Source organism: Camponotus vicinus, unplaced genomic scaffold, assembly GCF_025532165.1.
Source record: "Camponotus vicinus isolate PSW18456_S1 unplaced genomic scaffold, iyCamVici1.0 SCAF_6, whole genome shotgun sequence".
Classification (NCBI taxonomy): Eukaryota; Metazoa; Arthropoda; class Insecta; order Hymenoptera; family Formicidae; genus Camponotus; species Camponotus vicinus.
Window position 1 is genome coordinate 17,996,624 of NW_028141978.1, and position 144,179 is coordinate 18,140,802.

General features: G+C 37.0%; 6 protein-coding genes, 2 long non-coding RNA genes and 3 pseudogenes across 13 annotated transcripts; 10 read left to right on the forward strand and 1 right to left on the reverse strand.

Annotated features, from left to right (window-relative positions):
* The first annotated feature begins 22,015 nt into the window (after nucleotides 1-22,015).
* On the forward strand, nucleotides 22,016-23,414 carry LOC145973859 (uncharacterized; annotated as a pseudogene).
* Nucleotides 23,415-32,365: 8,951 nt separating this feature from the next.
* LOC145972685 (uncharacterized) lies at nucleotides 32,366-32,923 on the reverse strand. The gene is made up of 2 exons (XR_014439249.1): nucleotides 32,780-32,923; nucleotides 32,366-32,703 (listed from the first exon to the last, which is right to left on the reverse strand). It is a non-coding gene; the product is annotated as an uncharacterized LOC145972685 (long non-coding RNA).
* Nucleotides 32,924-47,979: 15,056 nt separating this feature from the next.
* Nucleotides 47,980-49,097, forward strand: LOC145973675 (uncharacterized). The gene is made up of 3 exons (XR_014439534.1): nucleotides 47,980-48,243; nucleotides 48,403-48,671; nucleotides 49,032-49,097. It is a non-coding gene; the product is annotated as an uncharacterized LOC145973675 (long non-coding RNA).
* A 6,108-nt stretch (nucleotides 49,098-55,205) lies between these two features.
* Nucleotides 55,206-83,753, forward strand: LOC145973053 (uncharacterized). Of its 6 annotated transcripts, none has more exons than XM_083102202.1 (9): nucleotides 55,207-55,358; nucleotides 55,422-55,503; nucleotides 57,686-57,890; nucleotides 58,212-58,460; nucleotides 58,552-58,653; nucleotides 58,846-58,920; nucleotides 59,052-59,314; nucleotides 59,449-59,608; nucleotides 67,609-67,703. In XM_083102202.1, the coding sequence occupies exons 3-9, from the start codon at nucleotides 57,695-57,697 to the stop codon at nucleotides 67,686-67,688; spliced, it is 1,125 nt and encodes a 374-aa protein (XP_082958328.1). In that variant the 5' UTR covers nucleotides 55,207-55,358; nucleotides 55,422-55,503; nucleotides 57,686-57,694; the 3' UTR covers nucleotides 67,689-67,703. The 6 variants fall into 6 exon arrangements, with proteins under 6 accessions (XP_082958329.1, XP_082958328.1, XP_082958333.1 ...); XM_083102207.1 differs by lacking the exon at nucleotides 67,609-67,703 and adding an exon at nucleotides 83,728-83,753 and having other exon boundaries at nucleotides 55,208-55,358; XM_083102205.1 differs by lacking the exon at nucleotides 67,609-67,703 and adding an exon at nucleotides 67,946-69,376 and having other exon boundaries at nucleotides 55,208-55,358.
* LOC145973052 (uncharacterized) lies at nucleotides 55,514-57,666 on the forward strand (annotated as a pseudogene).
* On the forward strand, nucleotides 74,165-77,346 carry LOC145973167 (NADH-ubiquinone oxidoreductase chain 1 pseudogene; annotated as a pseudogene).
* Nucleotides 83,754-88,793: 5,040 nt separating the features above from the next.
* LOC145972999 (uncharacterized) lies at nucleotides 88,794-95,359 on the forward strand. Its single transcript, XM_083102101.1, has 3 exons — nucleotides 88,794-88,805; nucleotides 88,950-89,339; nucleotides 95,311-95,359. Exons 1-3 carry the CDS (start codon nucleotides 88,794-88,796, stop codon nucleotides 95,317-95,319), a joined length of 411 nt encoding a protein of 136 aa, XP_082958227.1. The 3' UTR covers nucleotides 95,320-95,359.
* On the forward strand, nucleotides 95,347-98,196 carry LOC145972998 (uncharacterized). The gene has a single exon (XM_083102100.1). It carries the CDS (start codon nucleotides 97,045-97,047, stop codon nucleotides 98,014-98,016), a length of 972 nt encoding a protein of 323 aa, XP_082958226.1. The 5' UTR covers nucleotides 95,347-97,044; the 3' UTR covers nucleotides 98,017-98,196.
* Nucleotides 98,197-128,407: 30,211 nt separating this feature from the next.
* Nucleotides 128,408-133,756, forward strand: LOC145973777 (uncharacterized). Its single transcript, XM_083103350.1, has 5 exons — nucleotides 128,408-129,014; nucleotides 129,306-129,555; nucleotides 129,672-131,040; nucleotides 131,138-132,036; nucleotides 132,838-133,756. Exons 1-5 carry the CDS (start codon nucleotides 128,408-128,410, stop codon nucleotides 133,754-133,756), a joined length of 4,044 nt encoding a protein of 1,347 aa, XP_082959476.1.
* Nucleotides 133,757-140,138: 6,382 nt separating this feature from the next.
* LOC145973778 (uncharacterized) lies at nucleotides 140,139-141,136 on the forward strand. Its single transcript, XM_083103351.1, has 2 exons — nucleotides 140,139-140,914; nucleotides 140,962-141,136. The coding sequence occupies exons 1-2, from the start codon at nucleotides 140,139-140,141 to the stop codon at nucleotides 141,134-141,136; spliced, it is 951 nt and encodes a 316-aa protein (XP_082959477.1).
* Nucleotides 141,137-142,269: 1,133 nt separating this feature from the next.
* On the forward strand, nucleotides 142,270-142,842 carry LOC145973779 (uncharacterized). The gene has a single exon (XM_083103353.1). It carries the CDS (start codon nucleotides 142,270-142,272, stop codon nucleotides 142,840-142,842), a length of 573 nt encoding a protein of 190 aa, XP_082959479.1.
* The last annotated feature ends 1,337 nt before the right edge of the window (nucleotides 142,843-144,179 follow it).

A 144,179-nucleotide genomic window follows, 5' to 3' on the forward strand; every position in this document is an offset into this window, starting at 1 on the left:
TTGGCGTAGATGTGTTGGATAAGGTTGGAGTATCAGGAATCAATTTTTACCTTGTCCATTGCTGCTCATATTGCCCATATGTCGACTGAATCGAATGCCTTCTGATAGTCTATGAAGGCTAGGTGTAGAGGGATGTTATACTCCGTCGCCTTTTCGATTAACATGTGTATGACTTGGAGATGGTCCATCGTACTATAGCCTTTTCTGAATCCTGCCTGTTCGACTGATTGATAGAAGTCGAATTTGTTGGCGGTCTGCGATTATTCTCGTCAGCAGTTTGTAAAAGATGGACAGTAGGCTAATAGGTCGGTAGTTTTCCACATTCGTGCTGTCGCCCTTCTTAAACAGCAGGATAACCTCAGCGTTCCTCCACGTGGTTGGTATTCGCTGCTCCTGCAGACATTTGTTTAATAGAATAAGCAGCGCTTCTTCCAGCGATTTTCTTCCCATCTTGAGCATTTCGCTCGTCACTCTATCTTCTCCGGGTGCCTTTCTATTCTTCATCTTCTTCAGTGCAGCTCGCATCTCACTCCGGTCAATCTCTGGTATATCCTCGGAACCCACATTTAAAATATTCCGCCTTTTCTCATTCTTCATGTAATCCGGTCTTGAGGTTGACGTACTATATAGCTTGCGGTAGAAGCTTCTCGATGATTCTCATAATGTCCGCTTTTTTGGTGACGATTTCTCCTTGCTCGTTTTTCATTTTGGAGATCTGTTTTTATCTTGGACCGCAGGACCCGCATGTTGGTGTTGTCGGCGATGGTGCTGTGAAATAGTTGAGTGTTGTAATTTCTCAGGTCTTTCCGAATTTCTTTCCGTATGTTTTTGTTGAGGGCTTTGTATCCATCCGTATTCCTGTCCGTTCGTCGCCGTTCCTCCAATAGGGCTATGGTATTAGCACTCACTTTGTTGCCTCTTGTCTTAGATCGCGTGCACACCTTTTTTGTCGCCTCTTGAACACCGCTGGTAATCTTCGCAGCTAATTCGTCCATGTTCATAAGTTGTAGAGATTCCGTTGGTTCCATCTTTATCCGGATGATTTCCTGATATTCGCGTCTTTTTTGCTCTAGCGTTGCCGAGGTTGGATAGACATAGTTCTTTATTAGTTTGAGTCTTTCGATCCTTGTGTGAATAAAGATCTTGGCTCTTACCAGCCGGTGGTCACTTCCCGTATCAAATTGGTTGAGAACACTGACGTCAGTGCAAATCTCTTTGTTGTTAGTTGAGGATATAATCGATTTCATTTTTCACCTTGCTATCCGGGCCGGTCCACTTCCTTTAAGGTGGTTTCTTGAAGTGAGTGTTCATGCAGAATAGGCCTTCTGCGCTCAGGTAGTCCAGTAGCATCTGGCCTCGTTCGTTTCTGACACCCAAGCCAAATGGTCCTATGTTCTCTGTATCTGTCGTTGCTTTATGACCTATCCTCACATTGAAGTCTCCCATTACAACACACTTGGCCCTCTCTGTTCTCCTCGCTGTGGTCACGTCCTCGTAGAATTGCTCAGCCTCCTTATTTTCAGCAACGCTGGTCGGTGCGTAAGCTTGAATTACCTGCAGGGTATCGGTCATTTAGTTTGATCATGACATAGATCACCCTCTCTGAGATAGCACATGTTTTAATGACCAGGTGTTTTAGGTCCCTGTGCACCATGATTGCTACTAGTGATGGGCATAATAGGTCATTTTAAAGAATCGATTATATCGATTATGTTAAAAAAAGAAATCGATTATAATAAAGTGGAGCTTTAAAATAATCGATTAATAATCGATTAATAATCGATTAATCGATTAATAATCGTTTAATTTTTTATTTTTTTTCATTAAAAAATAATTATTTTATGTGCTCAATAAAAATGTTGAAAGATCTTTTGTTAAATATACCTATAGGTCACTAAAAAATTATAATAAATATGTACATACATACGCATAAAGATAATAGTAATACATATACACATATATAAAATCTTTTTCAACATATTTTTTAAAATATTTTATTACAGAAATGTTTTAAACATTTTTGGTATAAATATATATAATATTATTATACAGTAAACCTTATTAGCGAATATCACATTTTTAAAGTGTAACATTATCATTATAAAGAGATTATTAGAAAGTAGAAAAAAATTTTTTAATTTTTTATCTAAAAAGAAAAAAACAAACTATATCAAATGTAATTGTGCTTAAAATAACTCATACTAATATGAGTAGCTATTAATATAAAATAACTTATATAATAAAAACGTTTATATAATAGAAATAGTTTAATATAATAGAAACTTAAATTTATATTTAAAACTTTATCTTCATATCTAGTTTATGTGTATAAGTATATATGTATCTGTGTATGCTGTTATATATATTTGGAGATAGCTATTTTTAAAACACAAGTTTATAATTCTTATTAAGGAAAGTTAATATCTTAACATTTTTGGGAGATAATCGATTTCTTCTGTCAGAAATAATGTAGCCACTGGCAGAAAATAATCTTTCCACACAGGAACTGAACTACCTGGGGTGCATAAGTATTTCAAAGTCTGATGAAAGAATGTTACTATGTTTTTACATTTTGTAATAACCGTGGAGACTTCATCGTTATTACATTTTATGATTGCATTTTTTAAAACAAGATTTAAGCTATGCGCAAAACATGGAAAATGTTTTTTATTAAGTAATTCGACAGTCAGTTTCATATTTGCTGCATTGTCTGTTACAATATGGTTAACTTTATCAAAAATTCCCCATTTATTTAAGCAGTTTCTGATTAATTCGCTTAAATTATTTGCAGTTTCGTCTTTTTCGATTAATAATATATCCAAGGCAGTAGAGTGCAAGTTTATAGATGAATTTAAAAGTTCTTCAAAAAGGTGACACGTAATGCCCAAATAGCTTTCATTCGCTGTGGATGTCCATCCATCTATTGTTAACGAGACAGAATAAACTTTTTCCAATAAATCTTTCAAATTTTGTTTTGCTATCTCGTAACACTCGGGTAATATAGAATTAGTCATTGTTTTTCTTGAAACTATTGCGTATCTAGGATTTAAAGCTTTTATAAAATCGAGAAATCCTTTATCTTTGACTATAGATAAAGGTTGGAAATCTCTAGCTATCATTATAGCAAGTTTTCGATTTAAATCTTTTTTTCTTTGACTATTTTTATCATATGGAATTATATTTTTAAAAAAACTTTTAATTGATTTTTTTTCAGGTATAGAATCTGAAAAATTACTTAAAAGGAATAACATAATAGAGATAAATGGAATTTAAGAAAAATATATATAATTAAATTTTTTATTATTAACTAACCTTTAATATTTTGGGATGTGATTAATTTTGAACTTTCAGAACAGTTTTCTTCAAAATCTGAAGAATCATTTAAGTATTTTTAAAACTCAATTTCGTGCTGTTTTTTAATATGAGTTAAAAAATTTGTCGTATTTCCACAGTTTTTTAAAACTTTCTTGCAGATATTACATTGAACATTTTTTTCATCAATTTTAGTAAAAAAATCCCATGCATTAGACTTTGTTTGTGTGTGAAACATTCTTCAAAATAAAATTTAGATATTTAATAAAATTAAATATTTCACTAAACTGCTCAAATAAAAAGTAAATTATAATTTTTAATTTTTAAATACCGTTTAATTTTCATATCTTTTTCTTGCTTTTTGTTATTTGTATACTTGTCATTATTTCTAAAACAAGAATTTATGTTACATATTAGCAATTTTTAAATAAGATATCAAGAAACTAAAACTCCATCATATTTTAAATATAATTGCCAACCTGGTATCAATTAATGGGGAATCCTCCTTATTATTTTCTGAATCAGAAGTATTTCCAAGACATAAAGATGCTTTAAAACTGTAAACCATACTTGATAACAGATGCTATGTGTAAATGTTTGACTAATATTGACTTATATATAATAAAATAAAAAGATCTTACCGTTTTGCGCGAGAAAGAGAAGATTTACTAGTTACAGAAGAAATAGTTGACTCACTTCTGGTTTCTATTGCACTACATTCTGCTTCACTGGATTCTGATAGAAAAATTTTAATATAATTGTAGCATTATTTTTATACAGAATAAAAATTAAAAAAACAAACAAAATAATTTATCGTTATTATAACAATTTTAATTTAATTAAATAACATTTATAAATTACTCAGACAACATGCATATTTTTAAGACGTCTTTTAAACATCTTAAAGATATGCATGTTGTTTGGGCATATTCTGAGCTCACATTTATTGCTAAAGTAAATATATGCATAGAAGCACGTGTATAAAAAAACATGTTTATGGTCGCAATCAACGATAAATGTGTGGTTAGAATACGGATATCTATATATTTATATGCTATTTATATTAAAATAATCAAGCAATAGTTACCGTCATTATTTTCTAAACTTTGTCGTCTATTTTTATCTTTTAGCCACTTTTTCAACATTTTGTACGTTGGAAATGATTTGTATGCAAATAGAGACCGGTTACAATGTCACACATTAATTAGTTAGGTTAGCCTGGTTAGGTTGCCAATGTTCCTTTGCGAGTTGCGAGAGTCTTGCAAACCAATCAGCGTTGAGTAGCTTGACGCTGATTGGATTGTATGTATCTCATTTACAACGCGCCGTAACGTAATCATAAGATCGTAAGTTCGTAAGCAAGACTGCGTTCCGTTTCACGCATATGCGCGCATTTATCTATAGTATACGTTACGCATACTATAAATAAATGCGCGCATATGCGTGAAACGGAACGCAGCCCAAGTTAAGCAATTGGAAAATAGACATTTTCGAAAATGCTTGATTGTGATTATTCGATTTGCCTGCGACTTTGCGATTAAAAGAAAAAAAAAAGTTAAAAAATAATCGATTAATTGTTTAAATAATCGATTATATCAATTAATTTTTTCTTCTGCAATAATCGATTTTATTCGATTATTTATCTTTGTATAATCGATATAATCGATTATGAATCGATTAATCGCCCATCACTAATCGCTACTCCCTCGATATGTGAGTTGATCGATATGTGTGTTGTTTTGGAACAGTAGGTGTCCTGACCTTTTTTTTTTTTTTGGTTTTCCTTACGGAGGGCAGGGGAAATGCCGAGTTCCGGAGAGGACCGGGACCCATCTTTAAGCACCTCCCCCGGTACCAGCTACCAGGGGGGAGTGTGGGACTCTCCCGCCTCCTGCGGCGGGCCTACCCACTGAAACCCCTGCCCGTGGGGGGGTCGAAACCCCCCAGTGGAAACTCTTCCTATAGTCATATCTGAATTGGAGGGAACCGGAAGCCATAACTTCCTCCAAATCCAGAGACCGCAGCGCTAAAGGCGCACTTCGTGTGCTGGTAGTTCTAGCTTTCGTGTCGTCCGTTTTACAACTCAGGTTAATAGTATAACTTATACTTGATTCTATTCTAGTTGGAGACCTATAGGCATCCCTTAGTATGAGGCCGTATTGGGAATCCAAAATTCAGTATCCTGAGCCTAAGTAAGTATGGCTAAAGCCGTAATCTTACTAGGCTTCTTCTTATGCATACATATTTATTTATTTCACTTACACATTTACACATACTTTCTACATGTACATATACACACACAAATCTCATACACACACACACACAATTTCTGTCATTCGCATTTTACACACACAGACACCCACACACTCATACATCCATCCATACATATATACATATATACAAAAGTATTCATTTTCTTGTTTTATATATCAGCTGGATCTAGGTATTATCTGTACTACTTCTAATCGACAGGGAGTGAGACCGCGATCTTCTCGCCTGCCTAGCGCGTTCTTCGTCTTCCTTAATTAACATCACCTGTTTCGCAAAAGCGGTTATTGCTAACCAGTTATTCTTAGAATCCAGCATCTTCTGGAATATTGTACTGAGATTAAGATCCGGTCCTATTGTTGCAGTGAGGGTTCGTCTCTGTTCGACCCATCTACTGCATTCCGTGATCGTGTGTTCAACTGTATCTACTACGTCTTCATTGCATGACAGGCATAATGGAGTATCGGCTTTTTGTATCCTGTACAGATAGTTGCCAAACACTCCATGGCCTGTCAGTATTTGTGTTAGATGAAACTCCAGAGCACCATGCTTTCGATCTAACCACCTTTGATAACAGGGTAAGATCGCATTGATCGTTCTTAATCCGTATTCCGCATGTGTTAGCTTTATATACCATTGTCTGTACATTAACAAAGTTTCTTCGTGCTTAATTTCGGCAGCACCTTTCTCGCTGTATTCTTCATTATTATATAAGTCTTTAACTCTTTCATAGATCCGGCGTCTGCAATCCGCTTGTAGAGCAACAGGAGGAACTCGTGCTAATAATAAGGTAACCTCTTGGGCTATAGTGCGGTATCCTCCTACCACTCTATTGCAGATCATTCGAATGCTTTGATTCATTTGTGTGATCATCTTTTTCCTTTTGAATAAGTATGTACTCCAGATGGGAGCACCATATAAGAGTACCGATAGAACCACGTTAGCAAATAATTTCCTTTTAGCCTCACAGGGGCCACGAAGATTAGGCATAAGGCCTGTGAGTGCACCCGTAACACCCGCAGTTTTCTTTATTGCATATTCGAAATGCTTCTCGAATGTTAATCGACTGTCTAGATATACACCAAGATATTTAAAGTGTTTAGTTATTTTAACAGTATCCTTTTCCACAACAAAACTATTTATATTATGTGTAAGATAATTCGTGTTTATATTTATAGATAACGAGTGCCTAGAGAAGATCGTGACCTCTGTTTTGCTGGTAGCAACTCGGAGGCCAATTCTTTTTATTACTTTCAAGATTCTATGGACTTGTATAGACGCCATCATAAGAGTCTCATCAACATTGTCCGCCTCTGTAAGGATAAGAGTATCGTCCGCGTAGCACGCGAAGAATGAGCCCGCTTCCAACTCTTTACGTAACACTATATCATATCCGATGTTCCACAGGAGGGGCCCGATGACCGACCCCTGCGGAACACCGGACTGAATGCTGCGAGATTCATAGCCGTGAGCCGTCGGGAAAACAATCGCTCTTTGGAAAAGGTATGCATCTATTATTCTACGTAGGTAGTCAGGAATCGATTTTTCACGCAAGGCAGCTCTTATCGTTGGCCAAGGTAACGAATTGAATGCGTTTTCAATGTCGATGCTAACAGCAACAACAACGTGTCTTCTAGAGAATGCATTCTCAATTATATTCGTATATAACGTATTTCAAGGCGTCTATCGTGGATTTGCCTTCAACGAAGCCAAACTGATGCTCCGATAGGGCATGAGCTGGATTATCACGAAGCCAACGAGTAATCCTATAGTGGATAATGCGCTCGAGGGCCTTGCCAAGCTCATCCAAAATACATATTGGGCGCGATTTCGGGATACCATCATTGGAAGGGGCACCAGGTTTTGGGATTAATACTAATCTACCTTTTTTCCATGGAGTCGGAAATACTCCTTCATACAGACATTTACTGTAAAATTTAGCTAAAAAATTAACAAAACTGTCTGGGAATAATTTCGTAATCTTATCAAGGATACCATCAGGGCCGGGAGCGGCACCTATAGATGGCTTTCTACGAAGCATTCTATCAATTTCAGCAAACGTTACCTCAAAATCTTCTTCCCAGCGGCATTCCGACCATATATTGACTGGATTATGAGTAGTTCCCGCAGGGAAGAGTTTACTGAGCACTCTTTCACGTTCTTCTTCATTAAGAAGTTCTGTAAGCGAAGGTGATCCTTTATTCAGTTTGCTCATAGCAATTTTGAAAGGGAGACCCCAGGGGTCATCATCGATAAGCAAGAGTAGGTCATTCCAGGCCTTAGACTTAGCTTGCATTATACTAGTTCGAAGCTCGGATTTACTAGACGTGTACTCTCTTCGTAGGATTTGCTGCCTATCTTCATCATATGACTCTAGGTGTTGATTACTACGATATCGCATCCAGATTCTTCTTTTTCTTTGTGTAATAGTTCTCAATTCCGCGATCTGAGTATTCCACCAATACATTGATCTAGCACGCTTACGTGTTTGTTTTCTTTTAGCCGCGGAATCTGCAGCTTCGGTTATGATTTGTTGGATTTTATAGGACACAGCATCCGTGTCCAACTCTTTATCAACTATCATGTCTATAAGTGCTGGGGAGTGCCATGAAAGAGTTGCCTTAAATTTGTCTTCGTCTACGGATGTCCACAACCATCCCTTGACGTGAGTTACGTTTTTATCGCGCTGTCTTGTATTGAAATGTGTAGTGCTATGTACAGTCTTTACGTTTAAGCCTAGGTTTAAGTTTAGGTTTAAGTTATTAATATGTTTATTATTTACAGGATTATGTACACTGTTATTTACATGACGGGGGGCATTGTCTACTTTGTAACTTATGTACTTATGGTCGGATAATGTCTCATATTCAGTGAGTACGATCCAGTCCGTAATCAGTGGGATCATTAGCGGCGTTGCCAAAGTAATATCTACAATAGAGTTGCCCTGTGGGCGAACACAGGTGGGTTCCGAGCCCCGATTCAAGGTACAGATGTCTCTCTCGGACATCCATTCCTCAAGTAGGAGACCTTTCCAATTGTAGCAGGTCGAACCCCATAGGGGGGATTTCGAGTTAAAATCTCCGGCAATCAGTACAAGGTTATTCGTAGTAGCTAGAATATCTGTTAAATTATCAAAGAATTCCAGCGCATCAGATTTATCTGCATTAGGTGATAGATAGCATGCAATATAGGAAAATCCGCCTATACTGGTTAGACAGATTCCATTCGCACTTCTACCATTAATCATGAGAGAGCCGCATAATTCCGGCTGATAATAGATGGCAGCCAAGCCGTCTGTGCTAATAGCTCATTGGGTATTTTGTTGCCTGAATATTGGAGGTTCGGATACAATACAGAGAGCAATATTCTCCTCCAGTGTATATTGCATTAGTAAATCTAATGCAGGTCTACTGCGATTGAGATTACATTGGATAATCTTCATAATCCTTTTGTGGTGCTGTCGGCCCCCGATCCGACTTATCTTGTTGGGTATCCAGGTGCGTCACATTAGAGTCACAACGATGGGCGCCTAATCTGTGGCGAGACGGTAGGCCACGCTTCTCGCATATTACACAGCGAGCCTCTTTAGTACACTTAGCTGCTTTATGTCCTTGACTGCCACATCTAAAGCACGTATTCGTGTAATCGAATTCCGAGGTACAATTGGATTTATGGTGTCCCGTTTGCCAACATCTGAAGCATCTGGGTGTTGGTGGCTTCTGGAGTTCTAGTCTTACCATCGTCCATCCGATGGCAAGTTTTCCACGTTCTGAGGCAGCTAACGCCGCCAAGGCGGGACATCTTACCCATGTCATGAACAGTCCATTGCGCATAGGGGTAATTGGTGTAACAGTCACCTCTGATGTTTCACAGCCCCCGGCTTTAGCAATGGCTGTCATTATATCCGTAACACTAACAGACTCATCGAATCCGACAACTCGAATACATCCTTTAACTTCAGGTCTCGTAATCGAGGCGGTTACACCAAGGACTTCCGTAGCTTTGACACGAAGTTCCTCTGCCATTTGTTTATTGTTGTTACCCAAGACCTCAATTAGCACCGCTCCGTTGGCAGTTTTCTTGATTTTAGTGGAGGCAATTCCTAGCTGTTCCAGTGGGATATTATTCCTTAATCTGGTCAGCGCGTCCGCATAGGAGAAGCCTTCATCCTTTCCTTTTATTACAACTGCAGATGACTTAGGTATTCTTTTTTGTAAGAGTTGTGCAGAGCTTTTCCCAGATGACCTAGGAGCAGGCACTGGAGTTGTTTTATTCCTCGTCGTATCACTCATTCTTGACTCTTTTGCTTTTTCTTTCGTTTTCTCTGTTTCTGCCTTCTTTCTCTTCCTTTTTCTTTTCCTATTTTTCTCTAGTATCTTCCATCCTTCTGTGTCATCGTCTCTAGCAGTATCTTCTGTTTCAATCTCCTCTTTTCCCTTTCCCTTTAGTTTCTCCTTTGCTATATCCTTTATCCTACCTTTACTTTTATTGTTATTATTGCTAACGTTCTTATTTTCTGTTTCAGATGCAGGGATCATTCCAGGGGGACCACCAGGACTACAAGGATCGCCAGGATTACAATCGTCGGGACTATCCGGATCGCAGGGGCCAGTCAGAACGTCGTTAAAGGTAAGAATCGTTTCACTATTTTTTGTTTTTCCTTTTCTAGGGGCAGGCGCAGGATTTCGGGAATCTTCAAGGGCCAAGGATCTTTTCCCTGGGACCAGATTTCCCGGATCGCGTGAGGAAGCTATAGGTAAGTTCACAGTAGAATTTTTTACAGTAATTATTTTCCTCGGAGAGTTTATCTCTACTATGCTTTTTATTACCGGTTTTCCAGAGAGAGGTCTAAGGGATCGTTGCGGAAGTGGACTCTGGACAGTCATTCTATCAGGTAAGTCCGTTTTATTCATATCAGCTTCAATTAATTGTAATTTATTCTTGATCCAGGATATTTCTTCGACAAGCTCTGTGGGAATCCTACTTCCAGCCTCTATTATAGGAGCCATGGGAGCAGTCTCAGCATCTCGTGTCATTTTACTTGCTTTAGATAATGACTTCTCTTTTGTAAGTTTATCTACATACAGTTTTAGTAAATCATTTTCTCTTTGAAGTGCATGGTTGTCAGACACTAACCGAGCATTCCTCAGTTTTAGGAGGTCCGGATTATCCGGTCGCAGAGAGAAATTATGGACCATACGGAGAGCCTCTTGAAGAAGTTCAATACGCATTCTTGTGTATTTACTAATTACTCCTTGTAAGTTACTCTTCCGTCTGATTAGCTCAATATCATCTAGCCAGTCCATCGCAAGAGCCGACAGGCTCGCAATGGGCTGCTCTTTTAGACTCTCAAGGTCCGGTAATGGGTGTAACCTAGGAGCAATAGGGGACGATTTCTTTTTCGTTAATCTCTTTTTCTTTTGTCCCGCAGAGTCTACGTCAGTTTGTTGTGTGTCTATTTCTCCAGTAGTGGTCTCTCCAACACAGGCAGGAGGGGACTTGATCGGGGCTGGGAGGGGAAGAGGTTTATTATCCTCTTCGGTAGCCGATTCCTCTATTACACGTGCCTTTCTGGGACGAAGACGATATGTACAGTCCAGGTCCGAGTCAACCTCTATATCTGAATCTTCTCGAGACCGAGGACGTTTGCCTGTGGTTATGCTTGCAGTATTTATTATTACGTCTTCAGGATTTATTAACACAGTCATTTCTTCTGTTTCAGGTGTTTCGGGTATTCCGACGGGGTCCTCAGGAGAAGTGGAAGGTTCCAGGTCCATCCTCAGTCGACCCGAGAATGGTTCGCCAGGGAAGGTATCTGGGTTCACCTCGCATTCCATAGATGTTGGACATCGGACATCCATCGTTTCATCCCGGTAAGTGATATCTTGAGGAGACTCTGGCACAGGAGTGCACAGTCCGTCCCCTAGGGGTCGGACATTCGTTTGATCAGCGTCCATGCGCTGCAGGGCGGTGTACCCCTGCTGATCAGCAGTGTTGCGTTCACTGCTATGTAATTCGCGGTGATCGGACATTAAGACCGTCGACGCGATACTGGCAACAGATGATTGCCTTCTCTCTTCTTCCTCGGTAGTTGAATTTAATTGCGTGGAATTCATAATGGCAGATTTCAGGACTTAAGACGGTTCGCCCATCATGGGAACCCTACCACGGTAGGGCCACTTCCCCGCCTATACAGTTAACCTAATTAAAGTGAACGACAACCGAGAAGCGGCTTTCAGGTGGCCAACCCTAGTCGTCCACAGTGACTCTACAAAAAGGTTCCTGGAGAGGGCCAGGTCCACTAATGATGTTAAAGGTTTAACGTCACCCCTGTCGAGTGGGCCCCGTGGATCCGAACCACGAGTTACCCAAACCTCGGGCTAGACGGTGCCGGGATTTACCCTACCCAGCTCCGGGTATGAGGAAATACTGGCCAGGTAATCCTCCATACACACGCCTGGTTACCCGGTTTCAACCCCGGCATAGGCTCCGCCAGTGGAGAGGGAGCGATTTTCCCACGTTTAACATGGCCCTTCAGGCACCTCACCCCGGACGGAGTCCGGGGCTTATGCATCTTCCAGGCCAGAGGTCAGGTACAGACTTCACCCCTCCACCGCGGTCGGGGGGCAACTACTCCCCCCTTGGTTAGTCTACCGGGAATATCCACCGGAGCCGGCCGTGTCCCATTCACACACACACACATACTCACACAAGCATACTAGGGTGTCACTAGCCAGGAACCACCAACCCGAAGGACCGGCCGGGTGACTTTGTCACCCAACCGGGCCAGAGGCCGGGGCCCCTGTCCGGCACCCTTTCCCCCCCCGAAAACCACACCTCACCCACACATGCGCCAGCGCGCCACACTCCCATTCACACAGACATTCATCCATAGCACAGGAGTTAGAAGGGAAAAGGTAAGGGTTGAGGGAATTAAAAGAAAAAAAATAGAGAGAGAGGAGAGTAAAGAAATGAGTCGGGGTGTTTTCCCACCCCTAACGGCATTCAGTGGGCCGGGCATTTGAAGTCAGGGTTTGCCATCCCCTATGCGCATCAGGCCAAGGTGCCCGGAGGGAGCGCAACCCCCCTTCCCATCCCTCTTCGACAGACTTGCGGCAAGCCACGAGCCCATCTCCGAGAGATGAGGAAGTGCAATGGTGTGCTCTTAGACCCATTCTCTAACGAGAATGGGAGCCCCTCCACCACGACAAGGTGGCACACCCCGGAGGGGAAAAATAGGGTCCCTAAATTCGTTAAGGGACCCGCTAGCCCCACTTAGTCTAGGGCCCTTCCTTTTTAGCCCTCTCGCCAGGGCTCACCCACACTTGTTGGCACAGAGGACTCCCTCATCACTGGAAGGCCTCCGAAGAGAGTCATGTGCCGCTAGCCTCTCTCCGTTGTGTCTTAAAGAAGGGAGGAGGAGGACTCCCTACTCGACGGACACTCCTGTTGGGGGGGGCCCCCACCCGCTGCTGTCCCCTCCCAGCTGTGAACACACCCGCCAGGAGGGACCCTTCCCCGGCGAGAGGGAAGCAGCGCCGCCCGTGAACGGGTATTCCCAGGACACAGGTCGGACGATCAGCAAGGGTGCGTCTGTCACCCTTACCCCTTGGAGCACCGCCAAACCTACCCGGACCCCTATCGGAGGGGAGAAGTTGCGCTTGGTGATTGCATGCCAATACACCAAGGGCCCCGATCGCCTCCGCGTTTTTATACGAGGGGGAAGGCGCACCCCTGTTGGTCGGATATCAGAGTCGGGACTAAGTCCGTCGTCCTAATCCGCCCCTACCCTGCATCCGCCTTTTTATACGAGGAGGAATGCAGACTCCTGTTGCTGGCCATATCAGCCTCTAGATCGATGGACCCGTCACCTGATATGACCGCGCCACTCGACGGCAACCGAGACTCGAAGCAAATGTGCATCCGAATTTCCGGAGGGTGATGCACCACTCCTCAACACCTCCCGCTTTCGCCGCAAAGGTGAATTTCCTACCCGGGCCCCTAAGTTGGGGGAGACCTGTCGTGGTGATCTCATTGCAGATACACCAACGACCCCGTACGCCTCCGCGTTTTTATACGAGGGGGAAGGCGCACCCCTGTTGGTCGAATATCAGGTTCGGGACCCTACGAGGTAGCAGCCCGTCACCCTAATTCGCCCCTACCCGTGTACCTGCATCCGCCTTTTTATACGAGGAGGAATGCAGACTCCTGTTGCTGGCCATATCAGCCTCGGGGTATTCGACCCGTCACTTGATATGACCGCGCCACTCGACGGCATCCGTGACTCGAAATAAATGTGCTTCCGAATTTCCGGAGGGTGATGCACCACCCCTCATCTCACCTTCCGCTTTCGCCGCGAGGGTGAGTTTCCTACCCAATACCCCCATACGAAGGGGGGCGAAGCTGCCTCGGTGATCCATGCAGATGCACCGTAGGCCCCGAACGCCTCCGAATTCTTCAAACCTGGAGGGAAGGCGCACCCCTGTTTGACGCATATCAGATTCAGGACTCTACGAGGTAGCAGAATCCGTCCTCCTAATGTCGCCCCCTACCCGTGTCCCTGCATCCGCCTTTTTATACGAGGAGGAATGCAGACTCCTGTTGCTGGCGATGTCAGCCTCAGGGTTCTACGAGGTAGCAACCCGTTGCCTGACATCACCGCGCCACTCGACGGCAACCGTGACTCGAAGCAAATGTGCCTCCGAATTTCCGGAGGGTGAGGCACAACCCTCTATTCCACCATGACGCATCCACGTCATGATGGTCCTTGACCTACCCGGGGCCCCCATCACAGGGCCGCACTTCGCTTCCACGTAGAAGCGATTTGCGTAAGGCATCTCCATCGTGAGATGCTCTACGCCCGGTCTGCCTGCGATTATTTATCCAGGGGTGGGCAGGCCCCCTGTCGCCGACGTGCAACGCCGACGTGTCCCCGCCTCCGCTTTTTTTATTAAGCGAGGGGAAGGCGGACCCTTCGCCGTGACGATGTCGACCTCGGGGGGCCAGGTTTCCCTGTACTCCTATCCCCGTCACCCGCATCGCCCCTGCCCGATATGCTGAATGCCTTCGGAATTATAAGGGGAAGGCATCACCCCTTACCAAAACTTTGCCATCTGGCTGAGTAAGCTACCTACCCGGATTCCCCGTGGGTGTAAGCCACCCAGGGAGACCCGCCCTCGGATGGGGGAGGGCAGCGAAGCCCCCGGTCCGCGATGATCCAGGGATGACGGTATCCCCGGGCCATCACTCCTGACCGCCCGAGATGCTGGATGAGTTCCCCGACATTCGATCGAAGCACCACAGCTTAAGGGCCATATTCGATAGCCCCCGCCCCAACTCAACGGGCGTTCACCCGCCTTTAAAGACGTGACATGGTGCCCCGATCGACGCCAGCTCCCTCATCCAACATCAGCATCTACTGCGCCTCACAGGCGCCTGCCACGTGGCAGTCAAAACGAATCCAACCCGCGCGCACACTCTCACACACACCCACACCCATCCGCACATACACCCACACATCCACGCGCACACACACACACACACACTCACATACCCCATGGGTGTCATTGGTCAAGGTGGTCTCGCCTCTGGTCCGGCTGGGTGACTAAGTCACCCGAATCAGTCCCTCGGGCGAGGTCTCGATCCGCACCCATTCTTCCCCACTGAGGGACGCCTCGCAGCGGAGCACCGACTGTCCGGCACCCTCATCCCAGCGGAAGCACCCGCTATACGCATAACATTCATCCATAGCTCAGGAATTAGAAGGGAAGAAGGTAATAAGGTTGAAGGGATCAGCAGAAGACAGAATAGAAAGAGAGTAGAAAGAAATGAGTCAGGGCGTTCTCCCGCCCTTAACGGCACTCGGTGGGCCGGGCATTTGAAGTCGGGGTATGCCACCCCCTATCCGTGATGGGCCGTACGCCCAAGGCCACAGAAAACCTCTTCCCGCTCCCGCCGACAGGCGGAAAGCGAGGAAGTGCAATGGTGTGCTCTTAGACCCATTCTCCGAGGAGAATGGCAGCCCCTCCACCACGACAAGGTGGCACACCGCGGAGAGGAGGTGTCCTGACCTGAGCACCGTTGCAACCTCTCCTCTCAGACGTGTTTTGCATATCCCCAAAATGTCCCATCTGATATGTTGTAGCTCTTGCTCCAGTTCTTAGAGATGGTCATCCCGTCGCATGGTGCGAATGTTGTACGTCGCTAGCAAAAATTATAGTAAATTTCTTTCTACGGTCGTTCTTTGTTTCCCATTTTATCGAATTTGTGCCTCCCCCAGAATCCTTGAGGCAGACTGACGAATCAGTGCGAGATTCTGAGCTTTACGCTCTACTCGCCTGGGGTACTTTTGTTTTTAAATCCGACATTTCATGTATGGAAGGAGTTGGCATTAAGTCACCGAGCGGGTTGGTGACGACTACCTGTTGGTCCGCGGAGACTATTTTATTTCATCTCTACTCTTCAGGCATGCCTGGCGAGCGTTCCCCTATCCGCCACTTGGGGACGCGGTGCCTAGGGGTTATAGACTCCGCCGGCACCAATATACGCACATATATATATATATATATATATATATATATATATATATAATTAATATGATATAAGAAATAAGACAAAAATGAAGTGAATCTGTAATAAAAATATGAATAACGCTTACTCATTAAAGGAAGTACAGAATTCGTCGCTTGTGCATGTGTTATAATTAGAATTAAAATTTGCTAAATTCACTGAAACACAGGTTTAAATTAAAATACAATGATAAAATTAAGATAAGAGATTCGCCAAATCTAAGTTCGAAAATTATTTATTTATTTCAACGGTTTCTCCAAAAAGTAGTAATAATACAAAGGAAAATAATATAAAGACAAAAATAATAATAATAATAATAATAATATAAAGATGGGAAATTAAAAGAAAATGAAAGGGAGTAAAGAAAAAAATAGAAATTAAGAGTTAAATATATATAAAGAAGGGCTGAAACGAGATATAAAAATAGAAAACAATACAAATTCTCGCTGAATAAATCAGAAGAAGCAACTAAAGGAAAATAAGAATTAAGGAGTAATCCCGAACCACCTTTCGGAGATTCTAGGCGAACGAAGGATGGGGTCGGGGGGCGTGGAAGGCAGTGTCCTCCTTCTGCGGCAGAGTTATGCTGCAGAAGGAGGACGCGGAGAGGGAGAGGCGCGGCGAAGGCCAACACTGCGCGGCTCCCTCTCCGCCGAGAGATGAGGGCCGGATGTCTCCGCCGATCGGACCACCTCCGAGAAGGCGGAGGCACCGTAGCCCCCACCGTCCACCCCCCCGAACAAATGGGGGGGAGGATGACCTCGATAGGGGGCGGGGACCCGGTAAGCCGGCCTCCCCGCCCCCGGCCGAGGAGAGAAGGGGGGGTGCTGCTGCGGGGAGCGGTTGCTCCCCGCAGCAGCATCCCGTGATAGGAGACCGAGCCCTCCCGGGGCGTGGCCGAATCTCGATCCCAAGGGAGAGAGAGGGAGCCCGCCCCTGGAGCGACACTGAAGAACAAGCCCTGGGATGCTGCCCGGATCCCAATCCCTTTTGGGGAAGGGAGGGGGGCCCACCCCGGGGCTCGAGCGGGAGACTCGAGCCCCGACCCCGCCCCCCGGAAACCCCGAGGAGGGCGTGGCGTGGAGGTGATGCCCCTCTGCGCCACAACTAGAGTAGGAGCCGCCGCGTAGCGGCGGCATGGGCGGACCCCGGCCCAGTGTGCGACCACGCTGAACGGGGTCCGCCCAAGAGGTTAGGTCGGATGGGTGGGGGGAGGACGCCCGGAAGAATGCCACTAGCGATACCCGGTCCTCCCCCCAAACACCCGAGTAGGCATCCGGAGGAGTTTTAATGGGTAAACCAGTCCTTCAGGCTGGGAGTCCCACATAACCCGCCCTCCCTCCCCGGGGTAGGGCGGGTATCCATAAAGGATTTCTCCTCCGATATAAAAGAAAAAAAAAAGGCGAACGAAGGATTATTCGCGAACCGTCTTTCGAAGATTCTAGGTGAATGAAGGATTATTCGTGAACCGCCTTTCGGAGATTCAAGGCGAATTAGGAAGAATAAGGAATGAGATTGGAGGAGGGATGAGACAAGGATTGATTGATTGATAGTAATTAGTAAAAATTTAATGGTTATTAAACAGTTTAGAATTATTTGTCAGACATAGATTTTAAATTGTGAAATAGTAAGATATGAGAAAGGGAGAAAATAAAAATTACTCAATTTTACTCACTACTCGTTGGCATCACAAAAATGAGTACGTTGATAAAATTGCATTGGCTGAGGTCGGAGTTTTATAACATGAAGAGCTGGGTAATGGAGATGTTCACCAGAAAATTCACACGATGCACAATTAAATGTTAACAAAATCATTTTCACTGTGATATAAAACAGATTAATAACTCAATTGTATAACGCAAAAAAAGGATCCCCAAGGCTATATAATTTGAATCAAATTAAGATTGCATTCTAAAAAATGTAATATGATCGAATCTCGACTGTGACTAAAGAAATGAATGAATAAATTGTGTAAGGAACTGTGAACTAATCTGCACTGCGAATCGTAGAAAAAAATTAGCGTACTGAATTGTCAACTGGAGTGTGCGCCGCGTCTTGCGCTTGCATTTTTTAAAGTTATTGCTCCTCCTTCTTACTGGATCTTTTTAAACAAATGAAATAATTTTAATTACTTCTTTCTTAAGGACAAGGAGGCTGATTTTTGGGAGAGACGTTTCTTAAGATTTTAATTGGTTAAGTCCTTTGCCTCGAGACTTAGCTACATCCAGTAGAGAGTGGGAGTGAGCTGATTATCTTATCGTTTGATGATTTAACGATTCGAAGAACGTTTGAGGGTGGCTTGTCGAACGAGTGCACGTGCACTATCAATTTCAAGAGTATTCCCGTATGTTTTGATTTTGACAATCTTCCCGAGGAACAGCAGATCTTTGTTTTAAAAATTCTTGAAATAGAGCGCTTTCGAGAGTAAAGCTGTACCAATAAATGCTGAGCGCTTGAGATCTCTATAACAACTTTGCGTCTCATAATTCACAAATTTGTTTAGAGTTTCGTTAACGCTATCTCGACTGGCCATTCTCAGTATTATATTTGTTAGGTTTAAATGGTTATATACACGGATTAGGTTGCGTTCTTTTATGCGCTATCATTATTCTTAAGAAGGATCGCTTTGTGTTTCAAATACAAGCCGATCCTTGATTTGTTTCTTCCACGATATCGTTTCGAAGGAAGAAAAGAATCGTGGAGTCCACCAAACGTAACAATATATTTTATACATATAAATATATATTTTAATGAGTAATTTTGATGATAACTTACAGTGAATGCAAACAAAACGTTTCGTTAATTATTTTATAAAAAACGTACTAATTTTCAAATAATTGCAGAGTAAGCTCAATGTTTCTAGACACCCAAATTCAAAGTTTTATTCCGATTTTTAATTTTGTATATATCTCGACAACGAATCGATTTTTCAAAAAAAATGTTCTGATACAAAAGTTATTAAAGACATTGAATATTATCTATGGAATAACTCAAAAGTACTGCTTCTTATTTAAAAGAAGGATATTATAGTTGGTAATATGGTAATATGGAAAAGGACATTCAGTGTTCCTCATGGTCACTATAGTATGTATTCCTACCTTTTTCAATTTTGATCTTTTTCTATCTCTAATGATTTTTGAAAAAAATATGAATTTTTTATTGGACTAATTCTGTATATGTACCCACTGCTTTTATGTTATATATTTATGTGGCGTTCGCGTATTGCTTAGCATATTGTATATGTATATTTTTACATAGTAATTGAATCGAAACTTGCGAACTTCGTCCTTTGTACATTTTTGTTATCTAAAATTCTTCAACAAATAACACTGCTTTCTGAATCGCAAATTGAAGGTAAAGGCAATAGAACCAAAAATGCTGAACGTATTGCGTAGAAAAATTCTTAAATTATATTACATAATTATTAGAGCATATTACTTATACAAAATAAAGACCGCAAATAATATGTAAGAAATTCTGTCGACAGACGTTTCGACCTTACTCCAGGTCCTTTTCAATGTCAAAACCATATAAACAATTAACTGAATTATATTAAAAAATACTTTAAATTATAGTCATCGCACAGAAGTCAAAGCAATAAAACTTTTAAAGGATCTGGTAGAGTCCACATTCTTATTTCATTCAAATTTATAACATAGTTTTGAAATTGAAAGAAATTCGTAAAACACATAAAAGTCAAATGAAATTACAGAGTCAATAATGAAATAACCAAATACGAGCAACGGCTCGACGCAAAAATAGGAAGCTCACCTTGCTTATGTCCTTTCCTGTAAAACGGTTATGAGCCATGCAGTCACATACTCACGAGATTTTATTGCGTGTGATACAATGCAGAAATGATATGCCTCGAAGCCAAAATAAATCACGTGTGATATGCAAACAATTGCTAATATAGATGAGAAAGGGCACTTGCAGGAGATCAAATATCTGAAATTATAAAGCACAAGCAGAGCAACCACATCTTACGCCAAAAGCACATGCTCAAACAAAACAATATAATTACAATGAAAAATAGAAAGAACCATGACCGAAATATGATTTTCATACTCTCACACAATTAATATAGCCGTTATTAAAGTTAAAGATGCACGTTGTAAAGAGAACACACGCCAAATGCGTAACAAAAGATACCGGTAATGTGCGTCGTAACGTAATGAGAGCTGAAGGCACGGCAGGTAGGAGAGGGAAGAGGGAAGATGGGAGGGAAGTGGGGGAAACGGTGTTCGGGATTGCGTTGAGCGCGGGAATCACCAGAAGAAACACTAGGTAGATGGCGTGTGGGGCGTAAAGGCGGGAAGCATTGAATGATATATACATATATCCAATCACTGGCATTTATTGAGTACCGAAAGATATACTTTATCCAATTTATCAGTGTCACTTTGAATGTTGAGACCAAATTTCTGTTGTGTAATATGTAACATTTCAGAAATGATTTTCTTTTTATAGGACGGTTCTTTATCCAAAATTATAGCCTCCAATTCCAATTAAATTCATGACCCTATAATCTATGTATGATGATGACATTAAGATTTTCATCTCTTTGATTAATATTTTTTTCGTGTTCATTAATACGAGTCTTTAACTGTCTTTTCGTTTGGCCTACATATGAGGCTTCGCTTACTACAGCATAATTTGTAGACAATATTGGATTGATGCATCTTTGTAAGAGAATCCTTGTGTAATTTTACCATTGTATTTAATTTATTCTTTACTGTGAATGCCAAAGTTTTATCTAAGTCTTTTGCTAAAGTGAAAAATTTCTCGGAAAAGTTTTTTATGTATGGTATAGTGAAAAACGAAAGACACGAAGAGGTGGTCGCTTGAGAAGGAGTTTCTGGAATATTACTATTTGTGATTAGATATTTTATTCTATTGTGAATCGTTTTAAAAATGAAGTCCATTGGATAACTGTTATGGAGAAGAATATTAATCGCATCCGCTAAATTTTTTTCGTGGTAACGAGGATGTGATAGTTTAAAAATTTTATCTATTAATCCTATGATCACTCCCTTTTTGTGAGTTAATGGATGGCATGAATAAAAATTTAAGGGGGGGGTAGGGTATTTTTTTTTTCGATTTTTTGAAAATTTGTCATATAAAAGTACATCATTTCAAGATTATTGTGCCAAAATTTCAAGTCGATTGGAGTTAAACTCGCAGAGATATGGAGCTGTTAGTCTCCGTCCCTCAAAACCGAACAAACCTGCAAAGCGAGCAACTGCCCAACGCATGCGCAGCGGGAATGTTTGGCAGCTGTTCCACTCTCTCTGTCTAATTCCTACCCCTCTTTCAACGTCGGAGAGTCTATGTTTACGTATTCTATGCTTGTATTCATGCCTTGTGTAGATTCAGTTAGTATACAGTACAGTTCAGAAGTACGCAGGTATACACGTGCGCCGTAATTTTCGCCTTAGTTTTTGCCAAGATTTTTTTTTTCTGCATTAAAATGCCAAAAAAAGTTAGCAGAGAAGATCGTGCGAAGAGTGGTTCAAGGATAAATAGGTCAAAAAAAAGGGTACCCCCACACAAACGCGAGAGAGAGGACATTAAAACGAATAGTGCGTCATCAAAAAAAATAAAAGTAAGCGATGCTCAAGATGTAACGGAGGATTTAGAAAAACATTATAGAATCGTTGATTTTTTGCTAGTTTTTTCTACCATCTCTACATTAGTAAAGTGTGTTCAGTGTGATGGAAAAATTAGTTTTCAATCGTGTAGAAAGGAAGGTCTAGGATTTAACCTCAAAGTTACATGCGAAAAGTGTAAACAGCCCCGGTACATTCCGTCTAGTAACAGAATTTCATCTGGTGTTTATGAAATAAATTGTCGATTCATTTTCGTTATGCGAGTCCTAGGCTTGGGATTAGCTGGATGTGAAAAATTTTGCGGCCTGATGGATTTAACAAGTTCTTTTTTATCAAAATCAACATACAGTGAATATGTAAAAAAAATGTGTTCGAATATAAAAAATGTTGCACAGTTGTTTTTTTCTTCTGCTATAAAAGAAGAAAAAGAAGCAACTTGTAAACAAAATAATGTAGAGGATACATCAGAATTGACCGTTTCAGGTGATGGAACCTGGAAGAAACGAGGATTTTCTTCATTATATGGCGTGACTTCATTGATAGGATACTACACTGGAAAAGTTATAGATCTTTGTGTAAAAAGTGCCTACTGTCATAATTGCAAAATTTGGGAAAAGAAACTGGATACCGCAGAATATAGAGAGTGGCATGAAGCTCATGTAACTGACGGAAAATGTCAAGCTAATCATACTGGACCGTCTGGAAATATGGAAGTTGATGCGATTAAAATAATGTTCCATCGTTCAATGAATAATCAAGTGAAGTATCGCAACTATATCGGAGATGGTGACTCAAAATCATACACAGGCCTCATAAATTCTAAACCTTATGGTGAAGAATTTGTAATAAATAAAAAAGAATGTGTAGGACACGTTCAAAAACGTATGGGTACCCGCCTACGTAATGTAGTGAATAATACTCTAGTGGAAACCGAGACTACAGCCGGAAAAAAAGTAAAAAGAAAGAGTCTTTCAGGCAAAGGTAAGCTTACCGGTAAAATGATAGATAAACTAACGGTTTACTATGGTCTAGCCATTCGACGCAATCATGATTCTTTGGAAAAAATGAAAAATGCTATTTGGGCAACTTACTACCACTACAGTTCAACTGACAAAAATCCGCAACACGAAAAGTGCCCAAGTGGCGCAGACTCGTGGTGTGAATGGCAGAGAGCTGCAGCTGAAAATCAATTGCAGTCATTCAAACATAGCTACAGTGCACTTCCAATTGATGTTTTAAATGCTATTAAACCTATTTACGAGGACTTGAGTAAAGACGCACTTTTAGAGCGATGTATTGGAGGCTTCACTCAAAATAATAATGAAAGCTTGAATCAGCTCATTTGGAAAATTACACCAAAAAACGTGAGTGGTAACGCTGAAATCGTTGAAATCGCAGCTAATATGGCAACATGTACATTCAATGAAGGCTGTTTTGCTCTGCTGGCATTCATGCAAGATATGGGGATCAGTTCGGGGATCAGTTGCCATGAATGGGCGCGGAGAGTAGATAATAATCGAATAAACAGCGAATCAACAAGCTGCGAATGAAAGCAAAGAAGGCAGAATTCTCCGCAGACAAAAGCAACAAGATGCTTTAGACATCCTAGCTGGAAGTTCTTCGCTCTATGGAGCTGGCATTGATGATTCTATGTAAGTAAAACAAAAAAAACTGCTTTATTAAAGTTTAATTTACGATTTTTTAGTATGCAAAACTTTAAACGCGTTTTTCTCAAAACTAGTATTTTTAAAGTCGGTGGACACTCTATCTCAAAATCTAATGAACCGATCGTTTTGAAATTTTGTACACACTTTCTACACATAAATGACGAGGTAACAACGTCGAGATTTTTTTTTAATGCTCATAATTTATTTTACAACAACAAAATGGCCGATTTTTTTATGAAAAATCGACTTTTTGACTTCTAAGTGATCTCAAAAATTTTAAAATCAATAAAAAAAAAAATCTCGACGTTGTTACCTCGAGAAACTCATAAACTAATGAAATCTTTTTGAATTTTTGATTTCAGATGATTCAGTGATGAGTTATGCTGTCCACCGCAAAAAAAATTTTTTCGAGACGTCTGCGTAGATTTGCTGTCCACGGCTCATTTCTGCATATTTTTCAATGAAAATTTTTCAAAATACTCTTGAAATATTACTTTATTATATGCTAATTATAATAAAACATTTTTATTGAGCGTGTCCTAAAAAAAAATCCCAAAAATGTGCTTTTTTTATAGCGAATTAACCCTACCCCCCCCCTTAAGAATCTACCTGAAAATGTAGGTTTTCTAAACCAATTAAACTCCAAGTGTTCCCCGTTGACTATAATTGTAATGTCCAAAAAATTCAAAGAGTTTATTTCCGGGACTTTTATTGTAAACTGTAATCTTGTATGGAAGGAGTTGAACATATTTAAAATGTCAGGAATGAGACCGGAAGGAGCTGCTATGGCAATATCATCGACATATCTAACATATAATGGAATATGACAAGGTAAACGAGAAAGTGATATTTCTTCAAGATTTTCCATGACAATGTCCGCAAGGATAGGGGAGAGGGGGGAACCCATCGGGGCCAAAATCTGTTTATAAACCTTACCATTAAACTTAAAATAGGTGGAATTCATTATTAGACATAATCCTGTTATAAACTCGAAATAAGGAATTTTAATTTTATTTTTTTTGTAAATGCCATTTTTTTGCAACACCTCCAACAACTAAATTCAGCGGAACGTTAGTGAAAAGAGATACAACATCAAGAGAGAATAATTTAGTCTGATCATCAGCAGGTTGGTACTAGCGCCTAGGACCTAGCCGCTAGTACCAACCTAACCTGCTTGTTGTCGACGATCGTCGCGTCGCGCAGTTTTCGCATCGAGTAACGCGCGCGGTACATTGTTAATACGTTTCTTTTTTCTCGTAAGTCGTTTTCATAATTAATTTATAACGAGTGTGTGGTTAGTAATTGAGTGCGTTAATCGTTTATAAATTCGTTTATAAATTGTTAGTAAATTTTTATCGATCGTGAGTGAATAAGTGCGTGAGTAAATTCGTAAGTAGATACGAAGAAAAGAAAAAAACTTCGCTTTCGTCTAACACGGTGTGTCAGAGTGTATGTGTGTGTATTAGGATAATGTCTCATTGTTATCAACAATGTGTTACATGTGTAACAATCATTTATCAGCAATATGAATCTCTACAAGGTAAGAATAAATAATAAGTGAGAGAGAGAGAGAGAGAGAATTAACGTGCATGTGTGTATATGCGTGCACATTCTCTCTCTCTCTCTCTCTCTCTCTCTCACACACACACACACACACACGGGAGCGCCCCATTTGATCACGTTAATATTGACCACGATGATATTGACCACGTTGATATTGACCACGGTGATATTGACCACGGTAATATTGACCACGGTGATATTGACCACATATGTACACACACACGCGGGAGGTGCAAGGGGGGCCTTCGGCCCCCCTCCCGCAACCACCCCACCGGTAGGTAAGGTGGACAATCGCAACGTGATCAATATCACCGTGGTCAATTTCACCGTGGTCAATCGGGACTGTGGTCAATATCAACCGTGGTCAATATCAACTGTGGTCAATCGGGACTGTGGTCAATCGCAACGTGGTTAATATCAACGTGGTCAATATCACCGTGGTCAATCGGGACTGTGGTTAATCGGGACTGTGGTCAATCGGGACTGTGGTCAATCGGGACTGGAAGAGCGGAAAATCCCTCCGACCCGAAGATCGAAAATCGGTCATTGATAATAAATAGTTAAAAATAAATAGGTGAAATAGATAAATAAATAAATAAATAGATAAAATAGTTAAATAAATATTTAATATTAATATTTTATATGATAATAGTAAAAGTAATAAATACAAGGTAATAATAACTATTTTTTGACGTTATGTGAAAACAGATCTCGGGAAGTCAGAGGGACAGTGTGTCAAAGGAAATTCGTGAAAAGAGAGGGGTTTTTAATGGGTAGGGAGTACCGAGTTGGTAATTCGACTTGGTACTCGAGTCCCACATAACTCACTGGATCGACCGGTGGGTATGCATAAAATGCATTTTCCCCTCTCTCGTAAAAAAAAAAAAAAAGTTACAGGTGAGTGAGCGAATGAAAGAGAGAGAGAGGGGGAGAGAGAGAGAGAGAGACAGACAGACAGACAGACAGAGAGAGAATGTATGTGTTCGCATGTGTGTCTGTATGTGTAAAACGATCAGCTGATCGCAGCAGGCGCCCCGCGTAAGCACCCGCGTCTGACGGTGAATCGCGCCACCCTTGCTTGCCTCTTGTATCCGACCCGTGGTACGTTAACTACTTCCTTTAATAATTCAAAAACTAAGCTTCGGACGAAATTTTGCCAAAGAAAAATCGTCTTAGAATTGATTCAAGAATGTGTCAATTCAAGAACACTGGGGTTATTTTGGATCACCCTGTATATATATATATATATATATATATATATATATATATATATGTATATATATATATGTATATATGTATATATGTATATATTTTAATAGCTGCATTTTTCTTTTTAGATATGTGATTACCGGTTAAGAATCATAAATGTAAAAATAGGATTCCCAGGAAGCTCGCATGATGTATATATTTCGAATAATTCAAATGTTAGACAACTAATATATGCAAGATATGGGAGAAATACATTCTGTTTTGCTCGGTATACACAATATATATCTATACAATTTTTTATTTCAATCATGCGTTTTCATGAATGCGTATGCTTTTATATAATAATTACGTTAATTTGCAGATGTCTCTGGTTAACACCTATGAAATTAGAACCCCATTTTTCAAATTTTAAAATTCTAAGTTGTTCCAGGTTGTTCTAGACTTGTTCCAAATTGTTCCAGAAGATTAAATTTTTATAATAAAAATTTTCGCGGAAAATTGAAAAAAAATGATTTTTTGACGTGGCACCCCATTTTTCAAAAATCAAACTTTTAAAGGTTGTTCCAGATTGTTCTAGTGGTTCCAAACATTGTTCCAAAGTATTAATTCTCCAAACAAAGAATTTAAAAGATATACTAAAAATATAGTATCGAGCGCTCAAACAGTATTTTTACGCCTACAGCTATCATTATCATCCTATGAACATCAAATTACATATTTAAGCTAATAATTAATGTAACAACCCAGAACAACTCTCATTTTTGCCAGAACAAATTTTTAAAGGGCACTTTGGAGAAAGACACTTTTTTACATTTTTTTGTATTTTTCGACCGATAACGGCACGTCAGCCGCACCAAAATGTAGAACAATAATAACTAGACATAGAACAACCCGGAACAACTCTCATTTTTGCCAGAACAAATTTTTAAAGGGCACTTTACTCTTGGAGATAGACTCTTTTTTTTGCATATTTTGGCCGATAAAATCGCCTCAGCCGTCCGAAACTGTAGAACAATAACATCTAAGCATAGAACAATTTGGAACAGCTCTCAGTTTTTTCGGAACAATTATACAAAGGGGACTTTATTCTTGGTGGCAGATGAAGACTAATACCTTCCTCTCCCTGGGTGGATTTAGCTGGGAAAGTTTCGAGAAACTGGCGATTGCACAATTGTGAATTCAGTGTTTTAATCTTTTTTAGGGTGCTTGATTATTGTGAGTCACCTTGCCTCTCACGACACTTATGTCTTATATACAGGGTGTAACTGAAAAAGCGCCTACGGAGCAAATAGCGTTATTCCGGATTAAAATTCGAGTCGAAAAATCCTGAACAATTTTTTTCTATAATGCTTAATAAAGCGGTAATTATTGAGTAAACTTGCGCCAATAAGCACCGACATTTAGACGGGCGCACGTCAGTGAGCCGCGCGTCTGGCAGCGTGCGTGAGCGCTCCGCCGTTTCGGCGCTATGTTATACCGCTATCGTGCAATATTCTTATGCGTTGTAATAATGTGAAAAACTTTAATTTGCATTAAAAATCATATTTCTTCCGTCAAAAGCGTTTCCTTAAAAAAAATTTCGACAAGGAGGCTAAAAGTTACCGTTTTATTAAGCATTATAGAAAAAAATAGTTCAGGACTTTTCGACTCGATTTTTAATCAGGAAAAACACTATTTGTTCCGCTTTATCAGTTACATCCTGTATATTAAATCTTATGCCTATATATGTATATTAAATATCTTATGCCTATATATTAAATATATTATGTCTATATATTGCTTATCTTATATAATTAAATTCTAATGTTAATTAAAATTAATTAGTTTAAAATTTTTTCATATAAAGAAATTTTTTTATAACTTTTTTGTATTTTTAATATTTTTTTAACTTTTTTTTGTTTTAACTAAAATATTTTCGACATTTAAAGTTTTTAAAATTTAAATTTGTATATAATAAGTATATACGTATTATATATAATAATTATATATAAGTAACAAATATGTATTAAATTTTAAATTTTTACATATATGCACATACTACGATCTGCTCATGAACGCACAGAAAACAAATGCGATAACGCTGGTACGGAGGCGCTCAACGTAGACGCAGTGTGCCACATGTACGCGGTACGGCGCTTGTGTATGTTTCCCTCTTCATTATGATTAGGACAGTTGCGCGCGCATATGCTGTTGCTAGCGTGGGCATTCTGGCATCACTGCTCCGTACCAGCGTTATCGCATTTGTTTTTTGTGCGTTCATGAGCAGATCGTAGTCGATCGTTTTTCGCTAGCTTACTGAACATTTGTACTTGTGATTAGCATTTTATATCGCGTACACTATCTTAAGAGTGGCCGATCTTAAGATCATTTCGAAAATTATACTTATTAAAAAAAGTAAGAAAATATTTTTCGGCATTTTGTATGCGATATTGACGTCGTTTGCTATTTCTTCAAAATTGTTTGATATTGCTGCGCATGATTTACGTGATATTGTAAATCCTGACGGGAAACCCGTTATTCCCAGTTCTGAAATTTATATGAAAATTAGTGATATTACGAAGCAAAATTCCGATAAATACAAACACTTAAAACCAAAGTATATTTATGTAATTTTACAGAAATAAACTCACAAATGTGCATATATGTAAAAATTTAAAATTTAATACATATTTGTTACTTATATATAATTATTATATATAATACGTATATACTTATTATATACAAATTTAAATTTTAAAAACTTTAAATGTCGAAAATATTTTAGTTAAAACAAAAAAAAGTTAAAAAAATATTAAAAATACAAAAAAGTTATAAAAAAATTTCTTTATATGAAAAAATTTTAAACTAATTAATTTTAATTAACATTAAAATTTAATTATATAAGATAAGCAATATATAGACATAATATATTTAATATATAGGCATAAGATATTTAATATACATATATAGGCATAAGATTTAATATACAGGATGTAACTGATAAAGCGGAACAAATAGTGTTTTTCCTGATTAAAAATCGAGTCGAAAAGTCCTGAACTATTTTTTTCTATAATGCTTAATAAAACGGTAACTTTTAGCCTCCTTGTCGACATTTTTTTTAAGGAAACGCTTTTGACGGAAGAAATATGATTTTTAATGCAAATTAAAGTTTTTCACATTATTACAACGCATAAGAATATTGCACGATAGCGGTATAACATAGCGCCGAAACGGCGGAGCGCTCACGCACGCTACCAGACGCGCGGCTTACTGACGTGCGCCCGTCTAAATGTCGGTGCTTATTGGCGCAAGTTTACTCAATAATTACCGCTTTATTAAGCATTATAGAAAAAAATTGTTCAGGATTTTTCGACTCGAATTTTAATCCGGAATAACGCTATTTGCTCCGTAGGCGCTTTTTCAGTTACACCCTGTATATAAGACATAAGTGTCGTGAGAGGCAAGGGGACTCACAATAATCAAGCACCCTAAAAAAGATTAAAACACTGAATTCACAATTGTGCAATCGCCAGTTTCTCGAAACTTTCCCAGCTAAATCCACTCAGGGAGAGGAAGGTATTAGTCTTCATCTGCCACCAAGAATAAAGTCCCCTTTGTATAATAGTTCCGAAAAAACTGAGAGCTGTTCCAAATTGTTCTATGCTTAGATGTTATTGTTCTACAGTTTCGGACGGTTGAGGCGACTTTATCGGCCAAAATATGCAAAAAAAAGAGTCTATCTCCAAGAGTAAAGTGCCCTTTAAAAATTTGTTCTGGCAAAAATGAGAGTTGTTCCGGGTTGTTCTATGTCAAGTTATTATTGTTCTACATTTTGGTGTCGCTGACGTGCCGTTATCGGTCTAAAAATACAAAAAAATGTAAAAAAGTGTCTTTCTCCAAGAGTAAAGTGCCCTTTAAAAATTTGTTCTGGCAAAAATGAGAGTTGTTCTGGGTTGTTACATTAATTATTAGCTTAAATATGTAATTTGATGTTCATAGGATGATAATGATAGCTGTAGGCGTAAAAATACTGTTTGAGCGCTCGATACTATACTTTTAGTATATCTTTTAAATTCTTTGTTTGGAGAATTAATACTTTGGAACAATGTTTGGAACCACTAGAACAATCTGGAACAACCTTTAAAAGTTTGATTTTTGAAAAATTGGGTGCCACGTCAAAAAATCATTTTTTTTTAATTTTCCGCGAAAATTTTTATTATAAAAATTTAATCTTCTGGAACAATTTGGAACAAGTCTAGAACAACCTGGAACAACTTAGAATTTTAAAATTTGAAAAATGGGGTGCTATCTTCATACAGGTCAGGTTAACCTAGGCCTATTGCTAACATACAGCCGATAACCCTAAAGGCTCGATATAATGAAGGACTAATGTCTTGCTATTCGTTAATTGAAAGATGTAACGGCCTTTTAAAAATAAGATTTCGTTGTTGCCTAAAGCGTCGAGTGTTACACTATTCTCCAGTTATAGCATCTAACATAATCAATACCTGTGTCTGTTCTCCATAATATGTGCATTGCACATAATATTCCAGATCTATTACCAGAAGAAGGAGACAATGTATTAGATTTTGGAATGTATGATGATAATATTCTAGAAATTGATATTCCAGAAATAAGAAATGCACGTAGAACACATCCGGATTTAGCAGCGGGCCGATTAATACAAAATAAAATAGTTAGAAACTATTTTACTTGAATTACAATATATTTTATAACGTCTTTTCTCGCCGTGTAAATAGGTCTTCTCAACATGTTTGATTAAAAATACACTATTTATAGAAAAATATATTATAATATATTTGTCAAAATTTTATAATTATTACATATAAATTAAAAAATATTCATTTCGTAACATTGTTCATTTATTATTAATATTAATTAATACTTTGGTAAGTTTTCGTAATACATTTACATACGAATATCACAATAGAGGAAAACATTTCTTATGTAAAGCATATTCCTTATAGAAAGGCATTCCTTAAATAAAAGCACCGATTAGTAACATAATCTCACTCTTTTTGTAAGTTAAAACTTATGTGAATAAATATAAAATTAATCATCATATATCACGTTACATGTATAAAATTACGAACTTAAAATAAACAAATTTTCTTTAGAAATAATAATCTGAATCTGAATTTCCAGAGGAAGATAGAAGAGCGACAGAATCCATCCGTGGCAACGGCATTGACGCATATCCTGTGGAGAGAGCATTCACACATTTTTCAGCCTAACGAATAATTGCTAGAAACACCGCGACAATGTAAATATGAATACGGAATGTGATAATGCGACTACATCATTTTACATTTCGTTGCCGTTTGTAGAGGGCTTAAGTGATGAGATTAGTCGCCTTTTCAAAAATGTTGGTCTGAAGGTTGTCTATAATGTACCTAATAAACTGAATTCATTAATTAAACGTGGAAAAGATAGATTGCCTATTAATAACAGGACTGAGGTTGTTTACAAGTTAAACTGTAAAAATTGTAATATGTCATATATTGGCCAAACAAAAAGACATTTAGGCACTCGTATCAAAGAACATTGCAACAACATTAAATTGCACGAAAGCAATCTTTCTGTGGTTAGCAAACATAAATTGGAACTTAATCATGACTTCGATTGGTCAACACCGGTTATTCTGCATAATGAGAGACATGTGAGAAAGAGAGAAATTGCTGAAATGTTTTTCATCAAAAAGTCTGACAACACTGTTAACTTACAAAAGGACACTGAAAGTTTAAACGATATTTATGATAGACTAATAAAGGTGGTTTAGTCTTTCTCTTTGTGTTGGATCGAGAGGTCGACATGACTTAACACAGTGATTTCTTTATTTCTCACCACGTATTAGTTACCTAAGATAATGTATGTATATGATTTTTTCTTCTTTCTCCATTTTTTTGGTCACATTTTATCGTAATTCATTTATTGTTTATATTATATGTAATAATTTCAGTTCACTTGATAAGGACCAAAACCCATGGTCGAAACGTTGTGAATTTTCCATCAATAAATATTGCCGGTGTGGTCGATTAAATTACTTTCATTTAATCTGAATTTACTTTAAAAATAATAATCTCTTGAAACTAAAAAACGTTCAAATAAAAAATAAAAATTATAAAAATATAATATAATCACATTATTTTGCAGTTCTCTGTTGCACATTTCTCTGCAACTGCGGCTATTCGTTCCTGAGCTTTGGCTGTTCTTTTTCTACATTGTATGATCTTTTCGCAGAATTTCCTCTTTAAAATATAGCTTTTTCTGCAACTTCGGTTATAATATACCGTAGAATCTTTTATTTCGTTAACCTTTTGCTTTGAGGATAATCATTTCAACTTTGTACGCGTAGATGGATCATAATTTTCAATCTCCTCATCGTTATAATTATTGTTTGATGTTTTGGTTGCCTGTATAGAGGAAGTAGTTAATAACGTTTGAACGGCATCGCAGTCATCATCAAGGAATTCTACTTCTTCTGTTTCCACTAATGGCAAATTATCCTATAGATATAAATAACAATTCATAAGTATAATTACTAATTATTAAACTAAATAAATATGCATTTTGATCACAAACCTCTTCGCTAAGAGTCATGTCCATACATGACTAAAATATTTGCGTGGGCCTTAGTTAATGACGATGGAATTAATTCTAATACTTGTTCTTCGTCTGATGTAAGAACTGCATTGTGCCCCACCTCCAGTTGTATGCCGTTCTATGTTTATTTCTGCTTGCTTCGTTTTGCTGTGAGAACGATAATCTTGCCAACACTAGAAATAAATTGTTTCAAATTTATGTTATAAATTAATATTCTGGATTATTTAATAATAATTAGTGAATATCCTATAAATATGAAAAAATAATAGATAATTATTGTAATTATCTTGCGATATGATTTTCAATTTTTCTCAGCACCGTTGCAAGCGTTTAAAATTTCCGTCACGTCTTATCATAACTTTGCAGCATGATCGTACGTAAAGGTTTTAGAAAACTTTCCTGATACTAATTCTGGATAAGCTTTCATAAATTCGATGAGAAAACATCTTTGCTCTTGTGTTATATTACCGCTTCTTTTCTTTTTATCCATAGTGTTGTAAGATATATATTGATATATGCAGAACAGTCAGTAGAACAAAAAGGTTATATGTAAGAATATTAAACATCAGTTAGATTAGTATTTGGATCGTTGCCAGATCTAATTCACGTTCGTAAGGAAGCGTATACGCACGAGTTTCGAGTACACGAATCTTTCGTTCGAGAATAGCAATTAACGAGCGTATTCGTATCTTCGACTGCTCGAATCGTATGCGCAAGTTTGCGAGTAATTCGAGAATAGGACCCTTAGGACGACTCTTTTGGGTTGAGAGAGCATTGCCCCTCCCTTCCCCTTCTGAGCCGATTGTGGCCCCGTTGTAGGGGGACGCTTGGTCTCTGCTCTTCTTCTTCTTGCCCTTCTTCTTCTTTGCAGGTTTCCTCTCTTCCTGTAACTTTGCTTCGACAGAGGGAGCTGCAGGGGGGGGATCTTCTCGTTCCTCAGCTATATTCTGAGAGGGGGTGTGGATACCCACTTCCCCTCCAGATACTGAAGCGGTCCGCTGAGGGGCAAGGGGAGGTACAGATACTATCCCTTCCACGAAGAGATTAAATCTCCCAGACAAATATCCTGTCGAGTATATCGTCGTACTCCGCCTTAAGTTCGGGTTCTAAGTTTTAGCTCCTGTGGATAAACTTCCATGGGGCGCGGAACCCCCCCGATCGTAGGACCCAAGATATAGCACCTGGTATCTCTGGTCGGTGGGATGGTGGAGATACCAGCCTTTTTCTCTCATTTTTCTCCACAGTGGAAGAAGGAAAGAAGGGGGAAATATATTCTCTCGGGATGAGGGTCTTCCCCTTCATCCGAGCTCTCAATATATTCCTACGGAACCTTTTATGGGAGTCCTTGCCTTTGGTCGGAGTGAAGGGGGGATTCACCCCAATGTAGGCTTTCAGCCTCTCAATTTCCCTCCTCAGCTCTCTATTCTCTTCCCAGAGGCGATCTTCTGCCATCCGGGAAGTGGAAGGTTCCTCCAAACCTCTTTCATTCCTGGCCCGGGTCGCTAGGATATTTGTCGCCGCCCTACATGTGACGGCGGCCATTTTGACCAATGTACCCTTCATGTTTGCCGAGCAGCTGGCCGCTTTAAACATTTAGGTAGTCTCATTATTTGGGACGCTAGATTTAGGGTTGGGGCCTGTGATAGCTTTTTCTCGAGCCGAGCCTCGACCTCCAGAAAGGCGTTCCACGCTCTCGTCTGCGAGGACCCAGGATTTCCTGGATTTTTTCTTTCTTTCTCTTTCTGTGCTCTTTCTCTTTCCTTCTCTCTTTTAAGTCAGTACCTCACGTACTTCTCAGCCATGAGGACGTCGACCTCTTCGCTCTCCTCCTCCTCCTCCACCTCAAGTGTTGGTTAGCAAAGGGGGAATTCAGTCGAGGGGTTGGCCTTAGGGCTCCTTTGAGGGACTGGAGTCCGCTTACCGGAAGCATTGCTGTCTGCGGGGAGGGGGCGGAACTCCACACTGAGTGCCGTTCTTGACGCGCGGCACAAGGATAGCACTCCATGTTCCCCTGCTGGTGCTGGGAATTGACTCAGCAGGCCCCTTGCTCGCTACAACCTTCCGTAACTTACGGGGGGGAGAGGTTGACCACTTCCATCTTCTTGATCTTGACATAAGGTGTTAGTCTACTGTCAAGACGTCCGTAAGCTTTAATTGGGATCTTGCTTGCTCCCTTCTCGGCTGATCTGGTCAGCATCGCGCTTACCGGAGATGGCTGTGAAACTCTGTCCCTAGCGCCCTCCTTGTCTTCATCAATTTTTTTGTGGGTTTGAGAAATAGTAGTAATATCCATTTCTGTTTATTCCCACTCCCCGCAATCGCTCCGCCGACCGGGTATACCCTCACCGGCCGAGAGTGTCCCGACACAGTACATAAAAAAAAAACGGAATCCGAGCATTGAAAGTCACTGTTCTCGACGCTGCGCTACCAAGTAGCTTATCCGGAATTTTGAGTCTAATAAACTTTTGACTAACAAGTAACACTACTCAAGTGCTATTCGCCGATATTCTTGAAACTTTGCACACACGTAGTACATCGAAAAACATTAAACACGTGTTTTTTTTATTTTGGCTAACAAGGCGTTTTAAGGTTAGAAAACGCATTCGAAAGTTTAACACCATTTAGCACAATGCTAACTAACGCTACTCATAAGTGTCATTCTCTTACAGCTTTTACGACATTTCTCTATCATAATTTCATTGTCTGCGTGTTTTTGAGATCGCCAATGACGATTTTGACATTAGTTTAACGAGATTCAGAATGGCAAATACAAAATGGTGGACAAAATCGCAGAAGTTTCAAAAACTTTATTTAACGCCACTTGCGAAGTTTATTAGATACATGATTACGATTTTGGCAACAGTTATATCAATCTAGAGGTGGCGGATGAAAAATTCAATATGACGCATCCAAATGGCGGAAACTGAAGGCAATGGGAAGGTCTACTCAGCCAGTGAAGGCAAGATAGTGATGCTATACCCGACCAGTGAAGGCAAGATAGTGGTACTACCCGACCAGTGAAGGCAAGATAGTGGTACTATACCCGACCAGTGAAGGCAAGATAGTGGTACTACCCGACCAGTGAAGGCAAGATAGTGGTACTATACTCGACCAGTGAAGGCAAAATAGTGGTACTACCCGACCAGTGAAGGTAAGATAGTGGTACTACCCGACCAGTGAAGGCAAGATAGAGATTTGACCCGGCCACTGAAGACAAGGTGCGGCCTTCTCCATATACTTGAATTTTAATTCCCCATATCTTGCTGAAAAGAAAAGGATGGAATTAAAAATATTGCCTTCATTTCACGTATCTTTCGCAGTAGTGAGGAGAAGCATTATAGTCTGAAGCAAAAAAGTGTTGTATACATAAAGATTCGTTGCACCAAGCGCATTTTATGATGGAAATGTTTGTGCAAAACCTACAGTGTGTATCACAATTCTCGAAGCAGTATTCCACAGGTGTTGCACATTTTTCTGGTTTTTCTGAAGTATACCCGCTTTTCCACCAAGCGTATTTGAATAAATTTACAAATTTTGGTGATGAGAACTGGTTATGAATCAATGACTGAATCTTTAAGATGTTATTCCTCAAATATAAATTGATGTCGTAGTTATATAGTATGATTAAGTCCGAGAAATGTTTAAGAAAGTTCTTCCATGGTCTGAATGTATAAACATCTAATGGTTGGATCATACCAGTTGTCCCTGCGGGAATAGTTAAAATTTTGACTCTTTTACCACGCTTATCTATAACATCGAACTTTTCTTCCGTTTGTCCAGTCCAAGAGTCTAAACATAGAGCCGATGCTTCATTAACATTAGGCAAAAAAGCATCGACAAACCATTTTACAGCAAGATCTGATGAAAGTTTGCCAGATTTCGAAGCAAGCACAAGAATATTTTCAGCTTTATAAATATTGTTTCTGACGATCGAACCAAATTTACCTTGTGTCTCTTGTAACACTATTAGCAAAGGTGATTTTAAGACCCCACTTGCAGATATAAAAGGCTGTATAGTGTAGCTGTGAGTCAGTGAATTTATAGATTGAGCCAAGCATTCAACTTTCAAAATACCTTTAAATGACAATGTACGCCCTGCATGTGATTCTAAATTAAAGCCTGATTGATCAGAATTGAATACACTATCTTCTCCTATAGATAATATTTCTGATCTCACTGTTGCAATGAATTCATTACTCTTCTGTACGAGAGTTTCTTTACTCGTTATCTGGGTTTTCGTAACAAACTTGTTAATCTTTCTAGATACTATTCCATGTCTCACTTTGAAAGTATGGATCCATTTGGAAGAAGCAGAGAAGAGTTTATTTCATAGTTTAACATCATCCCTTGCTTTCAAAGCCCATCTTTTCAACTCTAAATCATGAACAGGTAGTGATTTTTCCATAGCATTTTTGAATTGATCTAAAACATATGTACTGATACGAAACAATTTCTCATTTCTTGTGCCTCCCTCCGCTACTTGTGCTTCCCACCTGTACAACGTTTTTTTATCTGGAACCCTCTTAAATCTACTTTTTACCGTACTAAAGCTCATGTTACCATTTTTAGCAGATCGCCAAAACTTGACCGCTCTGTTTTTATAATCAACGTCTATCTCAACTTTCAGTTTTTTATCATCTTGAACAACACATTCAAAGTCATCTTCAAAATCGTCATCGACTTCAACAGCATCAGGTATTACGCTGTCATCATTATAACACAATATTTCGTAAGTTTCAGTGAACACGTTGGAACCAACAGAAGATTTAATGAGATCTTCCAAATAAGCTGCAAATGATCTTTCATCTTCTGTCACAATCGATTCAACATCATACTGCGAATCACTGAAACTATGTCTTAGTAAACGAAGAATATTTTTTGGATTCATAGACATGTTTTGATGAATTTTTTCGAGAAAAACGCAGAGAAAGAATAGTACTTAACGTTATTACAATTAATAACAAATAGTAGACGTGGAAACAGCTGATGAAAACCTATTTGTTGTAAATTGTATTCAAAGAGATACACAATGTAGAAAATATTAAAGCCGTGCTGTGAAAACGGCCGATGAAAAACTAATTGTTATCAATTGTAGTTCGAAAAAAGATAATACTTCGTGAATATAACTTATTGTAATCAGAAGCCTGTCGTATTGCTCCCTGATTTCAACCTTTAAAAACGATTGATGAAACCTTATTCGTTATGAATGGTATTAGCAAAAGTTGCAATAATGATAATGAAATGCGGTAAAAATATAATTCATTTTGACAATATATGTGGAAATTGTGGTATCGTAAGCATGTTAGACGAAACTTGAACATATAAGTTACCATCGGCCGTTCTGATTACTATATGTCAGATTGTATAATTGGAAACATTAAAAAGACCTAATAATCCTGTCTTCATAAGGTTCAATTTCTTAAAATTTCGTGATTTGCTTATTGTTTCCGTCATTTGATTTGTTAAGAAGTTTGCCCACCGATATTTGCCCAGTCACATTTTGACATCCTTCGTAAGACTACTATTAAATTTGCCATTTTTCATCAGCCTCTACATTGATATAACTGATGTCAAAATCGTCATTAGCGATCTCAAAAACACGCAGACAATGAAATTATGATAGAGAAATGTCGTAAAAGCTGTAAGAGAATGACACTCATGAGTAGCGTTAGTTAGCATTGTGCTAAATGGTGTTAAACTTTCGAATGCGTTTTCTAACCTTAAAACGCCTTGTTAGCCAAAATAAAAAAACACGTGTTTAATGTTTTTCGATGTACGTGTGTGTAAAGTTTCAAGAATATCGGCGAATGGCACTTGAGTAGTGTTACTTGTAAGATATTTAATAAACTAAAGTTGTAATCAAAAATCTAACGGCACTTTTATTGTATAATGTGAATATAAGCTTTCGATTGCGATTGTTTGAATAAAATCGGTGCAGTCAATCCTGAGAAATGATGATCGAATTGTGACATTTTTCGTTCTTCGCCAGGTTCAGACTCACGTACATATGTTCACACGCACACACGCAAAGCGAGTTTGTCCCTCAAGCGGCGTTCACACTGTGGATATACGATTATTGCTTCGATATGTACAATGCTTTAAGAGACAAAATCATATGCGTGCATACGTGTGAAATGTATATGTATGTATGTACGTATGTGAGAGAGATTAATTTATCGTACAATTTATCGTACAATAACAATTTTCAAAAACTACTCCTTCGGGGTGGAATTTAATATCTTTGAAACGGAGCCGTAAAAATACGGAAATTCTGCTGTTAAATAAAATTTAAAAAAAAAGTAATTTGTCGTATAATAACAATTTTCAAAAACTACCCTTTGAGGATGAAAAATAATATCTCGAAAATGATGCGTCGCAGAAATATGGGACTTACGCCGTTAGTTACGATTTCTACAAAGACTAATTTACCGTATAATAAAAATTTTTGAAAACTACCCTTCAAAGACTGTGCGATTTAAAACTTGTCTAAAACGTTTTTCTTTAAGTTATATACATTATATAAAAAAATGTTTTAGGAATTAAAAGAATCCTAATTTTCATTTAATGTTGATTTTAAAAATCAAAAATTTCTCTGATTAAAAATAAAATGCGTTTTAATTTCTGAGGGAGAATTTATGTATAATATTTCTACAATGCAAGATTGATATTTCATGGCAAATATTATATCAAATTTACAAATTACTTTTAAGTACTTGGCTAATAGTAATTATTAATTTAATATTCAGTTTTGATATTTTATATATATATATATATTTTTTAGTGTTTTTTTAGAAAAATTATTTTTCGAGGTTTTATTTTTTTAGAAAAATGATTTTTTGAGGGAAAATTACTGTAATTACTATATCTGGAGGCTTGCCACAGCCCTATTTAGGGTCCATCCGCCACTGTTATTGGCACAGTGGGGATATTAGTATTTACTAGAGGGATCTTGAGGAATGTGGTCACTCTACAGCATTGTGCTCATCGGTGCCGTTTCTTACGGAAGGCCAGTCGGAAGCCAGCATGCAGTGCACGCGAATACATCCACCGGCATTTATTTGGTCAGCGAGCGACCTTTTCAAGGATTTTCCATGGCAATCGGCATTGCATCCATCGAGCAAAATACCAACATCGCTCTGGAGTCGCATATCACTGTGTTAAAAAGCAGCATTAGGTGTGAGGTCTGGATAGCTCAGTGGTCTAGAGTAGTTGCTCGGAAAGCGAAAGACCAGGGGACATACGCCGTCTCGGTGGTTACTTCGGAAGGGGAAACGGTCGGGACCAACCACCGGGTACCCAACTCTCGCCGCCAGGCCCCGACCTCAGAATACGTCCGGGTGACACTTTTTTGGACACTGAACGATTGGACACGTAATATTGGACACTGCACGATTGGGCACTGCACGATTGGACACTGCACGATTGATGCAAACCCATGTGGAATCGTACAATAATATACCTCGTTTAATACCGAAAGCACACGACAGTGTGTGTTCAACCTCGTTTCGCGTGGAATATTACAAATTCATGTGGAACCGTACAATAATAAACCTCGTTTAATACTGAAAGCACACGGCGGTGTGTGTTGAACCTCGTTTCGCGTGGAATATTGCAAACCCATGTGGAACGGTGTCCAATCGTGCAGTGTTCAATCGTTCAGTGTCCAATCGTGCAGTGTCCAAACGTGCAATATCCAATCGTTCCGTGTCCAATATTACGTGTCCAAACGGGATGCCCCCATACGTCCGAACGACTCTGGCGGCAGGTCCGATAGATGGAACGGGGGGAGGATTACTCCTTCGCCTTAGTACCCGTCGGGCCTCCTTCGTCACACCGACCCAGCTCGGAATACGTCCGAGTGGCCAGACCGGCAATTTGGATAAACCGATTGTTCAGATATCTCTGGACGTAATCTGCTGGCCCGTCGCCTCTCCTATTGGGCGCGTACTGGGACCACGTCCCAGGCCGTTTGCCAGGCGGTGGAGGCCCTTTCCCCTTGTGGGACGCCGCTTCCTTTCCCATGCTAGGATGCACGCCCAGCTATGGACGTCATTCCCAGACACAGGGAGGACTGACACTCACATCCCTCCCCGGGATCGTGGACCCATCCGGCACATAGTGGGGCTAAATGACATTTCGCGTTTCAAAAAAGGTTACACTCTCGAAATATCAACCGATTTTGATGCATTTTTTTTAAATGAAAGCTAATGAAATTTAGAACAACTTTGTGGATTATTACAATCGCATTATTTATTGATGTACAATCGTGATTGCTTTATGTCACAAGCGTCTTATGTTTGATGCGTCTGATACATACCAAATGCAGTATTATTTACGCCTACTTCATGCGTGGATAGTTATAAGCAACTCCGTTTGTTTAGTGTATGTTAGATAATTAAATCAGTAATCGTCTCGTTACATTTTATAAAAAAAGAACGGAGAACGAATGGAGAACATCAACATAAAAACCAGAATACTCTGCGATGTTGTATTAGAAGGGAGTGAAAGAGATGTTAATAAAATTTATAATTATTTTCAACGTAATTATAATCTCAATGATCTAGAATTTGATAAGTTAAGAAAATATATTTCTACATCTTTCATGCCTGTTTTGGAACAAAAATTTAAACGTGCACGGTTTTTACAACAAAAATCAATTCGAAGTGCAACATCAAAAGCGGTTGGATAGTACATTTTGTATTAATACATTGAAACGTGGAAGGAAATCCATTGGATATAATGAATTATCTCGATCTTCAAAATGGAGAAAAATCAGTGATATTAGGAAAATCTATTCTCAAGCTGAGATTCAACAAGCTTTCTTGACAGGCTTACGTACTAATGGAAACTCCCAGTTAGCAAATAAAATTAACATATTACTGTCTTCAGATACCGAAGAAATATTCGAGGAACCAGTCGAAAATGACGAAGAACAAAATAAAGTTTTATCTTTAATTGAAGACATTAAATTGACAAAACATCAATATGAAACTCTTCGTTCTTATGTCACATCGAGAAATGCATATATCTTTCTTTCTTATAAAAAACTTTCTAAAACAAAGGAATTATGTTATCCATTACAATCAGGATTAAAAATTGAAGAAAAAGGTGCAGAAGTAGATTTACAACATCTACTTAATCATACAATTAATCGAATAATAAAAATACCAAACGTTACGTTACTTCAAATACCTCAAAATGAGAAAGGTTCTTTACGTTTTTTAGCTAAATGGGGTTGCGATGGAGCATCTGGATACAGTAAATACAATCAAAGTTTCTCTGACAAAGCATTATCAGACGAAAGTATATTTATGATTTCAATGGTTCCATTAAAATTAGAAATTAAAACTTCGTTTGGATGGAAAGTTGTTTGGAAAAATCAGCGTCCATCATCAACCAAATTCTGTAGACCTATAAAATTTGAATATGTTTCTGAAACTTCGAAAATATAAAAAATGATGTAAATGATATTAATAATAAAATAAAAAATCTTATCCCTACTACATTAAAGATAAATAGTGGGACTTATGAAGTGGTTCATGAATTGTTTCTGACTATGATCGATGGAAAAGTTTGTCAAGCATTGACTCTTACTTATTCTCCGTCAAATTGTGTAATTTGTGGAGCAAAACCTTTAATCTCAATTTAATCTCTTTGTGTGTAATTACGTAAAGAAGGGGAGCAAGAAACAAAAATTTAACTCCACAAAGTTGTTCTAAATTTCATTAGCTTTCATTTAAAAAAAAATGCATCAAAATCAGTTGATATTTCGAGAGTGTAGCCTTTTTTGAAACGCGAAATGTCATTTAGCCCCACTGTGCGGCATGGGAGACCCTACCGGTATGGCTCCACGATCCCACTGACGCTGGAAACATCCCATGCCAGGACGCACGTCCTGAAAAGGGCATCGCCCCCAGACACAAGGTGCCCCAGCTACCACATCCCCCCGCGTGACCAGCAGGTCGCCCCCTTGGAATCCAAAGGTCCCATTCCCCCACGACAGGCAACAGCCCGCCAACCCCAGCACAGAGGGAGAGTAGAAACGTCTCCGTGCAGCCGAGCAAGTGAAGTTAGGGCCGCCAACCCCTATCGGTGATAAGCCATATGCCGGAGGCACCGAAACCCTTCCCTCCCCCGTCCCCCGAAGGAGACGGAGGAGTAGACGGCATGCTCTTAGCGAGTGATCCTCCCCGCCGGCCCTCCTCGAGGGTTAGACCTCGGTATTACCACAGCGGATCGCAGGATCACCCGGGCTTTTCTATCGCAACAAGGTGGCATGCCTCGGAAAAGAATCCGTTCAGAGCCTCAAGGAATTATCGAGGACCAGATCCAACTTCCCAGTTCGGCTTTCTGATCATTCCTGGGAACAGAGAAGGGTGCGGCCTCTCCGCAGCCAGAGTACTCCCGGCGTTCGATATCCTGACTATTCCAGCCGATGGAGGAGGGCACAACCTCTTCGCAGCCAGAGTGCTCCAACATCTTGACCGTCAACCACTGGAAACATGTGTTCCGCGCTAGAATTAAATATATTCTGCCACCACATGATTCATTACGATTCATCCGCGATTTCGGAATTAAGTGTATTCCGCCCTCGTAATAAACTACTCTGTGATCGTTTGCAAATCCGCGAATCTGCAACCGCGATCGATAGTGCTAAGTCTAGTAAATAAATATACGTGACCGTGATTGGTACAAACCCGCGAATTCATAGTAATAAGTCCGTTTGTAAAACTGCGAATCAATCCAGCAATAAGTCCGATCGTAACTATAAGATTAATACTTGTAATTCCTTTTTTAAATAAACTCTTGTTAATTATGAACTCTTGTAAACTATACCGAAGGACTCGCAAGTTTGGATCTCCCTCCTACTTCCGAATCCTGGGTATCGGCCAGCCAGTCTGTGGCGTTTGGTATAGACGAACCGTTACACAATTATTATATTATAGTGTGCCAATATACAGGGTCTTCAAAAAGTCCCGGAACGCTAAAATATCTTGAAAACGATCAACTATAATGAAAAATATGTAAGGAACAAAGTTGTAGGACTAAATAAAATGTACCTAATGATGATAAGAATTTGATCTTGGATGAAGTACTCAAGGTCATATGGAGGTCAAGTTGATTTTTTTAAACAGAACTCCCCATTTTTTATTGCATATTCTTATAGCTTATTTCAAGAGCTTTCCAAAACACTATAATTAAGTTAGTTTTCATTAAGTACTTTCCGAGTTATGAGTCTTGAAATCATTTCTTAATTTTACATAAACCGTAAAATATCTTGTAAAATATTCATTTTTCGATTATCTTACCTTAATACTTTTATGTACAAAATAATGAGAGGCCTGGGATACGTCGAAAAATACAGCAGAACAATATTGTTTTCTTTTGAGGGAAACATTGATTTTATCCACAAGTCTGTGCACTTGTTCTATGGTGTTGTTTTTTCCTGAATCCGTATTGGTGGATCATAATGACTTCTTCAAACGAGCCTGTATAAAATAGAGAAGTAGCTCAGGACATGGCGGATAAAAGTAAACGAGAGTAAATCTATCTATGTAACTTTCACTAACAGACAAAAAACATGTCCACCAGTAACTCTCAATAGAGTTCAAATACCTCAAGATGATCAAGTTAGATACTTGGGACTATACTTGGATAGAAGACTGAACTGGAGTAAGCACATAATTGCAAAACGTAAACAGCTGGGCTTACAGCTGAGGAAAATGTACTGGTTGATTGGACGCCCAAATCTATCCCTAGAGAGTAAACTATTTCTTTATAAATCAATACTAAAACCCATCTGGACGTACGGCATACAACTAACAACAGCTTATTCCAATATTGCAATACTTCAGAGGTTCCAGTCAAAAGTTCTTTGCATAATTGTCGACGCTCCTTGGCACATCACTAACGACCAGATACACCATGATCTACGCATCTCTACAGTCAAGGAAGAAATAAAATCCTACGCTATAAAACACACAAAACGATTAGCAGTTCATCCAAACCTTTTTGCAAGTCAACTCACAGGATTCAGAACTGCCAGAAGAAGACTTAAACGAAAGATGCCTCAAGATCTAATCAACTAAATTCTAAATTCTAAATTCTAAACTTTGAAATAATGTAGATGTATTTTATACGACTTTTATACGACTGTGTTGGTGAACACCGCTCGTCCACGTGTTGCCAACTCTGGTGAAATTTCATCAGATTTGGTGATTTTTTTTTCTATTCTGAAAACTGGTGAAAACTTTGGTATAAAAAGCCAAATTCTGGTGAATTTAATTTTAAGAGAACTCAGACCGATTTCTAGTATCGTCGACACAAGGTTTTAGAAGAAAAAATGGGCAACTGGTCACGTATCGACTAGAGGTTGCAATCCCGTGCGGATTTCATTCCCTATTTCATCCCCTATTTTCAATCCCGCGGGATTCGTGCGGGATTATTTTCAATCCCGCGGGACCTCGCGGGATCCCGCGGGTTTAAAGATTTGGTTGTTAGATTTATATACATTTAATAAAGAAACAAATTTTATTTACTAGGATAATCATATTTAATAATAAAAATCAAAATTAAATAAACAAAAACAAAATCTATAAATTTAACTTAAAATAGCTTTTTTTTGAAAAATGAACTATAAATGAAAGATTTATTATGTCCAAACCAAATGTCAAGTTGTTGACGAATGAATAATATCTAATAATTATTAAAAAATGAAATATATAAACAAAAAATATTTATAAGAAAAACAAAATTTCTTTTTTCTTATGTTGACTACTAATATATGTAAACATTTTGTCATTTTGATGAAATTAAAATCATAATTCAGTAATTATTTTTAATTTACTGATTTTTTTACTAAAATTTTTCAGTCTTCTCTTCTCAAACTAAATTAATAATAATTATATTTCTAATAATAAAATTAATAAGTTTTTAACAATAATAATGAAATATTTAAAACAAAACAAAATTTTAATTTGTGGAATTTTGAAAATACGATCTCAAAAAGCAAAGACTATTAATTGTTTCATCTCCCAGGCTGCTCCTCAAGTCATTACAAAAATATCCTGCGGCGGAAAAAGCTCGTTCAGCCTCTACACTTGTAGGGGTAATAGTCAATATTCGTAAGTCATGCGTAAGTATTTTCCTTTTGTGCCGTCGCTTTCAAAGGCACTCATCTCTTTCTTTAAAATTTTATCAATATCTTCTGATAAACCCTTTGATTCAATTACTTCGGAATAGTCCTTTTGCAATTTAAACTCTAATTCTTCTTCTAAGGATAAATTAGGCTGTTGTTTATCTTCTTGAATATCTTGATCTTGGTTTTCCTCGAAGTAGTTGGATGCAGTATCGGTATCGGACTTATTTGAACTGTTATCCTCGCGTGTATTACTGAGAACTCTTTCTAATAAATTTTTTATTTCCTTGCGTATTACAGTCTTTTTAGGCATTGCAAATGTAGTATCTTTTAAATTTTTCAAATCATGTTCAAATTTATTCGGATTTTGCAAATAAATTAAAGTTCCACTTAAATCGGTGCGACGTTGTGTTATCCTTTTTCGAAATGCTGTGGCTAAATCAGTGCCGAGAAGAGTAGATTGTTTGTCCAATTTTTCCAATATAAAACGAAGAGTTGTTTCTGTGGTGAATAGAGTTGAATCTCTTCTGCATATTACTTCGACACCCAGCTTAACTGGTTCCAGACATAACTTTAAGTCATTTATTTTGGACCATTCTTCATCGGTGAAATATATTTCGGATTTTATATCAATCAAAGCTTTGCTTATGCACAATCTTAGATTGTAAAAGCGTTCTAACATGTTAAGTAGACTATTCCAGCGAGTCTTACAATCTAAAATTAATTCTAATTTTTTACCGTATTCTTCCTGCACATATTTCTGCAAATAAATGTCATTTTTTGTCGGCGACTTTTTAAAAATCTTTACAGCTTTTCTCACTTTCGCAATAAGATCTCTATAATTTGAAACTACTTCTACAGGTGAAAGACTCAAAGTTACTGATAAGCCATTCTCTTCATCTTCAACGTCATCATACTCATCATCCTCATCGTCAGACATATAGAATTGTATTTGTGTTTCTTCTGACTCTTGCTGCGAATTTTTTTTGTATAAAATGTCAATAACGGCAAGTTGTATACCGTGTACATAACAAAGTTATTGATAGCAAGGCATAAGTTTACCGACTTTTACCATCATACTTGCTCCATCAGTAGTTATACCAATAATATCGTCTTTAATATTTAGATTGAAGCTCTTCAGACGTTCTTCAACAATGTTGACACAATGTTCTGCCGTACATGAACCATGGATTCGAACTAAGCCAAGATTAAAGTGTTTCTCTTTATAATGCACATTTATATTTAAGTATCTCCGATTTTTTCTAGATGTCCATTCATCAAATGTTAATGAGAACTTTTGATTTTGTTCTTGAAGTTTTCTAAATTTATTTATCATATCGGCTTTTATAGAATCTGAGAATGTAATAACTATGGATCTTATTGTATTAGGAGAAGTTGGAAGTCTAAAACCACTTTTCAGAAACAAATTTCTTAAGTCTACAGATTTACAGAAAGCATTGAAAGTGAAACCATCCTTAGCAATCATTCGAGATATAATTTTTTCCATGGAATTTTCTTTGACGAGTTGTCAATTGTTTTGGCCTTTTTTTTTGGTATTTCGCAATTGTCGACAATCTGCGGCTGGGCTGACACATTACATGGATCCTTTCTCGATATTGATGCTTGCGATTGTGATTTTAAATCTATGCAATGTTTGCTTCTTAAATGTGTCACTAATCCTTTTCTTGATCGTTGACTTAATTTCAAAATGGCAGAACACTTCAAACATTTAGCATTTTCGGCATCACATTTCACAAAATAATCCCAAAGAGTTTTATTAGTGTCTCTTTTCTCATCATCACACATCGATTCTTTACTAGATGACATATTTTGTTTGCACTAGTAATACCAATAAAATAACACGTAGTATAATACGTATATTAAATAAATAATATATAAATTGTATAAATAATACGTAAATTCACAAGACTAACACGCATTAAACAAGATAAAACATGCACGCGTGGGACGGCGACAGAAAGAGTGAGGAGCGCAGACTCGCGAAACAAAGCAACATCACGCTCGTCGTTCGCCTCATAGATCACGTTTCCCGCTCGAGATTCGTCATTCGCGCAATTTTCGTCCCGCGGGATCCCGCAGCTTAAAAGCTTTTGGTCCCGTATATGTTATATAAATATAACATATACGGGATCAAAAAATGGCGCGGGATCCTGCGGGATTGCAAGATCCCGCTTTGCGGAATTGCAACCTCTAGTATCGACGTCTTCTGATTGATAACAGTTACAAGTTTCTGTAATAATAGTATCTTTAAATGGTTAATACAAGACGGTTTATTTGGTATCAGGTAATGTATATTTTTGCTTATTTTATTATTGCAGCATTTAGTGATGGCAATGAAAAAAACATTTAATTTAGTCCATCATATGTGCTTACAATGGTTAAGTTTTCATTGTAGTAAATGTAATAATTAGAGTAATTATATTAAACGAGTCTACTTTTGTAGGAGCGAACAAACACAAATAATATGGACAAATTTATTACACGTAAGACAACATCATTGGAGACACCACTGAAAACTTCAAAAGATATCGCATCAAAAGATCTATTTTTTTTCTGTAAAAAGAAGTATTAACACAATCGAAGACGATTCTTGCGAGGAAGAGGAGCCAATATTAAAATCGTTGAAAAAGGACCGCATTTATATGCATAAATATAGAAGTGAATGGGAGAACAATCCTGATTATGCAAGTTGGATTCAACCTTCCACACTAGGTAACACCTATTTTAAATGTAAAATATGTGCCAAAGATTACATTGGGGGCACAGCAGCGTTAAAAAAACATATGTCTTCTAAAAAACACCAAGATAAAATAACAGCTATTGTTTTACAACCTTCTGTAACGCAAACTTTCAAAACTGAACTAAAAAATATGATCAAAAAAAGTGAAATAAGACTTGCTGCATTTATAGTTGAACATAATATATCTATTAACACTATTGATCATTTAGTAGAATTATTCAAACAAATACAGAAGGATATAAAACAAATACAGAAGGATATAAAAGACATAAATACAGACAAATTATCTTGTAATAGAACAAAGTGTACAGCAATAATTAATAATGTTACAGGAAAAAGTAATTTTAATAGATAAACTCAAAACAAATAAATTTTCATTACTAGTTGATGAATCAACGGATCATAGTTCAATAAAACATTTGGCATTGGTGGTACGAATTAATATAAATTTTCAAATTCATGATAAATTTTTAGCTTTAGTAGAAATAAAAGATGCTTCAGCACAAAGTTTGTATGATGCCATTGTTAATTTCTTTAAAAAAAATGATATACCTTACAAATCAAATATGATTGCTTTTGCTTCTGATGGTGCTCATGCAATGATGGGTCATAATCATTCTTTAAAAACTTTACTTATTAATGATATACCTCATTTATTTGTTATGAAATGTGTATGCCATTCTTTAGCATTATGTGCTTCACATGCATGTGCAAGTCTTCCTAATGGTCCTGAAAAACTTGTCAGGAATATTTATTTGTACATGCAATACAGCTTTAAGAGACAATCACAATTTAAAGATTTCCAAGTTTTCTTGAACTTAAAACCTCATAAACTTCTCCAACCAGCACAAACACGTTGGTTATCTTTGCAGTCAGCAATAAAAAGAGTTTTAGAACAATATGAAGCACTTATTCTTTACTTTCGAGTAGAACAATATGGTGGAATAAATACTGCTTCCGAAATCTATGAGAATTTAATGAATCCCGTGAATAAATTATATTTAGAATTTTTAGAATATGTCTTACCCATTTTTAATAATTTAAATCTTGAGTTTCTGAGTCTCCCAAAATCTATCTCTTATATGATAATGTAGAAGATACTTACCGGACATTATTAAGTTATTATATGAATCCAGAGTATTTAAAAAGAACAGATGTAACACAAATCCAGTATAGAAATCCAGCAAACTATCTGCCTCTTGATAAAATATATTGTGGCCCAAAAGTTGCAATAGCACTAGAAGGAAATAGTTTGTCTAATGAAGAAAAAAAACTTTTTAGATTACGATGTATGGATTTTTATATTAGTAGCGCTCATGAAATTTATAAAAGATTTCCATTCAATTCCCATGAAATGTCAGTACTGAAATTTCTTTCATTCTTAAACCCAGATAAAGTTAATTCACCCGAGACATTGGCACATTTATCTGTAAAAATGCCATATTTAATTACTGATTTAAATGCACTAGATAAAGAATGGAGATCACTCCTCAATATGTCGAATAAATTAGAGACTAAAGATGTAGTAAATTATTGGAAAACAATTTGTGAGAAAAGAAGGGGTGATGAAAGTTTGGCATATCAAGAAATTAATAAATTGGTGTCATATGGTGTCATATATTCTTTTGATATTACCACATAGCAGTGCTAGTGTGGAAAGAATTTTTAGTGCAATTAATCTTAATAAAACTAAAACTAGGAATAGACTGAACAGTATCAGGTATTCTACATTATCAGGTATTCTACATACTAAAAACTTAATAAATGAACATGGCAAAAATTGTTTTAATTTTCAAGTCACTTCCAATATGCTTGAACATCACAACAAGATGATGTATTAATTTTTTGTGCAATATTAAGAATTATTCCAATAAAAGTAATTTAAATATTTGCAAATTAAATTATCAGAGATATATTAAGATTATTATCAGATATATTCTAAAAAATAAATAAAATTATAACGTTTTTTTTTAACTGATTTCATCACTCCGAGAGCAATTTTTCTTTCGTTTCAAACAGCACAATAGTATTATTTGGTGAAAGACTTTTGTTTTGTGCAGTATTATGTTATTTTGTTTCAAATATGGCAATAATATCATTTTGTTAAAGACTTGTGATTTTTGTTTTATGCAATATATTATGTAATATAATATTGTTTCAAACTTAATAGTATTATTTTATAGTTGGTAAAAGACTTGTGATTTTTGTTTTCTAATATTGTTTTGTAATATTATGTTTAATATATTTATAATATTATATATTATATTTTGTGCAAATTTATGTCAATAAAAATAAATTTTTATATAAATAAAGCAATAAAGCATATTAATTTCAATTATTTTATTTTCAATTTTGTCTATAGTCAGTAACTTATGTATTTTAAATCCAGATTTACAATAGGTGATTTAAGCTTTAAGGCCGGCAGGGCTATTCTGTAACTTAACGCATGCGTTATGATATGCTTGTCTTTTTTTTACTTATTAAGAAAGAAAAAGATAGCCATATCGTAACGCATGCGTTAAAAGTTACAGAATAGCCCTGCGGGTCTACAATAGATACAATCAAATCGAAAAATAGTAAAAGGCTTCATGGACCAAGCAATAGGTGTAAAGTATGCGAAAGTATAGATTATTTCAAAATCATATGATGGAACATGTGTAATCATTTATTTAATGTGACAAATGCTGCGTTTCGATCCATATCGGATCCTTTTCAATGTCTGATAACGAAGTAATAACGATCGACATGGAAATACAAGTCAAAACGTAAAGACACAATAATAATATATACATAGGTTTCGGAAACGCAAAAACGCGAGAAATGTGCTGTTTACAAAGTCAAGAGAGTCGAAAGCAGATACGCAACGTAACGGACAATTCAAAATTTTAATTAAATAAAAGCGCAACATAATATTCATGATTGAAGTAACATAAAGAAAAACCGAAAAGAAAAATCACTAATAATTAAATCCACAATATAGCCAAAGAAATGCGCTGCTCACCTCAAAAGCAGAAAAAACGGAGAAATATTCAGGAACGCATGTGTCCAACGTTCCTATCTGATCAAGTAAAAACATAATCCAATAATCCGTTAGTAAATGAAAGTTAATAATCTTGATGGTCCAATCCTTGAAAATGATGGAAAATTGTAAGATAAAGCTTTAAGAGGTGATAGCCTGTAAAAGAAACTAAACAGAGCAACACATCTCAAGGATACACTACGGAGACAGAAATAAAAGAAAAATAAGCAGCGTTTGTCACATTAAATAAATGATTACACATGTTCCATCATATGATTTTGAAATAATCTATACTTTCGCATACTTTACACCTATTGCTTGGTCCATGAAGCCTTTTACTATTTTTCGATTTGATTTTATCATACGGACCATTTTTCATTCATAATTTTCTACAATAGATAATTCCTAAACTTTAAGAAAATGACCAATCGCAGTCGAGTATTCTCCTCAGTACAGTTGGTGAAAAATTATATAAATTTGGTGAAATATTATCAAAGATGGTGAAATTTGGAAACTTTATGCTTAAAAGTTGGTGAAGAAACGTAGTTCTCATCTGGCAACACTGGTCCACGTCCTAATTAAACGTGTCAAACCTGTCGCTAAATGTTTTTATACAAGACAGATTGTAATAAAGTAACTTACAAAAAAAATATTATTGAAATTTTATTGTTAAAAGGAAAAATAAAATAAAAATATGAATTTAGTTTCGAAAAATTATCTATTTATTTATAGCAATATAATTACATAATTATAGATATTTACATTTACAGATTTTACATAATTATAGATAGTTACATAATTAAAATATTTTGTTACAAATATCTAATTATATAAATATATAATTAATATCTGATTCAAGTGTTTCCGAGTTTTCACTTCTATATTTAGAAGGAATATAACATCGTATTTTTTTTACTTAAAAGAAAGTTATGAAGAAGAACACATACGTTACAATCTCTACTTTTTCTACAGCGAGTGCTATGGGATTTAAGTGAACTATGAATCTATTAGCAAGAATGCCAAATGCATTTTCAGAAACTCTTCGTGTCCTGCTTAATCTATAATTGAATATTCGCCTGTTTTGTGTTAAACCACGTTCTGGGTATGGTTTCATTAAATTGATATGTAAAGGAAAAGCATCGTCTCCTACAATTATATATGGCATTCTAAAATTAAATCCAGGCAGATAACTCGGTTGTGGCAAATTCAGATTGTTTTCCTTCAATTTTATTCCTAATGGACTTTCACGAAACACTAGAATCATGAATGCGATCATTCTTACTAATGTCTATAAAGATAAATTTATAATCTGCATCTACTAAGGCCAAAAGAATGATACTATCTCTCCCTTTATAATTACGATATTTAGATCCGTCACTGCGTCGAGGGCGAAAAAAGATATGCTTACTGTCTAAAGTATCAATACAATGAGGGAACTGCCACATGGTTTGAAATTTATCAGCCACAATTTCCCAATCTTCGGGCTTAGATGGAAATGATATGACTTTTTCTTCAAAAACTGTAATGATAGCCTGTAATGTTTTTGGTATAATCTGCGACAAAGAATTTGTAGCAATTCTTGTAGAGAACATGAGATCTTGAAATGAATTGCCAGTTGCTAGATATCGAAGAGTTCCACTCAGTCTCATTCGAGGAGAAATAGCTTCTCTCATTACAGTATTTTCCTTTGCAATATATGGAGTAAATAATGAGAAATAATAATTCCTCCATAACCTCTTCCTGCATACAAATATAATTTTGAAAAGATTTTGAATCTTCAGGTCTACAAGCAAAAAATACAAATGAAACAGTAAAGATAAATAATGTCATGAAAAATTATATTTACCCGAGTTTTTCAAATAACATAGTAAGTACACTGCTACACATATCACGTCGTTGTAATCATTGTCGACTCCATAAACGTCGACAATATTGATTTTGTCATAATTTATCGATAAGTAGAAATAATACAATTGCATTTTTTCTACGTTTCACTGCTGTAATAATGGCTTGCTCCATATTTATTTGTCATTACTGAAAGGATGTTAGTACGAAAACCAGTACGAAAGTCCTCGTCTAAAGTCAAGCGAGCAACACAGTCAGCAGCTATGCCATCAGTGTTGCCGACATAGTAACAAGCATGCAGGTCCAGCTAGTAATCCAGTAGATAAAATAGCACCGTGTGCCGCTGGCTTAATTTAGCGTGTTCTAACTAAAAAATGCTTCCAGCCAAGTCTGTTCTAACATAGTGATGTCAGATCCCGGTCCCGGTAGCATGCGGTAGGACACACACAAGCACATATCATGTACGTGTGTGCTCAGGACTTCGAGCGACGTCGGCCAGTAGAGGAGGACAAACATATTATCTTTTGTCTCTTCTTGCTCGAACTGTACGTATGCTATGCGAGTCTCGAAATCTCGAATAGGCGAGATAATAATGCGACATGCGATGTTTATTATAAATTTTTTCTAATAAACTATTATATATTGTACAAAGTATAATAATCGTGACATATGCAGAAATAATTTTTATACAGATTTGATTTTATATAACAACCCAGACAGCACAAAACGTCCTCAGGATCATCCTGAGATTTATAGGACATTTTAAATTTTCCTGAATATGTCCAGAACATCCTGGGAGATTTATAGGACATTTTAAATTTTTGTACAAATATTTATATAAAGATTTAATGTGCATATATGATTACTTTTAGTTATATAAAATATTTAATTTAATCGTCAATATATATGTAAATATCCCATAAAGATCTATATTTTTTCCTTAAATACTGTGTAGTCTAATTAAAAATACTTAGTATAATAATATAATTTAATAAGAACCTGCAAAATTATTTGCAGTTTACTTTAATATAGAATATTTATAGAATATTTGCATATATAAATATAATTTTATTATGTCCCATAAATATCCATAGGACATCCATTAGAAATGCACTGGATGCTTACTGGTTACTCACTGGATATATATTATATCAGCACAGATCTTCGAAAAACGTTCAGAGGACATTCAGAGGATATCCAGAGGACATCCAGAGACCATTCAGAGGACATCCAGAGGACATCCAAAAAATATCTTCTAGATGTCCTCTGAACGTCTTTCAAACATGTATGCTCCTGTTAAAGATTCAATCTTTTAATTTAATAAAAGCAAGAAAAATAATAAAAAAAATATTCTTATACATATATGAGCAACATATAACAAATATATATTAATTATATATATATATATATATATATATATATATATTTATTTATCATATATTATATATGTTGTTCGTATATGTAAAAGAATATTTTGTTTTTTTATTGTAATTTGCTTTTATTTAATTGAAAGATTGATGATATATTTATATATTTTTTAAAATCAGTAAAACGTGTAAGAAATGCTTCAACTGTTGGATTTGCAAGTAACAAAGACATTGCGCATGCGCAGTATCTTAGCAACGAAAGTAACGAAATGAACGTTCCCGCTTTTTTATATCATTGTGTGCCTGATGATTGTGCTTAGCAGTGCCAATGCTTCGATTGACAATTTTTTATTAATTGTGCCTGTTCAGTGTATAAGTTTATTTTCAAACATAATAATTTTTGTGAATCCTCAAGGAGGAATCAAAAGGTAAGATTATAACATTTACAGTTTTTTAGAAAAAAAGAAATAATATATAATTTAATATTTAAGGTTAAGATGCCATATCCTAACTATAAAAAAACGTTTCATACAATTAATTCTCCAACCCAGCGAAAAATAAGAAAATTAGAAGGTAATATAATTAATGAAACTTTAAATTCTAACATATCATCTAATAAATCAATATTATCTAATGAACCAACATCTGAAATTATTGAGAATGTTTTGGATATATCAATGGATGCAAATTTATCAAACGATAGTGATCTTGAGGAAATAAATCCTGCTTCAAGCAGCGAAAATGAAAACAATGAGTTTTTACCTTTATTAGAGCAAGAATTTTTGAATAATAATGATGATGATACAGATACTGAAAAAAGTGATTTTAAAAGATTTCTTGCCAGTTGGGCAGTTAAAGAAAACATTGCACAGGCATCATTACGTAGTCTTTTAAAAGGAATAAAACAATATACATGTGTTAAATATCATCATGACATACCATCTGATCCTAGAACACTTTTGCGCACACCAAGAAGTACAAATATTAGAAATTGTGGTAGCGGAGAATATTATCATTTTGGTTTATTAAAGGCAATAGAAAATAGGTGTTCATCTCTTTCAACAAATTTAAGTAATATAAAAATAAGTATAAATATTGATGGACTACCATTAGCAAAGTCTTCGCAACAACAATTATGGCCAATTTTGGGTTCCGTAGTACAATCAAAACAAGTTTTTATTATTGGTGCATATTACGGTAGACAAAAACCTTCAAATTCACAAGAGTTTCTAAAAGAATTCATAGAAGAAGCAAAATTATTATGTAATGATGGAATTTTTATCAATAATAAACACATTAAATGTAGTATAGATTCAATAATATGTGATACTCCAGCCAAATCATTTATATTACAAATTAAAGGACATACTGGCTATTCGAGTTGCACTAAATGTATAACTGAAGGTGATTTCCGTTGTAATAAAGTTTGTTTTCCTGAAATAAATGCTTCATTGAGGACAGATCTAGATTTTAGATTAGACTGATGAAAATTTTCATATTGGAACCACAATTGTTGAAGAAATTCCAAATTTTGATCTTATAAATAATATACCATTAGATTACATGCATTTAGTTTGTCTAGGCGTTACGCGACGTTTATTATATTTATGGCTATTTGGCGATAACAGATTTCGTTTAGAAAATAGAAAGTGTCAAAGCATATCATTAAATTTAGAAAATATTTTTAAAAATAATGTACCATGTGAGTTTGTAAGAAAGCCTCGATCACTAACTTATGTGAAATTGTGGAAAGCAACAGAATATCGAGAACTGCTTTTATATACAGGACCTGTAGTTTTTAAAAATTTTCTTCGTAGAGATATATATGATCATTTTGTAACTTTACATGTAGCTATTAGAGTATTATGTTCCAATAAATTACAGGATTTATTTAATTATTGTCAAGAATTATTAGAACATTTCGTTACAGCATTTGCATTAATTTATGGTACACATAACGTTTCTTACAATGTACATGGTCTTATTCATCTTGTAAAAGATGTAAAAAAATTTGGTCCACTAGATAATTTTAGTGCGTTTAAATATGAAAATTATTTACAAACGTTAAAGAAACTATTAAAAAAATATGATAAACCTTTACAACAAATTGTAAGAAGATATTTTGAACATGAAAAAAATAAAGTAGCAGAAAAACTTATGACAAAAGAAACTAATCATTTTACAGTAGATTTGAAATCTATTCATACATTTGGTCCATTAATACATGGCTGTTGCAATCCACAATATAAAATAATAAGAAAAGAAAATATGACTTTACGTATAGATGTACAAGCTGATAGTTGTTGCGCATTAACTGATGGAACTATTGTGTTAATAGAAAACATAGCACATAATAAAGATCTAAATGTAGATGTAATTATAGGTCGAAAATTTTTATACAAGGAAGATTTTTACAACATTCCATGTTCCTCATCTTTATTACAAATATTTAGTGTACATAGTTTAGGTCAATTACAAATGTGGCCAATAAAAAATATTGATACAAAATATGTTAAATTACCACTATTAGAAAATAAATATGTAGTACTTTCATTGTTACATTAATAAATTGAATTTAAAAAAAAAAAAAAATATATATATATATATATATAGATTTTAGTTATTGTAATTAGATAATGTATATTTAATATTTTAATATACTAATTTAACACTTATATATATTTTGTATGTTTAAACGGTATATTGTATATTAAATATATTTCTAAAATATATTTAATATATCTATTACTGCTAGTTTGGAGCTATGGAACAGTATGCCATAGTAGAGTTCATCGATGGACTGCAAATGATACCCTCTTCTTGGATAACCAAAAATAATAAATATGCATATTGGCCTACTTTTACATCAAACGAAAAATTTAGAAAAGCTGTGCAAAAATGTATTTCAAAGATGGATGATTGGCCGCAACATGAAATAAAAAGGATTTTAGCAACTGCAAGTAAGTACATACAAAAAGTAAATTAAATAATTACATTAATATACATAAATAATACGTTAATATAGATAATTAATTGTATTCTTATTTTGTTGCTCATTCAATATTCTTCAATATTAAAATAGTATTAAATATAGTATATGTTTGTAGCATAACTTATAGACAATTTTTCAAAAAATATTTTTACAAACTTATAATACTTACACTTTAGAGTATAATTGTTAAAGTAAAATATATAATTAACAAACATTTTTTTTATTTAAAAATATAAAAATTTTTAATTTTATATTTACTATTTGTTATATATAATTTTATTTTTTTAAGGTACATATGAAAAAGGAATTAAAAAATTAAAAAAAGCAGAATTTATATCAGATTTAAATTCTGAAAGTGAAGATAATGATACTTTAAAAAGGAGTAGAAAATATAGAGCCAAGACTGTTATAAGTAGTGAAGAAAGTTTGAGTGAAGAGGAAAAACGTGTTCGTGTACCATCGTATCCAAAGGTTCCACACAAAAAAAATCTTGATAAACAGTCGTATGAAAATTCAACAATTAAAATGCCATTGAAAAGTTAGTAAAAAGATTTATAGCGTATATTAATATAGTAAAAATATTTATAATATATACATTACAATAATAATTTTACTTATCATTTATATAGATAAAAATGTATCAAAACTGACCGAATATGAAGATAACAATTCAAATATTAACCTAAACAAAACAAATGTAGAAACATTTTCTTCAATAAATAAAAATACAGGTAATCGATAAAAATATGTATAATAATTTTTACAACAATAATTTTTATAATAATTTTATTTTTAGTATCGCGCTTTCAGTATTTTTATATTTTTAGTATATTCAGTAAATTATTATATTTCAGTATTATTAAAATAGTTATAAACTAATTTCATTTTAATATTTCACATTTTTTGTTTTTTTATTCTTATAGGACGTGATTTTAATCAGAATTATGTCAAAGAAAAAGAGTTCAGCTCTGAAACTTATGAAACTGATTCTACAATTTGTAAGTATTAATTTGTATTATTTTGTAATGTAAATTTCCATGTATTCTATATCACATTTGTATGTATTATATATATTTTGTTTTAAAACGTATTTTTTATTATTTTATAATATATTATATACTATTTACAGCAACAACAGATTTTCAACGATATGTTGTACGAAAATTATTGGATATAGACTTCAAAATATCAACAGTACATGAGGAAGAGAAAAATATAAACACTAAATTAGATAGTATACAAAATCAAATCCAAACTTTTGTATTAGATGATGGAGTGAAAAACAAAGATGTTGAAGTAGATTACATGGAATTCTTTCCGTTACAAACATTAGAAGAGCTAGAAAAATTTGAACAACAATTAGTTGAGAATAAAATAAATCGTAAAGCATTGGTATGCGTATTTTGAAAAATAATCTTTAAAAATAATTGAATCGAAAAAATTACTTATTTATATTTTTAATTTCATTTGTAATTATAATTATTTTATTTATTTATAAAAAAATTTATTATTTATTTCATTTTTAGATTACACAAGTGGCACGAATAGGTGGAACGGATGTTAAATCACTTACATTTAACATCTTACGTAGACTTCTGAGTGATTCAGTTGGAAGTTTATATAGCTACATTGGCGGAAAGAAAAAACGTTCATTTTTCGATTTATATTTACGAAAAATTATATTTGGTAAATACAATTTCTATTTATTATTTATAATATTTAAACTACTAAAATAAGTACTTGAGATATTTTTCTGCACATAAAAAATATTGTTAACAAATTCAATTATTTTTTAAAGATTATTTAATTACATCAAATTGGATTTTTCAAAATTATTAAATATTTATTTATACAGGGTGACCCATTTTAACTTAGGCAGCCAAATAACTCGAAAAATAAGCAAGATAGAGAAAAATGTTTTAGACAAAAGTTGTATGGTTTCGAGGGGGCCATAAGATGGTATCATTTGTTTGACCTTGAAGAGTCATTTGAAGGTCACGTGAAGGTCACTTCAATTTTTTTAAATGGAACATCCTATATATTTTTGTACATTCTTGTAGCTCATCTCGAGAGCTTTCCAAAACACTATAATTAAGTACATTTTCGTTAAGTACTTTTTGAGTTATGAGGCTTGAAATAATTTCTTAATTTTACATAAACCGTAAAATATCTTGTAAAATATTCATTTTTCGATTACCTTACCTTAATAGTTTTATGTACAAAATAATGAGAGGAATCAATTGGTGTAAAGAAAACACATAGTTGTTTCGAAGAAAAAATATGTAATTTGCAATTAACAATTCCATATTTTTTCTTAAAAACAACTATGTGTTTTCTTTACACCAATTGATTCCTCTCATTATTTTGTACATAAAAGTATTAAGGTAAGATAATCGAAAAATGAATATTTTACAAGATATTTTACGGTTTATGTAAAATTAAGAAATTATTTCAAGCATCATAACTCAAAAAGTACTTAACGGAAAGGTACTTAATTATAGTGTTTTGGAAAGCTCTCGAAATAAGCTACAAGAATGTACAAAAATATATAGGGTATTCCATTTAAAAAAATTGAAGTGACCTTCACGTGACCTTCAAATGACTCTTCAAGGTCAAACCAATGATACCATCTTATGGCCCCCTCGAAACCATACAACTTTTGTCTAAAACATTTTTCTCTATCTTGCTTATTTTTCGAGTTATTTGGCTGCCTAAGTTAAAATGGGTCACCCTGTATATTATAACATATTAATATACAGGGTGAGCCATTTTAATTAACGCACGCAATTATTTTGGAAACAAAGCATTTTAGAGAAAAATGTTTCAGACAAAAGTTTTATGGTTTCGAGGGGGCCATAAGATGGTATCATTGGTTTGACCTTGAAGAGTTATTTGAAGGTCACATGAAGGTCACCTTCAATTTCTTAAATAGAACCTACTATTTGTCATTGCATATTCTTGTAGCTTATCTCGAGAGCTTTCCAAAACACTATAATTAAGTACCTTTTCGTTAAGTACTTTTTGAGTTATGAGGCTTGAAATAATTTCTTAATTTTACATAAACCGTAAAATATCTTGTAAAATATTCATTTTTCGATTATCTTACCTAAATACTTTTACGTACAAAATAATGAGAGGAATCAACTGGTGTAAAGAAAACACATAGTTGTTTTGAAGAAAAAATATATAATTTGCAATTAACAATTCCATATTTTTTCTTAAAAACAACTATGTGTTTTCTTTACACCAATTGATTCCTCTCATTATTTTGTACATAAAAGTATTAAGATAAGATAATCGAAAAATGAATATTTTACAAGATATTTTACGGTTTATGTAAAATTAAGAAATTATTTCAAGCCTCATAACTCAAAAAGTACTTAACGAAAAGGTACTTAATTATAGTGTTTTGGAAAGCTCTCGAGATAAGATACAAGAATATGCAATGACAAATAGTAGGTTCCATTTAAGAAATTGAAGGTGACCTTCATGTGACCTTCAAATAACTCTTCAAGGTCAAACCAATGATACCATCTTATGGCCCCCTCGAAACCATAAAACTTTTGTCTCGAACATTTTTCTCTAAAATGCTTTGTTTCCGAAATAATTGCGTGCGTTAATTAAAATGGCTCACCCTGTATATAACATATCTTATATAAATTGTATTTATAGTGTATCAAAATTTAATTTTAATTATTCATTAAATTGCAGAATATTTATTTCATTAAAAAGAATTTTGTTTTTATATGTTTCAACAAATTATATATGTGCATACGGAAAATATGCTCTTATATATACGTATATATGTGCGAAAATAAAATTAAAATTAGTTAAACAGAATTCATGTATGTGTAAGTCTAAATTTATCCTTAAATTATCCTATAAAGTACCTCAATAACATATTCAGGATGTATTATGGACGTTTAAAAAATTACAACGTCTTATGGATATCTTATGGACATTCGTAGGACTTTGAAGTAGGATGTCCTGAGGATATTTTTAGGCATAGCATGAGGCGCTCATTTGCTATTCCTCAGGACATCCTGAAAAAGTGTGAGGAATATAACAGGATATCCTCTGCACATCCCGCAAAGAAAAGAGGATGTCCTTAGGATATCCAGAAGATATCCATGTGCTGTCTGGGAAAAAATTTAAAATTGAACTGTAATATATTTTAAATATAAATTAAATAATTAATTTTTATTTAAAATAATTATTAACAATAATTAATAGTAAAGAGAATAATTACATTTGGTAAATGTTTACTTTAGATTACACAGCTCAAAAAATTTTTATTTTCACATATGTTGTAGAGGATACATTCCTAAGTAATACACCGTTTGAATTTTGCGGCGGCCTCTTTTCGTTTCTGAGATATGCACTTTTGAAGTTTCATACTTTTATGGCATCTTTTCGTTATATTCTATTTGTGTTTACATTTTTTGTTTACATTTACTCATCACGGTTTCATATTATATTTTACTTGCGTGTTTATATTTTTTTGTTTACGTTTGCTCGTCGCTTCCATGTCGCTAAGCTATAGAATTATTGTTTAATTTCGCTAAATAAAAATTGTACTTTTTATTTTACCTAAACTTTTAATAAATGTTTGTATATAACTTCCTTCGTTTTGCAAAGTACATGCGTGGACACCGCATGTTCCGCCCCCCCTACGGGAGAGCTCCACTCTTTTGGAAGATATAACCAAACCCAACCCGTGTCTAAAGTGTGGAATATATCTGGCTTCGCATAGGAAGTTGCAAACTTATATAAACTCATGAACTATATGAACCATGTGAAGCGAAATGTCATATATCAAGGTATTTCCCATACTTCAGACACAGGTTGGGTCAGGTTATATCTTGCGAAAGTGGAGCCCCCCCGTAGGGGGGGCAGAATATGCAGTGTCCACGCATGTACTTTGCAAGACAAAGCAAAGTTTATAAATACATATATTCTATTAAATATATTTCTTCTCGAATATACATGATGTGGTAAAATTATATTCTATTCATGAAGCTTTTTTTGTTAATAACTATTTAATAAATAACAATAAGTGGCTAAAATCTTCTGAAAGTTATTTAGAAAGATGACCTCGGGAAATGTAAACTGAAAAATATAAACATATTTAGAATGTGACGAAAAGATGATACAAGTAAGTATAAAATTTCAAAATTGCATATCTCAGGAACGAAGAGAGAGCGCCACAAAATTCAAACGATGTATTACTTAGGAATGTATCCTTTACAATATATGTAAAAATAAAAATTTTTCGAGCTGTGTAACCTAAAATAAACATTTACCTTACATTTTAGTATAAATAATTACGGTATTTTATACTTAATAGTAATTTTATACTTACTTGTATCATCTTTTCGTTACATTCTAAATATGTTTATATTTTTCTGTTCATATTTACCGAGATCATCTTTCTGAATAACTTTCAGAAGGTTTTAGCCACTTATTGTTATTTATTAAATAATTATTAATAAAAAAGTTTCATGAATAGAATATAATTTTACCACATCATGTATGTTTAAGAAGAAATATATTTAATAGAATATATGTATTTGTAAACTTTGCTTTGTCTTGCAAAGTACATGCGTGGACATCGTGTGTTCCGCCTCCTCCTACGGGTGACTCCACTTTCGGAAGATATAACCTAACCCAACCTGTGTTTGAAGTATAGAAAATATCTTGACATATGACATTTCGCTTCACATGGTTCATATGGTTCATGAGTTTATATAGTTTGCAATTTTCTATGCGAAGCCAGGTATATTCCACAATTCAGACATGGGTTGGGTTAGGCTATATCTTCCAAAAATGGAGCCCCCCCCGTAGGAGGGGCGGAACATCGGTGTCCACGCATGTACTTTGCAAAACGAAGGAAGTTATATACACTTATTAAAAGTTTAGATAAAATAAAAAGTACAATTTTTATTTAGCGAAACTAAACAATAATTCTATAGCTTAACAACATGGAAGCGACAACGAGCAAACGTAAACAAAAAATATAAACACATAAGTAAAATATAAAATATAAAACCGTGATGAGCAAATATAAACAAAAAATGTAAGAACATAAATAGAATATAACGATAAAATGACATAAAAGTATGAAACTTCAAAAGTGCATATTTCAGGAAGGAAAAGAGACCGCCGCAAAATTCAAATAGTGTATTATATAGGAATGTATCTTCTACAACAGTGCTGAGACTTACTTGCAACTTTCGGTCAGATTTCTTAGCTTACGCCTACTATTTCCCTCTTATCGCGAGCGGTAAGAGGGAAATAGTAGGCGTAAGCTAAGAAATCCTAACCCTAACCTAAACCCTAACCTAAAGTAAACATTTACCATAATTACATTTAAATATATTTTTAGATATAAAATTCTACTCTTTTAGACTAAGGTGTACGCTTTATTTTTTTTAATAAATGACTTATTAAAATATACTTAAAAATGGACTAATAAAAATAAAATGAAAGCAAAATTAAAATAATAAGTATCTTTTTTATTAAAACAATATTTCATATTACCATCATTTTTTATTTTATAAATGTACGACATACATGTTGCTAGACGAAGACCACAAGAAGATGGTAATCTCTTCCGTCGAAGGAGAAAATATAAAGAATTGTTATTAATTTAATGTTATTGCTTTTTTATAAACACACACATATATTTTTATTATAAAAACATACAAGGGTGTCCCAGACCACCCGTACACCCCTTTTAAAATGAAAATAAATGACTTTTATCAAAAATCGCGAACAATTTTTAAGTAAATCGGGTACGCTCTATCAAATGGTGATATTTTCAACTTTTGACTCCGACCGAAAATACGCCATCCGGATCGGAAGTTGAATTTCTTTAGGGGAACGTGATACTTTTTATTACAGATTCGAATTGTACGTGAAAAAATAAGAAACTTTTGTATCAAATGTTTTTTCTGAAAGTTCCTCTGTCAATCTTACAGTTTCAGTCTTACAGTTACTTTCAAGATCAATTTTAACCATGTTCCCCTAAAAAAAATTCAGCTTCCGATCCGAATGGCGTATTTCCGGTCGGAGTCAAAAGTTGAAAATATCACCATTTGATAGAGCGTACCTGATTTACTTAAAAATTGCTCGTGATTTTTGATAAAAGCCATTTATTTTCATTTTAAAAGGGTGTACGGGGGTGGTCTGGGACACCCTGTATAATAAACTATATTTACCCAATAACTTAGTAAGTTTTGTCATATGTAGACCAATTACAGAATCGTATTAGCATCTTATTAAGACATTACTTTTAAGATGATCTTGAAATAGGATGACGGACTATGTAAATTTTATATATGTAATATGGCGATTTTATATGTTTTATGTTCTTTAGTTTTTGACATTTTGGCTTTATTTCTTTTGACCTTTCAGATGCTACGGTATTTATTGCTTTTCTTCCTCCATTGTTATTCTTTTTTGCAATTACATATATTTTGACTCTTAACATAAAATTCTATGTTAATAACACTCGTCCTGATTAAATCAATGTTCCTCTGCGTACTGGATGTGCTCTACACAAATTTCAAAAAGCTTCTTCTTCACACCTTTAAAATGGTGACACTTTTTTGGACACGTAACGATTGGACACCGAACGATTGGACACCGCACGATTGGACACCGCACGATTGGACACCGCACGATTGGACACCGCACGATTGGACACCGCACGATTGGACACCGCACGATTGGACACCGTTCCACATGGGTTTGCAATATTCCACACGAAACGAGGTTCAACACACACCGCATATGTACACACACACAAGCGCGGGGGGTGCAAGGGGGGGCCTTCGGCCCCCTTCCCGCATCCACCCCGCCGGTAGCAATCGTGCAGTGTCCAATCGTGCAGTGTCCAATCGTGCGGTGTCCAATCGTGCAGAGTGTGTGTCCAATCGTGCAGTGTCCAAACGGAATGCGCCCCCTTTAAAATGCCAATATCTCTTGTAACATGAGTTTATTGCTTTAAGCTGAAGAGCAATAATATTCATCAAATGAATCCGTTGGCTTTGATAGCTATTCTACTTCAGGTTTATCTTCGTCGTTGTGTCCATACTCACGTAGCTGAATATAGATTTCATTTTCATTTGATCCTTCCATCGGTGTTTTTAAATTTGTTTCACGGCAGCTATCGCATTTTATATTTTCATAACCGTAGTGAGTAATATATCCTGCGAAATATGCAATTGCATTTCTTTCATATGTTGAATTAAAGTTTTTCTTCTCGATCATATTCATTACTAGATTGTCGGAATTCTGTTCGGAATATCTAGTAATTTCTTCAAAAGCTTTCGTGATGATATTATCATAGTCGTCATTATCCATTGAATCTATTTCAATTGGAAAAGTAAGTTCTTCTTGTAATGGAATATTGTTTGTTTCCATTTCACCATGGACTACTGACGTACCATCCGTTAACGAATACGTTTCTTGACAAGTTACGTTGCTCTATCGCTTCCATAAATATTCCCACTTGATAAAATGTAACGCAATGTTAACCGTACCATTCTGGCAGTTGGATTACGGTTGAATCCTGCACGTCCTCTAACTTTTCCGAATGTATGTTCTATGGTATCCTGGTTACACAATGCAGTGGCAAGTTTGAATTTTGGATTGTGTTGTTTGATGGAACGATACGTTGATAAAATTGCTTGTACAGTCGTAATCATTCCATTAAAGCACGGAGGTCTCAACTTGTTAAGGGAAGTACTCCACTTCGAACACCATTCAATAAAAGATGTTAACAACTCTTCAGCCATTATATTGACATTTGATAATGTTCCTTTTTCTCCTATCCAATTATTTAAATGGTATACATTCACAGTATCTATTACTTTATTCATTTTATAAACAAAATCTGCAGATGCTTTCCATGAATTACTTTTCAATATGTTACTTTGGCCTGCTGTCATTATTGTAGCGAATCTCGCAGTTAACATTTGAAAAGCTCTTTTGACATTCATGGCTTCAAACTTGTTTGGATAAAAGTGCTTGTAAGTAATGTGATTCAATAAATTTGAAGTATTCAACTTTCTATCAAATTGCCACGTTGCAAATAAGTCATAAAAAGACATAATTATTTCGCCATTCACATACATATACTTATGCGATCTCAACTGGCTAATCAATCGCTTGATAAAATAGGGTCAATTAAAGGAAATTTCATTATTTAATGAGAAAAACGGTTCATGTGAAGAAATTTTCCAATAACTGTAAGTTTTTCTGTTTGCCACCTTGGTCACATAATTAATTGTACACTTGCCCCTACACTTTTTTAGTTTTTGCAAACATATCTCAATGAGTTGGACATGTCTCCTTATGCATTGAACATGTCTCCTTATGCATTGAACTTTTTCGGATCAAAAAGTATGCTACTATTTGCCGCCAAAGATTTTCCGCATTAATGCTATCAAGGCAAAATAGTAATAATACATGTTCCGCTGGTTCATTGCGTCATTCCAAAGGTCTAAGATCTATTAATCTTTCGATGAGATCATATTTTTGGCTATATTCTTCAAACTTTTTTATTGACATCTCATCAAATTTTAAACAGCAAATTATTTTAGAAGATAGTAGTTTGGACAAATTTTCTTGAATTTTATAAAATATTTCTTCACATAAACCTGGTCGAATTTCTGTTTCAGAAATCCAATTTCTGACAGAAGATTCCGATGGGAGATTTAATCCAGTCTTTCTCATCCGTGAATATCCACTTGTGGAATAATAAAACATTTATTTCGCTAAATCTTTTTTCTCTTTTGTATATTCTTTGGTCCTCTTATGTAGTTGAAGTTTTATCATAGTCCTAGCAAGTGGTTTTACAGATTTCTTTGCATCTAAAAATTCGTTTACACTGTGTTTACAAACGTTCTTCTTTGTTCGAGCTTCATTATTATGATGTTTCAACATAGCAGTCATATTTTTTTGTTTTCTCTTCCTTTGCATAAGGAGCTTTTTCAATCTCAAATTTTCTTTTTTTAGTTGGAAGCAGGGCGCTTACTAGACCTCCGCAGGATGCAATTTAGCGTCATCTATGCGTCGAGAAACAGATTCGTATAATGTAACGCGTCATAATCTGTAATATATTGGGTTGGGGAAAAAGTTTCTTCGTATTTTAGTGCAAAAGTAAAACAAGTTTTTTTCATATTGTAAATGAAGTTTATTAAACCAAATATGTGCCGTTTTGTTCGACCACCTTTTGCCATTTTTGAGATAAAACCATAATTCCATCACTGTAGAATTTCTGTGATTTCTGGGCGAAAAACTGCGACAAGTGATTTTCACAGACCTCTTTTGAAGTCAACTTAACACCATTAAGAGAGTTCTGTAGAGACCGAAACAAATGGTAGTCTGATGGTGCAAGGTCAGGATTATACGGTGGATGCATCAAAACTTCCCAGCCAAGCTTTCTTAATTTTTGACGGGTCGCCAAATATGTGTGGGGTCTGGCGTTGTCGTGATGGAAGACGACGCCTTTCCTATTAATCAATTCTGGTCGCTTTCTCTCGATTGCTTGGCGTAATCTTTCCAGTTGTTGACAGTAGAGATTAGAATCAATCGTTTGACCGGGCAGCAGCAGCTCGTAGTGAACGATTCCTTTCCAATCCCACCAAACACACAGCATCACTTTTCTTGATGTCAATCCTGGCTTTGCCACCGTTTGCGAAGCTTCACCTTGCTTCGACCACGATCTTTTTCGTACATTATTGTCGTACGTGATCCATTTTTCATCGCCCGTAATGAGCCGTTTCAAAAATGGTTCGATTTCGTTCCGTAGCAACGATTCGCAAATGGAAATTCGATCCATTAAATTTTTTACTGTTAAATCATGTGGCACCCAAACATCGAGTTTTTTTTTGTATCCAGCCTTCTCCAAATGGTTTAAAACTGTTTTGTGATCGATGTTTAGTTCCTTACCGATATCGTGACTGCTAATGTGTCGGTCTTGCTCAATTTTTTCCATGATTTCATTGACTTTTTTAGTTATTGGTCGACCAGAGCGAGGTGCATCTTTGACATCGAAATTTCCAGATTGAAAACGCTTGAACCAGCTTTGTGCCACACGTACTGATAATGCATCATGTCCATAAACATCACAAATTTTTTTAGCAGCCTGAGTCGCATTCTTCCCTTTTTTATAATAAAATTTCAAAATGTATCGAATTTCTTCTTTACTTTCACTCATTTCCAAGACGTAATAACTTTTGACTGAGTAAATAAATATCACAACTTTTTTCTTTAATTTCTCTATGATATGTTACTTTTTAAACGTATGCAAGTATTGCTAGATCCGATTAATATTGCCAGAGTTATGCGATCCTGACGCCATCTACCGAGAGAATACGAAGAAACTTTTTCCCCAACCCAATATATTGTTAACATCGCACTGAGGAAGGATCAAAAGATGATCCAAAACGTCCGCTTTTTGTTATTGTAATATGAGTTTTTAATAAACTATTATTTAAAAAAAAAGAAAGTGTTGTTGCTTCTCTGCGCTCCAACTACAGCGCGTTGGTTCTTATGCCATTTTCTTTTTAATTTTTTGATTACTTGAGCCAAATCTCTAATTATTAAATTTAATTTACGCTGGCTGAAATGGAGTGTTATCCGACTTCGTTGTTTCATTATATTGCATGTAATTTTGATATGAACGCGGTTGACGCACTCAAGAGATGGATCAATGTTTAAAAGAAAATTATTAAAACAAATTTGCAGATCAAATTCTTAAAGATCTGCATAAGCAATGACATTGTTCCACCTCATGTTAGCCGATGTGTGTATCGTGGCGAAAATTTGTATCATGATAAATCATTACGAAGTTTAGTCAGATTGTGAATCGTTTTTGCATCAGCGTTTTTCGCAAAAGCGTAATGAGATCGATGATGCATACAGACGCATTCGAGCGTTGCGCATACAAATATATAAAACCCGCTATGTATACTCGCGACTACCGATTTGTATTTGTAATGAATTTTTTTCGAGACAATGCAAGTCCCTCCATTCCTATTTCACTGGTGAACATCGGAGATTGGATAAAAAACTGAATCCATAAACATCGACTCTTCATCGATAGCCAGATTCAACCGATTTGTTATTATGGTGCTTTCGAATCACATTCTGCGATACCACCGCGTGTGAATCTCCAGTCTGATGCTACTCGATCAACGGAGGGCGTCGCAAAACCTTACTTTTCGTTCAAATCGATTGACAAAAAATCAAATATAACTTCAGTGATGATCGACCTTAGTCCTTCTGTTTTTAACCGCGAAAAAACGCCTTCCGCTCTCGATTTGGTTGATGGGTGGTTCATTAATCTTTCCTCCGCCGACATTCCGAGAGAGGTCCAGGGCCTGTTACAACTAGACAGATAATTTTTGCATATTGCCAATTGGAAATAATGAAAGAGCAATAGTTGAAATGGTCAAAAATATTGAACATAACATTAGAAGGCTTCCGATTGGTGATCAAAGGGCGCATCCCGTTTGGACACGTAACGATTGGACACTGAACGATTGGACACGTAATATTGGACACGGAACGATTGGACACTGCACGATTGGACACTGAACGATAGGACACTGCACGATTGGACACGCACTCTGCACGATTGCTACCGGCGGGGTGGATGCGGGAGGGGGGCCGAAGGCCCCCCTTGCACCCCCCGCGTGTGTGTGTGTGTGTACATATGCGGTGTGTGTTGAACCTCGTTTCGCGTGGAATATTGCAAACCCATGTGGAACGGTGTCTAATCGTGCAGTGTCTAATCGTGCAGAGTGCGTGTCCAATCGTGCAGTGTCCAATCGTGCAGAGTGCGTGTCCAATCGTGCAGTGTCCAATCGTTCAGTGTCCAATCGTGCAGTGTCCAATATTACGTGTCCAATCGTTCAGTGTCCAATCGTTACGTGTCCAAAAAAGTGTCACCCGTGATCAAATTACTATCAGGAACCGCTCTGCCTCAATAATTAATAAGATAGCTGGCCACTCTTTTGGTGTATCGGAGGAGGATGAGACACTTATTTGCGCGCGGCAAACTTTACAAAAAAATTCCTACAGGAAAATCCCAACGTCATTTTTACAAGAGCGGATAAGGGCAATGTCACGGTTGCCCTTGACAGGGAGATTTATTTAAAAAAAGATGACAGATATGTGTGAGTAAGATGGAAAAATCATAATTACATTTCCGATATGACTTATAAGCGTTTGAACTGCACTGATGGTATGTTACCGAGGGCCTATGGATTACCAAAAATTCATAAGCCGAACTGCCCATTTAGGGTCATTGTTTCCTCAATCAACACTTCCTTACACCAATTAGCTGCATTTTTACATGACATCATCTATGACGCCAGGGCACATAGTTATCTTGCCAATAGCTTTGAATTAGTCAAAAAACTATCAGGTGTACAGTTAAATGACCACTTTAAATTACTATCGTTGGATGTTGTTTCTCTCTTTACTAACATCCCATTAGACTTAGCGTTGGATAGCGTCTCAGAGAGATGGTGTTTAATAAAAGAAAAGTGCAGCATTCCCCGCGACGAATTCTTGACTGCAGTTCGGTTTATATTAAATTCTACTTTCTTCACTTTTAATGGAAAAATATACCAACAAACATTCGGAATTCCCATGGGCTCTCCCCTATCCCCCATCATTGCCGATATCACTCTGCAAGATTTGAAAAATAAAGCAATTGGACGTATTCCCTTCAATCTACCATTATATTATAGGTATGTGGATGATATAGCTTTGGCGACTCCCTCTTCTATGTTCAATGAGGTCTTGGGTATCTTTAACTCTTTTCACCCAAGAGTTCAGTTCACATTGAAGGAGGGAGTTGATAATAAACTTAATTTTCTTGATGTTACGATAATCGTGAACAATAATTTAATCGAATTCGATTGCTATCACAAACCTACTTTTTCCGATAGATATCTAAATTATAAGTCGAATCATCCACTAAACCATAAGAGGGGAACAATCGTAGGATTGGTGGATCATGCCTTTTTATTGTCGCATCCGAGATTCCATCAAAAAAACTTTGAGCTGATAGTCGGCGTCTTCTTCGACAATGGCTATTCTCTATTTTACATTTTTCATGTAATACGAGAGCGTCTAAAGTTGCTATTGGCCTTGAATCGGACAGGCTTAGAGCCCGACGAGGACCACCCTGAAAAAAGACCCTCTACATATCTCACAATTCCATACATTCCAACCTTTTCGGAACAATTTAAGCGAGTTCTTCGTAATCATGACACGGGAGTTTCTTATTTCGGCTTAAATAAACTTCGTAATTTTGTCAAGGTCTATAAAGATATAATGCCAAAAGATTCGTGTAACAATGTAGTGTATAAAGGTATAAGTCTCGTGCAATGATTGCGATGCGTCATATGTCGGCCAAACTAGCAGACAGTTAAAAAAACGAATTTCTGAACACCGAAATCACATCCGATGAAATACGTCACAACCTTCGGTTATAACTAATCATAGACTGGAATTCAGTCATGATTTTAATCGGGAAAAATCTGAGATTTTGGACAGGGAGTCCTCGTTGGGCAAAAGACTTGTTTCTGAAATGTTGTTTATCAAGCGCCAAAAAAAGAGCTTGAACTTGCAGAGTGATACAGAGGGCTTGCATCATACATTTGGGACGATAATCGATAATCGATAATTTATCGAAAGTATGAGGCGTTCGTTCATGCGTTTGTGTGTTTGTTATCATTGAGTCAACTGCGCACGTCCTTGGTTGGGTTCTTGTTTACGTCCTGACAACTAAAGACATATTTATACAGTCCGACATCGAATCTCGAATCGACATGAGACGCACAGCGGCATACTATATTATTAATTGTAAAAAGCGCGGAATCTGGTGAGCCATGCTTCTAACTATTAATTTAAGCAAAAAAAAGCTCATTCACGTGTAATATCTTTCGGTATTTATTTTATTATTTTTACTCGATTTGTTAGACCTGCTGTGACGTCGCACAGCATAATTATAGTGTATTTAATTGATTGTTGGAAGCAGGACGCTTACTAGACCTCCGCAGGATGCAATTTAGCGTCACCTACGCGTCGAGAAACAGATTCATATAATGTAACGCGTCATAATCTGTAATATACAGTCCCATTTTAAAAAACGCACCTCGATAATTCTTCAACGAAGCATTTTCAGCAAAAATGTTTCAGACAAAAGTTGTATAGTTTCAAAGGGGACATAAGATGGTGTCATTAATTTGACACTGAATAGTTACTTGAAGGTCATGTGAAGGCCACCTTCAATTTTTTTAAATGGAACCGCCTATTTTTTATTACATATTCTTGTAGCTCATCTCGAGAGCTTTCCAAAACACTATAATTAAGTATCTTTTTGTTAAGTACTCATTGAGTTATGAGGCTTGAAATAATTTCTTAATTTTACATAAACCGTAAAATATCTTGGAAAATATTCATTTCTCGATTACCTTACCTTAATACTTTTATGTACAAAATAATGAGAGGAATCAATTGGTGTAAAGAAAACACATAGTTATTTTTATTAACTATAATTTTTAATATAATTGCAAATTACATATTTTTTCTTCGAAACAACTATGTGTTTTCTTGGACTTCCGTTTCTGGTTCGTTAAGTGTGACACGTGTGTATGTGGAAGAGGTGTTTAAAGGTGATAGAGGAAAGATCTAGAGGAGTGGAAGAAGAGTGGTGTATGTGGGTGACAGTGGAGGTGAGGGAGCGTATGAGAGAGTGAGGGGGAGTGTGGAGTTGGGAGGGAGACAGTGAAGGGTCAAAAAGGATAATTAGGCGTTGGGACCGTTGAGAGAGGGAGAGCACGGGGTATAGAATAGATAGAGTGGTAGTGCGAGGCGGAGCACTAGTAAGCGGTGAGCACGGAGCAAAGAAAGTAGATAGAAGGGAAAACAGAGTCAGAATAGAAAGTCAGAGAAGGGAAACATCACGTAATAGAGAGAAAGGAAGGATGGATACAGGAGGGATAAAGCAGCCGAAGGAAAGGAAAGGTAGTATAGGAAATATATCAGAATATCTTAAGAAAAAGAGGGATAGAGAGGAGAGTAAGAACGGGGAGGAGAGTGCTTTTAGATCCAGCAAAATTGTAGTGAGATCGCCGCAGACGGGGGAGGGAAGGAGAGAGGAAGATAGGGAGGAATGAGAGAGGAAACTGAGAGAAGAAGTGAGAAAAGACATAACAACCATTCAGAGATGCGATTAAATTGTTAAGTAAGGAGATATTTTTTATTTTTAAGTCAAATTATAATCTATATTATATTTCTCCTGTAATAATATTTATAATAATAATAATGATGTGAATTTTATATCCGTATATTACTAATATTTATTTTTTAAATTATTCTCTTTTATTGATTGAATTATTTTTATATCAGTAATGAGATATATTGTTGTGTGTTTGGGTTGGTCTGCAAATTCTATATATTCAATAATAGGTTCAATTCGGTCAGTATCTCAGATGTTATCATGAGGTTAGATTTATTTTAATTATTTTAATTTTGATAATTATGAGGGAGAGATATTCATTTGTAGATTTTATATACTTTCAATATTATGTGTGATATATTATTTATTTATATCCATTGTTTTTAATTTTTTATATTAGAGTTTTAGCAGAATTAAATCGAAGGCCTATAGATTTTATTGAGGGGGAGTTAGTATCTGGGTTTAATGTTGAATATTTTAGAGGGGGTTTTATTTTAATTTTTTTAAGAGAATATGGTATAATTATATATTTTAGTATAATAAATTGCGACGTGTTTTTCAATTTTAATTTATAAAAGGTATTTCTCGAATGTTAGAGAGAAAGGTGGGGAATGAAAACGTCGTCAAAAAGAGAGAGCAGAAAAGGTACTCGCGTTCGAGGGAGCCGGGATAGAGGGTGCTCCTGCGCGAGCCGCGGCGAAACGAAGGCCGTTTCGAGATCTTGAGGTTGGGCGCCAGATACGGTCTTTCACGTATCACTTCGCGAAACGCGAAATTCGCGACAACCACGGGCCCTTCTCGCCACGGGCCGACTAGCTCGCCTAACGGTAGAGGGGCAGGGTTATTGGAAAGTTTTCTATAATCTTCGATTAAGAGGCTCCTTGAAACGGGAGAGATTAGTCGGGCGAATCAACAATTAAACACTCACAGCGACATTTGAATAACATACGCGAATTTAGAATAACAAACAAAATAAAATAACAGATTTATTAAAACCAAAGTAACAGAAATCAATGAAAGTGTTAGAGGCAGATACCATAGTTAGAGAAAATCATACAAAAGAAATACAGAAAGTGAGAAAAATAATAGAAAATCAAAATGTAATTAAACTTGCAAATAATAGGAAAATGACGGATTACAAATATTAGCCGGAGCGCGACAACGGTGATCGAAATAGTCTGAAATTCGCAGAATCGTTCTTGCGGCTATCATTCGCCGAAGGCCGCCTCGCCGTAATATTATATTTTCGCCTTGCTTTTACTCGCTGTGATAATTTCAATCCGCAATCGCGACAACGAGAATACTTTATATGCAGGACTTACTCAATAATAGGCGAAGACGAGAGAGAGCTCGTTGACGAGGAGCACGGGCGTAGCGATCGATAATCGATCGCCGTCGGACGCTGAGTCCGCCGCTCACAACGTAAAGGGTTCTTAAAATTATTCCGACACGCGTGAATTTCTCGAATTCGCGACCTACCGCAATCTAATGCGCACCGCAACACACACACGACACACAAGCCAATGAGCGCGACAAAGTCAACGATACGCTCGACCACATACACACCTACACGCCCATTAAAACGAACGTCACACGAAGATCGATTGCGGGGATGTCTTACGCGGCGCCGACACTTCTTTTCGACCGCACGGAAAGCGAATGCAATCCCCCGCGATTTACCGCGCGTGGTCGATATACGAGAGCCGGTCGCTACGCGGTTTTACAACACCCCGAATCCCGAAGAGAAACGAACAATTTCGTATCGACTACGGCCGACGTTACGATCGTCCTTGATGCCTCGGTCACTTGTCTCCGGTTGCCCGAAATACACGAAAATTGAAGGCTCGGTACAAAGACCGAGCGACAATGAGACACGAAAATGGCGACGGCGACAGAGCGGCCGGTCCGCGGACGAAATCGCGTACGTGGCTCACAAATTAGCGATGGGCAACTTCACCGATACTCGCTCCCGTGGTCCGGGGATGATCCTCGGCTCGTCCTCTTATTCGGATCTCGTCGACGACACTCACAACAACTATAACGGTGGTTATGAAACGACTACTCGTTATGAACGCCCGCGCCAGAATGTCTCCCTGGATCTCGCGATCCAGGGTCGATAGTGGCGTAATCCTGCGCGCAGGGGTGCGCGGATTCGCGGCCAATAGCGCCGCGACACGCGAGATATTAATGCGCCCTGCAACAACGCCGTATCGGGGCCGTTACGGCCTCGGTAATTCGAAAAACATAATTTCGATGACCCTGTTACCGGCGGTCTTCTCTTATGCCGATGGTTTGTCCTCCATTTTTGGACGGTAGCGCCGACCGGGCCCTACGATTCCGGTCCTTGACAGCTGCTCGGTTTTCCGCTGTTCATCCTCTTTTCGCGGGGAGAATTCCACCCGCGACTCTGTGCTGTTCTGATCTTCGGGCGCTACCTCCGCTCTCAAATCGAAGGTCGCAAATGTCGTAACGTTTGTCGCTAGAAGGACTTCCTCTGCCTCTTCCGGCGGGTTGCCCGACGTACAAAATAATACAAAAAAAAAAGAATTATTAATGACGCAAAATTATAACAATAGCTCGTCTCTCCGGCGATTTCGATACGGCTCTCGCAATCTGTTTCTGGCGCGGCTCGCGCTCTGCTCGCGCCCCGTCAAGATTTTTGGGACGGATGGACGCGCGTTGGGACGGCAACGTCACAAAATATAGTAGAGTTGTTATATATTTATTCAGTAATTTGAATTAATTTTATATGTTTGATAATTATTATAATACGTGGGTTATTACCTCGAATACGATATGATGAGTTAATGTATTTGTGTTGAAAGATTATTTTACCTTTGGTTTTATTGTACATATGTTTAATTTTAGGTTTTAAGTTTTTATTGATAATTATTATTTAATTATATATAAGATTTTATAAAAAGAACAGCAGGGCTAAAAATTTTAGGAGAAGAGATAAGAGAGGATATAAAAGGAATAAAAGATAGTATAACAAGACAAGGGGAAAGAATGTTAGGGGATATGAAAATGATAAGGGACGAGCTTAGAGAGAGGGAGCGAAAGTGGGAGGAAGAAAAAAGGGAGTTGAGAGAAATAATCAAAAATTTGGAAGGAAAATTAGAAAAGTTGACGAAGGAAGGTGAAGAGAGGAAAATAGAGGGGGGAAGAACGAAATTGGAAGGAGGGGAGAAGGAGGTTAGAATCAAGAATAAAGATAATAGAGAGGAAGATAGAGTGGAAGGATAGAGAAGATAGAAAGAAAAATATAGTAATTAGGAGAGTGGAAATGGAAAAAGGGGATGTAAGAAGAGGAATAGAAAAGGTAATAGGAAAATTAGAAGTAGACATAAAAATAGAGAATATTAGGAAGGTAGGGACAACAAGGGAGGGAGAGAGGGGAACGGTGGTAGTGACATTGGGGAGCATTGAGCAGAAAAGACAAGTGATGGAGACTAAGAAAAAGCTGAGGGGGAGAGAGGAAAGGATAGATGAGGATTTAACATGGGAGGAAAGAAAGATTAGATGGAAATTAAGAGAGATGGCTAGGAGAGAGGAAGGAGAGGGTAGGAGAGTAAGGATAGGCTATGGGGGACTACAAATAGACGGTAAATGGTGGAAATGGAGCGAGGAGGAGGAAGTTCTGAAGAATGAGGGAGGAGAAGTGAAGGATTTAGGGCTGAGAAAAGATAAACAGGGGGATTAGAAGGGAGGGAAGTAGAGAGGGAGCTAACAAAAGGGACAGGAGAGGATGAAAGAAGAAACAGAGGCGAAGAAGAAAGGGAGAGGGAGGGGAAAAGGTAGGAAAAGAAATGTGAGAGAGGTAGACAGGGGGATTAGAGAGAGATGGAGAGAGATGGAAGATAGCGTTCTGGAATATAGCAGATATGAGAAATAAAGATAAAGGATTTTGGAATAGGATTGGTGAATGGGACTGGTTATAGCGCTCATGAAAACATGGGTGGATGAGAAAGGGTGGAAGAAAATTAAAAGTTGATAACTGAAGGGTTTTAAGTGGGGAGTACAATATGCGAGTAAGAGGAACAAAAAAGGAAGAGCAATGGGGGAGGAGATAATGGGGATAAAAAGGAGGGAGGAATAGAGGTGGGAGAAATTGAAATAAGAGAAGAGGGGATGATGACGGGAAAGTGGAAAGAGGGAAAGGAGGAATAGAGGATAGTGGGGGTATATGTTAATGAAGATTTAGAGAAAAAGATAGAGGGATTAAAGAAATGGATGGAAGAGAGAGAAGAGGAAGGTAGGAGAATAATAATAGGAGCAGATTTTAATGCGAGGACGGGAGAAATGGGGGGGAAGGTCAATATGGGGGAGGATCAAGGAACAATAAAGACTAGGAACTCTAAAAATAAGAAAAGCAATAGAGAAGGGAGGAGGTTAGTGGAGGTGCTAGAAGAAACGGGATGGAGCATTTTAAACGGGAATATAAAAGGGGATGAAGATGGATATACACGTATACGGGAAGTAGAGGAAATACGGTGATAGATTATGTATTAGGAAATGAAGGATTACGGGAAAGAATAGAAAGACTAGAAATAGGAGAAGATATTGATTCGGATCATCATCTAGTAATTTATTGGATAAGGGAAGAAGGTAAATGGGAAAAGGGAAAGAGTACGAGGCAAGGGGGCAAAAGGGAGAGAGAAAGTTAGGAGGGAAATAGGAGAGATAGATATAGGAGGAAACGAAAGGGAGATGGGAGAAGAGATAGAGAAAATGAATGAAAGAATAAAGAAAGCTTTAGAAGAGTGCAGGAAAGGAGATAATAAGAGGGAGAGAAGAAGACAGGGGTGGTGGGATAAGGAATGTGCAGAGGAAAAGAAAAAAGTGAGACAGAAGTTGAGAAGATGGAAGAAAGGGGAAGAAAGGGGAGAAAGGTATAGAGAAGAAAAGAGAAAATATAGGGAGATGTGTAAAAGGAAAAAGAAGGAGGAGGGAGACAGATTAATAAGGGAGGCAGGAGAAGCGAGAACAGAAAGCAAGGTATGGGACATAGTAAATAGGGAGAGGAGGAAAATGAAAGGAGTAGATGAAGGAATACAAATGAGGGAATGGAAGGAACATTTTATGGAACTTAGGAGGGGTGGAGGAGAGAGTTCTGAAAGGAAAAGGGAAAGGAAATAGAAGAGTGCAGGAGAGAGACATAAAATGGGAGGAAGTTAACAAAGTTATAAATAAATTAAGGTTAAATAAGGCAGTAGGTTTAGACGGAATACCAAATGAGGTATGGAGATATGGAGGAGAAGAAATAAGAAAATGGGCTTGGGAGATTTGTAATAGAGTATGGGGGGGAGAGGGGTGGCCGGAGGAATGGAAGGAAGAGATAATCGCGCCGATAGTGAAAAAAGGGGAAGGAGATAAGGTTACGGATTACAGGGGAGTTACACTCATGCCAACGCTGTATAAGATATACACATCGATTCTGACGGAAAGGTTAAGAGAAGAAGTAGAAGAAAAGGGTATAATACCGGAAAATCAGACAGGATTTAGAAAGGGAAAGGGGATAATGGACAACGCATATGTGCTGAATTATTTAGCGCAAAGGCAGATTTACAGGAGAAAAAAAGGCTAATAAGCGTGTTTATAGATTTAAGAACGGCCTTCGATTCGGTAGACAGGGAGGTGTTGATAAGAGCTCTAAGGGAGAGAGGGGTTAGAGAGGGGTTGATAGAGAGAATAGAGGAGGTATTAAGGGAGACAAAGAGTAGAGTGAGGATAGGAGAAAAGGTAAGTGAGGAATTTTGGACGGGGAGAGGAGTAAGACAGGGATGTCCGCTAAGTCCGCTGCTATTTAATATTGTGATTGCAGACTTGGAAGAGGATATGGCTAGGGGGAGATGGGGAGGGGTTAAGCTGAGAGAGGAGAAGATATACTCGATGGCATATGCGGACAATATGGTACTGTTGGCGGAAGAGGAAGATGAGATGAAGGCAATGCTAGCAAGAATGGAAAAATATATTGATAAAAAGAGACTGGAGGTGAATGTGATTAAAACGAAGATAATGATATTTAGAAAGGGAGGGGGTAGGAGAAAAAGAGTAAAGTGGATGTGGAAAGGAAAGGAGATAGAGGAGGTTAAAGAGATAAAATACTTAGGATATGTTTTTCAATCAAATGGCAGACAAGAGGGACACATAGAGACAGAGTAAAAAAGGCATTGGGAATTATGGGATAAGTGTGGAGCATAGGGAAAAGGAAATTTGGGAAGGACATAAGAAAAAGAATATGGCTGTTTGATGCGTTGGTCTGGACGGTGTTAAGCTATGGAGCCGAGATTTGGAGATGGAAGGCAAGGGAAAAAATGGAAAGAGTAGAAAAAAGACTTTTAAAATGGATACTAGGAGTAGATAGGAGGACACCAGGATATATGGTAAGGGAAGAACTAGAAAGAGATAAACTTAGAGGTAGAGCAGCAAGAAGGGCATGAAACTTCGAGAAAAAATTAGAGGAAGAAAAAGGCGGTAAATTAGCGAAGGATTGTTTGGAAGAAATTAAGAAAAGTATAGAGAAGGGTAGAAGGGTATCAGACTGGGAAAAGGAGAGGGAGGAATTTTTCAAAGGAAAAAGTTTAGAAGAATTAGCACGGAAAAGAGAAGGAGAGGAAGGAATGATAGGGTATGAAGCAGTGGAAAGGAAAGAGAAGGAGGAACAGAGAGAGGAAAGGATGGAAAAAATAGAAGGGTCGAAATTTAATAAATGGTATAAGAGAATAAGGAGTGAGGGAATACCAGAGTACCTAAAGAAGGGTTGGTCGGAGGTGAGATGGGGAAGGGTGACAAGATTCAGGATAGGCAATGAAATAAGAGAAAGTAGGTATTGGGAAAGTGAAGAGAGAAAGGAATGTAGAATATGTGGCAGAGAGAGAGAGACATGGGAACATGTATGGGAAGGATGCGGGAGAGGAGAGGGAGGGGAAGAAGAAAGTTGGCAAGAGGCAGTGGAAAGAGTATTAGGAGAGGAGGGGAAAGGTGAGGATTGGATGAAAGAAGTGTTAAGGAGAAGGGGAGGAGTAAAGGAGAGAGAAAGAGAGAGAGAGAGGAAGAGAGAGGAGTGGAAGAGCAGAGAAAAGAAGAGAAACGGAGAGCTTGAGGAAAACCGGAAGCGGAGGTCCAAACTAGGCTAAGTAGAGCAGGGTTTTAGCGTGTGTGTGTGTGTAGGCAGGCTTAAGAAAGGAGTAGAATAAGTTAATATAAGTTAGAGTGTAAGTTAGAATAAGTAGAATAAGTAAGATAATGTAGGATAAGAAATAAATGTACGCTAAGGGATGTAATTAATTGTAACCCCTTTGGGGAATCAATAAAGGCATATAAAAAAAAACTATGTGTTTTCTTTAGGGAGGACCCCGTTAGCGCATGGTGCGATAGCGCACCAACCCGATAGCACACGAAAAATTGAACACAATTCCCGATAGCCCACGTCCCTTTAGCACACGTCCCGATAGCACACAAGGTTCCACATAGGTTTGCAACGGGGTGGGGAGGGGGCGGGGGGCGGTCTGTGCAGTCTGTGCGTGTACTTTCTCATTGGTGTGCTATCGGGATTGTGCGCGATTTACTTTGTGTGCTATCGGTATGTGTGCTAAAGGGACGTGGGCTATCGGGAATTGTGTTCAATTTTTCGTGTGCTATCGGGTTGGTGCGCTATCACACCGTGCGCTAACGGATCCCGCTCTTTTCTTTACACCAATTGATTCCTTTCATTATTTTGTACATAAAAGTATTAAGGTAAGATAATCGAAAAATGAATATTTTACAAGATATTTTACAGCAAGTTTACCAATTTCTTCGTCATAAAATTTGTATTCATTTAAAGTATTCATAGCACTTTCTTTTATGAATTCAAATTTAATTGGCCGGCAATATCTGTTTGGAAGAAATTAAGAAAAGGATAGAGAAGGGTAGAAGGGTATCAGACTGGGAAAAGGAGAGGGAGGAATTTTTCAAAGGAAAAGGTTTAGAAGAATTAGCATGGAAAAGGGAAGGAGAGGAAGGAATGATAGGGTATGAAGCAGTGGAAAGGAAAGAGAAGGAGGAGCAGAGAGAGGAAAGGATGGAAAAAATAGGTCGAGGATGGCCACTCATTTAGCCACACAACATTATTAGCTATTAAATGAATAGGAACGAATGAAATAATAAATATTGCTCTATCAGATAAGTTTTCTTCATATACATTGTTATCATCAGATGCATTATCATCACTATCGTTTGATCGGTTATTCGGGGGTTACACGGGTTTTTTTTTTGTTCTGACCATTGTTGTCTTGTAGTTTGTTGACTGGAAGTACCATCCATGCCCCATTTCCCATACAAAACTAATTCATTATTGTTAAATGCTTGTAGCGTTTCTTTGTCTAATGTTAAAAATATTCTATGCACAGTATGGTCTGACAGTGATTGCAGCTTGAGACTCGCTCCATTTTCTGTTACAATAATGTCTTTTGGATAACATTTTCTTTTTGCTTCCCTAATGTTTTCATAAGGAGGATATAACTTGTACATACGGAGTTTTTCGTACTTATCCCTTGTCATTTCTAAGTCCATGTACATAGCTAAAGAACCGTTATATATCTTTATACAGGGTTTAGCAAAAGTGTGGAAACCCCTTAATATTTCGAAAAATACGCATTTAAAAAAAAAATGTTTCATACAAAAGTTATAGGGTTTTATGTGGCGCATTACACAGCAACATTATTATGACCTCGAATAGCGTTGTCAAGGTTATGTGAAGGTCACCTCCAACTTTTTAAATGGGACACCCTATATGCTTTTGCATATTCTTGTAGCTTATCTCGAGAGCTTTCCAAAACACTATAATTAAGTTAGTTTTCATTAAGTACTTTCCGAGTTATGAGGCTTGAAATCATTTCTTAATTTTACATAAACCATAAAATATCTAGTAAAATATTTATTTTTCGATTATCTTACCTTAATACTTTTATGTACAAAATAATGAGAGGAATCAATTGGTGTAAAGAAAAAACATAGTTGTTTTTAAGAAAAAATATGTAATTTGCAATTAACAATTCCATATTTTTTCTTAAAAACAACTGTATGTTTTCTTTACACCAATTGATTACTCTCATTATTTTGTACATAAAAGTATTAAGGTAAGATAATCGAAAAATAAATATTTTACAAGATATTTTATGGTTTATGTAAAATTAAGAAATGATTTCAAGCCTCATAACTCGGAAAGTACTTAATGAAAACTAACTTAATTATAGTGTTTTGGAAAGCTCTCGAGATAAGCTACAAGAATATGCAAAAGCATATAGGGTGTCCCATTTAAAAAGTTGGAGGTGACCTTCACATAACCTTGACAACGCTATTCGAGGTCATAATAATGTTGCTGTGTAATGCGCCACATAAAACCCTATAACTTTTGTATGAAACATTTTTTTTTTAAATGCGTATTTTTCGAAATATTAAGGGGTTTCCACACTTTTGCTAAACCCTGTATATCTTTACCGTTTTATATCTTAATCGTTTATATATCTTTCAGTTTTTTCAATTTTCTTTTCAGAAACAGGCTGATTAATAGAATTGGAACGCAAAGAATCAGCTGCCCGCGTCTCTTCATCTGTATGTTTTTCGAGAAGTTCTTGAATGCGTCTCTTTTCAGTTTTGTCTGAACCTTCATGCTAAAATAAACGTCGTCGACCACGCTTATTTTGTAAGGAATTATGTAGTTCATTAGAGGAACTGGCAAAATTACTCGGACATTGTGCATGTGAAGTTGAAACAAGGTGAACTATAAAAAGATTATTTATAAATCGTTTAAACTGACTTATAAAAGTTAATCTATTACGAGTAGCCATGTTCCATTTCTTATTATAAGACGGTAAAAAGTTATTAAGTAGTTTATTTTTAATCTGTTCAAGTTGGTCCTCATCGTAATTGTATTTTTCTCTATTTTTGTCGATTAATACGTCTATCTTCTCTTTGTCTTTTTCGGTATTATTCCATATCCAGAAACACAAAAGTTTCTCTTACTGTAAAATCCATCGTAATGTAATACAGATTTAATGAAAAATAATAATGTGATTTTTTATCGAAATATAGCTAAGAATTGTGCAGAAACAAGTATAGGAAACTGAAGTCTGCGGAAAATCTTTATTCATCTTTTCAATCGTACTTTTTTTACAATGCTACGCGTCGAAATGCGTTTCTGTACTTATATTATCGATAAACAAATTGTCAAGCGAGTAACTACTCCCGTCGCACGCCACATAGCGGACAGACTTGTAAGCGCGAGTCAAATGCATATACATATCTTTCAATATTATACAGTTCTCTGCATATTTTTCGATAAAGAATCACATTATTTTTCATTAAATTTGCATTGCATTACGATGGACTTTACAGTGAGACAGGAACTTTTGAGTTTCTATATATGGAATAATACCAAAAAACACAAAGAATATAGATGTATTAATCGACAAAATTAGAGAAGAATACAATTACGATGAGAATTAACTTGAACAGATTAAAAATAAACTGCTTAATAACTTTTTACCGTCTTATAATGGAAAAATGGCTACTCATAATAGATTAATTTTTGTAAGTCAGTTTAAACAATTTATAAATAATCCTTTTATAGTTCGCTTTGTTCAACTTCATAAGTACAATGTCTGAGTAATTCTGCCAGTTTCCTTAATGAACTACTTCCTAATAACTATGAACTAATTCCTTATAAAATAAATGATCGACGACGTTTATCTTATCATAAAGATTCATTAGATTTGCATTCTTGAATTTTGTCATTTTATTCTCAGATTTAGCGATCCCGAAAATCCATTAAAAACAGATTTTCATGAGAATCCGGCTATTTGTAAAAAGTTTTCCGCCATCTTGGATCCGCCATTCTTTCAACTGCAGATTCATAATTATCAACTACAAACACATAATAACATCTTTGCATAAATACATGCACATTTTGTTGCGAATTTATTCGCAATCGTACAGTTTTGATATTTATGCCCACTTTATTGGATCCGCCATTTTTAATTTGGACCGTAATCAAAATTTACGCATATAGCATTTAAAGTCTATACAATTTCCAACAAATTAAAAAAAAAACATTTTTAATCAGTTAAGAATTCGATTGTCGGCTGAATTTTGTCCACAAAAGGTGCTTTTTCCCCCACTGCGCGCCGCTGCTGCTGCTGCTTCTTTCGACGTAGTACATTTCTCTGGGTTATGAAAAGTGAACCACGAGCGGTTAACGCGACGCTGATCGTATAAGAATTAACCGAGTATACATAACGCTCATCTTCCAAAAGTACAATGTGGTGGAGAATCAATGCTTCTAACGCTCTGAAATTTAGGAGAAGGGGAAGGCGGCGCTCGAACAAAAAAATTCTTAGAAACGCAAGGAAAGGATTAGGGAGCGGAAATAAAAGATAACACATATTAATGTTTACATATTTTATTTTTCTTGCAATTCTTTCTGGCGTTGCGACCATCAGTTAAATATTTTGAATACATTTTGTAATGCGCAATTTTTAACATGTTTTCCACATCGCATACTATTGGTAATATCTAATTTATTTAGAGAATCAATATCTTCGTAATCTGCATCCAAGGTTTCAATAATATAGCCGTTTCCCGCATCGTCTAGTATATCGGTCAGCCATTTTCGCTTTTCAAGTCCTTTAACGTACACGACAGACGATTCTTCTTCTTCTTTGTGTATCGTACCAACGACAGCTGTTGTAATTACACGCTGAGCCAAGCTATACGGAACGTTTCCGTCTTCCCATTGTAATCCATGATGATTTCTAATCACCCATGAGACTTGACATCGCTCAGATTTTGTAAGCACGCTCCACGGTACGGAACTTGCGAAAAAGTAATGTGAGAGAACATATCCCTTTCTCAGGATTGCCGCTTCCTTCACGAAGAATAGTTTGCCGATGGTAAATCCTTGCAGATCCACAAACGTTGGTACGGACATGACGAGATCTCTCGTTGAGAGGAATGACGAAACTCTAAAACCATCTCGCAACACTTTGATTTATATCCTGCTCCTCTTCCCCTCTCTCTTGTGTCGATATTGTCGCGAACACTTAGGTGATTTTGTGTACAACGTTGGTCAACGGATTGTACTGGATCACGCGATCGTGTATGATGAGACAGTACGCAATGGTATTCGTCGGCACGTTCTCCTTACACTCGAATTCCAATCTCACATCCACGGTTGCGCTCTTGATCGATTCGTTTTGTCGAGAATAATCGATAATCACGAATGGACCGTTACGTAGAAACATCGAGACGGTGAGACTCGGCTCGAGTTACTCGTATCCGTAATAATTCTTGCAGAAGCGCGTGTACAGAGAGAAGCCTGAGAGCGGCCATGCCCCGTATTTGAAGCGCCTCTATGTCCACAAAACGTGGACATTGAACTACATAGCCATGTCCATGAAACTTCTCAAAGGGTAAATGCAATGTCCACGATTTGTGGTTCTGTTCTATGCTATGTACACAAAGTGTCGATAATACATATCTGTAACAGTTAATAATAAATATTTCATTAAACATACCTGTTTCACTTATTCATTTATTCATCTTGCAAATAATTTGCTACTCTCACTCCTACAATTTATTTATAATATTTGGAAATTCAACTAACATAGATATGATTATCATATTATATATAATATATACGTAAATATACACATGTTACATTTCTATTTTATATATATATATTGTATATATATATATATATATATATATATATATTTCTATTTTATATATATATTAAATATATTTAATGCATTTTTACATTATTAAATGTATTTTATTTATTTGAATAAATAGAAACTATACTTATAAGAAATATTAATTGTGTAGAAATATTATGTATACACATGTATAATCTATAAGAATAGGTATTTAAAAAATTATGTCAAGAAATAAAAAATGACTTCAAAATAAACATGTGTTATTATTAATGCTGTCATAATTCTTGAGATATCAAATATATATATTAATAATAATGTTACAGCTAATGTATAGCATGTTTGAGAAGGAATTGAAACATACTGTAATCGTATACTGCAATTGAAACAAACTGTAATCGTATACTGCAATCATGCATTTTAAATTTGACAGTTACAGCAATTATATTACAATACTTTTTATGCGCTGTATTATATGCTCGTACGCGTGAAACAAAAAACAGCGCAGTCTGCGTAAAGACAGCCTCGAGAAGTACTTCTAGCATTGTTAGGAATAATCGAAAGCATTATTGATACTGAATAAGTGTAAATTAGTGTTGGTTGTGTTTTTCTTTAGTTTTTAATTTTTATTTATATAGTTTTTTCTTTTTATTATTATTTTTTTTATTTATTTTAATATTCTTTGTATTTTGAAGTGCAATTTACGTTTGAGTAAATAGTGTGTGCATTAAAGTACATTTTTCATATATTACGTGTTGCAAAAATAAACAATAATGAATAAGCAGAACCGTGTGGAAACTATTTATGACAAATGTGCATATAAAAATTATTGCAACGGACGATATTCCACAGGAACACATTTATTTAGATTTCCAACAAACGCGGATAGATTGAATTTGTGGATACGCAACAGCGGTAAGTTTTTATATTTTTAATCATTACATCTTTACATCTTTATTATTTATTATACATATTTATTATACATTTATTATACAGTTATTAAAAAAATAAATATTAAAAAAATAAATAATAGGATAAAATAATATACTAATATAAGAAATAAAAATAAAATAAAAGTAGGATTTATGTTAAATAATAAATAAATTGTTAATAACTAAATAAATTGAAAAAATAATTCTATTATTCTATATTTATAAAATATCATTTTATGGAAAATAAATTATTTGATTAATAATAAATATATTTAATTTTTCATTTAAATTTATTTTTAATTATTCTAATATTATAGTAATTTGTCTGAAATGCATATGTACGTGCGTGTGTTAAACAAATCATGCATAATTGCATGCAACGATTAAACATTTTAATGTTTAATCGTAAAATGTTATTTATATAAAATATTTTCATTATATATGTGCGTATTACTGAAATCTGAAAAATGTAATAAAAACTTGAGATACTTTTTCTGTTAATGTTATTTATATAAAATATTTTCATTATATATGTGCGTATTATAATTATTCTAATATTATAGTAATTTGTCTGAAATGCATATGTACGTGCGTGTGTTAAACAAATCATGCATAATTGCATGCAAACATTTTAATGTTTAATCGTAAAATGTTATTTATATAAAATATTTTCATTATATATGTGCGTATTACTGAAATCTGAAAAATGTAATAAAAACTTGAGATACTTTTTCTGTTAATGTTATTTATATAAAATATTTTCATTATATATGTGCGTATTACTGAAATCTGAAAAATGTAATAAAAACTTGAGATACTTTTTCTGTACGCGAGAATATCAACAGTATCGGATTGCTGTGTCAGTATAGTGTAAACGTAAACAGTGATTTCCCTCCCTCTCCGTCCCTCCCGTGCGCTCAGCGAACTCGACTAGCAAGAACAATTCGCCCGTTAGTTATCTTCAGACCACAGGAGTGATGAGTCGCAAAGTAAGTACATGTAGAAAAAGTGAATAATCTGTGATTGTTGTATTACATGTGCTTATATTTATATAATAAATATAAGCGCAAAATCACAGATTGTAAATAATATTTCTCTATATAAATATTTCATAATAATTTGTATTTTTTCAGTATTTGGATGTATTAAAATCAACAATGTCGGCGACGGAAACATTAACCCCGCCGCCGACGACGATATCGGTAGTATTGCCGACAACTACGATCACGACGATGACAACGGAATTGCCGCAGACGACGATGTCCATGGTGACGGCGACATCGACGGCGGGCACAGTGACCACGGCGATGACAACGTCGTCGGCGGTGGTTCCGATGACGATGTCAATGGTGATGGCGACATCGACAACGACCACAGCGACGACAATGTCGTCGACGATGGTTCCGACGACGGACACAATGACCACGGCGACGACAACGTCGTCGGCGGCGGTGATGGCGACATCGACGGCTACAGCGACCGCAGGGATCCCGGCAGCAACGGCGCAATATATTACTTTAAATGTAAGTAGAATTTCTTTAATTTGATGTAAAGTATACGTATACATACATACATATACAGGGTGGCCGATTTATCTGAAGACATTGAAATATCTCAAAAACTAAGCCCAGCAAACAAAAATGTTTCAGACAAAAGTTGTATGGTTTCGAGGAGGACATAAGATGGTACCATTGGTTCGACCTTGAAGAGTTATTTGAAGGTCACATGAAGGTCACCTTCAATTTATTAAATGGAACCTACTATTTGTCATCGCACATTCTTATAGCTTATCTCGAGAGCTTCCCTAAAACACTATAATTAAGTTAGTTTTCATTAAGTACTTTCCGAGTTATGAGGCTTGAAATAATTTCTTAATTTTACATAAACTGTAAAATATCTTGTAAAATATTCATTTCTCGATTATCTTACCTTAATACTTTTATGTACAAAATAATGAGAGGAATCAATTGGTGTAAAGAAAACACATAGTTGTTTTGAAGAAAAAATATGTAATTTGCAATTAACAATTCCATATTTTTTCTTAAAAACAACTATGTGTTTTCTACACCAATTGATTCCTCTCATTATTTTGTACGTAAAAGTATTAAGGTAAGATAATCGAAAAATGAATATTTTACAAGATATTTTACGGTTTATGTAAAATTAAGAAATTATTTCAAGCCTCATAACTCAAAAAGTACTTAACGAAAAGGTACTTAATTATAGTGTTTTGGAAAGCTCTCGAGATAAGCTACAAGAATATGCAATGACAAATAGTAGGTTCCATTTAAGAAATTGAAGGTGATCTTCATGTGACCTTCAAATAACTCTTCAAGGTCAAACCAATGGTACCATCTTATGTCCCCCTCGAAACCATACAACTTTTGTCTGAAACATTTTTGTTTGCTGGGCTTTTTTTTGAGATATTTCAATGTCTTCAGATAAATCAGCCACCCTGTATACATTCGTGTGTGTGTGTGTGTGTATATATATATTGCGACGTCTTTTTATTTTTAATTTTTCGATCCTCCTCGGGTGTTGGAGAGGAGAATGTTAATGGGGAGCGAAAACGCCGTCAAAAACACAAGGCGGATAGAGATACTCGCGCTCGGAGGAACTAAGATGGAGGGTGTTCTCGCGCGCGCCGCGGCGAAGCGAAGGCCGTCTCGAAATCTCGAAGATGCGCGCCAGATACGGTCTTCCACGTATCAGTTCGCAAAATCGTCAGAATAACGCGAAGAACGTTAGCCTGTTTCGCCACGGGCCGACCAGCTCACCTAACGGTAGAGGGGCAGGGTCCGTTGAAAAGGATCTAGAATTATTTTATGCGAAGCTGTCGGTGATTACGAAAATTGACGAACACAACGGAATTTAACACACACGAGAAACGAACACTCAAATAAATTACGCGAATTTAATATAAAAGAGAATGTAACAAATTTATTTAAATAAAAGAAATATAATAGAAAGGAATATAAAGTGAAAGAAATAACAAGTTCTAGAAAGAAATAGTAATAATAACATAAATTAGCGAGACTGAATTAACGAAATATAACTGAGTTTAACATAAATGCGAAAATTTGAAATAACGTACAACAGATCGACAGCGGTGATAACAATAGCAATACGAAATCGAGATCATAAGACAGCGGAGATATTTATCGTCCTCCAGACCCGTTTTTATGGCCGGACTTTGCGAAACCGAACGGCGTTTCGAGAGCGTAACGGAAATTTCGACAATCTCCTCGAGGACGCATTTAACAGATCTATTCCCTTTGTTACTCGCTCTTTTAATCGACAGCACTATGTTTGAAATGAGGCTTAATAATTGAGCGATAGTAATCAAGCGATTTGCGAAGACGAAAAATCTCGCTTGCTACGAGCAAGATCGATTCACTCGGAATTCGATAGCCGTCGGACGCCGCTTCGCCTCTTTTCGGCGTAACGCTTTCTATCTATGCGAAACCCTCGAATTTCGACAATTTCTTAATCTATTATGCACCGCGACACACTCCAACGTACGACAAATACCACGCAATAAACGCAATTCGTACCAGTATCAAGAGCGACAAGGACAGCACGACATTTGCCACGTCGTCACACGCACACGGTCACACGCTCACATACACGCTAATTACAGACGAAAATTGCTCGGAGATCGATTGCGGGGATGTCTTACGCGGTTTCGACAACTCTTGTCGACAGCACGGATAGCGGACGCATTCCCCGCGATTTACCGCGCACGTGGTCGATATACGAGAGCCGGTCACTACGCGTTTTACGACACCCCGAATCCCGGAGAGAGACGAACGGTTCCTTATCAGCTACGGCCTACGTTACGATCGTCCTTGATGCCTCGGTCGCTTGTCTCCGGTCGCCCGAAATACACGAAAATCGCGAGCTCGGTACAATGCCCGAGCGACAACGAGACACGAAAATGGCGACGGCGACAGAACGGCCGGTCCGCGGACGGAATCGCGTACGTGGCGTACAAAATAGCGATGGGCAACCTCACCGATACTCGCTCCCGTTGACAGGGGATGATCCTCGGTCTCGTCCTCTCGACAACCTCGGCTGCGACACACAAAACGACAACGACAAAATACGTTTCGCAGAACGACTACAAGCTGAGAGCGCCCGCACCAGAGTGAGTCCCTGGATCTCGCGATCCAGGGTCGATAGCGGCGTCAATTCTGCGCGCAGGGGTGCGCGAATTAGCGGCCAATAGCGCCGCGACACGCGAGGTATTACTGCGCCCCGCGACAACGCTGTATCGGGGGCCGTAACGGCCCCGATAATTTAAAATTCCGAATCTCGGTGACCCTGTTATCCGCGGTCTTCCGGATGCTGGTCCTTCGTCCTCCGTCCTTGGAGGGTGGCGCCGATCCGGTCCGGTTACTCCGGCTCAAGACAGCTGTTTCTTGGCTGTTTTCCCTCCGTTATTTGAAGGGGGCGAAATCCACCCGCGACTCTGTTCCTCCGGCGTTGTCATATCGGCTGTCGTAATGATTCCTCTTGGGCCTCTTCTGGTTTCCCTCCGGCGGGTTGCCCGACGTACAAAAATGATACAAAAAAAATAATTAATACTAGCGCGAAAAAGGATAATGGCTCGTCTCTCCGGAGATTTCGCTACGGCTCTCGCAATCTTTTTCTGGCGCGGCCGCTCGGCTCGCGCCCCGTGAAGATTTCCGGGACGGATGGACGCGCCTCGGGACGGCAACGTCACACCATATATATATATATATGTATATATGTATATACAGGGTGTCCTAGACCACCCGTACACCCCTTTTCTTTCAAAAACTAAGCTTTTAGAGAAAAATATTTCAGACAAAAGTTGTTTGGTTTCGAGGGGGCCATAAGATGGTACCATTGGTTTGACCTTGAATAGTCGCTGGAAGGTCACATGAAGGTCACCTTAAATTTTTCAAATGGAACACCCTATATATTTGCAATTAACAATTCCATATTTTTTCTTAAAAACAATTATGTGTTTTCTTTACACCAATTGATTCCTCTCATTATTTTGTACATAAAAGTATTAAGGTAAGATAATCGAAAAATGAATATTTTACAAGATATTTTACGGTTTATGTAAAATTAAGAAATTATTTCAAGCCTCATAACTCGGAAAGTACTTAATGAAAACTAACTTAATTATAGTGTTTTGGAAATCTCCCGAGATGAGCTACAAGAATGTGCAAAAATATATAGGGTGTTCCATTTGAAAAATTTAAGGTGACCTTCATGTGACCTTCCAGCAACTATTCAAGGTCAAACCAATGGTACCATCTTATGGCCCCCTCGAAACCAAACAACTTTTGTCTGAAACATTTTTCTCTAAAGTGCTTAGTTTTTGAAAAAAAGGAGTGTACGGGTGGTCTAGGACATCCTGTATATGTTCGTGTGTGTCTGTGTATATTTGTAATAAAAAAATTAATTACAAATTTATTACAAATTAATATCTATCATTTTAAGATATTTTTAATAAGAAAATGACAAGGTGCAAAAAATTTTGCATTTAAATACATGGGAAAAATATAAATTATTTTAATTTATTATATATATACGAATTTTATTTATTATAAGAACCTTTTTATCTTCTTCCTTCTCCTTCCTTCTCTCTCTCTCACACATATACACACAAATTATATGTTAGTATATATTATGATAATTTTTCAACCAATATGTTTTTAGGGATCATTTTTATGATAAATTTATATTATTAACCTTTTCTTTTATATATAAAGTATATAAATAATATATAAAGTATAATAAGTATATATATAAAGTATAAAGTTTATATATGTTTTAAATAAAATAATGAATATTATTTTTAATAAATAATATTTTTATAATTAATAATATGAAATATAAATAATAATATGAAATAATCTTATGAAATATATAATATTATATTTTTAAAGATATAATGTAAGAGTTATTTTATGTGCAGTTAAGTTTCAGTAATTTCCTTCATTTTCTTTTTCATAAAGTTTTAGGAACATTTTTCTAATTAGAATACTTATTCCATAAAAAGTAATAAGAAAACATTTATTAAATTTTAATAATTTATGTCATATTAACTTGTTTGTTTAAAAGACTTTATTTATACTCTTAGTTTACATGCACATTTATGTATAGAAGAGAAATTATTTATAATTTATTTAAAATATTATTTTATATGATTAAAATTAAATAATTTGAAATATGAATTCATCATGAAATATTAATTCAATCATTAATTTTTAACATAATTAATTTATGTTCTTAAAAATGTTCTCAATTTTGAATACATTTCATAAAAAAAAAAATTATTATTTATAAAGAAAAAGAAAGAAAATTTAAGTAATTTCATGTATAAAATATTAATTTGTGAAATTAAAGATATATATATATATATACAGGATGTCCCATTTTAAATAACGACCTCAAATATCTCCCGAATAATACGTTTTACAGAAAAATGTTTCAGACAAAAGTTGTATGGTTTCGAGGGTGCCATAAGATGGTACCATTGGTTTGACCTTGAAGAGTCATTTGAAGGTCACGTGAAGGTCACTTTAATTTTTTTAAATGGAACACCCTATATATTTTTGCACATTCTTGTAGCTCATCTCGAGAGTTTTCCAAAACACTATAATTAAGTTAGTTTTCATTAAGTACTTTCCGAGTTATGAGGCTTGAAATCATTTCTTAATTTTACATAAACCGTAAAATATCTTGTAAATATTCATTTTTCGATTATCTTATCTTAATACTTTTATGTACAAAATAATGAGAGGAATCAATTGGTGTAAAGAAAACACATAATTATTTCGAAAGAAAAAATGTAATTTGCAATTAACAATTACATTTTTTTTTAAAACAATTATGTGTTTTCTTTACACCAATTGTCTCTTACTTTTTCTTCCTCTACTTTTTTATTCAGCGTTCAGTGATTTTTATTGATAACGTGTGATGTTAACGCAGCAAAATTATATTACATAATTTTTAATATCGAAGAATAATTTTGTTATTCTATAACTTTTGAAAAATATACTTTAAATATATTAATTATTCATATTATAGAATTATTTATAATTATTTTAATAAGCACATTTATATCATATATAGTATGTATAATTTTCCATTCATGTTAATTATTAATCTAATTAGTTAATCGTATGCATTTAAAATAACATTACATTTATTTCACTGTATTATTTATTTTCCAAATAATTGACTTTTTATTATTTATTTTCAAAATAATTGTTTTTTAACAAAAAGAGGTATATAACTATATTAGAATATATTTTATTTCTTAAGAAAATAGAGCTATTTTATGATTTTGTTTGCTATTAAAAAAGTAATTTTTGCTATAAAAAAATAATTATATAATTCTTTTACCAGTGACAATAAATTTAATAAAAAAATTTCATAATTAAAATCTTTTAAATATTATATAAAATATTATATTTAAAATTAGTGCTATGTATTATATTTTTGTTGCAGGAAATATGAATTTGAAAAAATGGTCAGTCAATTCAATTCGTCGTGCTGGTTTATGTGCGGATCATTTTAATATAAGCAGTTTTAAAGAAGAAGATAAAAAAAATTAAAGCGCGATGCAGTGCCCATTCTATTTACTGATTCTAATAATTTACAAAAAACGACAACAAGAATACAAACAACAGAAAACATATATCAAGAAGAAGAAAGAGAAGAAAATCAAAATATATATAATAGTACAACAGCAGGAACGTCATTAGAATCTTCTGAACAACTGGAAATAGATCAACAATTATTTCAAGAGTTTCCATTGCGAACTTATCCTCCGCCACGATTAAGTTTTAATATTCCATTAGAACAAGAAGATATAATGGAATGGGTACATTTAGAACCTGCAATAAATATCTCTGCAGCAAATGAGAGAGAGAAAGAGAGAGAAATATGTATTATAGATAAAAAAGTAACGAAAAAGACATAATTCATTCTGATGTTTTAATTAATTCTTTAAAACGTGAAAATACTCGTTTGCGTCGAATTATAAAACGGTTAAAATTTCGACTAAAGGCTAGACAAGTATGTAAAAAACGATCAAGTAAAAAGAACAAAAAAAAATTATACAAGATTTAATCGATGAACAAGAATTGCATCCTGTTGCAAAAGCAATGATCAATTTACAATTACATGTGCCACATGCACCATATACAGCAGAAGAAAAAACTCTTGCAAAACAATTTTTTTACTATTCAGCGGCTGCACTGCGTCGCTTGCGAAAGACAGGTTGCAATTTTCCTGCAGAAAGAACTATTAGAAGATGGCACGAAGAATATAACATGATGCCAGGATTTTGTGATTTTATATTTAATAAATTACAAGAAAAAATATCAGAGATACCTGCAGAAGAACGAGTATGTGCGTTAAAATGGGACGAAATGTCTATTAAATCATACGAAGAATATTCATTAAAACTTGATCAAATAGAAGGGCTTGTTGATTTAGGACCCTTAGGAAGAAAATATGAAAGAGCAAAATGTGTATTTGTATTTTGCTTAGATAGCATAAATGCGCGGCATCCATGGCGTCACCACTAGCATATTTTCTTCCAGGAAAATGTATGAAAGCGGAAGAAATAATAATTTTATTAAAAGAATGTTTAGATAGACTGATCAAAACAGGTGCTGATGTGCGACTCGTAACATGTGATCAAGGAACATGTAATCAGAGCGCTTATGGTCAACTTGGCGTGCATCCGGATAAGCCATTCTTTATGTATAATGAAAAAAAATATGCATCGTATGATTTTCCGCATTTAGTAAAAAGATTGGCAAGTTTGCTAAGAAAATATAGATATTTGTATTGTGATGGAAAAATAATTGCATCATATGCTGATTTTGAATTGACATGGTCTATTGATGATTCCACGAAAGGAGGTTCAAATTTGTTATCACATATAACAGAAGCGCATATTCGACCAAATGCTTTTGAAGCAATGAATGTAAAAAGAGCTTTCCAATTATTTAGCAATAAATTTGCAGCCGCAATGAGAACAGCTGGTTTTGGAAGACAATTACAGACAAGCACATGGGAAGCAACAGTTGATTTTACAGAGCATATGAATAAAATAATTGATGCCTGTAATTCTTACAGTCTCAACATTAAATTTGGTGGAAAACGACTTTTATCTTATAAAAATCCTGACATTGAGGATTTATTAAAAGATTTTGTTACGTGGTGTTCAAGATGGTCTACATCAGCAGAAAAAATATCCATAAGAAAATTCCTTGTTTAAAAGGATTTATTGTGACAATACAAGCTATTTTACATACATATAACGATTTAGAAAAACAATATGAAGCATTCGAACTTGCTACAGGATTATGTAATCAAGATTCTGTTGAACATTTATTCTCCAAATTAAGACAGCGCGGAGGATTTAATTCTAATCCTACAGCAAGAATGATCCGACTCTCTTTGAGGCACATACTTTGTACAGGATATATTCAAACAAGTGAAAAGGGTAATGTTCAATGTCCAGAAACTAAATCTTTTATTAATCCACCGAATCAACTTACAAAAACGATAGAACATTTCCTGAGTAAAAATCATACTACTATACAAGATGATATTGATCCTGAAGACGAATTGCTTCTAAGAGACACACAAATTCTCGAAGAATGTAATTATGCCAAAGATTCTGAAAATATAAATTCGCTTAACATTTATGATCAAAATGCTATTGCATTTTTTGCTGGATACATAGCGCGACGAAGCGTTGCAAAAACAAATTGTGACAATTGCCGCAATATTATGATGAAAACGCCAATGGATGCCGCGACAGAAAATGAAAAGTATATCGAATTTAGAGAATATCCAAACATAGACGAAGATGCCCCTACTGTAACAAAATTAATACGACCGACAGCTTTTTTTATCAAAGTGGTCAAAACGCAATTAAGAGCATTTAATCAAATTTGGCAATATTATTGGTCTTCCACAAAAATTTTGAATAAAATAACAAATGAATGTGAAGATTTAACTAATAAAATACATCCTGAATGGTTAGATAAGAATAATGCATGTTACAATCATCGACTACAAGCATTACAATATATGATCAGTGTTAAACTATATTCTCGTACGAGATACAATAATCGTACTAACAAAATAGCTATTGCACCTCTTAGAAAAGTCAAAAACTTTTCAAATAAATAAAATAGAAATATAATTGGAAAAAACTAAAAAAAAATAAGCCATTTTAAACATCAATTTATATCTCTGCAAGAAAAATGATGGAATAGATGGAAACAGAAGAGAAAGAGAAAGAAAGATAACACAATTAAATGAAAATGAATGAAAGGAATACACAGAAGAAAAGTAAATTCGAAAAAGCATCAAGAGGTATTTATAAAAATATAAAAAGGTAAGCAATTACAATAAAATAACGTAAAACGCATATTTCTTAAAAAATAGCTACTTTTAAATATATATTAATTTTCTATAAATTAAATCAAACATTTTCTATAAATTATTATTATTATTTATATTTTACAGATCCATCATTAGAAAACAAAAATATTTATTGTTGCATTGTAATATAATGTTATATACATAATGTTTTAATACATTACTTATTGTAATGTTTTAATACATTACTATTGTAATATAAATTATACTATATGCAACAAACAAATATTATTTTCAGGTAACGAGAGAAAAAGTATGATTTTTTTCAATTTTGTAGAAGATCGCAATAATAGTTGATATAATTGCATAAATTGTAGACTAGCAGATTTGATCACAGAAAAAATAAATAATACCAATGCGGTCATGCTAAGAAATTGAAAAAAACATACCTTTTCTAATTACCAATGATGTTAAACAAGATATAAATAATAATAAAAAAAGTACAAATAATAATAAAGTTTTACAAAAGTTAATTATTGCGAAATACCTAAAATTGTTGGCATATGGTATTCAATTCCTAGAATACAATAAATATATATATATATATATATATATATATATATATATATATATAAGACATATAAGACATATATATATATAAGACATATATACGAATACCATAAAACATATCATATATGATTATGATATATAAATATAATATATAAATATTATAATATATAAATATTATATAAAGATATAAATATATAATAAATATACAACATAGGTGATTTTCATAAATTGCCTATAAAGCAATAAGACGTCTATAAATAAATATTAGTAAAAAAAGACGTCAAAAACATAACTGATTTTTTCAGTTATTATCAGGATATGTACATTATAACAAGTACATTTCCCCGTGAGAAAATCTGCTAGTCTCAGATTTATGCAATTATATCAACTATTATTGCGATCTTTACATCATGCTTTTTATAAAATGCCAACAATATACACACACACACACACACACACATATATCCACATCATTATTATTAAACTTTTATTTTTAAGAAATATGTACGTTCTACATTATAAATAATATCAAACTTTCTCTCTTTCAATATGTAAATTATTTATTAATAGCTTATTAAAATAATTTTATACTATTAATAGTTTAGTAATATCTTATTTTAAACTGATATAATCATATAATGAATTTCTACATATTGTAAATAGTTATTTTCAGTATATATTTGTTGGCGAAGTAATGTCATAATGATATCCGAGATCTCTGGCGGAGTTAGATCCATGATAGAGAGGGGTTTTTAGTGGGTATACCTGCAATTCGTTGCAGGGGAGTCCCACACTCTCCCATTGGACGGCCGATGGGGCGTGCGTAATGCATTTTCCCCTCTCTCGAGAAAAAAGAAAAAAAAATCTAAAAATGCTCTCTCACTCCCCCCCCTCTCTCTTTCTCTTTCTCTCTTTCTCTTTCTCTCTCTTTCTCTTTCTATTTAAGTAAAATATATAAATCAAACTATTAAATATTTCTAAAAATTATTATTTTTCAGCAAATATTGAACAATATAACTGTTGTATAATAGAGATGTATATTAAATATGTGTATATTAAATATGTATATATTTACGTACATATATAATATGATAATTATATCTATATTTGTTGGATTTCTAAATATTATATATACATATAATTTTAATTCCATTCAATTCTATCGATATATCTACGGTTTATATTTGTGTTTACGTACTTTCCGTATATATACAAGTATTCATTGAAAAAAAAAGAAAATTGTGCAGAATAAATTATATATATATACATATATATATATATATATATATATATATATATATATATACAGGGTGAGCCATTTTAATTAACGCACGCAATTATTTCGGAAACAAAGCATTTTAGATAAAAATGTTTCAGACAAAAGTTTTATGGTTTCGAGGGGGCCATAAGATGGTATCATTGGTTTGACCTTGAAGAGTTATTTGAAGGTCACATGAAGGTCACCTTCAATTTCTTAAATGGAACCTACTATTTGTCATTGCATATTCTTGTAGCTTATCTCGAGAGCTTTCCAAAACACTATAATTAAGTACCTTTTCGTTAAGTACTTTTTGAGTTATGAGGCTTGAAATAATTTCTTAATTTTACATAAACCGTAAAATATCTTGTAAAATATTCATTTTTCGATTACCTTACCTTAATAGTTTTATGTACAAAATAATGAGAGGAATCAATTGGTGTAAAGAAAACACATAGTTGTTTCGAAGAAAAAATATATAATTTGCAATTAACAATTCCATATTTTTTCTTAAAAACAACTATGTGTTTTCTTTACACCAATTGATTCCTCTCATTATTTTGTACATAAAAGTATTAAGATAAGATAATCGAAAAATGAATATTTTACAAGATATTTTACGGTTTATGTAAAATTAAGAAATTATTTCAAGCCTCATAACTCAAAAAGTACTTAACGAAAAGGTACTTAATTATAGTGTTTTGGAAAGCTCTCGAGATAAGATACAAGAATATGCAATGACAAATAGTAGGTTCCATTTAAGAAATTGAAGGTGACCTTCATGTGACCTTCAAATAACTCTTCAAGGTCAAACCAATGATACCATCTTATGGCCCCCTCGAAACCATAAAACTTTTGTCTCAAACATTTTTCTCTAAAATGCTTTGTTTCCGAAATAATTGCGTGCGTTAATTAAAATGGCTCACCCTGTATATATAGATAGATGTTATGTATATGTTTATATGTATGATAAAAGTGTACGTGGAGTTACGTGAGGAAGCGAGAAGATAATAAGAGCGAGCGAAATAACAATAAGAGCGAACGAGATAGAAATAGCACAAGTAAAGAGGATTTGAGGGAAGATCGAATCTTCTTTGCACACTATTTTCTTCTCGCTCATATTTATTACTGTCTCACTCGCTCCTATTATTGTCTCGCTCGCTCCTATTACTGTCTCGCTCGCTCCTACTATTATCTTGTTCGTTCTTGTTACTGTTTCACTCGCTCACGATTCTCGAGTTCGCTTATCGTTCCGCGCTGTCTATTATGACTGTCAAGTATAACAGAGAAAACAAGACCATGAGTAAAGAGTGAGCGAGATGACTTATCATCAAAGAGTTCCGAAGTCTCTTACAATCGGTTTCTTCGCTTTAATATAACAATAAGTAACAGTTATCCGAATTATATACTGTTTAATGTCATATAAACAGCAAAATTAATCCATTTTAATCTAAGAAATCAAATAAAATATAAAAGTTTTACTTTTTATGGCAATTGAAAGTTATAAATTATTATAGCTCATGAGAAAGTTTCCAATGTCGAAGATTCCGAAGTCTCTTACATGAGATTATATAATATTCACGAATATTTGTCAGAAAATAAAATGCATTTTTTATTCATTTGAAAGTAATTTTAATAGAATAATGAGAATTTTGCGGTTAAAATAATATCAAACATGATGTAAATCGTATAAATTTTTAGTTAAATATAATAATTATAAAATTTTTATTATCAGACTAATTATAAATTACCTGATTTACGTCGTGTTTGATATCATTTTAATCGCAAAAATCTCATTAATTCATTAAAATTACTTTCAAACACATAAAATTAAAAATAAAAGTTTCAATTTTTATTTTATAAGATGTTTACATTTTCGTGAATTGCGAATGGATAGAGGAAGCAAAGAAACCGATTGTAAGAGACCTCGGAACTCTTTGATGATAGGTCATCTCGCTCGCTCTTTACTCATGGTCTTACTTTCTCTGTCACACTTGACAATCGTGATAGACAGCTCGGAAAGATAAGCGGACCCAAGAATCGAGAGCGAGCGAAACAAGAACGAGCGAGACAATAATAGGAGCGAGCGAGACAGTAATAGGAGTGAGCGAGACAGTAATAGGAGCGAGCGAGACAGTAATAGATGCGAGTGAGAGGAAAATAATAGCGCGCAAGAAAAATCCGATTCTCGAGCTCGAGTCCTCGTTGCTCGTGCTATTTTTATCTCGTTTGCTCTTATTGTTATTTCACTCGTCCTTCTCATTTCCTCGCGTAACTCTCGCATTGCTTTTATACATACATACGTACATACATACGTATATACCATACACACACACACACACACACACACACATCTTTATTATTTAAAACTTTTATTCTTAAGAAATGTGTACGTTCTATATTAAAAATAATATCAAACTTTCTCTCTTTAAATATATAAATTATTTATTAATAGTCTGAAAAAACATCTTATTTTCAAGTATAGTCATATAAGGAATAAATTCCTATATATTGTATATAGCTATTTTTAGTATAAATCTCTATATATGTGTGTGTGTGTGTGTGTGTGTGTGGCGCGCGCGCGCGCGCGTGTATATATATATATATATATATATGGAGAAAGAGAGACCACAAAACTTATTTACATTAAAGATGTATATATAACTTGTTTTGCATTCATATTTTTGCAGTCATATTGCCGACACTTTGTGCATATAGCACGGAACAGAACCACAAATCGTGGACATAGCATGTTACCCTTTGAAAAGTTTCATGGACATGGCTATGTAGTTCAATGTCCACGTTTTGTGGACATAGAGGCGCTTCAAATACGACTTCCACCTAAATCAGGGGCATGGCCGCTCTCAGGTTTCTCTCTGGCGTGTACGTTTCGTACAGAATGGACCATCTGTTTTTATCGAAATCCAAATTCATATCGTCGTACGGATAACATTCCGAGTTCAAATAGAGTTTCACGTTGATCAATTTGCAGTCGTCGAATCGATTCGTATTCTCAGACATAACATTCTTCCGGCCGGTTTGCAGAGCGAACACAACGTAGCGTGGTTTCTCCAGCTGAGTCGCGGTCTTAATGGCCCACGAATGCTTGGTTGTATGCTGCAATAGCGGATACTCGTACAGATCCCACGAGCGAAAACCCATGCTGAGATATCGTCCGCTTTCCAAAGCACGCAGCATCGACAGTTTTTCGATCTCACTCAACAGCACGTGTGGCATTGTATCTTGAATATGTTGATCGCAGGCTCCAGCATCGAATCTCCAAGCAGACAATTATTATCGTTGCGCGATTGTATTAAGATCAATTCGTGACGAGCGTTAATCACCACGCGTTTGTAATCCTCGCAAAATCCCAATAACATGTAGAGCGGTACGCAAAAATTGAAGTGTCCATTCGCATTGGTCGACGCATCCCAGCCGGCGTTCTTCATAATCACGCTTCTATCGGATGATACCGTTACATAGTTTTTGAGCGTAGTAGTTATTCCTACGTTTCTATTGCGATCAATCTCAACGCTATCGAGTTCTTATCGAATCTCATCGAACATGAATGCGATGTAATTATTTCCCAGTACCACATCAGCTCCTCCGTCAGCTGATCTGTTTTTCGTTAGTTGTCCCTCGATGTATAGGGAACTTTCATACGGCAGCGTATACAGATCCTGTTGTTGTATGGGTATTCTTATCTCGTCACTGTATCCGAACGTTGTATTGGCGAACGGGTTGTACGTGTGAGTCTTGATCTTGAAGATTGGTTCGTCACCGATGTTGAGGATGTCGGTCATCGTTTAGCTGTTTCGCACCGCGAATCCCAAAGATTGCAAAAACGCAACGTTCGAGTCGCTGAGTGCGCTGAGTCTTCTTCTTGGATGATTGGATATTAGCGAACGTCGTTGTTGTTGTCGCTGGCCTCGTAAAGATTGTGTTATCTCTCACGTCTTTCGATCCATTCAACACGAGCATCTCATACGTCGCATACGTACGTTATCGCCGTAGCCGTCGTACGTGCAATCTTACGGTGATCTCTTCTCCTCGAAAATCGAGCAATCGTCCGTTCTGGTCGACAACGCGTAACGTTAAATCCGTAATGCTCCGCGCGATGATCGGCAGGTAAATGATCTGCGCCGGCGTTTCCGATATCTTATATCCCGGTTGTATCCTCGGTGAAAATTCATGTATCATATGAACGAGTTGGTCGTTGTTGTACGCGCCCGCGGTCACGTTACACTCTACGCGGATAATATTCACGTTGATAATGTTAATCGGCATATTCGATTCGTACTATTTTCGCGGCTCAAGAATACGATTCGAGAATCCTAGCAGCGATCCAATGTTGTTGGGCTTGCTAAAGTTTATTCTGTAGGCGCATTTGATCTCGCTCCTCATCGTATTGTAATTAGTGCAGAGCACTATCGGATATTTTCCATCTTCATAATCATTGTCGTCAATATGTTTCTTATCACGATGTTTCCGTGAAATTGCATGTTTCAAAAATTCATGTATATCTCGCAACTCGTAGGATACTTCGGAAATCGTAGTTTCCGCGTCGTCTTTGCCAAAGTAAAATTTATTATTCGAGAAATTCACATTCGGTATCGTGTGATAAGTCTCAAAATCCGTTAGACCTAGCTCGTATGCATCGTCGCCCAAATCTACGGCGGGAAAGAAGTTTACCGCGAGAACGCTACTCTTCCCAATCAACGTGAATGTCATAGACATGTCGGCAAAACTGTTTAACGAATACTGAGTTAAATAGCGCAATATCTGTCTTTAAATTCGCACGCATCGACCGTTCGAAGAAACTGGAAGCACAATTGTCCGCAGATGCTTTGATCATAAATTTGAACAGGTTTGTCATTGTACTGTATCTTCGTTACGTTTCGTCCGAAATATCGCACCAATTCATTCGGTGTCGAAGATTGCCGAAACTGTCGAAATATACGACACGATCTCCCCTCTTTGCGTACGCTACCCAATGAGTATCCGGTCCTTTGACGTTATCCAAATTTACGATGCCGCTCTCGTTTTGATATATATCACCGATCGGTAACGAGTCGCGCATGAAAACACCTCTAAAATATGGAATGCGCATACGTTTTGCCAGTTGCAACAATTGTACGTTGGTAGTTACGCCCTGCGGCATTTTTAGCGTCTCTTTGACGGTTCTTTTTTTCTCGTTGAAACTCCTCGTCCGTATTTGTAAGGAGCGAGATATAATCCGCGACCTTCCACGGCGCGATTGTGACGTAGCATCTCTTGCAACTGACGTTGCGCGGCTTTTCCATCGTTCACCGCCTTCGCTACACCAGCCGCTCCACCGATCAGGGATCCGAGCGCACCCAACACTGGTAGAATCGGCAACACGCCGCCGCGTTTCGCTACCGGAAGTATGCGTTTCTTCACCGTTTTTTTTTTCGTCTTCGTCGTCGTGGTCTTCAGACCCATACCGAGCTTCGTCTTGGCTTTCATCGCTGCCCAGACAGCTGTGGCGGCGGCTCTCTCACCGAGAGTCGAATCTCTCGCAACGATGCGATTTCGCGCTTTCTCGACAAGTATCCTATCCGCCGCGTGTCTCGGTGAGATCGTTGCTCCGAGAGTATGCTATATCGTGTTCGCGACACGCCGCGTCCAATGGATTGATACCTTGATCACCTCTGGCTAATCGCTTCTCCAACCGCGTGCCTGGACCGTAAAACTGATAGCCGGGAATATGGAATTCGATCGGAAGCGCGTTTATCGCACGATTTAAAAGACCGCTACCTCTTACAATTCTCGCTGACATTCGTCGCAACCTTTTATTAACGGTGGCGGACCGTCGATGTGTGTTCGCTGCTACGGCTGATTGTAATGTCGCATGCACGAACGATATTGTTGAACCTCCGAATCAGCCTTTATATATTCTGGAAGCTTGTCCCACAATCGTTCCACGTAATTACCAAAATTTTGCAATAAAACAATCTTTGGGATATACTGCAGTTGTTCAGCGGTAAGCCAGAGAATGTCTCTTTTATCCGACAGAAGGAGAAACATTTTTGATACTGAGCGATTTCGAGTCGAGACACCTCTATAAATAGGTCTCCCCCCCTCGTGATCATTCGCAAAATTGATTCAAAAGAGAAAACATGCGGTTCGTACGACAACCTTTGACGATACGTGTGACGAATTGCAATGACAGATTACGATCAATGCTACCGACGCATAATACGCGCGATCGTTTGCGGCTCCTCGAATTGTGATAAAACCAACGTTCTGATAAGTCTACTGGAAAGTCTACACGGTGTACGTTTCGAAAACGTGTACGTGTACTCGAAGTCGCTGCAACAGCCGAAATATCGATATCTGGAGAATTTGTTGACGCCGATCGACGAAATCGGCTACTTTACGTTCTCCAATAACATTGACGTCATTCCGCCGAGCGAGGCACGTCCAAACTCGATTTTCGTCTTCGATGACGTGGCGTGCGACAAGCAAGATACGATAAGAGAGTACTTCTCAATGGGTCGTCACTTGAACGTTGATTGCTTCTATCTCTGTCAGACGTACGCGAGAATACCAAAACATCTTATACGCGACAACGCGAACCTGCTGCTCTTGTTTAAACAGGACAGTACCAACTTGAAACACGTGTACAACGATCACGTGAATACCGACATGTCGTACGAGGATTTCAGTGAATTATGTCGTACTTCTTGGCAGCAAAAGTATGGATTCCTAAAGATAGATAAGGACAGCTCGCTTACGAGCGGGCGATACAGAAAAGGATTTAACGTGTTCGCGATACCACAAAACGATTAGTAGCTGCCGACATTCTATCGAGAGGGGTGAAACGCTCGACATTCTGTCGACATGGCTGGAAGCGATAATATTCGCGAACGTGAAAAGATTGCGAGGGAGATTAAGAAAACGAGCGAATCGATCCGCAAGAAACATCGCGCTTTGAAGACCGGTAAGATCGACGACGATATCGCGGTTAAGACCCATTTTAGGCCTATTATCGAGCCACTGCAAAAGATCGTGGACAATTCTAGCTTAATCTCGGTGAGAAACGAGCCGGAGAGTAACGTTGACGCGAAGATTAAAACGTTACCCGTCAAGCGGTACAAGGAGGAAGAGGAGGAGGAGGATGCGACACCGAAAAAGAGGAAACGATTGAAGGCGAATCGTTTATCGACGCCGCATACATCCGATCTATCGGATGCTTTACTGGATGAACCGCCGATAACCTCTACACCGTTCGCGATAACGAGAATCGTACAAACCCACGATACCCTAATCACTCGCAATCGAAAATATTTTCGAAACCACGGGCAACCCGCTCGAAAAATCTATTCGAAACATGTTAAAACGTCGGATGGTCAAGAAGTGTTACGAGAGCACTTGGGACCACTGGTACAAAAATACATGAGCGCTCTCCTTAGTGGCGACGAAAAAAACGAGATCGATCACGTATACGGTGTCTATTTCGACGAGAATGAAATGCGTCTCGATAACAAACGATTCGACATTGATAAAGATGACTCTATAATCATAGGCAAAGTGAGGTACATTGGTACACCAGGATTATACGAGTTGCTCTTCAAGAGAATTCCCGATGACGTCATATACACTGAGGACGATATGCAAAAATATAAGAGCATATTAATGGCGATGAGTGCGCATAAACGCCAATATGATGCGCAAGGTCGATTAAAGAGCAACAAGGGATACAAGTATAAACAATAAACAATATAAAACAATAATATAACAAATAATTGCACCGTTGATGTCGATCGAATCGAAAAAGAAAAAATCTGGGAGTATTCATGCCTCGCGCGATGACGCTAACCGACAATAAGATCGATTACGTGCACTGGGACGACCCCAACGAGCTAGTGGATCGACTACGATTGCTCAACGTTTCGCACAGAGCTGGCCATAACGCTCACGACAACGAGATCCTGTCAATTATAGAGGAACTTCGCGAAGTCGGCCTTATTATAAATTAAACGGTGTCTCAACAAAATTAATCAGTCGATCGACGTCACTCGCATCGAAAAAAATGCCTATCAACAAATTTGGATTATTTGAACGGAGAAGTGAAGAAATCAGCACAAGCGATCATTGGGATAAATTGGTGACAAGTTACTTGCGTCAAAACGCTCTGTGTCGCTACGGACTACGGAGGTCGCGCAAGATTCGCCGTGTAGCGCAACCTGAGGCTTGATACCGATGCAGTCAACAAACTGTACGTGGAACAATGCGTTAAAACGTTGAAGAATCAACAGAAAGAATCAGACGAGAAGCTGACTGCGTTCGAGAAGGATATGCGAGCTTTGCAGACTGCGATAAACGAGCTTCGGCGTGCGATTAACACTAATTCAGAAACGGCTATCAACCTGTAATGAGCTGTAGTATACGGCTTAGGAGCGGCTATTGTACAATTATTGAATATCTACAAAGGCTTATCGAACATCTACGAACAGTTATCGAACGGCTATCAAACTACAATGAGTGGCAGTGATCGAAGAGGAAACGGCCGCGAACGAGGCTACGAACAATTTAAGAACAGCTGCGAACGAGGCTACGAACACCTCAGGAACGGCTACATACGAGGCGGCATACAACTCTGGAACGGCTACGAACGGGTCAGAAACGATTGCCAACGAGGCTACGAACGGATCAGAAACGACTGTGAACGAGGCTATGGACTACTTAGAAGCGACTACCAACAGGGTCAATCACGGCAACAAACGGGTCAAGGACGGCAACAAACGGATCAAGGACGGCAGTGTACGGCTTAGAAACGGCTATCAAACGAGTAAGGAACGACTACAAACGGGTCAAGGACGGCAGTGAACGGCTCAGGAACAGCTGCGAACGGGTCGGGAACGGCTATCAAACGAGTAAGGAACGACTATCGAACGACTATCGAACGTCAACGAACGGCTACGAACGGGCCAGGAACGTCTGTCGAATGACTATCGAACATCAACGAATGGCTACGAACGGGCCAGGAACGTCTATCGAACGGTTATCGAACGACTATCGAACGACTATCGAACGGCAACGAATGATAAAACGTACGGTGATACTTGGGGCACATATTATTTGATCGAAACAACGATGGATCGGCGATCGGGAATAACCGAGGAAGCGAAGAAACAACATAGTTTAGAGAAACGGCAGTTGGTGAACGAACTGCACGCACCGGCGAGAAAAAATTTTCTCCGAAGACACGTCATAGTGCGGGTATACGATGACCTGTGGCAAGCTGACATCGTCGAGATGCGTCCGTACTCTCGTTTCAACAGAGGTTACCACTACATACTCACTGTCATCGATGTGTTGAGCAAGCACGCGTGGGCCGTACCACTCAAGAGTAAAGGCGGAAGCGAGACAGCTGACGCTATCGTCGAGATAATTCGAGGTAGCAAGAGGTGTCTGAGAAACATACAGACCGATAAAGGGAAGGAATTTTATAACGCCGATGTGCAACGGCTCATGCGGAAACTTGACATCAATCACTATTCTACATATTCGGTATTGAAGGCATCGATCGTTGAACGATTCAATCGCACGCTGAAAAACGACATGTGGAAGATGTTTACGCTGAACGGATCTTACAAGTGGATCAATGCATTGCCGCGACTTTTTTAAGGCACCTAGAAAAAAGATATCCCCATTGTACCCCACTCTCCCCTACTCCTTTGTTCATTACATTCTAAAGATGACACGACTAATAAGAAAATGACAAAGAGCTCAAATAACAAAATAGCTTGTATCTTTGAAGATATTAGTCTTAGGACCCATGTTAATTAGACCTTTTCTTCTTGTTTTGATCAATACTACCTGCTATCAAAATATGTGACCCTTTTTTTTCAACACCCTGTATTTATTTATATTTTTACAGTCAAATTGAGTATTCGCGACAATGCCCAGCCACTATCGCATTCTTGAAATTCTTCCAGCGATGCTAGAATGGGCTCGATAATGCGGCGCTCGTACCACTCGTGTAAATCGGATGTGCGAAAGAGTTCACAGTTTCTCGTATTGATACTTTTATTTGCACGCTTATCACCCGACGCAAATTAACCATTGAATATAGTGTTCACTTTTACACTGTTGTGTCTTTTTATAACGTTTTGCACTTGCTCGAGCACGATGTCTTTGGCATCCTCGAGAAATTGACGAGGTTCGATATGGTTTGCGTTAATCACAGCACCGATCAGAATACAGTTATCGAACGCGGTATCGATCTCTCGCCAAACGAGTCTCTCCGCGTTATTGTCGCCACTGTAATCACCACCACTGGGTATAAACCGTCTTTGCAATCGAGTCTTTGCACCTTCGAGTCGCGCGATTTTAGCTACCAGAGATTATCTATTTCCGATCGAGAGTCGCGGACGCTTGACACGACTGCGTTCTTCGAGCTCTTTGATAAATTCCTCGCAACGCTGCAGCCATGCAAAATACTCGCCCAAGGTGGCAATTTGGCGGGACTGCTCCACCAGATCGCGTTCAGTCTGCTTGATGTTTTCCATTTTTTCTGTCTTTTTTCACACTACGTCACAGTTTTCTACGGAGCACTTACACGTGACTTTTGCACACGATAAGCAATACCGTTCGCTATCTTGAACGTGATAGAGCTTACTAAAATAATTATAACGTTGAAAGCATCGTTTATAGACACTTGGATGCATACATCGCCAAATTTTCATATCATTATCATCACAATTTTTTCGGATCATCGCTACGTGTCTAGGATCTTTCCAACTCCTATATTGCGAAGTACGCAAATTGTTTATCATCACCAATTCTACGCACTTCTCAATATCTATATAAATATTAATGCATAGAGCTTTGCCTAAATGATAGACCTTCCGCATAATTCTCGACGTATAGTCGTAATAGTCCTTTTTATAGCCAAATTCTTCTTCTTCTTCTTCTTCTTTCTTACTCTCATCGAACATCCGTCTGTATATTTTCCCTCTCGCGGAATAGCCAGTCATAAGGAGGTTCAGGGTGGACATAGTGTCCTACGTGTTTACTAGTTCGTGATACGCGTAGAAAATGCACCGGTGATATTCGTTGCACATTCATGAATTTTCTCTTGTCCTCCAGAGCATCGACGACATCAAGTTTATAATCATCAAAATATTCAGAATCAAAATACTCAGCGTGCACAGTATAATTATAATTATAATCATAATTATAACAGAACCTGTTGAAATTAATTTTTTCTCACGTTGCTCGCACACTTTATACAGTCTTATTCAATGTTTTTTCACTGTGTGCAAATTGGGCACATATTGCACGGAAATGTTAGATACAACGGATCCCTACAATTTGAACAGTATCGTCCATCCATTGCATCAAGTGTCTCAATTTTATGCTTTTGAACAGCATACATGTTTTGACTATCCACGCCTGCAATGCAATCATACACGAAGGACAGCTAAAGCACCACCCGTGGAATACTAAATGTATATGGTACAAAATTTTGTACGTCCGTTTAGAGCATTAATTTCCGCAACAGACACAACTTTGTCGATATATTCCGTGGAGTTCTCACTGCAGTCACAAATGCAATCACTGTCAGCCGACAACGCGTGATCTTCGTCTACTTCCATTTTTATACATTAATCGCGCAAAAATCTTTTTAACAGAACACCGCTATACTTTTACAACCGACGTGTCGATGGGCGTCCAAATCACGTACTATGATTTGATGCGCTTCAATCCTCCTTATATATTTCGTCTAATCCTTTCTTATCTTTGTATTTAATACATAAGTATGGTGTATCAATCATTTGTTTACATCTCAGAAAGAATTCGCGCGTATCACCTTCGCTTATATGAACGGAGGAAGCAAGGGCACAAAGCAGCCGAACATCGGCGCTGATACGTTGCATTCCTTCCGAGAAAAAATATGGAAGATGATTCTGGGGGCGCTATTTGTTTATATTATTTATAAATTCGCGCGACAAGTAATTCAATGCGAGATAAGAATACGTCGAATGGAAAAAAACCTAGAATTACTTATATTGGGGGTGAGGGGGTGTACCGCGAGAGCACAAAGCAGCCGAACATCGGCGCTGATATGTGTTGCATTCCTTCCTAGAAAAAAAATATGGAAGATGATTCTGGGAGGCGCCATTTGTTTATATTGTTTATAAATTCGCGCGACGCGTAATTCAATGCGAGATAAGGATGCGTCGAACGGAAAAAATCTAGAATTACTTATATTGGGGGTGAGGGGGGGGTACCGCGAGAGCTATTTTGTTTGCGAAAACATGTCCCGACGCGTTAGTCAGCCCCAAAATCCAATCCTCTTCAAAGGAATACCGCTGTTTATATTGTTTATAAATTCCCGCGACGCGGTATGTAATACAATATTGCTTATACTTGCGATAAAACATCCAACACGTGCGTCGAAACAAGCGTCCTCCGCCCCGCAGCCCCCGCGCCACCGAAATCCCCTCCGTCCCGCGTGACGTCATTCCCCCGCGCCGCTGAGATCCCCCTCACGCCTCACCCCCCCTAAGAGGACCTGAGTTAGAACCCGCCTAGTCCTAACTACTCATTATGTTACAGTGAGACCATCATCACCGCCACGCACTTCTAGCCACGAGCATTGGCCGATCCTTTATAATTAATTCTTCGTTAATTATTGCAAATATCGCAAAATAGTACCTTCCTTCGAATTGTTAATTGCAAATTACATATTTTTTCTTCAAAACAACTATGTGTTTTCTTTACACCAATTGATTCCTCTCATTATTTTGTATGTAAAAGTATTAAGGTAAGATAATCAAAAAATGAATATTTTACAAGATATTTTACGGTTTATGTAAAATTAAGAAATTATTTCAAGCCTCATAACTCAAAAAGTACTTAACGAAAAGGTACTTAATTATAGTGTTTTGGAAAGCTCTCGATGTCAGCTACAAGAATGTGCAAAAATATATAGGGTATTCCATTTAAGAAATTTAAGATGACCTTTATGTGACCTTCAAATGACTGTTCAAGGTCAAATCATTGTCACCATCTTATGGCCCCCTCGAAACCAAACAACTTTTGTCTGAAATATTTTTCTCTCCCGGGCTTGGTTTTCGAGATATTCGACTGGTCGGATTAAAATGAAACACCCTGTATATATATATATATATACAGATTTAACACCCTGTATATATATATATATATATATATATATATATATATATATATATATATATATATACAGGGTAGACCATTTTAATCAATACACGCGAATATCTCGAAAAGAAGTTTTTTCAAAAAATATTTCAAATAAAAGTTTTATGGCTTTGAGGGGGAAAAATAATGACATTAATTTAATTGTAGATGGCGCCACTTTAGAGATTTTATCATGGCGGCAATTTTTTTAAATGGAAGTCAATTTTTTTAAATAGAAATTGTAGCTGGCAATGAGACGAATTCAATGGTTTTTTATTTTTTGAAATTGGATCATTTTTCACTGAAATACAGCGTTTCAAAGTTTAAGTGAATAACTTCCACGCCCATACAGTGTGCGTATTTTGTAATTCCAAACCGCCCTCCATTTGTGTGTGTGTGTGTGTGTGTGTGTGTGTGTTGCATTAACGTTATATGATATGAATGATATTTGTGGTTTCTTAAAATTCTTAGAATGGTAGTTCTAGGTATATTTGTTTATTTTTCTATTTGGTAGCTACTAATATGAGGATTAAGGTAAACTGCAGCTAAAACGACCAATACACGTACATCATTCTCTTCATATTCATGTCTTCGTCTCCTACGTATCAAGTTACCTTGTGGAGCTCTTAAATAAATGTTTCGAATAACAGCAGCATTCAGATGACGCCGCACAGTAGATCGAAACACTGAAATCAGTGGACATGGACTGAAAAATACAGTCGCGATATTTCTATTCAAACTATGAAAAATGTATTGTAGATTGATCAAACAGATGCCCTTTGAATCGATTAATATATTTTTATCGATATTTTGTTCATCATCATCATTCAAACATTAACAGTGTCGTAATTTCAAAATTGCTGATGAAACATTACTTCTGTTTGACTTAAAATTACACAATGAAGCTTTTATCTATAACCTTGTCTGGTTATGCACATCCAATTTGATAGTTTTTTTTGCATACAGTTTTAAAATTTCACTTATATATATTACTTATTTACTCATTTTATTTAAACATAGAAATACCTTCTATAATCGTAACTTCTTTGAGATCTATAAAAAATTGACCACATTTGACCAAATAATTTAAGTATGGATATTATTTTATGACATTTTTACTTCAAATATCTGTAAAAATTGAGTGCCCGTAAGTGCCCATTTACTATATATATCTCTTTCTATTCTTGGCGCGATGACTTACGGAGCATCTATTGTCTGTTATTCATAATGGAGAATTATTTTAAACAACATTGAAGCAGTTGAAGCAAATTTTTATAAATTTGATTCGCATGGTCATTTTTTATATAAATTATTCAAAATAAACAAAAATTAGTAAGTATGATAAGTATATAATACAATTCTTACAGGATTATATAAATGATTTCTTGCATATTCAGAAAAATTGGAAGAATTATTTACTAAAACGATATATGACGACGCTACCTAAATCGATCTACAGATGGCGCGTGGTAGACTTTTTCTCGCAGTCAAAATGAGACGAGAAGTAGTATAAAATACATGATAATGTTACAAGACATAAATGACACATAGGATTATATATTTATATTATATATGTATACGCGATCTCTGGTGCTCAGTAAGGACATTTCAATAACGTTCGCAGGTGTCATAATTTCTGTTTTTTGTCGAATTTCTGACATATTTTGTTTTAAACTTATTAAATTGTTTTAAATATTTTTTCCATCATATTCATTGTTTCAATAAATCTTTAAATATCTTTAGTAATCTCTATTTTATCCTTAAAAACATTTCTTTTGACATATTTGTGAAATACTTGTCGCCTTCATATTTTATTCGGCTTTACAAAAATGGCATCAATATCATATTGCGATTTATTCAATCTTTTAAAAGAAAATGGAAAAAATTTAAAAGATCATGAAGCGTTATTAGATATGGTTTTAGCAGATAGTTTTTTTAATTATTCGGAACATGCTAGAAATCATTTATATGATCCTATAAGAATATTTTGCAATAATTTATATAAGAAATGGTGTGATGCAAATCGGACTTATAAAAATTTCGTCAAAAAACATCAAACATGGTTAAATAAAAAATTCAATATTCCAAAGGAGGCTCTAGAAATCGTTTCAGTAGAAGTGGGTTCATCAAAGCCAAAGAAGACGAAACCATTTCATCAATTATCTTACAAACAAAAGAAGAGACGAACAGAAACATTAAGAACAAATAACAATGCAGATGAGTTGGCTTTTGCTACAAAAATGAACATGCAACAATCAGGAAATAAATATGTTTCAAATATTCTATCATATTTAGCGAACAATCCTGGAGAAGCTTCGAAAATATGGGCATTTTGCGAAAATAAAATCCAACATAATGAGAAAACATATTCCAGAGAAAAGGCTTTTGAAAATATCGCTGAATTTATCAAAATCGAAATACATACAGTTACGGATGACATCAATGGAACATGGTGTACATCTTTACCCGTCTTACTATCAAATACAATTAGCTAAAAAAGATTGTTATCCGTCCAAGGAGATGATAACATTTACAGAAACGCGGAAATCGAGTTACAAGCATTACTAGATCTTACTATTCAAAGATTATTGAAAGCTTTGAAAATTAATACAAACGAAGAATTAAAAAATTTAAAATTAATTTCTAAGTGGGGTTTCGATGGAGCTAGCGGACAATCGTTTTATAAACAGGGATTTACCGATAATATTGTTGATATAGACAAGCCGAGAGATGAATCAATTTTTGCAATTAGCTTTGTTCCCTTGAAATTGCTTAGTGATGATAATATGATATGGGAAAATCCACAACCTTCTTCAACAAAATTCTGTAGACCGATAAAATTTGAATTTATTAAAGAAAGTAATGATGTTATTAGACGCGAGAAAAAGAACATTGAAAACAAAATCAATAATCTATCTTCAACTCATCTGAACGAATATTATCGTGAAACATGAATTGCTGTTGACGATGATCGATGGTAAAGCTTGTCCATCCATAACAGAATCATCATCAATGAACTGTTATATATGCGGAGCAACTCCAAAGCAGATGAATTGTTTAGATATTGTTCAACAACGAACAATAAATTTAAATAACTTCAAATTTGGCATGTCTAGTCTCCATCGATGGATTAGATGTATGGAATTTTTGCTCCATATTTCATACAATCTTGAGATACAGAAATGGTCTGTAAGAGATCTACAGCAGAAAATTTTGAGATAAGAAAGGAAAAAAAATATTCAGGAACAATTCAGACAGAAACTCGGATTATTGATAGACGTGGTAAAACAGGGTGTTGGAACAAGTAACGATGGAAACACCGCTAGAAGATTCTTCGAAAATCCCTCAGTGACTGCAGAAATCACTGGGGTGGATGAAATAATAATAAGAAAATTTTCAATCTTACTGCAGGCTATTGCATCTAGTGAAGAAATTGATCCTGAAAAATTCGATATTTTTGCGAAGGACTTAGCAAAACTTATTATCGAAAAATACGGATGGTATTACATGCCAGCAAGTGTACATAAAATTTTATTTCATGGTGCCGAGATTCTAAGAAACGCTTTTCTCCCTATAGGACAACTATCTGAAGAAGTCATAGAAGCAAGACATAAGGAATTCCGACGATTTCGACTAAATAATACAAGGAAAAAAAATAGAAAATGCACAAATAAAGATATTATGTTTTCCCTTTTGATCTCATCCGATCCCTATACATATATCAAGTCTAAGACATTCAAGTCGAAATAAACTAAAAAAAAACAATGTTTCCGGAGACTCTTGAGTTACTTAGAGAACGGACTGAGGAAAAAAATTATGAAGTTCCGGATAATGGTATGAGTACAGGTGATGAAGAATCAGATGATTCAGATTCTATCTGAAGTTTTTCAGGTTTTTAAGTTATTTCAATTTATTTGCATTGATGTTCATTGTTGGAGTAGACAAAGGCACCTCCTTTAAAAAAAACTAGCCCAGAATTTAATTTTTCAAATTTTAATTGAAATGTATATTTATTTTAAATTATACTTTTTTCAGAGACTTTAATTTTATTTAAATTTAAGTTTATCGTAGGGGTAGGCGAGGGCACCCCCTTTAAAAAAAAACTAGCCCAGAATTAATTTTTCAAATTTTAATTAAAATGTATATTTTATTTATTTTATTTATTTTGAGTTATAATTTTTCAGACTTTAATTTCATTTAAATTTAAGTTTATCGTAGGGGTAGGCGAGGACACCCCCTTTAAAAAAACTAGCCCAGAATTAATTTTTCAAATTTTAATTAAAATGTAAGATATATTATTTTTTTATTATTTTTTATTTTTTTATATTATTATTTTTTTTGAATAATTTATATAAAAAATGACCATGCGAATCAAATTTATAAAAATTTGCTTCAACTATGTTGTTTAAAATAATTCTCCATTATGAATAACAGACAATAGATGCTCCGTAAGTCATCGCGCCAAGAATAGAAAGAGATATATAGTAAATAGGCACTTACGGGTACTCAATTTTTACAGATATTTGAAGTAAAAATATCATAAAATAATATCCATACTTAAATTATTTAGTCAAATGTGGTCAATTTTTTATAGATCTCAAAGAAGTTACGATTATAGAAGGTATTTCTATGTTTAAATAAAATGAGTAAATAAGTAATATACATAAGTGAAATTTTAAAACTATATGCAAAAAAAACTATTAAATATATCAAATTGGATGTGCATAACCAGACAAGGTAGATAAAAGCTTCATTGTGTAATTTTAAGTCAAACAGAAGTAATGTTTCATCAGCAATTTTGAAATTACGACACTGTTAATGTTTGAATGATGATGATGAACAAAATATCGATAAAAATATATTAATCGATTCAAAGGGCATCTATTTGATCAATCTACAATACATTTTTCATAGTTTGAATAGAAATATCGCGACTGTATTTTTCAGTCCATGTCCACTGATTTCAGTGTTTCGATCCACTGTGCGCCGGTTTGGATATCGAACCTGATAAAGAGCAGCAGATTGACGATAATTAATACGACATTCGCCAAGAATAAGCAACATGTCAACCCTTTCTTGTGAAGAATAATCACCCATAATTTTTATGTCAACAGATTTTAACGAATATCAGTAAGTGTTAACCGCCGATGAGATCAACCCATTCGAGTACTAAACTTTACCTTTTAATCTTAAACTTAATCTTATCGGTAAACAAAGTAATAAACAAGTGTTATTTTTTCATTGATAAGTGTCAAGGTATGGGGTTATTTGAAAAATGTTATATACAGGAAGATACAATGTAAAAGCAAAACTGCTTGTACAAACAGATTAAGAGATAAAGTTGATCTCATCGGCGGTTAACACTTACTGATATTCGTTAAAATCTACGTTGACATAAAAATTATGGGTGATTATTCTTCACAAGAAAAGGTTGACATGTTGCTTATTCTTGGTGAATGTCATATTAATTATCGTCAATCTGCTGCTCTTTATCAGGTTCGATATCCAAACCGGCGTCATCCGAATGCTGCTGTTAATCGAAACATTTATTTAAGAGCTCAACATGGTAACTTGATACGTAGGAGACGAAGACATGAATATGATGAGAATGATGTACGTGTATTGGTCGTTTTAGCTGCAGTTTACCTCAATCCTCATATTAGTAGCTATCAAATAGAAAAACAAACAAATATACCTAGAACTACCATTCTAAGAATTTTAAGAAACCACAGATATCATCCATATCATATAACGTTAACGTTACGCGCTAGTACTAACCTGACCTGCTTGTCGTCGGTCGTCGCGCGCTTTGCATCGAGTATCGCGTTCTGTTAACGCGTTTCTTTAATCGAGTGTGTAATTAATAATTAAATGCGTTAACCGTTTATTAAATTCGTACCGTAACCGTTGGTAAATTCCTCCTTTTATCAATCGTGAGTGATTAAGTGCGCGAGTAAATTTGTAAAAGTGTCGAAAGTGATGAAAGAAAAAACTTCGCTTATTTGTGTCAGACTGCGTGTTGAAGAAACGACGTCTCGTCGACGACGATTATTATCGTGCAACACACTGGGCACTACTATTTATCAGCAGTATGAAGAATCTCATTATTAAGGTAAGAATAAGTGAGTGAGTGAGTGAGTGAGAGAGTGAGAGAAAGAGGGAGAAAGAGAAAGAGAGAGAAAGAGAGAGAGTACGGTGCATGTGTGGATACGCGTGCATAAATACCCCCCCCCCACACACACTGATTGTTACACTCATCGTGTGCAGCAATCAGCTGATCGCGTCGCGCGCCCCACATGATCGCCTGTATCGGACGGTGAGTTGCGCCGTCCCTGTCTACCTCTTGTACTCGTTCCGTAATTCGCGAACTATTTTATTTAATAATTTAAAAACTAAGCCTCGTAGACAATTTTGGTAAAGGGAAAATCGTCTTAGAATAGACTCGACAATTTATCTTTTTAAAGACAAACGTCTGTTCAGAATCACCCTGTAGAGCGGCCACCACTGTTCACGCGAAACACGCATTGTCTCTGGATTGTACATTAATTACAGCTCTCTTCATCATAATTTCTCGCGGCAATTTAATATAACATCCCGCGCGCATAGGATTATACTTATTTATATTTACAGTTAAATTCTGTATTCGCGACAATGCCCAGCCACTATCGCGTTCCTGAAATTCTTCCAGCGATGCTAGAGTGGGTTCGATAACGCGACGCTCGTACCACTCGTGTAAATCGGATGTGGGAAAGAGTTCACAGTTTCTCGTATTGGTACTTTTATTTGCGCGCTTATCACCCGACACAAATTCACCATTGAATATAGTGTTCACTTTTACACTGTTGTGTCTTCTTATAACATCCTGCACATGTTCTATCACAATGTCTTTGGCATCATCGAGAAATTGACGAGGTTCGATATGATTTGCGTTAATCACAGCACCGGTCAGAATACGGTTATCGAACGCGGTATCAATCTCGCGCCACACAAGTTCATTTTGATGCGCGCTACATCTGACACCCGCGTTATTGTCGCCACTGTAATTACCACCACTGGGCATAAACTGTCTCTGCAATCGAGTCCTTGCACCTTCGAGTCGCGCGATCCGAGCAATCAGCGATTGTCGATTCCCGTTTGATCCGACTTTGCTCTTCCAGCGACTCGATGTACTCGTTGCATCGTTGTAGCCATGCAAAATATTCGCCCAAGGTGGCAATTTGGTTGGATCGCTCCACCAGGTCGCGTTCAGTCTGTTCGATGTTTTCCATTTTTTTTTCACACTTTTAACACAGTTTTCTATGGAGCACTTGCACACGTACATTGCATAATCGTGCAAAAATCTTTCTAACAGAACATCGCTATACTCTGACAACCGATGTGTCGATGCGCGTTCAAATCACGTATTGTGACTTGATGCGCTTCAATCCTCCCTGTATTTCGTCTAAACCTGTTTTTATTTTTGTGTAAAATAAATAAGTATGGTGTATCATAATAATCATTTATTTACATCTCAGAAAGAATTCGTTCTCTCTCACACGCGCGGCAAGGGCACAAAGCTGCCGAATATCGGCGCTGATACGTTGCAATTCTTCATAGAAAAAAAAAATATGGAAAATAATTCTGGATCGGCTCTAATATCCAATCCTCTTCAAATACCGCTGTTTACCAGCCGGACATCGGTTTATGATTGTTTATACTTGTAATTTCTTCGCATGCATTTCCATCCACCCAATCCTCTTCAAAGGAATACCGCTTATATTGTTTAATTCGAAAAAAAAATCTAGAATTACTTATATTGTGGGAGAGGGGTGTATCGCAAGAGCACAAAACTATTTTGTTTGCGAAAACATGTCCCGACGCGTTAGTCTCGGCCCGAAGACCCAATCCTCTTCAAATACCGTTGTTTATCAACCGGACATTGGTTTATGATTGTTTATACTTGTCATAAAACATCCAACACGTCCCCAAGCGTCCCCCGCCCCGCCCCGCAGCCCCCGCGCCGATGAATCCCCTCCGTCCCGCGTGACGTCATTCCCCCACGCCGCTGAAATCCCCTCGCACCTCACCCCCCTGAGATCCCTGCGTTAGAACTCTCCTTGTATACCTACTGTTAACGTATGACGGGTCGAATACAAGAGGCAGGCAAGGGTAGCGCGATTCACCGTCAGACGCGGGTGCTTACGCGGAGCGCCTGCTGCGATCAGCTGGTCGCTATACACATACAGACACACATGCGAACACATACATTCTCTCTCTCTCTCTCTCTCTCTCTCTCTCTCTCTCTCTCTCTCTCATTCGCCCACTCACCTGTAATTTTTTTTTTTTTTTTAACGAGAGAGGGGAAAATGCATTTTATGCATACCCACCGGTCGATCCAGTGAGTTATGTAGGACTCGAGTACCAAGTCGAATTACCAACTCGGTACTCCCTACCCATTAAAAACCCCTCTCTTTTCACGAATTTCCTTTGACACACTGTCCCTCTGACTTCCCGAGATCTGTTTTCACATAACAAGCTCAAAAAATAGTTATTATTACCTTGTTCGATGACTTTTGATGTATTGCTGTAATTGCTTGAAGGAGAAATGAATTTTCCGATAGATCGTAGTGTATAATCGTATATACGCACGGTGTGAACGCCGCTTGAGGGACAAACTCGCTTTGCTTGTGTGCGTGCGAGCATACGTACGTGAGACTGAAGAAAATCCGGGAGGAAAATAAAACCTAACGTAAAATGTCACAATTCTGGCATACGGTTATCATTTCTCGGGATTGGCTGCATCGATTTTATTCAAACTGGTCGCAATCGAAAGCTTGTATCCACATTATATTATAAAAGTGCCGTTAGATTTTTGCTTAAGGTCTTAGTTTCTGAAATATCTTAATCGAAAGTTTATATGACGTGAAATTCCGGATAAGCTACTTGGTAGCGCCGCGTCGAGAGCAGTGACTCTCAATGCTCGGATCCTGTTTTTATGTACTTGGCGTCGCGACACTACCGCGTCGCTTGAAAAATAATTTTTTTCTACGCGACAGTGCCCTCTTTGCTACCATCACTACACCGGCATAGATGGTATTGCTTTTCGCGGCGCTCGGCCGCTAGTATGCACTTGGAGTGGGGAAAACGGCACACAGTGGTCCAGATTGTGAATTTAGCGGCTCAAAATTCGTACGCACGTGGGCGCGATATAAAATGCTTATGTAATTTGTTATTTTTCTGTTATTTTGCCAGAAAAAAAGAATTTAAGAAAAATTTTGTTCGGAAATGGAATTATTGGTTGATGTTCTTCAAGGCATTATTCATTTTACATTATAATATAAAATTTTATTATATATAAATTTTATTATATTATATATAAAAATAACTATATTTTAACTTATTAACTTATATATTATTAACTTATATATAAAAAAATTATATTTTTAATAAATGATTTCTTGATATAATACATTGTGGTTTCAATGGTCCTTTATTGCGCAAAATTTGAAACGGATCGTTATATGTCAAATTGTTATTATTGTTAATTACACTATTCATGGTGTCAGTATTTATATCTCTATAATAGAATAAATACACACAGAATATAATAATGAAAGATGTATATATATAGGTATATTTTCGAACCTCATATATACACCCACCCACAAAGAATAATATAGATACATAATATAAAAAACTAAAAATGTGATACGTACAATAATGATGTATATGGAGATATTAAATAATAATAGTGTCTTTTATAAAAGTGAAAAAAATTATATATATAAAATTATGATTTGTCAATTTCAAAAAATCAAACGTAGCTTGGGAAAGAAACTGGTATGCTTTATTTGTATGACTTCTTTATTTGAAAACTGCCTACATTACACTTATGTGTGTCTTCCGTTGTTGTTTAATAACAAAAGAAAGAAAGAGAGAAAGAGAGAGAAAACATCTAGCAATTGTTCCAAATGATCCGGCACGGCGGGCGCTCGCGCTGGCTGTGCCGCGACCGAGGCCTTGCCTCGCGCTCGCCTGTATAACATTGGATATAGAATACGTTGCAGAAGACGCAATTGCGAATCAATGCAAATAAATTTTTTTTATTCGACAGGGATATATTTGTACTATATTTTCATCATAGTTACATTAGAGTAAAACAAGGTAATTTTTAGTAATATCACAATATGTCAACAAATTGATTAAAATATCATATTTACTTCAAACATATATGAATTTTTTACAAGATTAAATATATATATATATATATATATATATATATGAGTTCATTTAATACACTTATCTGCAATTTTGATACTTATAGTAAAATAAAACATTAAACTAGTTTATTATCAACTGAAATTATCAAAAGTGAAACAAGAATAGCATCGCGCGCGATGACGTTTTTCATTGAGTTTCACGTTGTATTTGTGCTGGTTCTTCACTACACTCATGATTTTGTGTTTAAAAATGCATTTCTAATCTTAATTAAGATGTGTACTTCAAAGTTATGATCATTAATAGTTTTATTTCTCACTTTCAAAAAATGGGTTTTGAGCCGCTAAATTCTTATTCTGGACCACTGTGCGGCACCGAGATCCGGACTCTGGTCATAACATACCCGCTCTAAATTTTTCAATATTCAAAAATCAAAAAAGACTGAATCGCTAAAACTACTTAAAGTTGCTTTCAAATTTCCCGGTGGTTTCCTCCATCACTCCCTTCCTTTTACGTGTTCCCGTTCCTATTTCGTTCCTAAACTTCCCTCTTCCTCCCCCTCTCCCTCCTCTCCTGATGCAGTAATATGCAGTCGACATCTTGGCGCACTCACCTCGCACATTATATTATGCGTTTTAGTGAGCTTCCTAGTTTTGTTGCGTCATTCTCTCTTATTATTTTTACTTTACTACATTTCTTTATTGTGATATCTAGTTTTTGTCAACATTAATTTTACATATTTGCGATATATCTTCGACTCTATCGTTCTTTTCAATTCTATTAGTTTAGTTTATAGCATTGACTCTTTTGCAATTCAATTCACTTTCAAATAATATTTATTTAATATTACATTTATTTCTGACATTGAAAAAGACCTGGAAGCAAAGCTGCCAGATCTTCGCCGCGAGCAACATGCAACACGTCGTGGAGGGGGTAACGAGAATGTGAGCGTAAGCGTACGTGTGAGCTCGGCGCTTCGGCTAGCTTCGGATAGTAGAAGAAGACAGAATACAGTCTTCTGTCTTCTTCCTACCAACGAAACGACGGCCGACGCTACACGCTACTCGCTCCTCGATATCTCGATATGCGCTCAATGTTTCTGTTACAGCTTTTTTATCGTATAATATGTTTATAATATGTATGAGTGTATATATATATATATAATAAAAATGTCATACAAATATATATACAAATATATATACAACAATTGTTGCAGCAGCTGCTGCATATTAGGTGCATCCTGCAGCACCAGCGCATTCATTTCTGCCTCGATGTTTTCTATAAAATTATTAAGAAAAAAAATTATAACAAAAACATTAAAATTTCTTAATAATTTTGTATAAATAATGATTTACTTACGAGACATTATGTTCAATCTGTCGCCGTGCTTTGGTGAACAGACACTGAGGCACACTCGGCATTTGTTCATTTGTTTCATGCCGTTTCATTTGTTTTATACCGTTCATTGTTTCGCGGTATTTTTTTTCATCAGATAATCTTGTCGCCTTGTACTGTAAACGTCGCATTGTCAAGTAAACGTATTTTTTTATACGTGCTCTGAAATCTTGGTGTTCAAGAAACTGTCACAATCCCGATTTGTGTGTGTGAGTTCCGATTATTTCAAATTTCTATATATCTAACATTTTTCATCTTTAGCTTCTTTTATTCACTCTTCTTTAATTCTTTGTTTCTGCCTATTTTTTGTCTCACAAAAATGTGTGATCAATTAAGAAAAAAATCTAAGCGAAGCTTTTCAGATGCTTGGCTCAATGATGATCGAATTAAATGTTGGATACGCAAAGTAGCTTTTGATGAGAGCTTGTATCATTGTATTATATGCAATGAAAATATTTCGTGCAACACACATGTTTTAAGACATGCGGATTCTGCGTGTCATAAAAATAGTATTAAAAAAAATAATTCATCTTTAAGTACTGATAATAAAAATAATAAAAATTCAGATAAAAAATATCCGAAAAATATAAATTTCAAGAACAATGGCTAGAGATTGAATTAATTAAGCCATGGTTACGCAAAGTATCACATGATGTAAATTTATTTTTTTGTTCATTTTGTGATAAATCCATGAGTGGTGGTTTATCGAAAATTTATCGTCACGCAGAATCCAAAGCACATATAGAAATATGTAAAATTAAAACAGAAACAAAGAATACAAACGAAAATATAAACATAACAGATGATTCACTTTTGTCGTTTGAAGAACGAAAAAAATAGCAGAAAATTCGATATGCTGCATTAATTGCTGATAAAAATATTTCACATCAAACTGCAAAAGAAATCCTCAACTTTTTTCAACATATTGGAAAATATCCTAATGTGTTAAAAAGCATGAGCATGGGCCGAACAAAAAGGAAAAACATTATTACAAATGTTTTGTGCCCAGTTGAAACAGATCGTGTCGTCAATAAAATTCAGAATACAAAATTTTCAATTTTTATTGACGAAACATCTGATATAACTAATGATAAATGGATGACTTTTCTTGTTCGATACGTTGATCCAGAGACATTAGATATTCGCTCACAATTAGTTAAATTAATTGATATTGATGCCAAAGATTCAAGTGCAGAAAAATTGTTTGAGGCATTTAAATGTGGAATGTGGAAATTACAGATAAATTTTTAAATATCGTAGCTTTATCATGTGACAATGCATCTGTTATGACAGGAAAACATTTATCATTTAAAAAACAATTAGAAGAAATATGTCTACATTTATTAACATTTTTATGCCCATGTCATTCCTCCGCATTAGCAGCGCATGCTGTATGTTCTAAAATGCCTGCATATTGCGAGGAATTTCTAAAAAAAATCGCTACTTATCTCAATAGCAGTCCAAAACGTACGGCTATTTTTCGTGAATTTTGTGAGTGTTTCCAAGAAACAAATCGCAAAATATTGAAATTATGTGATACACGCTGGCTTTTGCATTATTTATGTATCGAAAGACTTCTTGAATCTTGGGATACAATTAAATACTTTCTTACTGAAATGGTTGTGAGCGGAAAAACAAATTCTGGAGAATATCTATTGTCTATGATGGACAACGTAGAGATAAAAGCGTATTTTCTATTTTTAAAATACGTTTTGAATTTCTTTAATGCATTTAATGCATTTTTTTCAAGCATTAGGAACAAGGATTCATTTATTGCATTCAAAATCTTTAAACTTTCTTTTCCAAATCTGTCGAAATTTTATAAAAGAAGAATATTTAAAACCATTTTCTTCAAATATTATATTCTCATTAAAAGAAAATCAAAAACCTATTAATGAAATTATTTTGGGATCAAAATGTGAGGAATATCTGAACGAATTAACGCTGAAAGGTCACATAAACATAGTTACAATTGTTCGAGAGAATTGTTTAATATTTTATGTGACTGCTGCAGAAGAAATTCGTAAAAGATTACCTCTAAATAATATATTTTTATCAAAGTTACAAGTTTTTCGACCATATATAAGTTTATTTGATAACAATAGAGAAACATCATCAATGATGTTTCTTTTATAGCTAAAACTATCGGCGGTTTTGATGAAGATGATTTAAAGAAGGAATGGATGGCCTTACCATCAGATTTTACAATGGAAGAAAAACAAAACTTTTCTGAATTAAATTTCGACAGCATGTGGAAAAAAATTTTACAAAATCGACATAATAATCTTGCTAAATATCCCAATTTAACAAATGTTATAAGTACTATTAGATCTCTTCCAAATTCAAATGCCGATCCGGAAAGAATGTTTTCTCTTTTAAATAATTTAAAAACAAAAAAACGTATTTCGTCAGCTACTGTTAATGCTATTTGTGTATTTAAATATGCATTAAAAACGAGAGGCGAGACAGCTATCAAAATGAAAATTGATGGAAAGCATTTGTCTCTTATGTCAGCGGATAAATTATATGCTACCGTTGCTAAAAAAAATAAAAGTATTTTAAGGTTACACGCTGCAGATACTATTGACATAGCTGGCCCCTCATCTCATAAATAATAAATTTATTAAAAACATTACGCTTGTAAAAGATATGTAAGTAAAGGTAAGTATGTGAAAAACATCTTGTCTGTGTAACAGACATCATACTTGTAGAAAGTAAAAGTATTAAGAATATCTTGTCTATAACAGACAACATATATGTAAAAGGTAAGTATGTGAAAAACATCTTGTCTGTGTAACAGACATCATACTTGTAAAAAGTAAGAGTATTAAGAATATCTTATCTATAACAGACAACATATATGTAAAAGGTAAGTATGTGAAAAACATCTTGTCTGTGTAACAGACATCATACTTCTAGAAAGCAAAAGTATTAAAAATATCTTGTCTGTATAACAGACAACATATTTGTAAAAGGTAAGTACGTGAAAAACGTCTTGTCTGTGTAACAGACAACATATTTGTAAAAAGCAAGAGTATAATAATTATCTTGTCTGTATAACAGACATTATACTTGTAAATGATAAAATAATGCAATGTGGTATAATAGGGCTCTAGGCAAAGGTCCACATAGAAAAACCTAACGCGCCATTGGTGATACCCCGTGGATGGTGTGGAAAATCGCCACACTCATTACATTTCTTTATTTTATTATTTTAAATGTATATGTATGGAGAAAACAAGTTAAATTATTATTGTTGCGACTACGCGCTTTGAGTGGCGCGACAAAAGGCCGAGGGCGCCTCTATCGTTAGTCAGTCACGATCTTACCGCGCATAGTACTCGCTCGAACGTTATATCTCTCTTGAGAGTGTGAATTTTGCCTATAATCAGACTTGTATTGTCTTTTTCGTGTATTCTTCTTGATTAAAAGTGTATATTCAACATTGCTAGTACCCGTCGTCTCTGCCTTCCCAGTTCCACGGTAGCAATATTTCTGGCGACCGTGACAGGACTTTGGTTATATTGTTGCTGGCCGTTTTTCTTAGGAAAGAATCGACTGTGGAAGGTTATTCTTGACTCTTGAACGATGGATAAATTGAAAACATCACAGAAGGTGACGCGTATTGCGTTCACGAGGGCGTACAACAACTTTCAAGCAGAGCTAAAGAAAAGATCACCGGACATAACCTCCTTACAGACAAGTTTTGCGTTGATTCGAGATAAAACAAGTGATCTTAGCAAATTGAGCCACAAATTACAAGATGCAATGATCGAGGCTGAAGTATCAGAAGAAGAGCTTTCCAGGGAAATAGAGAATGCCGATGAATATTCGGCTAAGTATCATCAGGCGAAAATTGAATTGTCGCATCTAACAGAAAAGCCGAATATAGCGACGTCGTCGTTACCTCTGCAGCACACCCAGCCCACAGTTGCATCAGCACAGGAAAGTATACGCGCATTAAAATTGCCTAAAATCGAATTGAGGAAATTTGGAGGCGAAATTAAAGATTGGTTAACGTTTTGGAGTACATTTAAGAAAATTCATGACGATCCGACATTGTCAAAGGAAGATAAGTTTCACTATTTATTACAGTCGACAGTAAAAGATTCACGAGCATTCGAAGTAGTAAATAGCTTTCCTCCAATAGGTGACAATTATGACAAGGCTATACAAAGTCTCGAATCTCGATTCGGTAAAAAAGAATTATTGATAGAGTTTTATGTGTGTGAGCTCTTGAAATTAGTTTTGAATAAAAATAAAAGCATCACACTTGTAATGATTTACGATAAATTAGAAACTCATCTCCGAGCGCTTGAATCTCTTGGCGTAACAACAGACATGTGTGCCGCGATGTTATTTCCGTTAGTAGAATCTTCGCTTCCGGAAGAAATTTTACGAACATGGCAACGAGCGATGGCTACCTCAAGTATTTCAGCAAATATTACTGTAAAAGATCGTCTTACACATTTAATGTCCTTTTTAGGGAAAGAGGTGGAAAATGAAGAACGCATACACATGGCTAAGACGTGTTTTGATACGAATGATGATTCAAAAGGTAAAAACAAAAGAAAACCGAAAAGCGTCCAAGAGCAAGATCAGGACATTGTTACAGCAGCGGGTCTACTTAGTATGAAGGATGCGAACGTGTCAAAATGTTATTTTGTGGAGAGAATCACGACAGTTCGCACTGCGAAAAAGCCAGAAACATGTCTATGGATCAACGAGTCACGCTTGTAAAAGATAGAAACAGCTGTTTCAAGTGTCTTAAAACAGGACATAGTTACAAAAAATGTCGCAGCAAAGAAAAATGTCCTTGGTGTAGAAAAGGCCACTGTTTATTGTTGTGCAGAAATTTCGCGAATAATAGAGAACCAGGCAAAAGCACGGAGAAGGAATCAAACAAGCAAGCTTTTAACGAAGAACATAGCTACCTTGCTAACTTGGCTAGCTTGGATGTTAAAGTATTTTTGCCCTTGTCAAGAGTTAAATTACGTGATCCGAAAGGAACTACAAATGTACACGCTGTTATTGACACGGCATCTCATAAGTCATTCGTTTTAGGCCGAACAGCAGAAGAATCAGGCTACGATACTATAGGCGAACAGACGATGGTGCATTTGCTATTCGGTGGAGTCAAAACCAAACCACAGAGTCATAAGGCCTGTCGGGTTTTTGTGGACCATATCGATGGATCATACAAATGCAACTTTATAGCCTTTCAACAAGATGTCATTTGTCACAACGTTCCTGAAACGAACTACGGACCATGGGCAGATATACTCAAAAAGCATAAAGTGCAGCTCTGTGATATCGGAAAAGAAGAGAGACATATTACTTTATTGATAGGAGCAGATGTTGCAGGTAAACTCTTCACCGGAAAAATTCTTCAATTAGACGACGGCATGACTGCCATAGAAACCAAACTTGGTTGGACTTTAATAGGCAAAGATCTAGTTGAGGATAATAGAGAAGACACGACTCTCATGATTGTATCCATGATAACGCAAGAAGCCAGTGTATCGGATCTATGGAGACTAGATACTTTAGGGATTACAGATCCTATAGAAAGTGTGACCAAAGAGGCACGTCAAGCGAAAGTAAAAGCGTCATTTCGAGAGACGACTAAGATTAATGACGAAGAACGCTACGAGGTTCTTTTACCTTGGAAAGAAAATCATCCTTCACTTCAAGATAACAGAGATGCAGCTGAGAAGAGACTGAGACTATTGACGAAAAAGCTACATCAGGAAGATTTATTCGAAGATTATAACGCAGTTTTTAACAATTGGCTTTCCGAAGGAATTATTGAGAAAGTACCTGCCAATGAAATTACTAATAAGGGTTATTATCTTCCCCATCGACATGTTGTTAAAAAAGGAAGCACAACGAAGATTCGTCCTGTTTTTGACGCCTCAGCCAAAACGAAGGATTCGCTATCATTAAACCAATGCCTGGAAACGGGACCTAATCTTATGGAACTTATTCCAGCTTTGTTACATCGATTTAGAGAGAAAAGAATAGGAGTGTCGGCGGATATCACAAAGGCCTTTCTTCAATTAAGCATTACGCCATCAGATAGAGACGTATTAAGATTTCTGTGGTGGGATGCCCAAGGAAAAGTCGAAACTTATAGACATCGTCGAGTGGTTTTTGGTGTATCGAGCAGTTCATTTTTACTAGGAGCGACTATTGAATTGCACATTGAACGAAATTTGAACGTCACTGATAAACAGAAAATTGATTTGTGAAAAATTAGCGAAATCGTTCTATGTAGATGACTGTGTTACCAGCATTGATTCTTATGATGAATTTCAGGTCTTTCAAAATGAGGCAATTGCTCTACTGGACGAGGCTAAATTCGAATTGAGCAAATGGAAATACACAGGCATGGAAAATCAAGACAGTCAAACCTCTGTGTTAGGCATTCTATGGAATACTGAAACGGACACATTAGCCTTATCCGGACTCTTTTTAGGCCCCGCTCCGGAGAAAATAACAAAAAGAATTATACTTTCTTCGGTGCAGAGGGTATTCGATCCCCTAGGTATTATTTGCCCCGTGCTATTAAAGCCCAAGGTAATGTTGCGTCGACTTTGGAATCAGAATTTGGATTGGGATGCTGAAGTCGATCCAGATAGCAGAAAGGAGTTTCGTGAATGGATGCAGCAGTTAAATCTGCTTCAAGTCATGAAGATTCCACGATGGATTTTCGGTGAGCAACGAGATGAAGATTCTCTTTCGTTTCATATTTTTGTAGATGCAAGTAAAGATGCTTATGCCGCGGCTCTATTTGTACGAGTAAAATCGAATTCTGAAGTCAAGGTACATCTGGTTGAAACAAAATCAAGAATAATACCACAAAAGAAAAAGACGATTCCCCGTCTGGAGTTACTCGCAGCCTCAATTGGAGCAAGACTAATGCATTCTTTCGACAAAGCGATGGATTGTAAACATATCAAAAGATATTTCTGGAGTGATTCAACTACCGTTTTGTCCTGGATACGTCGAAAAAATCAATGGTCGGTATTTGTATGGAATCGAGTCCAAGAGATAAGGAAGCTCACAGATCCGGATTCCTGGAGATATGTTCCGGGAGCATTAAACCCAGCAGACTTAGCTTCTCGAGATTGTGATGCAAAGAAACTCTTTGACTCAAAGTGGTGGGAGAGTCCATCATGGTTAAAGCTACCTCCCGAAGAATGGCCTGCAGAAGAGGAGCAAGTCGATGAAAAACTAGTTGACGCGGAACTACGCAGGATTCCAAAACTGAAAAAAGAAATATCATCCAATGCTAGAGAACATATGGTTATTAGTAACCTCCTTACAAATCCTGAAATGGAAAATGTTCCGTGGTATTTACAGAGATTCTCATCATACCCAAAAACTTTACGCCTAATCGCATGGATTCTAAGATCCTTTAACAATTGTAGAGGAACCTACGTAATCAAAGATAAAGAAATAACTGTTAAAGAGATAATTTCAGCTGAACTGCTATTATGCCAATTGTCGCAGGAAGAATCATTCAAAGCATTAAAAGACCCACGATTACAAGGATTAAACATCTTTGAAGATAAAGGAATTCTACGTACACGAACGATCATCTCTAATCGTCAAGACAGTTTTGATTTTAGATATCCAATCGTTCTCGATCGTAAACACTTATTGACACAGAAAATTATTTACTACGTGCATGCAAAACTCAATCACGCAGGTATAAGCATCACGATGAACAATCTGCGTGAGAAGTTTTGGATTCTTCAGTGTCGTAAAGCAGTAACTTCTGTGATCCATAAATGTACTATATGCCGCAGATATAACGCGAAAGCAATGACAAGCGCACCTGCAAATTTATCAGAGAATAGAGTCAGAGATGCGGCCACATTTGAGGTAACCGGCATCGACTATGCAGGTCCGCTCTTTCTACGCGAAGGACTTAAAGCTTATATTTGCCTTTTTGCATGCGCTGTTTATCGTGCAGTCCATTTAGAACTCGTTACCACATTGTCAACAGAAGGATTTCTAGAAGCTCTCAGAAGATTCATAGCACGGCGAGGAAGACCTTCAGTTATTTATAGCGATAATGGCAAGAATTTTGTAGGAGCATCGAATCTGTTACGAGCAGTCAACTGGAAGAAAATCTCTCAGTACTGTACGACTAATGAAATACAATGGTATTTTAATCCACCTTCTGCCGCGTGGTGGGGAGGATGGTGGGAACGTCTCATACGCCTTTTAAAAGATCTTTTGAAGAGAACACCAGGAAGAACTTCACTTAACTATGAAGAGCTGAATACGGTCTTATGTGACTGTGAAGCTATAATAAATTCAAGACCACTTACTCACCTGACAGAAGAAGCAGGAGAAACAATCGCGATTACACCTGCAATGTTTCTACGAGATATTCAAGAAAAAGAAGTACCAGACTTGGATCAGATCAGTAAATCTAACTTATCAAAAAGTTTGCGTTATCGTCAAAGATTGAGAGAAGAATTAAGGAAGCGGTTCCGCATTCAATACTTAGGACAATTGTTACAGCCGAATAAACGTAAACACACTGCAATCCCGCTTTCAATAGGCGACATTGTTCTCGTCGCAAATGATTTGCAGAAACGGCTCGACTGGCCTATGGCGAAAATTAAAGAACTTTTTCCGGGAAAAGACGGCCAGGTAAGAGTCGTGAGACTACAGACTGCCAGTAGAGAGTTAATTCGACCAATACAAAGGTTGATTCCGTTAGAAGTAAAGCGTACTGATGCTGACTCCAAAGAATTGTTTGATTCTATTAAATCATCCGTTGAATCTCAGAAGTCGCAGCTTGCTCCAGTACCACAAACAAAACGTACTGATGTCGATCCGAAATCCGTTTCTAAGAGCGAGGAGCCAAAAACAAGAAGTGGCCGCATCATCAAGAAGCCAGAGCGGTTGGGATTTTAACAATGCATTTTTTTTTTGAATGGATTAAGTTGCTCCTTGCTCCAAAAGATGCAACTTAAGGTGGGAGGATGTTGCGACTACGCGCTTTGAGTGGCGCGACAAAAGGCCGAGGGCGCCTCTATCGTTAGTCAGTCACGATCTTACCGCGCATAGTACTCGCTCGAACGTTATATCTCTCTTGAGAGTGTGAATTTTGCCTATAATCAGACTTGTATTGTTTTTTTCGTGTATTCTTCTTGATTAAAAGTGTATATTCAACATTGCTAGTACCCGTCGTCTCTGCCTTCCCAGTCCCAGTTCCACGGTAGCAACAATTATATTAAATATAGTTTTATAATATATTTTTGTAATAATATAATATATTTAGTATATATTTATATTTGTATACAGGGTGTCCCATTTTAACTTGGACAGTAAAATATCTCAAAAACTAAGCCCAGCAAACAAAAATGTTTCAGACAAAAGTTGTATGGTTTCGAGGGGTACATAAGATGATACTATTGGTTTGACCTTGAAGAGTTATTTGAAGATCACATGAAGATCACCTTCAATTTCTTAAATGGAACCTACTATTTGTCATTGCATATTCTTGTAGCTTATCTCGAGAGCTTTCCAAAACACTATAATTAAGTATCTTTTCGTTAAGTATTTTTTGAATTATGAGGCTTGAAATAATTTCTTAATTTTACATAAACCGTAAAATATCTTGTAAAATATTCATTTTTCGATTATCTTAATACTTTTATGTACAAAATAATGAGAGGAATCAATTGGTGTAAAGAAAATACATAATTGTTTTAAAGAAAAAATATGTAATTTGCAATTAACAATTCCATATTTTTTCTTATAAACAACTATGTGTTTTCTTTACACCAATTGATTCCTCTCATTATTTTGTACATAAAAGTATTAAGGTAAGATAATCGAAAAATGAATATTTTACAAGATATTTTACGGTTTATGTAAAATTAAGAAATTATTTTAAGCGTCATAACTCAAAAAGTACTTAACGAAAAGGTACTTAATTATAGTATTTTGGAAAGCTCTCGAGATAAGCTACAAGAATATGCAATGACAAATAGTAGGTTCCATTTAAGAAATTGAAGGTGACCTTCATGTGACCTTCAAATAACTCTTCAAGGTCAAACCAATGGTACCATCTTATGTCCCCCTCGAAACCATACAACTTTTGTCTGAAACATTTTTGTTTGCTGGGCTTAGTTTTTGAGATATTTTACTGTCCAAGTTAAAATGGGACACCCTGTATATATTTGTATAATATATTTATTATATATATATATATATATATATACACATGCATATTATAAACATATTATACGATAAAAAAGCTGTAAGAGAAACATTGAGCGCATATCGAGATATTGAGCAGCGTGTAGCGTCGGCCGTCGCTTTCGTTGGTAGGAAGAAGACAGAAGACTGTATTCTGTCCTCTTCTACTGTCCGAAGCTAGCCGAAGCGCTGAGCTCACACGTACGTACATTCTCGTTACCCCCTCCACGACGTGTTGCATGTTGCTTGCGGCGGAGATCTGGCAGCTTTGCCTGGAAGAAGGCCGAAACGTCTGTCAACAGATTTTTTAAATTATATACTTTTGCGTTTTTATTGTATGTAAATTTTTTACTATTTCTATGAGTTTTTTCTTGTAATATATGTTACATTTATGACTATTATGCACTACCTGCGTCTACGGTTTTTATTCACTAATTAAAAATAAGTGTACATTGTGTTATTTTTACACTTTTTTTCAGTTTAATAATTTGTTTTAATAATTTAATATTTGGGTTACATACACATTAGCACAACAGCAATATGTTAAATTAACATAAAAATGAATATGTTAAATATTTAACATACAAATTTTAACCGGCAAATATATACACTGTTGGAAAACTTGTTTTGTTAAAAATATAATACATCGGAGGAGTTTCCTCCTCTCCCCCTCTTTAACCTATTTAGAAGCTCTGATAATTCTTTTTTTGTCAAGACTTCGGATTTTGTCTTCGATCTTCTCATCAAACTTATGCATCAATTGTTGCTGTGTCTAATAAAGACACATCAGTTGGAAATCTTAATCTTCGTTCCTCAGCATCTTCTGTTCGAAAGATAGCCTTAACTGGAAAGACCTCTCCTTTCGAACAGCTCTCTCTTTTCCCACTCTTTCCTCTTCTCTTCCTCAACAATCGATCCGTTCGAATTCGGTTTTCTTGGAATCTGTCCAAGGATTCTTAGAAGTTAAATCCTTCCTCTATTGTTCATTAGCACGCAGTGAGCACACTTTTTCGCAACTAGCTAACAAGATAGTCGCTTCGCTGAGATTTTTATTATCTGTTTCTCTCTTCTTTTAAATCTTTTCTTTCTCCTCTTTTAAATCTTTTAATGCTAATGAGATAACTTTGGCTATAAAAGCCTTAAAAAATTTAATTCCCTATAAAGACTCCCTCCTAAATTCTTGCATAATGACCAATAGATATTTTTCTAATCTTATTCTGTTTCAATGAAACTGTTATTAATAAAGGAGATATTATCGAAAGTCATCTTAACAGACTTGATATTCTGGCACGTTCTGAAATTTGGCTTTCAGAGTATTGCAACTTTTTTTCTTAGAAGATATCATATAATCCGTCAGGATGTCTCTTCAAATGAATTAGGCGAAGTTCTGTTCGCAATCAGAGAAACCATGCCTTTTAAAAGATTTGAATCTGTTTTTTCAAATTGTGAAACTCTGAAAACTAGTGGATACTGCTTTTCTGTTTTCTCTAACTCTATTATTATTGTATCCATTTACAGACATCCAGGGCGAGACAAGTGTGATTTTGGAAGAGCTTTAGCTTTTTGCCACCTTCTTCTTACATCATTATTGGCGATTTTAATGCTTATTATGTAATGGAGATGTGTCTCGATCAGTCTGTCGGATCGAGGCTTGTTTGAAGTTATATTAGAACGAAAATATATTTTGAAGTTATATTAGAATGAAAGTATGTTAGATTCTTTCACCACTATTAATGATGATTCCTCCTATTTCTTGTCCTCATTTTTCGTCCGCGATTATTGATCTTACTCTTGTGTCCTCAAATATTTTCTATTATTGTAACTGGAACATTTATGATGATTCTTTGGATAGTGATCACATTCTAATGATAACTACGATTAACCAACCTTTTAAAACCTGCTCCTTCCTTATCTACAAGATACTAAACGCATGAATTAGAATCTGTATCACTCACTTCTTAACCAATATTCTCATTTCAGTTCTCAATTTGAGTCTTGATGGGAGCTCATCTCGTTAGATAAATATGATATATTGTGAGAACACTTATTGTGAGAATTATCAAGGAGATTGTTTGCCTCTTCTTGTAGCAAAAAGCAAGTACCTCCTGATTAATCTGTTATATCTCTATGATTCTCATAGAGATTTTCCTTCTCTCTTTTCTCTTGTCCCCCTCTTCTTTCCATTTCTTGGTGGAATGAGGAGTGTTCCGGGGCGGAACACTCTTTGAAGAGGTTTGCCTTTAGGCTTTTCTGAATATCACCTTCCTTCGAAAATTATCTGAATCTTAAGAGGCAAGAAAAGGCCAAGCTTAGGAATTGGAGATCTTTCTGCAAATCCTTCAAACTAAAATTAACTATCTCTGGAGACTAGTTTAAAAGTTTAAAAACAGATGTCTTAACCCTCCAACTTCTCCCTTTTCCAACCAAGGCATTATTCCTGAGATCCAAGGGGCGATTAACAACTTATGTCCTCTTTTATGTTTCCATCTTTTCCTTCGGATTTCCAAAATTGCAAATCTCAAACTTATGAGATTTTAATTTCCTCTTTCAATGAGAGGAATTTGATATGTCATTCACTTCCAGAGGAACAAAAAGACCCTTCCGGAATATGATCAGATTGAATACAATATGCTAGTTCATCTTCCAGATGAATACCAATGTCTTTCCTTTTCCCTTTATAATGAATTTTACGGATTTCACAGAATGAATGGAATTTTTCCGGGATCATGAAGTCATTGATATTTCTAATCTCTAAATCCCTGCCAATTTATATAGCAAAAAAGTCGCTGCGAATAGAAGCCACGTGGTCATTCGCAGTTCACTAGTGAACAAACGCTATTTGCTGGTGTCCGAAATTCGTCGAGCATAAAAAAATTAAGACTCGGGTAATTGTACCCGATTAAAAAGAGAGTCGAGGGCCCGACCATTCATTCGGCGCCCTTGGCAGCCGGTAGCGAGATATCGCTTTGTTAGCGAAAATTCAAAACAGCCTTCGTCCTTCTCGAAAGATCTAATAACAACAAACAGCACATTAGATCGTTAAATTTAAACGTTGTCTCAACCACCGTCGAGTTCAGGAAAAATCGGGATCTTTCCAGAAGGGCTTGGGTATAAATTGACGCGATCGATGAGCACTGCGCCTTTTGTCGAAAAGTCTTCGACGCGCTCATTTAGCTCTCCGATATTAAAAACGTTCTTTCCGTTGCTCGCGGAATATATCGATTTTCTCCGTTGCTTGCGGATTCTAAAATTCAGCTCGAATTTTTCGATCTTTCTTTAGTGTGAATTTATTAAGATAGTGTATTTGTAATTATATTACAATAAAGGACGACTTTTTCTACATATATATATATATATATCTGAACTTGTCGCCTTCCGTTCTCGAGGTCGCTCCTACTGCCGCTCCTTTGGACGCGTCCCTGTCGTCGTCCACCCACCGAACGATCTTGCCGCGGATACAATTGCCGCCGTTTTCTGGGCTCTACCAGGACTGGCCCTCCTTCCGGGACATCTTCAATTCGATCATCGGCCAGGACTCCGTCATCTCCCCCGTGGAAAAGCTCCACTACTTGAGGACTTGCCTGAAAGGAGAAGCAGCACTGTTAATAGGGGACCTGCCAGTACCAGCGAGAACTTCGCCCGAGCGTGGACGGAGCTTACCCGCCACTACGAGAATAAATGACTTCTGGTTCGCTCGTATCTTGCCCGCTTTTCTTCTCTTCCGGCCTTAAAGGGTGAGTCCGTTTCCGATTTACGCAAGTTATTACACGGGATGATTAACACGGTCAGCTCGCTGGAAGGCATTGGCCGTCCGATCACGAACAGCGAGGACTATTTCATTCATTCCATAGTTGAACGACTCGATTCTCGGTCGCGCCGGGAGTGGGAACACTCTATCAAGGGTACGACGGAGCCGCCGTCGTATTCCACTTCCTCGACGAAAGGCTACAGACTCTCGAGGCTCTTCAATCCCCGAAGGTCGCGCCGAAGTCCGTATCACCGAAACCGAGAGCGAATTCAAGTCGGTCCGCGCGCGTGCAGCACGCTCGAAAAGCCGAAACCAAGCGTGGTCGTTGCTCCGTTTGTAATCAAGAGCATTACATTATGTTTTGCGACGGATACAAGGCGAAGACTGCCGCCGAAAGAAAGCAACATGTCGAGGCCGCTAACTTGTGCCTCAACTGCCTGGGCAAGCACAAGGCCAGCGAATGCTCTTCTAAGAAGGCCTGTTCAGCGTGTGGAGAGAGGCATCACACGACGCTGCACGACGCGTGTAAGGAGTTCGCGGTCGCGGAAACATCACACACCACGCGTTATTCGCCAGAGCCTCCTATCGCCGTTCTACTCGCGACGGCATGCGTTCGCGTCACGGATCGATACGGAGTTTCGCACGTCGCCCGTGCCCTGGTGGACCAGGGTTCCGAGTCCTCACTGGTCTCCGAAGCTTTGGTGCAGCGCTTGCGACTAGCCCGAACGCCTACATCCGTCGCAGTTTTCGGCGTCGGAGGGAAGCGAACCGGATGTGCCCGCGGTAAGGTAGCCCTGAAGCTCTCCTCTAGGAGGCGGAACGGGGATGACGGTCGCCGCCCTGGTGTTCCCCCGGCTCACCATCTACGACGGTGGAATCAAGGCCGACACACGCGCGTGGAATCACCTCAGCGGGTTGGAGCTCGCTGACCCAGACTTTTTGAAGGCGGATCCCATAGACATTTTGCTGGGTGCGGACGTATTTGCTGCCATCTTGCAGGAGGGTCTGCGGAAGGGTGAACCTCATCAACCCGTGGCGCAGAGAACCTCTCTCGGGTGGATTCTTTCCGGCGCCGTCGGCTCCGCGGCCGCTCCTCGCCGCGCTCTCACCCACGAATGCAACATCGAAGAGGATCTGTCGGCTCTCGTCCGGCAGTTCTGGCAGCAGGAGGAACTTCTTGTCAGAGATTCGCCTCTCAATCCTGAGGAACAGCGGTACGAAGACTTCTTCCGCCAAACTCACACTCGCACGCCCGACGGTCGCTACGTGGTCCGCCTCCCGACAGTCGAGCCGCTGCCTAACCTCGCATCCACGCGGCGATCAGCTCTTCGGGTCCTCTTGAGCATGGAGAAGAGGTTCGCTCGAGAACCACGCCTGCAACAACTTTACAAGGACTTCATGAGTCAATATGAAGATTTAGGCCACATGAGCCCAGTGGGCCCTGCAGCATCAAACAGGGTCAGCCACTTACCGCATCATGGCGTCATGCGCGAGGCAAGCTCCTCAACCAAACTGCGCGTTTTCAACGGATCTTCACCAGTGCCGTCCGGAGCTTCTCTCAACCAAAATCTCCTCGTCGGACCGAACTTGCTCCCGCAGCTCGCGGATATCCTGTTACGGTGGAGACGTCATCGCTACGTCCTAACTACGGACGTTGAGAAAATGTATCGCCAGATACTCGTGCATCCTGACGATCGAGATCTACAGAGGATTTTGTGGCGTAACAACGAGGCCGGCGACATCTACGAATACCAGCTAAACACAGTCACTTACGGACTTGCCTGTGCGCCTTTCTTAGCTATGCGTACTCTTCGTCAGCTCGCAGACGATGAAGAGGCAAGATATCCTCATGGAGCCACGGTCATTCGCCGCGATGTATACATGGACGATGTACTCACGAGCGCGGACACCATTGAAGAGGCGTTGACACTGCAGCGGCAGCTAAATGACCTCTGCTTGGCGGACGGCTTTCCACTCCGGAAATGGTCGTCGAACGATTCGGCTCTCTTGCTCAACGTTCCGGCGGAACATCGAATGCAACGAGAACTTCGCGAGTGGCGGCCGCATGAGACCCACGCGATGCTCGGCCTTCAATGGCATCCTGCCGAAGACTGCTTTTCGTTTGCTACGCGTCATATCTCTGTAACCCAGATTACGAAACGCACAGCTCTCTCTCTCTGACGTCGCGCTTATTTGATCCTCTCGGGTGGCTGGCACCCACGGTGGTGACTGCAAAAATCGCCTTACAGCAACTCTGGCTTCAAGGCTTCGGATGGGACGAGTCTCTTGGCGATGCTCACCAGGAAGTGGCTCAATTATCAGGCGGAGCTCCCGCTGCTTGAACGGATATGTGTTCCCCGGTGGATTGGCCAGTACACGTCCACCACCAAGTTAGAAGTGCACGGGTTTGCTGACGCCTCCGAAACCGCCTACGCCACCGTAGTTTACCTGCGGGTAAAGAAAGACGCTTCATGGGACACTGCTCTGCTGGCCGCCAAAACGAAGGTCGCTCCAGTCAAACAAATGTCGCTACCTCGTCTCGAACTCTGTGCGGCCACGCTTCTCGTGCGGCTCGCTTCTCGCCTGCAAGCCACGCTCAATCTCTCCAGGACTCCTCTGCATCTCTGGTCAGATTCCACGGTGGCTCTTGGGTGGATAAGAGGTCATCTGTCTTGATGGCAAATCGGGAATCCAAACGACCGTTCCGGACGCGCTATGGCACAACGTTCCCGGGTGTGAGAATCAGCGGACTGCGCCTCCCGCGGTCTGTCGCCGGGCGAGCTGGTCGAGCACAAACTTTGGTGGCAGGGTCCAGCTTGGCTCAAGATGGGCAATATCCCCTGGCCGAAAGCCGCTGGTCTGACTGAGGAGGAGACGTTGCCCGAGAAACGAGCCAAGGTCCACGTAACCGGAGTCACGTCAAAGGAGCCTGAAGAGTTGCTGCGGTTCTCCTCTCAGCAGGCTGTTACGCGTGACCGCCTGGTGTCGCCGCTAGCTCCATCGACGAGAGAATCAAGGGCAATCAGCCGCCGAACCGGATTCGGCCCTCGGAGAGTTCCTTTCCACGGCCGAGCTCGACGGCGCCCGACGGCAATGGATTCGGCTGATTCAAGCTGGAAAATTTAAAATCGAATTATTAGCCTTATGACAAGGTCGAGCTCTTCCAAAGTCCAGTCAGCTTAATCATCTTACCCCTTTCTTAGATCATTAAGGTCTTCTTCGTGTAGGCCGGCGCCTGAAGCACGCGCTCCTGGCATACGACGAGCGACATCCAATTATCCTGCCTAACGAGTCGCACTTCACTCGACTCGTTGTGGACGCTTGCCACCTTCGCTCGCTGCATGGCGAAGTTCAGCTGACCTTGGGACTGCTACGCCAACAATATTGAATTCCCCGCGACCGCACCGTAGTAAAGCGGCGGATTCACCAGTGCGTGACGTGCGCGCGATGGCGGGCGGCGACTCCACAGTAATTCATGGGCAGTCTTCCTAGAGAGCGAGTGACGCCACCCAGGTCCTTCCTTCACACCGGGATGGACTACGTCGGTCCCGTCCTGCTGCGGACTACCAAAGGCCGGGGTCATCGGGCTTACAAAGCCTTCATAGCCATATTCGTCTGCCTGGTGACGCGAGCCGTGCACTTAGAGGTGGTCTCCGACTACACCGCGGACACCTTCCTAGTAGCGCTGCGACAATTCACCTCCCGGCGTGGATTGTGCAGCACCCTCCGCAGCGATTGTGGGACCAACTTCGTCGGGGCCGACGCACGGCTAAGATCTCTTTTTGCCGCCAGCACTCCAACACGACGCACGATCGAGCAACGTCTTTCCAAGGAGCACATCCAATGGAAATTTAACCCGCCATCGGCTCCTCATTTCGGCGGCATCTGGGAGGCTGCCGTTAAGTCGGTGAAACATCACTTGCGTCGGGTGCTGGGCGACGCCACGCTGATTTACGAGAAGATGAGCACCCTCCTTGCACAGATCGAGGCGTGCCTTAATTCTCGTTGCAGGCTCTTTCGGACGACCCGGACGACTTCGCGGCTCTAACACCAGGCCATTTCCTCGTGGGCTCTGCGCTGACCGCCATCCTGGAACCGTCGCTGTCGGACCAGCCCTCCAATCGATTAACTCGTTGGCGCCTCCTCCAGCAAATGCGAGATCACTTCTGGGATCGATGGTCTCAAGAATATCTCCACCTACTCCTCCATCGCCCCAAGTGGTGGAAAAAAGATGAAGGGTACACGCTCGGACGGTTATGTCTCATCCGCAACGACGCAACTCCACCGACGCGATGGCCTCTGGCGCGCATTGTGCGAGTCCATCCGGGCGAGGATGGATAGATTTGGGTCGTAACCGTACGCTCCGCTACGACAGAGCTCACTCGTCCGGTCGTAAAACTCGTGCTTCTGCCTAAAAGTGACGACGAAATACCGGAAGCGTCACTTCTGTAACCAAAAATTCCTTGTAAATAATTATTGTAAATAAGTTTCGTAGTTATAATCAAGTTGTAAATAATTACCTGTTTAAATTTCTGGTAGATAACTCTTTCGCGAATCCGTATCGTTCGTTACTTACGCACTTAATTCGCGTTCACTTAAAAAGAAAAAAAAAGAAACCGCCGAGATTCCTACCGACTTTGCGCATCTTTTCGCCCGATTCTTCGGGCGAGGCGGGCGGGATGTTCGAAATTCGTTGAGCATTGTCACGGACGAACTCCGCGCTCGCCGGCGGATAATCGCAGCCGGGATCAGGATTCGGTTTACGGTTAGGCAAGCTCAAAGATCACGCACGGGTTTTTCGTCACAAAATAAAAGTGAGGTTTTATTCACGTTATGTGTGTACAGAAAAAAAGAAATGTATAAATGTGCGAACGTATGCGTGTATGGTGTGACGGTACGATGCAGCGTGTATAAATAAAATGTATAAATGTTCGAGCGCGCACGTGTACGGTGTGACGGTTCGATGCAGCGGTGCACGGTCGAGATGCACAAGTAACCCGTGCTTTAACATCTTTCGCGGGTTCGCACGTTAGAATGCGCGTATACCGCGTGTGTTTACAAACAGCGCGGTCAATGACCGTTTGACGTAGCGTGGCTCGCGTTTTTGTCGCTCGTCTGGGCTTTCGGTCTAGCCCCGTTTTTACGCAGATGATAAGCGTATGGTTCCTGGAAATTCGCGAGTATTTCCTAACGGAGATAGGAAATTTCGGAAACGCCGTGCCGACGAGAATATCTCGTCCGAGGTAGCTCTCCCCTCTACCCCGAGGTGTATGCACCGGGCGTTTAGGTGGTCGGATGTTAGACCGATATCGAGATCTCTCGATCGAACCGGAGTGCACTCTGATTCGGTTTCTCTCGGTCGGAAGAATGCTCAGATGGAAGGAG

Excerpts from the sequence above, each read along its gene's own strand:
- LOC145972998 (XM_083102100.1), top strand. The coding sequence starts at position 97,045 with ATGGTCTACATCAGCAGAAAAAATATCCATAAGAAAATTCCTTGTTTA.
- LOC145973777 (XM_083103350.1), top strand. The coding sequence starts at position 128,408 with ATGGATAAATTGAAAACATCACAGAAGGTGACGCGTATTGCGTTCACG. Across the intron at positions 131,041-131,137 it reads ACATTGAACGAAATTTGAAC|GTCTTTCAAAATGAGGCAAT; the intron begins GTCACTGATAAA and ends GATGAATTTCAG. Across the intron at positions 132,037-132,837 it reads GAAGAATGGCCTGCAGAAGA|ATTTCTAGAAGCTCTCAGAA; the intron begins GGAGCAAGTCGA and ends GTCAACAGAAGG.
- LOC145973053 (XM_083102203.1), top strand. The coding sequence starts at position 57,695 with ATGGAACAGTATGCCATAGTAGAGTTCATCGATGGACTGCAAATGATA. Across the intron at positions 58,921-59,051 it reads TGAAACTGATTCTACAATTT|CAACAACAGATTTTCAACGA; the intron begins GTAAGTATTAAT and ends TACTATTTACAG. Across the intron at positions 59,609-67,608 it reads TTTACGAAAAATTATATTTG|AAATCCAATTTCTGACAGAA; the intron begins GTAAATACAATT and ends TTTCTGTTTCAG.
- LOC145973778 (XM_083103351.1), top strand. The coding sequence starts at position 140,139 with ATGGAGAAGAGGTTCGCTCGAGAACCACGCCTGCAACAACTTTACAAG. Across the intron at positions 140,915-140,961 it reads CCTGCCGAAGACTGCTTTTC|CTCTCTCTCTCTGACGTCGC; the intron begins GTTTGCTACGCG and ends CGAAACGCACAG.
- LOC145973779 (XM_083103353.1), top strand. The coding sequence starts at position 142,270 with ATGGGCAGTCTTCCTAGAGAGCGAGTGACGCCACCCAGGTCCTTCCTT.